At 44.9% G+C, this 144,179-nt stretch overlaps 4 protein-coding genes across 10 annotated transcripts in view; 1 reads left to right on the top strand and 3 right to left on the bottom strand.

Moving 5' to 3' along the window:
• The window catches only part of LOC133922123 (DNA glycosylase/AP lyase ROS1-like), an 11,354-nt gene extending 1,971 nt beyond the window's left edge, over positions 1-9,383 (bottom strand). Inside the window, exons 1-14 of one of the 2 annotated variants that reach the window (XM_062367310.1) lie at positions 9,149-9,379; positions 7,851-8,972; positions 6,586-6,676; positions 5,902-6,466; positions 4,639-4,718; positions 4,187-4,271; positions 4,020-4,108; positions 3,873-3,941; positions 3,750-3,786; positions 3,570-3,652; positions 1,084-1,542; positions 959-995; positions 779-868; positions 1-11 (exon numbers count right to left, since the gene is read on the bottom strand). The exon at positions 1-11 is cut by the window's left edge and continues 55 nt beyond it. In XM_062367310.1, the coding sequence (XP_062223294.1) occupies positions 1-11; positions 779-868; positions 959-995; positions 1,084-1,542; positions 3,570-3,652; positions 3,750-3,786; positions 3,873-3,941; positions 4,020-4,108; positions 4,187-4,271; positions 4,639-4,718; positions 5,902-6,466; positions 6,586-6,676; positions 7,851-8,972; positions 9,149-9,188 (2,858 nt within the window). In that variant the 5' untranslated portion in view covers positions 9,189-9,379. Of the gene's footprint in view, positions 12-778; positions 869-958; positions 996-1,079; positions 1,543-3,569; positions 3,653-3,749; positions 3,787-3,872; positions 3,942-4,019; positions 4,109-4,186; positions 4,272-4,638; positions 4,719-5,901; positions 6,467-6,585; positions 6,677-7,850; positions 8,973-9,148 lie in introns of both variants that reach the window. The other variant, XM_062367311.1, reaches the window with a different exon arrangement.
• A 7,857-nt stretch (positions 9,384-17,240) lies between these two features.
• On the bottom strand, positions 17,241-21,348 carry LOC133922125 (heat stress transcription factor A-5). 2 transcript variants are annotated; one of them, XM_062367312.1, is made up of 2 exons: positions 20,980-21,348; positions 17,241-18,701 (listed from the first exon to the last, which is right to left on the bottom strand). In XM_062367312.1, the coding sequence occupies exons 1-2, from the start codon at positions 21,235-21,237 to the stop codon at positions 17,487-17,489; spliced, it is 1,473 nt and encodes a 490-aa protein (XP_062223296.1). In that variant the 5' UTR covers positions 21,238-21,348; the 3' UTR covers positions 17,241-17,486. The 2 variants fall into 2 exon arrangements, with proteins under 2 accessions (XP_062223296.1, XP_062223297.1); XM_062367313.1 differs by lacking the exon at positions 20,980-21,348 and adding an exon at positions 18,814-19,824.
• A 30,837-nt stretch (positions 21,349-52,185) lies between these two features.
• Positions 52,186-57,497, bottom strand: LOC133922126 (uncharacterized). Its single transcript, XM_062367314.1, has 2 exons — positions 57,242-57,497; positions 52,186-52,665 (listed from the first exon to the last, which is right to left on the bottom strand). The coding sequence occupies exons 1-2, from the start codon at positions 57,440-57,442 to the stop codon at positions 52,462-52,464; spliced, it is 405 nt and encodes a 134-aa protein (XP_062223298.1). The 5' UTR covers positions 57,443-57,497; the 3' UTR covers positions 52,186-52,461.
• Positions 57,498-65,630: 8,133 nt separating this feature from the next.
• LOC133922127 (protein ROS1A-like) lies at positions 65,631-96,660 on the top strand. Of its 5 annotated transcripts, none has more exons than XM_062367318.1 (19): positions 65,631-65,925; positions 68,119-68,362; positions 72,102-75,024; positions 76,028-76,118; positions 76,210-77,773; positions 77,921-78,000; positions 78,397-78,481; positions 78,559-78,650; positions 78,743-78,811; positions 78,931-78,967; positions 79,057-79,139; positions 79,952-80,398; positions 80,561-80,597; positions 80,681-80,738; positions 80,801-80,940; positions 81,031-81,096; positions 81,198-81,312; positions 81,677-81,715; positions 96,090-96,660. In XM_062367318.1, exons 3-19 carry the CDS (start codon positions 72,231-72,233, stop codon positions 96,215-96,217), a joined length of 5,925 nt encoding a protein of 1,974 aa, XP_062223302.1. In that variant the 5' UTR covers positions 65,631-65,925; positions 68,119-68,362; positions 72,102-72,230; the 3' UTR covers positions 96,218-96,660. The 5 variants fall into 5 exon arrangements, with proteins under 5 accessions (XP_062223302.1, XP_062223299.1, XP_062223301.1 ...); XM_062367315.1 differs by having other exon boundaries at positions 68,232-68,362; XM_062367317.1 differs by having other exon boundaries at positions 65,631-65,920; positions 68,232-68,362.
• Positions 96,661-144,179: the final 47,519 nt, after the last annotated feature.

Raw genomic sequence — 144,179 nt, forward strand, 5'->3', positions numbered from 1 at the left:
CGACAGGGTATCTGCTTATTCACGTATGCAAACAGTTTAAAAAGAAGGGGGGGGGGGGGATAGAAAATAACGTCAATCATATATTAATGTCAGCAGTACCAATGAAAAATACTTCCATGCTGTGTTTAGAGAGAGAACATCATTGTCATTAGAACTATGAGGATTGTGCGTCAATTTAGATTAATTTCATCCACAAGGTTTCAAATAATTTTGAATTAGCATAAGATTTTTATGTGGGTATTTGCACTTGAAGAACTTATCTTTCTAGTTTGTCTGCAATGGCTACAATCTTTTTTCAAAATGTACAGAAATGGCTCCATCAGAAGTTTATGTTAATCAATTATGTGAGACGATCAGATAAATGAAATGAAGAAATGATTATCAACAGATTTTAATGGCTTGTTTGGATGGAAGGGTACTAGATCCAATCCCCCTGGATTTAGATGGAAAATGAACTAATTTCCCTGCCAACCCCAAGTTATTAGGTCAAATGCATGCATATCCAAACAAGGGCCAAGGGTTCCACGTCATAAACTAAGACTTGACCCTCAAAGATCAGTAAAGCAGCTGAATGTTGGAGGTTAACGGTAAATTAGGTAACTTTTGTCTACGGCTATTAATTTCATTTTGATACCCTGAGTTACATGGCCGAAACATTCCCAAGTGTTGAATTTTGAGTCTGTATAATCAAACCCTGTTCCTTGAGAATATATTTTATTATCTATTACATCACATCCACATTTTCAAAACTAGAGTTTCCACGTAAGTAGTTGCTCACCAGAATAGTGCCTTTCACCGTGTAATCATTAGGACAAGAAATAACAACCAGGAGGTAAGGACATGGATCTTCTGGAACTCTCTCTTCAAACTGGTACAGGCCCAGTCACTAAATCAGTCAATGACACTGTAAAAGTACAATATACTTCATTTAAAAGTTAAGAATCACAATATAACACACCTCTTCTAAGATTACATGATCATCTGGGAGGACATACCTGCAATAACAATTGAACAAACTTAGTGAGGTACTGCTGATTTCTGAGGAAAAAATCTCAAATATACCAAGGAAGTATTATTACATACGCATTGTGTTCAGTCCTAAGACGGCCAATATTCTTCAACTTTTTATTTCGGCCAAAACTGCATTGTGGATTGATCAAGACCAAGTCTTTTCCATAGTTTGGCGTCCAAGAACCATTGTTCACCATATGCTTGCTTGAGCTAAGATCTATTTCTACATCATACTGTACTCCCTCTGGTACAATATCTTCAAGATCACATAGATCATCTTCATAGGGTTCTTGCTCGTTAGGTGCTTCTTCATATTCATGTTCTGGACTTGGTGGCACCTCAATAATAGGCTCACAGTTACGGATGGGTTGTCTTTCAGCAGTTTTCCTTATTTCAGCTTGGTGTAGACACATTTGCTGAAAACTTGGCGAGCAACTACCATTTGATAAAAGGAGGCTTCCAGAAGTAAGCATGTTTGTTTGCTCTTTGCTGCGTTCATGTTCATGCTCCTCCGCAGGAGGAAGCGACAGTCTGGTAACAACAAATGTCATCACTCAATATTTCATTTTAGGAAGAAGTCCAGTTTACATCTTAACAAACGCTGGAACTCAAGGATAGAGAAAAAGGATGAGGAAGAAGAAAATGTTCTTTGTTTCTAAACTATCTTTCTGAATCAGATATTCAAGTGGTAGTACCAGCTTACGTCAGGTCCCACCCAGTGGCCACATAAGATAGTACTAGTTTGGATTGGGTGAAGGAGGTCCTTTGCACTGATTTTGATATTTGTGGGACGGAAATTGAATGGTATTGAAGCTAAGGGTGAAAACTGAAGACTATTTAAGAGTTGAAGGACAAAAGTGAACGTTTTGCTAAAAATGTTTTAGTCTAAACTCTAAAGCAATAACAAAGTCTATCAAGCAAATATTTTCTTCCTACAAAAGCCACAAATTCTTGTAATAATTCAGAGTGACCATCTTTTACGCTGTAGCTAACTTACAGGACCACCATATTTTGTTTTATTACCATCTTATTAATTTTTCTGATAGGTTTAATTATCTTATTAATTACAACTTTTTTGAAAAAAATGTTAAAATTAATGGTAATTAAACAACCCTTGTGTTATAGTACAGATTAATTAAATGGCTGCTACTTAAGTTAAAATCTACTTCAAATTCCAGTTGGTGGTGATGGTATGCCTGCCCTCTCCCTTCATTCTGACATGTGGGGTCATCTGGTCAGTGTTGGTTGGCTTTTTTCCTGTCTCGCACTCTACCTCACAAAATCCCCTCTGCAGGCCCGATGCCCCGATCCCCAGCGCCGAAGCTAGTGACGCCTCCCCATCTCCATCCATCTCCCTACTCGGGTGCATGCCAGTGAGACAGAGGATAACGGCGGTAGAGGGTTTGACGAGGAGGATCACTAAGAGAAGGACCACACCGGCTTCTTCGAACCCAATTGGCCGACGAGGAGGACAACGGGGAGAAATGCTGCCGACGGGGAGGAGGAAGTAGGTGGTAGAGGGATCGAAGGACCGCCAGATCTTGTGGGACGAAGACAAGTATGGTTGCATCTGACGTGATTTCTTCGAATCGAACCAAAACCGTTGGAATTTATGCTACTGAATCATGGGGAGACGAGAGAAGATTTGAACCCAACTGGACAGTTCTTGAATTGAATCAAAGCAGAGAGAAACAAATCAGGTTCATCTGCCAGCTCATGCTCGCTGGCCACCGCAGCTCGTTGCATGCCATTGTGCGCGCGCGAGAGGGTGAGAGAGAGAGAGAGAGAGAGATACACGCCTGCTTGCGTAATGGGTGAGTGCTACGCTGCCATGGATGGGCTACTACATTGCCATGGATGGACAAGGAAGCAGGCGTGAGGAGAGAATCAGAAAGGAGATGACCGTTGTGAGGTCTGGACATCTGGACACGGCGGTTATTTTGGATCTGGAGAGAAGGGGTAAAGAGCTGGAGGAGCCTTGAGAGAGAACTCAAAGACGACCTGTCCAATTACCATGTTCAGGCAGGCAGCAAGCTTTGATTTTCTTTCTCTCCCTATTTTCTAGAGTACACAGAACAATAGAGCAAAAAATGATGCTGAAGATAATAGACCAATATCTTGGGGACGTAGTATCTTTGCTGGAAACGAGCTCAATGGTAGTGAAGTTGCAGCACAGGTTGATTTTGAAAGGGATTACAAAAGTGTCGGCCAATAAGTTCTTAGAAGGAACATATTCCTATGTGCCCTTTGGCTCATGCTGCTTCTCTATCTTGACTTTGATCTATAATTTCATTCTTTAACTGGTTCTTCAGCTATTCATAACAAATTGTGTAAGCTTATTGGTAGTGATTTGTGAAGAGATTAAATTTAAAACGAAGATTAACAGTTTGTATCTCTAAGCAAAGCAAGTTTCACAATATGCAGGCAACATAATTGTAATCCGTAGCAAAGCACGGGCATTCAACTAGTGGCATACAATTGGTACAGGGTCTAGAACCATAACAGTAAAGTAGGAGTGCACTGTGAGAATTAATTCAAGTAGAAATCATGAAACTTACCTGGCAAGTGAGCTACTATAATATTTGCATTTTGCACTGAAAGGGCAAGCACTGCAATTTGGATTTATTTTTGTGCACATTACCTGTATAGTGGAAGCAATCAACCACTAACAGCAATGAATAATATTCATAACTAAAATGTAAACTTATCTTATTAATCACTTTGGAATATACACGTACCTTTCCGAACGTTATCATAAGACAGTGTAGTTCATACCTATTATTTTTTACAGGTATGTCAGATGGATGTGGTAACAGTAAAAGTGAAATATCAGTAATCTTCAAAAGATGAAAAGGACTCACAATTTTTCCTTATCAATGGTACACAGCCGAGGCCATAAATACCTTTGTACATCACGCATGATTGGATATCTTCAACAAAAGGGAAGAAGAAATAAGCAGAAAATTGTTGTTGTGGTGTTTACAAATTCAGCTTGAGACCAATCTTACGAGTTAACTAAATGAAATTCCAAACCATCTAAGGGTTGAAGTTGAACCCATCCTAGCCTTGTGACTATGCGAGCTACGTTGACATCAACCTGAAAAGGCATGGAGAGCGCATTCGCATTTGACAGGATTTGATTATTTTTTCTATAAAAAGACAAAGTATAACTTACTGGGAACGCTTTATGCCTCAATGACAAAAGACGAATGCAATCAACACTCTTATCTCCAAGCCCCAGTATACTGAGCAGATAGTTTCTGATGCCCAGCAACAAAAAAGTACGTGAGAATTCCATTATGCAAGTAGATTATACATAACTGTGGACAAATTTGATTTTCTTAGTTCATCTAGCTCGCTAGCAGTTCCCTACTACAAGTGCCATGATATTCCTCCAGTAGCACTTCTACAGTTTTAGACAACAAATTGTTAAAATGGTACTGGGTCCTCCCCAACTGTTCTCCTAAAATAAGGTTGTTCAATATTTCAACATGCACAAAAGCAATAAAATCAAACATAACTAAATATTAGTTAACAAATATGTCCTGGCATTTCAACAACAACAAATAATAGAGTAAAATGGTGAAGCAATAGGCAGTAGTGTATGTTTTATGAACATAACCATACCTGGCGCTTTCACGTGGTACATATCTAAGCCAATCCAGATCAAAGCTTCCATGATCGTCATTTAAACGCTTCAGAAAAGCCTGTAAAAAGGTAAAATGATACTTTTAGTTCTTGCATCTAGTGAATAAAAAGGAGAAGAGAAAAAATATGTTGCCAGTGCCAAGAATAAGAAGCCCTAGCTTATGTGATGAAACTGATATTTCAATCACACTATTATTAACATTGATTTTGTAGAAAAATAAGGAGCAAAGTGTGGATGATACATGACATTTCAATCGTTTCATGTAAAATCACAAAGTATTGAATATATACTTCTACCTCCATTACAAAATAGAGTCATGTCAGACATCAAAAAGTCTCTAGTTACGCCTTCCAACAGTTATTTTTGTAATTATATGCCAATAGTAAAGTAAATAACAATAATAAACACATTAAAAAAGTAAATATGTATGCATGTACATAAACTATGCTAGACTGCCTAGAGTAACATCAAATTTTGCAGTGTAGGCATAACAATGCTCTAGCAACAGTTTATGAGAGAGATTGGAGTTCTCGCATTCTTTTTAACTGAAGATTTCATATTTCATATACATAGCTTCAGTTGGCATAGAAGCCCTGAAAAATGGATGAAGCATGTTTGTTGAAATAAGAAAAATATTTAACAAATAAATGTGTGTACAATCTAAGTAGCTTACAGTGAACGATAACAAAATGTTTTCTCGAAAATACATGCACGCACACATAGATGTGTTTAGCTTGGATTGTAAAGAGGAAATGTCTGTTGCTTTTGTTGATAAGAATAATCATATCTTTTGTAGCATAGAGGATGGTGGTTTTCCTAAGAAAGAACAGAAGAAACGACTAAATTTTATCTATTTGAGGTTTAGGCTATAACAATAATCTCTAGTAACACAACGGACACACTATAAGCAAAGCTCATTCCATTAAGTACATGTGTAAATGAAATAAATATTTCGTCCGTAGAACGCTACATCACATGAAAGCAAACAATATATGTAGTGACTGAAATGCATTCTTAAAATGAAAAACGATATATATTCTGGTTACGCAAATTTTGAATAGAATTTTAGAAATATATTCTGTCCACACAAGCTTGAAAAGGATAAGAAATGCTGATTATGTAAAAAAAAAATTAAGATGAGCATGTTCCTCTCTTTGGGTGCAAAATATAGTCCAGCTACTCAAATGTTGGACAGGATTTTAGAAATAAGTAACTGACAATTTTGTCTTGCAATCACGTACCTGTATCCGACATGCCATAAGGTAATGCTGACCCCTGACTGCAATGCATTTTGCAACATCAAGTGTTGGCGCATGTAGTACCGACTCCCAATCTACTGCATCACTTGTTCCAGTTGAATTTCTGTTATTGTATCCTTTTCGATATGCTTCCTTCCGTAATTCGTCCCAATGAGATGTGATTTTCGGTTGCAGTGTAGCTATGAACTTTCTCAAGGTCATTTCAGCGCACATTGGATTTCCAGACTTATCCTTCACCAAGTTCATAAGATGTTCCGTGTCCAAAGTAGAAATATCTGTCTGTTTCATACCAACAATAAAACTCTCTATAACTGATCTGTATTCTTTACCATAATGACCATTTATCTCTTTATCATAACCAACTTCTTTCTCAGAATCAACATGTTTACTAAAATCTGAATTGACGGAATCAACAATACCAGACACTTCATTTGAATTCAAGTTTTCTTCAACACCATCTACCAATGGAGGTACATTTGAACAATCTTCAGCTTTACAACATCTCTTACTTGGAGGAAACTTTGCCGCCAGGTTCATAAAAGCATTGCTTTTTATTTTAAAGAGGGTATAAAAAATGCAGCGGAAGGGACAAAAATGGAAATTAGTTACAGCATGAAACATATAAAATGGCTAAAAATCATATTTATGGATCATCTCTTATTTTACCTAGATAAATGATCAGCAACATTTTGTGTAAGGAAAGTACCAACCACAGAATCAATTACCGATCCACCCCACTGAGAGAATTTTCTGGGTCCTGACACAAAAGCAGTTCAGAATTTAGAATCCAATCTAAACTTGCATGTTCCATAGAAGCATAAGATTCTATGACTTATTGATCCAGTATTGCATGATTACTGTGGAAGAAAGGCGCTATTTGTTATAAATTATGACAACCAGGCATCACTGTTAGACTGACAGTCTGACACTATAAAGTATAACTACAGAACTTTAAAGACACAACAACAACAACAACAACAACAGCTTTTGTCCCAAGCAAGTTTGGGTAAGCTAGAGACGAAACACACAAGATCCAACTAAAAAGATCATGAGAAAACAATAATGATTATAAATTTACTAGTAATATTAAAAAAATAAAAGTAATAACGGTGCAAAGAGACTGATGCATAACTTATGGTTCTAGCACGTGGATTGCTAACTTTCACACGCTTCTATCCGTGGATGGTTCTTTGGAGACCAACATAGCCGGTCCCAAGACCAGGTTAAGGAGGAGGGTTGTGATAGGCTTGGCGAGCCAACATAAAAAAAAACCCAGCCACTCTTATGGAGATGAAACCCAAAAGAACTTTAAAGACACTAAAAAAAGGAATTAAAATAGTGCTATGGTCAAATTATATGCATAATGCCTTTTCTGTACTTATCAAATCTCCATTGGACCTCCCAAATGCGCATCTTTGAATAAATGCTTGCAAATTTTCTCAGAAACAATGATGCACTCAGTCTCAATATGTTGATCATAGTTTAGAAGCTAAAAGGCATCTAAAAGGAGTGCCAAATCTAAAATAAGGAATGGAAAACAGAACAGTGGCATCTCAGTAAAGTATATCAACATATTTGTTAAAACCAATAAATTTTTTTCTAAACATGAGACTAAATAACTCTCAAAATCCCTTTCGGAGTTCACAAAGTATCAAGGAATCATATTCAGTTCCTTTTATTTTTCGTTGACTCCAAAGGAAACACTAAGGAGGGGAAACAGGAATAGTAACATTTAAGAATAGCTTTTTGACCAAAAAGAAAAAGGTGAGCTTATGGATTAATCTGTAGCAGTGCAAGGTTTCGTGACCTTTCTAGACAAATCAGATTAGAAGTGCATTTCTCTTGTCATGTCCCTTTTTTATTAATGTAATGTGATCCTTTTTTCTTGCATTTGCACACATAAAAGGCATAAAAAGGGCCAGGATCATTACCCAATAGATCGTACATCGTTGCAATAAATACATCCACACATTGTTCACAGTTGCGTCGTTTTTCATCCCATTCAGGTCCGCTGCCAATATCGAACCCTTCGAAACTCTCACTGTCACTCTCATCCCACTTCCTCAGAACATCATATACTTGTAATGCCTTCTCATCAAGGCCCAACACCTTAGTCTCCAATTTCTTCCCGTGATTTCCATGGCGCGAGGTAGCAAGTTGCATAAAATCCCCAAGTGGAACAAGTGCAGAGGATGATGCATCAGTTCGGGTTCTCTGGTAAGGCACCATCGCCAATCCACCACTTTCCTGGAGCTTAAATATCATCAGCTTCCTCTTCTTCCCTCTCTTGCTCCTCATGCGCACACTTGGATCATCCCGCAAACCACGGCTCTTAGCAAGGCTCCTCAAATTACCCATCAACGTGGCTCTGCTGAAACAAGCTTTACTTTCAGAAGAATCCAAATCCAACTTCCGTCTCGCGATATTAGAACTGCCAATTCCAACATGTTCAGTACCATCCTCCTGTATTTTCTTCTTCTTAACCCTACCCGGTGTGGACTCGTTCGGGGTCAACTTTGCCTTCAAGATTTTGTCTTTCATAACCTTGAATCGGGGCACCCCCTTGGTCGACTTCTTCCACCGCTTACGAGGTGTGGGCTCCACTTTATCCGGAGTAGGAACAGGACCAGCAGCACTAGCATCACTGCCATTGGCGACACCTTCCTGCTGCTGCTGCTGCTGAATCTTGCCATAAGACTCGCCCGCCTGCGCCGGCAAGGTGCTGGACTCCTGCGTGCTCACCGCACAGTCCACTTCTCCCAAATCCTCCGGCACAGACTGAGACTGTTCCTCCACGGACGACGGCACGGGGCACAATCCGTCGCTCTCCACCTTGTCGGGGCAAACCGACGCAGACTGGGACTGTTCCCCGGCGGGCGACAGCACAGAGCTGAATCCGTCGCTCTCCACCTTGCCGCAGCCAGCCGGCTCCGGCTCTGGCGCGGCGGTGGACAGAGCAGTGCAGCAAGAGGCATCCGCGCCGGTGGTCCCGGACGGCCGAGCCGGCTTCCGGACAATGTCGGGGGTCGCCGGTGATATCCCCAACCGTGGCCCTGGTCCAGAAAGGGGAGCAAAGAACCCGTCAGTCACCGCTTAACCAATGCGCGCGCAGAAAAGAATCGATAAGAGGTTGCAGCACAGGAACGGCACAACTAACAATCGAACAGAACCAAGAACTAGCGATAACATCACAGAGGGGAAGAAAAAGAACGGAGCTTTCCACACTCACCAAGATCTGTTGCCGCCGCCTTCTCTGCCTCTGCCGCCATGGAGCGCCTTTGCGGGGGAGGGAACCAGGAGGAGTACTGGAATGAGTGGACCCGGTAGAGGGAATCGACGAGAACGAGGAGGTCAGCTTGGGGACTAGTCCATCCACCTCGCGTTGATCCCGTGCAGATGGCCGAAGTAAAGACACCCCCCACCCCCTCCCCTGCCCTGCCTCTGATTTTTTCTAACAGCTCCCTCTGCGAAGAAGAGAAAAGATAATAAATAAAAGCAGAGGGTCTCATCTCGTCTTACCGTTCGGTTCGGGACTCCGGAGGAAGGGACAAGTGGCGGGGCCGTGCCGCTGACGGGTGGGCCCTGCGTGCCGCTGGGTGGGCGTAGTAGGGGGGGGCGCTAACGAGTTGGGGATGAGGGGGGCCGGATTAAAAGCACAGCAGCCGTGATTATCTAACAGACCGCCCGGGATTATCTGCTAACCGCTCTGCCGGCGTTAGACGTTGTTGGTCGGCCTCCGATCTCAAGGTGTCTTCGGACTCTTCTCAGCCCTTGGATGCTGGATGGATGATCAGATTACCTCCGGTTCTGTACTGGACTGGAGGAGCTTGGGATCGCAATCATATGTGACGCATTGGCCTAGCAGGGTTAGTGACTTTAGTGTTTGGTTAGACTTGGAGCCCGTTTGCAGTTGCTGTGCTAGGCTGCTTTTTGCGGAATCTAGCTGATAAACAAATTTTAATTTAATTGATATTAATTGCATAGCCTAATGGCATGAACACTTAATCGGTTCGGTGCGCGAAGACCATGAATTTGGAGGTGGGTTTAACCTGAATTTGGTGAAGCCATCAGTTCAGTGCACAAAAACCCTCACCTGTGTGATGCAAATGGCGTATGTGTCAGTGTAGAGTGTCAACAAAGACCGCGTAGGTGTACCACGTCGCCAGGAGGATCCTGAAGGCGGCTTTGGTCTTCAAGTCGCGCTCGAGCTCCCCTTGATCGGTTTGGGTTTTGTTAATCTTAGCACAAAGACATGTGCGAGGCGCTAGAAACCCCTTTTCTTATAGCGCAGGGTGACCTTAGGACTAAGCCATGGGATCGGGCCCCTCATCAGAGGCACAATGTGGGGTTAACCAACCCCTTAGAGTTGGCCATGGCAGTTAGTGACATTAGCTAATATCATAATTAAAATTCTTCTATTTGATCGAATGACTAATCATCATCAGTTCACACTCAACAAAATAACGCACTAAGATAATACAATCACAACAACTATAAAAAACGTTGCTGGACCTCATGATCTATAGTACACAATTTCATCTTGATATAGATAGTTACTTATGCCTTGGGAGTTAGTTTCTTTCTTATGGTCTTTTATATCTAGGATCATGAAACTGAAATCTTAAACTAATTATTTTAGAATCATAGGTTATCAGTTAAATACATATTGACAATATTCTTTAAATACATTGTGTGGCAAGCATGAACTTTGTACTTATATGCTAGACCTTAATAGTTTGATACTAGATTCTATCTTTTGCAAGATGATACTTAATGTCAATGTGCTTAACAGCACCACTTGATTTGTTGTTACTCAAAAAAAAATTGTAACTTTGTTATCACAATATATCGTGAGTGGCTTATTTATGCTGTCAACCACTCTTAGTTCTGGGATAAATTTTTAAGCCATATAACCTGCCTGTTAGCCTCATAATTTGCCACAAACTCAAATGGTATAGTAGAAGATACAATAAGAGATTGTTTCACAACATGATACTTAATGTCAATGTGTTTGGGAGCACCTCTTGGCTTGTTACTCGAAAAAAAAATTGCAGCTTTGTTATCGCAGTATATCGTGACTAGCTTATTTATGCTGCCAACCACTCTCAGTTCTAGGATAAAATTCTTAAGCCATACGGCCTGCCTGTTAGCCTCGTAACATGCTACAAAATCAAATTGTATCGTAGAAGATGCAGTAAGGGATTGTTTTGAGATTTTTCCAAGAAATGGCTGCTCCCACGAGGGTGAATATATCTTGAAGTCAACATTTTGTGTCCATGCAACCCGCAAAGTCAGCGTCTGTATAAACCTTAACCTCAAGATTATTAGACTTCTTATATGTGAGCAGAAAATTCTTAGTGTCTTGCAAATAACACAAGATCTTCTTGATAGATTTTCAGTGCTCTAATTCTGGATTTGACTGATATCTAGCAGGCATCCCCGTTATATAAGTTAAGTCAGGGGGCATGCAGACATGAGTGTACATAATGCTCCCGACTGTTGAAGCATAAGGAATCGTCCTCATTTGATCCGCTTCTAGTTTATTCCTTGGGGATTGAAATGAACCAAACTTATCTCCTTCAATAACAGGAGCAAGTGATGCAAAACAATTATGCATATTATACCTTTTGAGTACTATGTCAATATAAGCCCTCTTGGATAGAGCTAATACCCCTTTAGACATGTCTTGGTGAATCTCAATATCTAGAACATAAGAGGCCTCACCAAGATCCTTCATATCAAAGTTGGATAATAGAAATCTTTTGATCTCAAATAACATATCGTTATTACTATCGGCCAATAAAATATCATCTATATAAAGTGCTAGGATAAAAAAAATTGCTCTCCTTAACCTTAATATAAATGCAATTATTCACTTCATTTTCTTTGAAGTTGAATTTCCTTGTGACTTTATTGAATTTAAGGTACCATTACCTAGATACCTGTTTTAGTCCATAAATTTATTTTCTAAGCCTACACTCTATGTGCTCCTTGTCTTCCATGACAAAATTTTTCAGTTGAGCTATGTACATAATATCATACAAGTCACTATTAAAAAAAAAAGCAATTTTAACATCCGTCTGATGTAGCTTTAAATTGTAATGAGCAACAAACGTCGTAACAATTCTTAATGAATCCTTTTTTGAGATAGGAGAGAAAATATTATTATAATTGATCCACTTTCTTTGCAAAAAGCCCTTAGCAACGAGTCTTGCCTTGAATCTATCAACATTTCCCTTGGAGTCACACTTGATTTTGTAGACCCATTTACTTTCTACTATTTTGACTCTATCAGGAATTTCTACTAGACCTGACTTTATTAAAACACATTGAATCTATCTCATCCTTTATGACATCAACCTATTTGGATGAATGCTTACTCATCATGACCTCCTTATATGAGATAGGTCCATCCATCTTCCCTATGTCATTTACGTCTTCATTTATTTACACGACATAGTCATTCGGAAGAACAGGCATTCTTTCTCAATGTAATCTTCTTAAGGTTCATTAAGGATCACATGAGTCTCATCTATGTGAGGCTAATCGTTAGGTGTGGTGCTACTAATCCCAGAATCTTCTTCTTGAGGCTGAACATCTGAAGGTGAAGCAACAGAAGCTGCAGGAACATTAGCCTCTCGACTAATCACGATAGAAACATAAACCTGGTTCTCCTCAAGTGAGATTTTACTTTCCTCAAAGCTCTCACTGATTTTAGCATTTTCTAAGAACTTAGCATATTTCGTTTCTATAAATTTAGTGGTGTGGTTTGGACAATAGAAGTGATACCCCTTAGATCTTTCAGGGTACGCAATAAAATGGCAGCTAACTGCCTTAGGGTCCAATTTTCTAATGTGTGAGTTAAATACTTTGGCTTCAGCTAGACAACCCCGCACACGTAAGTATATTAAGCTCGGTTTTCTCCCAATCCTTAATTCATAAGTTGTCTTAGACATTGATTTGCTGGAGACCCGATTATATATGTGAGAAATTGTATTTAATGCTTCCATCTAGAAATTACCGGATAAACTAGAGCTGTTAATCATACTTCGTACCATATCTATAGGAGTACAATTGCGCCTTTCGCCCACTCCATTTTGCTAAGGTTTGCCAGGAATTGAGTAATATGCAACTATACCATTTTTTTGAAAGTACAATACAAAAGCACCAGGGATCTGTCCACAGGGAGCATGTTATTCTCCTCCTCAGTTTAATTTCATTACCTTAATTTTAAAATTGTACCAATTTTCTACTTCAGCCTTAAATATTTTAAACTTAGCAAGTGATTCAGATTGATCATGAATAGAAAAGATGTATCCATAACGGGAGTAGTAATCAGTAAATACGATGAATGAGTCGTATCCAACCACACTCAGAATAGGAAAAGGCCCATACATATCAGTGTGGACCAATTTTAATAATCTCGTGCTACTGATGGTTCTTTTCTTAATTTGTTAACATAATTTCCCTTAATGCAATTAATGCATGGGCCTAAGCCATAGAAATCAATGGGATAGAGTATTTCTTATTTAATGAGACATTCCATTCTCCCATTCGAAATATGGTCTAAGTGACAATGCCACAATTTTAACGATGTCTCGTTACATTCATTAACTTGATTGCACACATTTAAGGATTGAGGGGAACGAAATAACTCAAGTCTATAGAGCTTATCTTGACGAAAACTATAACCAACATTATTATTGTCAAGCTTTATTGCACATCTTTTGTTCAAAAAATACATTCAAAATCATAATCGTCCAAAATAGAAATAGAAATTATGTTCCTATTTAAGGTGGGAACATAGAGTACATTATTCAAATAAAGGGTAAAGCCGTTATGCAGTACTAATGGAAGATCTTCTACTGCTTTGACTCAAGTCTCCTTTCCATTAGCAACTCTAAGACTTTGCTCCCCCTTTCTTAGCATCCTCATGGAAAGAAATCCCTATAATGAATTACAGACTTGCACAGTTGCACCAAAGTCAATCCATCGGGAGTCGGGAAAAAAATTAGCAAAAATATTTTCATAAACAAAGGAAATCACATCATTACGTTTCTTGGCAGGCCACTCCTTAAAGCTTGCACAATCTTTTTGTACATGCCCATTTTTCTATAGAAGCAGCATATGATAACATTAGGTTCAACATGTGCAACAGATGGTTTGGGCCCTTAGGCCTTGACTTGCTTAATTCTCACTTAGAAGTAAAATATAGCTTCTTCTTGGATTTAAAATCCCATCGGAACTTCCTCTTTTGGTGTCGACAAGGTATGCATAATCCTTCTTTTCTGCTTTGAGTCTTTCCTCCTTCTGAACACACATAGAAATGAGCTCACTCATGTTCCACTTCTTATTCTGTGTGTTGTAGTTAATCTTAAAAGGTCTAAACTTAGAAGTAAGCAAAGTCATAATAAAGTGGACCAGAAAACCCTTAGAGATCTCCATCCCCATGCCCCTGAGCTTAGTGGCGTGACATGTTCTCTCACACTGTTAGTCCCATCATACTTGGTTGTCAGCATTTTTATGATAAGTATGCTGGCATAAACTTTTAAGGAGCCTTTGAATTGCTCATTTACTGAGTCCAAGTATGTCTTAGCGCACTTTAAATTAGTGATTGCTCCTCTGATCCTAACAGTAATGGTGTTCTTCATAATCATAAGGGACATGTGATTAGATCACTCCTACTTTTCTTTAATTACCTCATAGATCCTCTTTTTCTCAATGAGGTACAGGGCATCAAAAGAGGGCTCAACATGAGCTGTCTCTCGTAAAGCATAATCGAGATCCATTACTCCAAGGAAAATTAGAATTTGTTCTTTCCAGAAGGGGAAGTTAGTCCCGATCAGTTGTTCAATGCCACTCAGATAACCAGCGACAGCTAAAGGGTTCATTGTTGTGATTTAAATGATAAAATATTATTAGCAATTATATACGCACAACAAAATAAATAAAATATGCTATGAAATTAACACTATGATGGTCTGATTAATATGATACAACTGACCGTTCAAATTTGCATCACCTTTGGGCAAAAACTAAAAAGAACAAAATTATTTAACTAAGTAGGAAATTAATTAATGACACATAAATATAATCAACGTTGGTCTGAATATAATTATGACCATGAAAATAAATTGCATAATTCCAAAATTAAATCTGTAACTAAAATTTCTCATTGGCTCCACTTTAATTAGAGATATATAATACTAAAAAAATAGTTGTCACATAATAAATTTTTGCAATTAAAACACTACATAATCATAATTAGCAATATTAAATAAATGCAAAAAAGTTGATCAATTAAAATAGAAGGAAAATAAATAGGAAATTTAAAACTCAAATGAAACCAGCCTGCATAGCAAAAACAGGCCCAAAAACTCCGTTCGCGACCCAAAAGTGCGTGCGGCCCAACTTGCGCAGCACGACCCGGATCAATCTAGGCCACAAGCACCTGCCGATGGCTATCGTTGATCTCCGTCCGTTGGATCTAAATCGAACGGCCCACATCATTCCCGTTCAGATTAAAACGGTGAAAACTCTAAACCTAGCCACTTCGTTGCCCGCTCTCCCGAGAAAATCGTGAGTGAGAGAGAGGTGACGCAAGCACACGACGGAGCGGCGGCGAAGTGGTTGTGCGTGCAAAGATCTAATGCGTGCGACACGGGAAGCACAATGTGGTCTCACGCACATGCGTGGCAAGCTTATTCCAAGAACAGAAGGATCAAAACGGAGCTAATCGAGAGTAATTTAGCCATAAACATGAAGCTTTCATTGATTAAGGGCTAAATCTAGAACACCGACGATCGTAAAGACAGATCAGGGGCTTAATTGCACTTAGGGTTTAATAGCCGAGGCTAAACTAGATCTTAGCAGATCAAGAGTTAGGCTAAGGATGATCTAATACGAAATGATAAACAAAATTAAACTTAATTGATGTTATTTACATAGCCTAATCGCATAAACATTTAATCATAATACAAAATTAGGTGGGTTAAACCTGAATTTGGTGAAGCCATCGGTTCAGTGTAGGAAGACCTCGCCTACGTGATGCAGACGTCGTATATGTTGATTTAGAGTGTCAGTGAAGGCCACGTAGGTGTACCACATCACCGGGAGGATCCTGGCAGTGGCTTTGGTCTTCAAGTCTCGCCTGAGCCCCCCTTGATCGGTTTGGGTTATGTTGTGGTTTTGTTAACCTTAGCTCAAAGACGTGTGTGAGGCGTTGGGAACCCCTTTTCTTTGTAGCATGGGGTGACCTGGGACTAAACTATGGGATCTATTTTGCCCGCCATCATAAGCACAGTGTGGGGTTAACCAACCCTTAAGATTCGGTCATGGCAGTTAGGGCCATTAGATGAGATCACAACACTTGCTAGTTTCAGGAATTTTTACTAGACTAGCAACCAAGCACATGTTCCACAAATCTATAACATAGTGACGGTGGCCAAAATTTCCACAGGAAAAGAATAATTAAAAAATGAAAAGTTGATGATTCATCATAGATAAAAGAAAATAATGGTGTATTAATACTTTTTTATGCTGATAGTGCTTATTAATTGTAGATTTCTAAATTGATTGAAAATTTCCAAACAATTGAGGGGGAGGATTAAGGGACAAACTTCGATTGTAGATCATTCGATCGTGTAAGACGCATGATGGAGATTGTTCAAATCTGCTATAGCACGTATATTTTATAGGAGTATAGATATATTCCGATTTTCTATTATTATGGCTTAATAAAGGAGATGTCTTTCGCTAAATACTACTTCTAAAACTAGCAAAAATAGATGTTTTTGGACTGCAAGTACTCCATCTGGTCATAAATACTCGTCGCTTTGATCAAGATCCGGTCAAAGTTTTAAAACTTTGACCATTAATCGCTTTCAAAATATTTAATTTGAAAATATAAAAATCACACGTGTAGATTTATCTTGAAAAATAATTTCATAATATTTTATTTTTATTAGATATTGTAACTATATTTTAATAAAAATTAATAGTCAAAGTTACATATTAAAAACCGTGAAAAATAGAAAAAGACAAATATTTATGACCTAAAGAAGTATAAGCCAAACGGAGCCTTACCATCTCTACAAAATATAGTTATGTAGACATGAGGACTCAGGACGTCCTGTTAAAAAGAGTTCCAATGCATGATCGCTACAAAATCATCTCTACATATCTGGTAGATTTTTGGTTTAAGAATTTATCTAGCAGAATAATGCACAAATCTCAATATATCCCATCATTAGAACAATTTATCTGTTAGGGTCCAATTTTATCGACGCACTTTGTTTAGACTATTCAATGTTGGTCCAACGTCAAGAAACCATATCAAGCATAATATAATAACAAATCTGAACATAATGCACAAACCATGTTCGTGATCTAACCAGTACTGATCTTAGCAAATATGTACACCCCTGTGATGTTTGTTGTTCACAATCATACACCATTCATTCACGTCATGCTTATGCTTAAGCGTAACCGCAGGTTGCTGATTCTAGCATCTTACACTTGGCGTCTTTCTGTAGCGCTTTGAGAAACGGCAATGCTATTTGCTAACGTCAGAGTTTCAACTGTTGCATATCTGTTCTATCATTCCTTGTGTCCTGGTATGCCTGCCTGTTGTTGTCTTCCATCTGCTCCCTGGAAGGATCCCTCCTCATGGTGGAGCTTGCTTCTTCGGTTTCGGAACAGCCCGGCCTCTCAGTCAGGAACTGCTCCCAGAACTTGTCGTTCACTACAGCAGGCGGAGCTGCAGGAACCTCAGTGGTGGCTTGGGCATCCCCTTGTGGCGTCGTTGCACCCGCTGCAGTGCCACCACCATCTGATGCCCATTTATGGCTATCATCGTGGTGTCTGCCGAATCTGTCATCCTTTTCCATTGTTGCTGCGGATGCCTTCGGTGGGTTCTCTCTCCCCCGATCGTGGTCTATAGAGCTCCCATTTGCATTAGAGATTGGGCTTCTCTCAACATCCATTGAGCACGACGCAAGAGTGAGACTAAGATGGCATGGTAAGAGCCCTCCATCAATCACGGCTGGTGTGAAGCAAGCACTCTTCGAGGGGCAGATGGATGTCCCGGTATCAGAGAGTTCCATAATTTGTGGCACCAGAGGAAGGCATTCCATGCCGATTCTATCACAATCTGGTTGCTTGCCATGAGGGCTCCCATTATCTTCATGCGAGCTTTGAGTACTGAGAGTGACGAGATTGCTCTCAGTCATTGCAGGACAAAGCCCCAACTTAAGCTTATCAGAGAAGTGCTGATTCAAAAGGTTGCCCATCTCTTGCTTGGAAGTGCTGCTGTGGTCATCATAAAAGCTAGTTGTTTCGGTGGCCTCAGTGCCATAATCCAACCCAGGTAGCCTTCTCTTCTTGTGAAATCCATCTGCGAAGATTGGGGACACCTCTGCCATCTTAACAAGCTTATTGACAAAATGAGGGTTCTTGCTAGCCTGCTGCAAGAAGCTAAGCATCTTGACCTGTCGTTGCTCCATGTCGAGGACTCGCCGCTCAAGATCATCAATCTGGATCATGGCCCCCGACTGCTGCTGATTGAACTTCCAGAGGTCAGCCTGGAGGGTGGCTTTCTCTCGTGAAAGCCGGTCAATCTCATCCTCAAATAATGCACGCTCATTGTCAGGCAGAGCACCTGGCTGCTGGCTGTGGCTGTGGATAGGCTTTCGCCTGTAGATATTCTTCAGCAGGTGCTTCTGTCCCTTGACAAAGTACTCATTAGCGAATTCCCAGCGCTCTGGGTCTATTTTGCGAAAACCCTGCAACATCGATATTTTTAACGGATCCTCATTAGTTTAAGGAATTAATTAGATATTTCACTTCACGGGATCTAATAAAACACTCAAAGCAACGTTTTGAGACAAATCCTACCATTAAAAGTCAACAAAACTCCCACTGCAACCACTACGTCCAAGCATCCCACAATGGCATGACACTAAAGTAATTGAAGTTTTACAGGATGGCAGAAAACACACACAAAAAGAGTTAAAGATCAAGAATACTGTATCCTAAGATAAATGTTTAAATACTCCTATTACCTCACTCAAAAGAGAAAAGGGTCTATTTTTTTATTATTTGGTAAAGACCATCCTTCTGTTTCAAACTTAGAGAGGCAATTCCAATAGACCAGGAAATGCAACTACACATGAGGTACCAAATCCTGTTGGTAACCACAGGGAACTGGAATCCTGGAGGGTACTGGGAGCAGAAAATACTGATGGGAGTATGCCCTGTTTTTTGATTTTGAACTCTATTTGCTATTAGATGTTGTTGGAAAGTGAAAATTGTTTAAGTTTCGAAAGAACAATGAGGGGAAAACTGAACATGACTGGAACTGGACCGGTAACCAGCTGCTCCCAGTTCCTTGCCAATGTCAGATAAATTGTTGAAAAGCTACTTTTAAAAATCCTAAGTAGAGGTGGATAAAATTTTCCTATATCCTCAAAGGGCCCCACAAGAACCAAGCGAAACTACTTACACTTGGAGATCACATAGAAGTGCGCACCACTAAAACAATAAAAAATTAATAAAAATTTGGAACCCCCTGCACTGAAATGATATCCAGATCCCACAATGACTGTACTTACTTGATGTAACATCAATTAGAAAGGGAAAAATGTTAAACTTGGTTGAGACTACTGAACAGATCTATGGATCTTGTTGCATCAAGGTAAGACCTCCATACTATACATAAAGACCGTAAAAGAAAAAAAAATAGATCTCAAACACTAGCAAATACAACTCAGATAGTAGTCCATCTATTTTCAAGAGAACTTCATGACTTCAATATCTAAGATCACTCATACCACAAATTTGTGGGTATCTCCTTGAGAAACTAGTTTCAACAAGTTTCCTAGCTAGCCAGGGTTCGGTACTCCCCTATCTTAAATTTAAAAAATGCCCAGGAGGAGTCTCTCCTCGTGGTCCAAGAAAAAAACATGCTACAAATGCTCCCTCATTTGTACCAAACAATGAGAATGCTCCCTCATTCGGTACTCTCCTATCAGGACAACCTCCATTTTTCTAATACTACAAAAAAGATGATCTGTAAATGCAATGGACTGTCAAATCAAGAAACATCCACAACAGCACATCAAGACAAGATTGCACAACTACTTCATGGTGATCCTATCAGCAATATCTCCACCTGAACAGAAACTGTCAATATTGCTGTACATACAAGTGATTTGATAGTTCAGAAAAGCACGAAAATGCAAACATTTTTATGCAAGAACCTAAAAAATGAATTAAGCCTAAGTTTCAACCTCAATCTTCCCAAACACTTACACAATGAAAATTTACTAGTCAGACAAGATGTGCCAATATTTTTTTCACTATCATAACGAATTTGAACTAAGGTTTAAAGAAAAAATTAGATAAAATAAAGAAATGTGAATATTGAAGCTACAAATCAAGCTAAAACTCTGGTAACAAACACCAGTTACTCCATTGTGTCAACCCCGCTACTCGGAACTGTTCATATTGTAAGCCAAAACAAATCTCGGCACCAGCAAATTCAAGGTCATCCCAAACATCAGGATCGATCATGACACTAATTCCTCACCAATACAACCAAGAGAATCAAAAACCATTCCCAATGCTGCTTCCTGAACGCAACAGGATGTAATTCTACATTTGAATACCATCTTGAATTAATTTTCAGTTCCACGGCATCGAATCAAGTTCAATTTCCGGCACAAAATTCCAACCAATCAAACCATAAGAAACAGAAACCAACATCCAAAATCATCAAAGCTACTAACACTTCGCTAAAACAGCACAAACATTTTCGCACCTAGCCTCACCGACACTGAATGAAATGAACCCCTGAGTCCAAATCTTGACGCGGAATTCCCCAAATGGAACCGCAAGAACCCAGCTCAACTCCACCTAAGCAATCCCCTGCATCGGCGCAACCTCAACGCCCAAATTCCCACCACTCTAACCGCAAGAACGTGCCAAATCCCCCGACCAGAGCAGCGCATCAAGATTCTAAGGACAGGACAGGGGCAAAAAAGGGGAAGCGTTGTTACGCACGTAGGTGTTGAGCTGCCGGATGAAGCTGGAGAAGTTGCTGTGCTTGAAGTAGGTGGGCAGCAGCCGCCCCGCGAACTCGGGCGAGTTCCAGACCACGAAGCTCGCGTCGGAGGCGTCGCTCCACGACACCACCGCGTCCGTCGACGGGTCGTCCACCATCTCGTACGTCTTCAACAGGAACGGTGCCGGCCCGCCGCCGCCGCCGCCGCCTCCTCCTGCTGCGCCGGCCCCGCGGGTCCCCGCAGCGGCGATCTCCATGCGAGCGATGCGACGGTGGTGGGTGGTTTGGCCCGACGCGCGAGCTCGCCGAGGGGAGGAGTTTGGTGGGAGCGTTCTTGGTCGTTGTGGGTGGGGTGGGGTTTGGTAACTTTGGTTTGATTTCTCGTTGTCCCTTTTCTTTTCTTTTTTTAGCGTATTTTTTTGTGAGTTTAGGATATCCTAGGATGAGAATGAACACATTTTACCCACGTGCACGTGGGAAAAAATCTAATAGGCTTGAAATGCATTTTTTATTTATGAGTATAGATGTGGATTTAAAGTTAAACCTAACATGTATAGAGAGATAACGTTGCAATTTATGTATCATCATGTCGATCTTCGCTCTTTTACATTTTTTTTGGTTGTTAGATGAAACTCTGGTACACAACTAGGTGTATCATATATGCTATTGTACGTTAGTTCGATGTATTTATTATGATTATTATGGAATGCTCATGATATGACTCTATGGTTCGAATATAATTACAAAATAGAAACATGTTACATGAAATATATTATGACACTAAAAATAACATAGTAGCAAGAAGAAAGTAGAATTACCCTAACATTAACATAGTACTATAATACCGACAATAATATAACAAAAAAAACTAACAATAACATAGTAGCCTATAAGTTACGTCCCCTCTTGAGGACTACCACTAGTCGTATCCGCCCTTGGGACCCTACGTCTCTGTGCTCTCACCTGGTGACCTGAGTATGTAAGCAGTTCCGATGGAACAATCTCCCGCTCAAGCCATCCAGTGGCGGGTGGAGTGGTATAGTCGTCCTAAGAAAGTTGTGTCCCCATAAGTGGCGTGCCAGGTAGCTGCAACGTACCGAGCTCGTCTGTCACGTCCCAAATCCGTAATCGCATAATTAAGTATAATCCTGCTTCTTAAGTATTGTGCTTAATTTTGTGTAATTTCATTTTGAACGCTGGAGCACTTCGTTTTGAGTCAAATGAATGAGAGAAAGAAAAATCAAAAGAGAAAAGAATAGAGTTCACAGTTAAAACATACTTATTTATCTAGTATGTGGGCCCCACCGGAGTGGGCCAACCACTCTTTTCTTCTCTCCACTTGGGCAGCAGCCCACTCCCTCTCTCTCCCTTCCTCACCCGTGCTCCTCTCTTTCCAACCAGCCAAGGCAGCAACAGTCCCTCTCTCTCTCTCCTAAGCACTCTCTCATTCTACCCTAAAATCCCACCTCAAGAGAAGGAATCAAGGTATGCATATGGTATTCACACGTTCCCTAGCTCATGAGCTTTCCATCCATCCAATTCATTTTCATTTTTTCAAAGAATTCGAGCCAATTTTGATGTCTTTTGGTGTTCTTTGTTGAAGAACGAGGAGCACCAGCATTCTATCTTTTCCCCAAGAGTTTTCCTCTGTTTCCTTTGTCATCTGGTGAACATCAACCTCGGAAAGGATCCTTGGATAAGTTCCCTAGGTATCTATGGCAAGAATTCACAGTTTGGATGGTTGGATTTTGAATTTTGAGCTAGGGTTGTGAAGTATGAACTCTATAACACCCACCAGCGGCAACTCCCTCATACCTTTCATCACCCAGTTGTAAACCTCTGTTAAATTTGTAGTCATAATATCATACATAGCCTTATTTGCATTGTAGAGAAAAGCATACTTCTCCTTTGGCTCATTCTCAATCCACTCGTTAAATGACCTAGTAGATGACCAAGTCCTACACATTATGCCAGCTTCATTGTCTGTTAGCAGGGGCTCAAGACATACTGGTTCATCCTCCGGTTCCCTCACGGGCCTCCGTGCATGCTCCTGTGTTTGCTTCTTCGTTAACTCATCTAGTGTCTTACAAAAAGTATCAAACTTTTACTGCTAGTTCTGACTGTACAGCCTCTTGAATATGTTTATGAGCTTCTTGTTCTTGAATTGGCGAAACAAGTTTGTACCCAAATGCCTCATGCACCACTTACTATGCAGATCTAGCCATACAGGTCCCATCATGCCATCATCCGTTCCATTATGTAGATCCTGAATAGCCTTAAGCATCCCTGCATGTCAGTCATGTATAAGGCACAAGTTCGGTTGAGCACCCACAATTATCATCCTGACACGGTACATGAACCAATACCAACTACATGTGTTCTCACTCTCCACAAATAGAAAGGCCAACGGTAGCACTTGGTTGTTCCCATCAACTCCAATAGTAGTCTAGATTTGTCCCTTTACATGCCGGTAAGGAAAGTGCCATTGATGCAGAGGATACACCGATAGTGCTTGGAAGCTTTGATACATAGTCCTAATGCAAAGAAGCATCGCTTCAGGACATACTTGTCAGGTTTGGACAACAATGCATACTTATCAATGTCGTAATACGTCTCCGACTTCCTTTGAGCAATAGTCTGCAGCAAGGGTACAAGATTGTCATATGACGCTTTGTAGGTCTCAAACCTCATCTCAATTTCCTTCCTCTTCGCCCTCCATGTCTAGTTGTAGCTAATATTGTATTTGTACTCCTTCTCAATTGCCCTGATTATGAACTCTAGTTCATAGTTTAGGTTGTTCACAACCTAGGCATACATCACATTAGTGACAAAGACTGAGGTGATGTTCCTGTGGCTGAGCTCAAATTTGTCGATCATGAAAGTGTAGTCCACCACAATTGACACCTCCCAATACTCAACCCACTTCTCCTTGAAGTTGTGCACCCACCAAAAAGTTGTTAAAGTTGGGATTGCTCCAGTCTGCGGGAATAGGAACATCATCCTCATTATCTAACATGTTATACTCAGAAGATTCATTAGCCTCAAGATCATCCCACTCCATCTGTTCAATTAGAGAATGAATTTGTTCCCCCTCATATGCCTCACCGTCGGTTCAGTCAAATAATCCAATGAATGTGCAGCATCTAGATCGACATCTTCATTACCCTCATCCTCATCATACTCTTCCTCATCACGCACCTCCTCCGCGTACCCCCCACCATGCATCTCCTCAAGTGCCTCCTTATTCTTCCATTGCACAAGTAACACAGGTGGCCAACCTCTTTGCACAACATCTTGTAGGTACATTCTCTAGACTTGATCTTCCCTGAGTGGGTACACCTCCTAGTACACATCATCTCTCTTAGTACACTCCTCTGCATAAGTCTAGATATACCCTTTACCATTGACTCAAATACAGATAATACTACCCCTTTCAAAACATATAATATTTAACTATCTCCAAAAAAATCCTAAACTGCCACTTATCCAACATACCCACCAACCGTCGATAAAAACATCCTAACATTATTGCAATAAAACATAAAAAATATGTAAAACTACATCTACAATAATGCAACATTCATAAAAAACAGAGCCCAACAATTAATCTTCATTGCAACAAATTATCCCTAGGTCGTTACATCAAACACCTCTAAATCCTATATTTACTACCTCAACTATGCCTACATTATATCTAAATCCTACATCTCATACCTAATATATATCTAAATACTACACCAAATTGCTAAAATATTTATACAAATATGTTTTATTTGCTAAACTATGTCTAACCCTAATTCTAAACCAAGATCTACATTCTAACGTATGTCTAGCGGCTATCCTACCGGGTTTGTAAAAAAAATCCTAGATCTAATATCTAACCTATGTCAAAACGTAGCACTAGGGGTGTCGACTATTGGTAAACTGTCGATCAAACAAACATGTTAAAAAATTAAGGGATACTTTGAGTAGACAAATCACAAGGAGAACAAACATGGATTTTATATAAGTTCGTGGCTCCCTGATGATAATAACCCTACGTCATGTTTGTATTGTATGGATCTGATCCTATTACAAAGGGAGTGTAGCTAGCCTAGATGAATCTAAACCTAGTCGGTGACTTTGTCTGTAGCTTCTATTGGCTTGTCTTGCTTGTATTGCTATTGTCCAACTTGTCCTCCACTGGGCCCCTTGGCTCTATATCTATATCGAGTGTTGTACATCCTCTGGAATCCTCCTTCCTGTTCTTGGAAATAAACCTTTCTAGTTACGGATCACCTTGGGCATCTACGAATAGTTTTCTTTCTTCCAAGGATACCCATCTCAAAAATAAAGATATGCCTGAGAATTATGGGAAACCTTGGGATACCTGGATATGGTAACTATCTATCATCCATCTCCTAGCCCCCCATCAGTACATGAAATGAGGATTCGACAATTCAAATACATAGCTAGCAAAGATAAGTGTTTTGTCTAACCGTGCCATCGAGTATACTCGGATTTCGGATTAGGATGAAGCATCTAACCAGATTTATTGGGATCTCAGATCACATACTTAGGATTGCAAACGCCTTCGATTTCTCTAGAGAGTACCAGATTTTTTGTCCCACCCAGATAGGTTTTCTAGTTGGCCCAAAAAATTATCTCGTCCTTGCTAAGTACAAGGGAAATAGGATTCATCACTGGCTAGGCTCGAAAGTTTGAACTGTGGCAATAGAAAGTTTGTGTGATGGTGAAAAAGAATCTCTATCACGAATGCGAAGGGATCATCGTTATATCCTTTTGACTGCCCTCATGCACTGGAAAAACCCAACAGGTAATTGACTACACCAAAGTCTGCCTCTTTGTCTATGTTGGTCAGCTAAAAAGATGTAGTCTTGATGATCAAGCATCGCTTGGATGCTTGTGACTCATAATGCAGCTTCGCCCAGAGTTAATGTTTTAGAGATGGAGAGTTAAGTTTCTCGACCTGTTTGGCCTATATAAACCCACAGGTGCTAGAGTCCAGGCTACACAAAATCGGATCTCGATCATGGATCCTCCTCCTTCGCCTGAATACTCTCCTTCTTTTCCTGACTATTCCCATCCTCTCCCAAGTATTCTTCACTTAACCCACTATCATCTCCAACCGAATTTGATTCAGTGGTGGAGGTTGTTGATGTCTCCTCTGATGAGGAGGCTGAAGGGAGGATGGTGACTCGCGGTGTCCCTGTTAAATATGACAAGACCCCGGTTAATATGAACAAGGGTTCCCGATCTTCCGAAAGGTTCTGGTAACTCTCGATTTGGTGGAAACGAGACACAAGTCGATCCGGCTTCCGAACAACACGATCCGAAACCCCGCAATTGCAGCACCACGTCTCCTCTGGTTATCAACCGGTGTTGCACGGTTGACCTCGCCAAGAAGGCTAAAATCCTTGCCTGCGAATCGAAGAACACAAGCAAGAACAAGGAAGAATGCAACCAAATTGCAGATGAATGATTAATCTCACGAGTTGGGGTCTCACAAACTGACGAAACGGCGAAACTGTTCTTGACAGAATAATCTAAGCAAAACTCAACCCTAATTAGGGCGGAGGCTACTGTATATAAAGGATTAGGGTCGGCCAAGGACCCCTGGACGCGTCCCTAATGAACTCCAATACGATACATGGCCCAACGGACCAAAAACGGTGACGCAGCACCGGGACAGATTCTGGACGCTGACTTGTTTCGACGTTTCCCGTTGACTCAGAAGGAATTTGGACCTCAAACCAACGTCATTGGTTTCCTTATGAAATTATCTTTCCAACCATATGTGAATCGTCGAAAACGGAGTCCGGATGCGTCCTGGGCGTCCGTTTTACTGCTCGCTGGTCCTGGAGGTCGAGGCTGATTCGGACTCGAGTTGGACTGGACCTCCTGCTGTTGTTGGACGTCCTAGCTGCTCCTCCACGCCTTCAAGCCTTCCTCTATGTGTCTCCTTGTCCTCTCCATGATTTCTAAGCAACACATAATCATTAGGTACTAATCTATTCTCAAAATTATATAAAGAGTTACTTAGGAACGAGCTCACCTCTAAATTTAATTGTCGTGCGCGAGCCCTTGTGATTGGACCTTGAAAGTTCAATGGAGGATCATTGTATGTATCCGAGGGAGTGATGTCCTCATCATCCTCCCCCTCTTGAATTGGAGTCGTCCTCGACTCAAGCTCATCATCGGCTCCCAAGTAAGGTTTCAAATCTGCAATGTTAAAAGAAGGACTAACCTCGAACTCTGGTGGCAACTCAAGTTTATATGCATTATCATTTATTTTATCAATTATCTTATAAGGACCAGCAGCTCTTGGCATTAATTTAGACTTACGCAGCTCTGGGAACCTATCTTTTCTTAAATGTAACCACACTAAATCACCCGATTCAAGTTTGACTTCTTTCCTACCTTCACTACCAGCAATTCTATACTTTTCATTCATCTTTTCGATATTTATTTTAGTTGTTTCATGCAACTTATGAATAAAATCAGCACGTGCACTAGCATCACTATGTGTTCTTTCAGTGGTAGGTAAAGGCAAAAGATCAATAAGAGCGCGAGGGGTAAAACCATACACTACCTGAAAAGGACTTACCTTGGTGGTAGAATGTGTTGCCCGATTATAAGCAAACTCCACGTGGGGCAAACATTCTTCCCACATCTTCAAATTTTTCTTCAAAATAGCTCTCAACATGGTACCCAAAGTGCGGTTCACTACCTCCGTTTGGCCATCAGTTTGTGGGTGGCAAGTAGTAGAAAACAATAGTTTTGTACCCAACTTATTCCATAGAGTGCGCCAAAAGTGACTCAAAAATTTAGCGTCGCGATCTGAAACAATAGTAGAAGGCATACCATGCAAGCGAACAATCTCTTTGAAAAAGAGGTCAGCAATATAAACGGCATCATCACTTTTATGACAAGGTATAAAATGTGCCATCTTAGAAAAACGATCCACAACAACAAAAATGCTATCCCTCCCCCTCTTAGTCCTAGGCAATCCCAAAACAAAGTCCATCGAAATATCTGCCCAAGGAATAGAAGGAACAGGAAGAGGCATATACAAACCATGTGGATTCAAGCGAGACTTAGCCTTTTGACATGTGGTACAGCGTGCCATGAACCGCTCAACATCTCTCCTCATCTTTGGCCAAAAGAAATGTGTGGCCAACATATCCTCCGTCTTCTTAGCACCAAAATGTCCCATCAATCCTCCTCCATGTGCTTCCTGCAACAACAAAAGACGAACGGAACCAACTGGAATGCATAGACGGTTAGCTCTAAACACAAATCCATCATTGATAACAAACTTGTTCCACGTACGTCCCTCTTTACAGTTCAGCAATACATCTTTAAAATCAGGATCAAGCACATATTGTTCTTTTATTGAGTCAAGTCCAAAAATTCTATAATCAAGTTGGGACAACAAAGCATATCGTCTAGACAAAGCATCAGCAATTATATTATCCTTCCCTTTCTTGTGTTTGATAACATAAGGAAAAGATTCAATAAATTCAACCCACTTAGCATGTCTACGATTCAGATTATGTTGAGAACGAAGATACTTAAGCGATTCATGATCTGAATGTATAACAAATTCTTTAGGCCACAAATAATGACGCCACGTCTCTAAAGAACGTACAAGTGCATACAATTCCTTATCATACGTAGAGTAATTAAGAACAGGGCCATGCAATTTTTCGCTAAAGTATGCAACGGGCTTACCTTCTTGCATCAAAACACCTCCAATGCCAACTCCACTAGCATCACATTCTAGCTCAAAGGTCTTACCAAAATTTGGAAGTTGCAGCAATGGCGCGTGCGTAAGCTTGTCCTTCAAAGTGTCAAAGGACTCCTCTTGTGCCTTACCCCAATGGAACACCACACCTTTCTTTGTCAACTCGTGTAAGGGGGCAGCAATGGCGCTGAAATCCTTCACGAAACGACGATAAAAACCTGCAAGTCCAAGAAAACTTCTCACCTGTTTGATGGTTTGGGGCACCGGCCAACTCTTTATGGCTTCAATTTTCATCTCATCCACCTCAATTCCCTGTGGAGTAATAACATAGCCAAGAAAAGAGACTCGATCCGTGCAAAAGATGCACTTCTCAAGGTTACCAAATAAACGTGCATCACGTAAAGCATTAAAAACAGCACGTAAGTGATCCATATGTTCATCCAAAGACTTGCTATAAATCAATATATCATCAAACTAAACCACCACAAATCGTCCAATAAAAGCTCTTAAAACCTCATTCATCAAACGCATGAAAGTGCTAGGTGCATTAGTTAAACCAAAAGGCATTACTAACCACTCATATAATCCGAATTTAGTTTTGAAAGCTGTTTTCCATTCATCTCCAAGTTTCATTCGAATTTAGTTTTGAAAGTTGTGTGGCTCTGATACCACTTAATATGAACAAGGGTTCCCGATCTTCCGAAAGGTTCTGGTAACTCTCGATTTGGTGAAAACGAGACACAAGTCGATCCTTGTAAAAATTACAGAGCCACACAATTCATCAAGCATATCATCAAGTCTAGGAATAGGATGGCGATATCGAATAGTAATGTTATTGATGGCTCTACAATCAACACACATACGTCAAGTACCATCTTTCTTAGGAACCAAAATCACAGGAACAGCACAAGGACTAAGGCTCTCACGTACATACCCGCGGTCCAAAAGCTCTTGGACTTGCCGTTGAATTTCCTTAGTCTCCTCGGGATTGGCTCGATACGCAGCACGATTTGGCAATGTTGCTCCCGGGATCAAATCGATTTGATGCTCTATCCCTCTCATAGGTGGCAGTCCCGGGGGTATCTCAGCTGGAAAAACATCCTCATACTCCTGCAAAAGGTTAGTGGCAGCAGGAGGTATCGAACTAATAACATCATCAAGCGAATACAAAACTCGTTTGCAAACCAAGGTGTAGCAAATATCATTATTAGAAATTTCAGCAAGGTCACTTTTTAGTGCAAGCATAACACCACCCTTCAATTTTATGCCCTCTACCTTAGAACTAGGTGCAGACTTATCCTTTTTAGGTGGGTAAAGAGAATTAGCAACTTGCTGATTTTCAGATTTAGTATCACGCAAATTAGCAGCTCGTTCTTTATCAGCTTGTACAATTTCAGCAGGGGTCATAGGAACCAAAGTAATTTTCTTTCCTTTATGCATAAAAGTATATGTATTACTTCTACCATGGTGTATAGCATCATTATCAAATTCCCAAGGTCGACCCAATAAAAGTGAGCAAGCTTCCATAGGTACCACATCACAGTCAACATAATCAGCATAGGAACCAATGGAAAAAGAAACTCTGCAAGTTTGTGTTACCTTAGCTTTTCTAGCATCACTAAACCACTGAAGGTTATATGGATGGGGGTGTTGGCGTGTGGTCAAGCCAAGCTTCTTGACCAAATCTGAACTCACCAAATTATTACAACTACCTCCATCGATGATGACACGTGCTCGCCGATTTTGGATGACGAAGAAAATCTGGAACAAGTTATGGCGTTGCAGCTTCTCTGGTTGTTGTACCTTTGTGCTGAGCGCCCGCTGCACAATGATGCTCCTATAGGTCGCTGTGTCATCACTGCCCAAGATTTTGTTGCTCTCCTCAACAACTGGTTCTTCTTCTTCTTCTTCCTCAATGTCAGAGGCGCTGATGTACCCATCTTCCGTTGCAATGTATGCCCGCTGACTTGGGCAATCCTTCTGCACATGACCGAATCCATGGCAGCGACGGCACTGAATGCCAGAGGTGCGTCCCGTTGATGCAACAGAGGAAGCACTCTTGGAAGGTCCCTGCAAAACAAAATTTTTACCTGAGCCTGAAGGTCGTGTAGTGACCGGATTTGGTGCCGTAGCTGCTTGTTGCTTGCTCGCTGGTGAGGGAGCCCTATAAGTGGATGGTTTGGACAGCCCAAAGGATGGTCCTGTGCACGGCATGTATGTGGTGCTGGCCTTGTACTTGCCCTGCTGCTCACGCCCCTGCAACTCCTTCTCTGCAAGCATAGCAAACTGAAACAACTGGTTGACATTGTTAAATTCTTTATAATCAATAATATCCTGGATTTCACGTCTCAAACCCGAATAAAATCGACAAATAGAATCTTCGTTTCCCTCTACTATGCCACAACGCATCAAGCCCTTTTGAAGCTCACCATAATAATCCTGCACAGATTTATCTCCCTGTTCTAAGCGCATCAATTTCTTACGCAGGTCTCTATGATAAGATGGGGGAACAAATCTATCACGCATAGCAACCTTAAGCTCTTCCCATGTACGAGGTGTGGCACCATCTGCAGCTAAACCAGTCCACCAAATAATAGCAAAATCTTTAAACTCACTAGTGGCTTGTCTAACTCTATGTTGTTCAGGTACTTGGTGGGCACTAAATTTTTGCTCTACTGTCATCTCCCAATCAAGATATCCCTCAGCATCATAATGTCCCGAAAAAGAAGGTATAGTAAATTTAACCTTAGCATAAGGATCTTCAGGAGCTCGATTATACATACCTCGATGGTGGTGGTGATGTGGAACGCCACCCATACCTGTGGTGTTAGTGCGAAGACGACGCCGTAATCTGTTTTGCAATGTCGCCGCTGGATCAACATTAACATCGTCATCATACAACTCATCACCGGTGTTGCTTCCATTCACATCTTCGTTGTGCACAGGACGGTTTTCCAAAGCATTTACCCTGTCGGTGAGCTCGGATAACCGTTTGTCCACCCGCTCAACCGCGTTTGCGAGTTTCATCTCAATTATCGCTTCAGTGACAGCCTTGATGACTGTCTCCTTCATCTCCTTCTGAGCATTATCTACAACAGCTTGTAGCTGCTCTTGGCTGACACACTCCTTGAAGTCCTTTGGCGTTTTATCTCCTTCAACTGACATTGTGGAAAAAAAACACAACAACAAACAGTGAAGGTTATCCCTAATAATCGTACTACAAAGGTGGAGTGGTGCCTCTCAATCAAGATCAGCAAAGGTAGACACCTTACCAAGCTCTTACCAGGGTTCTTACCAGCAAAGCAAAGGATACCTGGAAGGCGTGCGAGCGATTGCAGGGATGCAAACCAGTGCTGTCCAGAAGAATCTGTGGAGCTTGAAAGGCACACAAAGAGAACAAATATGTATATGTGGAACACAAATCAGAAACAGATAGTAATGCTGAATTATAGTCCCAAGTACTTGTTCTAGTTGCTGGCCTAAAGTGTTGCAAGTACCAAGTATGTGTGATAAACAAGGTGGAGAAACAAGTATGATGGATAGCAAGAGCAACAGAAACAAAGAACTAAACAGCACACGCTAACACAGCTCACTTTGCCCTTCTCTATGTGCTCCTCTAGATATTGTTCCTCTTTTGCCCCTCTCTTTTTTCTATTTTTTTTGGGCTGTCGTTGTTTTTTTGAGAAAATTCGACTTTTTCTTTTTATTTTTTTGATATTTTTTTTTCACTTAGGAGCACACAAGAGGGAACCACAGAAAATTTGAGCTTAAACAAGTGAAAGACGTGGCCTATAGAATTTTCTGAAGTTCAGCCGGAAAATGAGAAAAATATTTGGAAATTGAAAACTCAAACTTCGGAGTCGAATTCGGGAATTCTGATTTCGCCGAACCCAACAAGGCGGGGACGAACGGATCCGAAACGCCGTTTCGATGCGAAAAACTCTGTGACTTTTCTGAAAACGGAGTTCGTACGCGAAAGTTATGCCCAATTTAAGAAACGACTCCGAATTAGAGGACAAAACGGGAAGAAAGTGGGGAAAATATGCGACGGAGGCTAGGGTTTGATGGAAACGGTGGGGAAAAACACACGAACTGGACTCTAACACGACCTAACCAGCAACAAGACCTCGACCAGGACACAAACTCAACACGACGAACTCTGAAACTGAAATATGCAAAAGCTTAAGGCGCGGAAGGTTTGTAGGACAGGAAAAAAAAACGATATGGCAGTGGACTATGGGACGAAGGCGAAAACACTCGAAACTAAGGGTAGATATGAACCTGACGGTATACCTGAAGCTCTGAATACCACTTAATATGAACAAGGGTTCCCGATCTTCCGAAAGGTTCTGGTAACTCTCGATTTGGTGGAAACGAGACACAAGTCGATCCGGCTTCCGAACAACACGATCCGAAACCCCGCAATCGCAGCACCACGTCTCCTCTGGTTATCAACCGGCGTTGCACGGTTGACCTCGCCAAGAAGGCTAAAATCCTTGCCTGCGAATCGAAGAACACAAGCAAGAACAAGGAAGAATGCAACCAAATTGCAGATGAATGATTAATCTCACGAGTTGGGGTCTCACAAACCGACGAAACGGCGAAACTGTTCTTGACAGAATAATCTAAGCAAAACCCAACCCTAATTAGGGCGGAGGCTACTGTATATAAAGGATTAGGGTCGGCCAAGGACCCCTGGACGCGTCCCTAATGAACTCCAATACGATACATGGCCCAACGGACCAAAAACGGTGACGCAGCACCGGGACAGATTCTGGACGCTGACTTGTTTCGACGTTTTCCGTTGACTCAGAAGGAATTTGGACCTCAAACCAACGCCATTGGTTTCCTTATGAAATTATCTTTCCAACCATATGTGAATCGTCGAAAACGGAGTCCGGATGCGTCCTGGGTGTCCGTTTTACTGCTCGCTGGTCCTGGAGGTCGAGGCTGATTCGGACTCGAGTTGGACTGGACCTCCTGCTGTTGTTGGACGTCCTAGCTGCTCCTCCACGCCTCCAAGCCTTCCTCTATGTGTCTCCTTGTCCTCTCCATGATTCCTAAGCAACACATAATCATTAGGTAGTAATCTATTCTCAAAATTATATAAAGAGTTGCTTAGGAACGAGCTCACCTCTAAATTTAATTGTCGTGCGCGAGCCCTTGTGATTGAACCTTGAAAGTTCAATGGAGGATCATTGTACGTATCCGAGGGAGTGATGTCCTCATCACCGGTGTCTCCAATCCAAGATGAGGTGGGCTAGGACATTCTGGAGGCAAAAATAGAGGAGGAAGAAGCGGCGACTGAGGCGGAGAAGAAGGAGGTGTCCAACAACGTCTTCGTTAAGGATGATGCATCGGGTACATGTCGGGCATGTTTCACGTGCTGCAGAAGCTCGGTCGGTGTGTACATGACCCAGATCCATGTCCGAGCTACAAACCAGGAGAAGTACTCTGCGTACACCTCCTCAGAGTGTGCTCGATCCTCATCCATGACGTCCTCGATAGCTTGGTCCCATTTCTCAACCCACGTGTGCACACAAGATGCAAACGTGCTCGTGCTATGATCCCCCTTATGTGTCCACCTGCAAAAAATATAAGCACATGAAAAAAAAGGTGCAGCAACAACTCCAATGAAAAGGTAATTACAATGTTACGCATATGTATATTTTGCAATCATCTCTCCATTGTCGATGTGTAAAAGAGCTCAAAAAAATTGTTAAATGGAATTTCAAATCTCTACTAGAATACTTATGTATGACTATGAACCTTCTTTTGAATACAAGAAGTTTTAACAAGTGTCCGACATTTCTTTTGAATAGTTTTGAGATTGTGGAATTTCTTTTCAGGATATTGGTCGCGATGACCTTAGGTTTGAGTTCAAGTAGAAAATATATGAGTTTTCAAGCACTCGGGGATCCGATAAGGTTCCTAACAATCCCTAAAAGGAAATTTCTTTCCTTCTCATTAGGACAAAGATACACGCGACAAGTTTTTGTACTCCTAATATACACCAACTGGCTATTAGGGAAGGATTCCCAGATGGGGCAATCCAAAAAATGAAGTGAGCGCGTGGGTATAAGCTCCCGAATTGCAGCTTATCTTAGTTTTTTTAAGGTTTTTGATAAAATACGTTGTCCACCAAGGTATACATCTTGGATCGATAGGGAATTTTCTCAGTTATTGCATCATCCTTAAGTACAACTCGATCTTGAAGGTACTTGCAGAATGCAGTCATCCATGAAACTTTGCTTTTGAGCTGAGCCACGAGTTCCCCCGCGACTCCTTTTGGGGCATCAATCCCTAGTGAGCCCTCGAGCTGGTTATAGGTCCTGTAGACCACCACTCCTTCGGTTGTGTCCTCTGATAATTTCACATATGCCTTTGAGAGTTTTTCTATGAAAATCTTGGGTTGTCCTGGAGATCATGATGATGCTATGCGAGCAAGACAATCGATGAGATAGTTATCCTTCCTTCGGATATACTTGACCTCGAGTTTGATGAATTTATTCTATAGCTTCCTCACCTCTGCAAGGTAGTCTGTCGTGGTCTTATCCGAGGTTTGATACTCCTTGCCAACTTGCTTCACCACCAACTATGAATCCCCTTTCACAAGTAAGCAGCGGATGCCAAGAGCAGAAGCTACACAGAGTCCAGTGAGCAGACTCTCATACTCGGCTATGTTATTTGTCACCAAAAAATCAATCTGCCAACCGTATTTTAGGCTTTCTCCTGTTGGAGAGATTAGTATGATCTCATCCCCCACGCGTGGAAGCGTGAGTGATTCATCAAACAATAAAGTCCGTACATCCTATATGTTGTCGATGTCATCATAGGGTTGATCTGATTCTGTTCATTCGGCCACGAAGTCAGCGAGTGCTTGCGACTTGATTGTTGTTCGAGGCACGAAATGGACATCGAATTCTCTGAGTTCAACTGACCACTTGGTGATTCGGCCAATTGCATATCTGTTGTGTAGGATCTCGTTCAGTGGGAATATTGATGGTATGGTGATCTTGTGGCCCTGGAAGTAGTGTCGTAACTTACGAGAGGCCATCAGTATCGCATATAATAGCTTTTGTACATGCTGATAGCATTTTTTACGACCATGGAGCACTTCACTGATGTAGTACACCAGTCGTTGGTCTTTCTCTCGTTTGTCTTGCACCTCTGTTTCCACTACCAATACCCCACTTATAGCACATGGTCCGGCCGTGATGTATAATAGCAAATCTTCATTAGGGTTGGGTGCGACTAGCACACGGGGGAGAAAGATACCTCTTCAAATTATTGAATGTCTCATCTGCTTCTTTTGACCATTCAAACTTGTCAAGTTGTCTCAACAATTTAAATAAGGGAAGTCCTCGATCTCCGAGCCAAGAAATAAACTGACTAAGGGCTGCCATGCATCCGATTAGCCTCTAAACTTCTCGTGCTGACTTAGGAGGTTGCATCTCTTCAATAGATTTGATCTTGTCATGATTTACTTATACTCCTGGTAGGACACTAGATATCCGAGTAATTTTCCCATGTTAACTCCAAATGTGCACTACTTCGGGTTCAACATGATTCAATTCTTGCTTAAGTTGTTGAACATTTCTTGTAGATCATAGATGATATCTTCCTTCTTCTTGGTTTTTACGATGAGATCATCAACGTAGTCCTCTATGTTTTGGCTGATCTAATCATGAAGTATTATTTGCATTCCTCGTTGGTATGTGGCACTGGCATTCCTCATTCTAAAGGGCATTTTAACATAGCAATAGACCTCAAACGGAGTAATAAAAGAGGTCTTCTTCTCACTCTGGATGCATGCTAATCTGGTGATAACTAGAATAGCCATCAAGAAGGCTTAGATAATCACACCCATAGGTGGAGTTAGCTATCTGATCTATTCGTGGTAGAGGAAAAGCATCCTTAGGGAAGGTTTTGATGATATATGTGAAGTAGACACACATTCGCCACTTCGGGTTTAACTTTTTGACCATAGTAGGGTTTACAAGCCACTCGGGATGATCCACTTCTTGAATAAAACCTATCTTGTTGAGCCTTTCGATTTCATCTTTAATGGTTTCTTTTCGATCGGGTGTGAACCGTTAGAGCTTCTGTTTGACCGGATTTGCATTGGACCAAGCTAGTTTATGCTCAATCACCTCCCTAGGGATTCCGAACATGTCTGACAGTTTCCAGGCAAACACGTTGGCCTTTGATCATAGGAATGTGATGAGCGTGAGTTCCTATTTGGGATCCAAGTTGAAGCCAATCTGAACGTCTTGGATGGCTCCATTGGGTCCAAAGGAACTCCTTTGACTTCGTTGTGAGACTTTGCGGCAGCCTTAGTCCTCGAGTTTTTTGTCTCCCTATCAGGTTGATGCAATGTGGTCATGCCTAGACACTGCTTGTCACAATGTAAGCCTGCTTTTGTGCAGCCCCGGACGGTGATGACTCCCTCGGGTCCTGAGATCTTCACACACTGATAAGCATAATGTGTGGCTACCATGAATTTGTCAAGAGTAGGTCTTCCTAAGATGGAATTGTATGCTGTCTTGAAATCGATCACATCAAACAAAATTATCTTTGTTCTGAAGTTGTCATGCTTCCCGAAGGTAACTGTTAGCGATATCTGGCTGGTGGGAATGGCCAAAGACCTGAGTACTGTATCATGGAAGGCTTGAGTATCTGGTTTGATACCGAGAGATCTGCATACCTTCGACTGTGTTAGCGAAGAGGATATTCAGGGAACTACCCCCGTCGATAAGGACTTGGGTAACCCTACAGTTATTTATTGTAGGCTTGACCACTATCAGGAAGTAGCCTGTCCATACGAAATTATCAGTGCAATCTTCTTGGCCAAAGGATATATCGGTATCTAACCACTTCATATCCTGACGACCCTTAGGGATGGCGGCTAGGACTTCCCGAGCTACCGTCTTGTACCACTGCTTGGACTCGTAGGATGCGGAACCGTCGAACATATGGTCGATTGTTCGCTCGCCCGGCTAGAAAGACACCATGTCATTGTGAGACCATGTGACAAAAAATTAGGATATTGTTCATAATTTGCTAAGATGCAGCTTAGATATGCTTATACATTGGTGTTAGCTTAGAGATGATGCAATATACTCATGTGAGTAGTGTTGCGTGAAGTGATCTTGAGCCAAATCGGAAAGGACTTATCCTTGTACTCATTTGTTATGTGATTCATGTGTAGGTGTTGCTCGAAGGTGAACATGATCGATGACGGATCGGCTAACTAAGTTTAGGGAGGAACTGAGGTTCGATGACTAGGTTCAAGAGGAACTGAGGTCATGGTGTCATGCGAGATGTTCGAGCTAAGAGGACATTGCATATGGAGATAAGGTTTCGCGATGGACGCAGGAGGCGATCTGATCATGAGAGGACGTGAAGACTAATTCATGTTCAAGTCAAAGCAAACACAAGGGAGTCATGTGGTGCTAGGCTTCATAAAAGAGTTAGTGTCACAGACGGACTTCGTGTGGGTTATGTACATGCATGTATGCATGTGTGATGTTGCATGCATGATTACGTGAGAGTTGTTGGCTAATTAGCTTAATTAGTGGAAATTGTTTGTCCTCTTGTGAACAGTGGAGGATAGAGACTAGGTTGAATATGACTTGGAGCTGTAGTTCGATTCGGTCATGTATTGTAAGTTGATGAGTTGTTGATTCAGAATTTTCTTTGTGTTCTATATTCTACGTGAACAGTCTTAGTTTTTGATTAATTTCATGTTTTTATTGAGTTTCATCATGGTTTAATCCATCCAAAATCTTGTTGGAATATCTAGTGTTTCATCTGACAAAATTTTGAGTGATTTTGGTTTGATCTCGAGTAGCCTTTTGGTCAAGTCGACTAGGTTTTGACCTACTCAATTCTAGTTGATATAGTCTGCTTCAACTAGCCATATAATCTACATATCTAATTGGCTTGATTCTTGTTAGATTAGTTTCATATTTGAATCTAGTTTCTATTGTCCAAACTTTAGGGAAATCATACTTACGGATCTTACTCTACATAATTTTTATTAGAGCATGTATAATCTATTTTGAGTGGAATACCAAGTTTAAATCGTTATTCGATTTTGGTGCGTTATTCTTTGAATTTGGTTTCCATAATCATTCACGACCCTTTGATTGCCTTAGTAAAGTGTAATCGATCATCGTCTTCACTGCCATCCGAATCAGAATCCCTGCTTTGGGTCACCATCAGGATCTTCTTTCCTTTAGCCGTCTTTTTGACCTCTGCCTTGACCAACTTTTTCCACAGACGACAATCACAGATGTTGTGGTTGTCGATTTGGTAGAAGTCACACCAAGGCTTTCTGTCTCGTTTGTCGGAGCCTGGTATAAAGCTTCTGCTCCAGGAAGGACCAAAGCGCGGGACAGACAGATGTCGAGCAGGTCTGTAGAAATTTTGTTAGATTTAGGGTTGCCCTTGCCTCTCTTTGTGTTCTTCTTGCGCTTTCTCTAGAACTTGTTGCTGCCAAGCCCGGGTTGAAAAAGCTTAATGCCCTGAGTCTTTTCCTTGACATAGAGGAGTGCATATTCGGCTCTCGCAGACTTATCGACGATCTGCATGAGCTCTTTAACCATTTCAGGCTCTTTTCTGGCGATCTCTTCAACGCAACATCGGCTCTTAACCCCTTGTGTAAACGCCTAGATGACATCATAGTCGCTAATCTTGGGGATGGTATTTCGGTTATTGCTGAAGTGGCGTACGAACTCGCGTAAAGTTTCATTCGCCATCTGCTCACAATGGTGGAGATCATTTTTCATAGCGAGGCGAAGGTATGTACCCTGAAAGTTAGCTCAGAACACATCGCAAAGTTGCTCGCACAATTAGATTGTCCCTGTTGATAGATTGGTCAACCATGTCCTGGTGTAGCATCTAGACCTCTATGTAACCGGTAAGTATTTCAATGATTAATGACAATCGTATTATTATGACTAACAAGTTTGTTTTGAAGGGTATTACAAATTTAGTTCACAATGATGTTGGGCAATCTTGGCCCCTAAATTGATTCAATGGACGATCAAAGGATATGAACGTCAAGATTAAGAATCTTCTAGTTCTAAGTGTCACAAGGAGATTGAGGACACTTAGAGTAGCATAGGTTCTTTTTTTAGTTCTTTGACAGTACTATAAAGAGAGGCTAAGAGTAGTAGCTTGATCTAGTTAAGTCTAAATTTTATTAGATGCACACTTGTAAAATTCTAGCACTAGGTAGCTTAGAGAAACACATAGATAAGTTGACAAGAAGTTAAAGCTTAAAGAATTTTGAACAAGCTCTAGCCTATAAATACCCCGTCATTTCATCTCACTGTCATCTCTTCCCATTCAGAAGAGCAGAAACACTAAGTGTGTGATCAAGAAGCAAGAGATGCACTAGAGTGATTTGCAAAGTTCTTAATTAAAGATTAAGGACATCATTAGTGTATAGAGTAGCAATTGTGCATCTAGTTGTAGTCTAGGCTTGATTGGGATAAAGTGAAGCTATTGGCTTGTTACTCTTGGTGGTTAGCAACACCTAGCTCTTGGAGTTCTTATGGGAGCCTCAAGAGAAGTTTTGTGTTTGGTTTGATGTCCAACAATTTGAAGATGGAGAAGTGACTATCATAAGGGAGCACTTGAGTTTTGGTAGTTCAAGAGGTTACGATATCCTTTGTGGATGCTCCAACAAGGACTAGGGGGAGTGCCAATTCCTCGATACCTCAGAGAAAAAAATTTGGTGTCTTCTTGTCCATCTCTTTACTTTTCTGCATTTACTTTGAGCATTTACATTCTTGCAAGCTTTCATTTCGCGATTCACTTCTTGTTATAGCTTGTTTGTTTACTTGTTTTCCTTCTAGCTTGGTTGTGTAGTTGTCTACTATTCATCTAGGTTAAGGTTGCTTACTTGTTCTAAAGTTTGGTAGAAATAGTTTTAATTAGAGCCCAATTCACCACTCCCCCCTCTTGGGTCATTCGATCTTTTCACCTGGCTGCCACTTCAAGGGATGTGGGCAGGTCGCCATTACCTTCTTGTCCCCACTAGCCACCTGGATGGTCATGGTATAGATCTAGAGAAACTCAACGGGATTTGTGCTTTGATTGTATTTCTCGATCGTCCTAGGGCCGAACCTTGCAAGCCAGTTTATGTTCCATAGATCTGAAGAGAAGGCCAGACATCTGTTGATGGCACCTTGCTTGGTTCTAGCACCCTTGAGGTCCAACGGTGGTTGTTTGCCCAGTTGTCATCTCAGGAAGCCTTGTACCTAAGGTTATGCCTCTCCGGGTCCGATGCATCTCGCGACGGGGAGTTGTCTAGTCTGCCCTGATTAGCACTTTTTCTGGCTAGGGCTTAGTGAGAGTTCTCAGCCTGGATTATAATCTCCTTTGTTAAGTCAAACACCGATTTCACTCAATCCTTATTGGTTGGGGTAGCCAGATCTGTGGTCGGAGGGTGCATGAGGGCCTCTTGTAGAAAGAGGATCCTCTTAGCAGTCGTGGATTTAAAGTGGTCATCGCACTATTGATAATCAGGAGACTTTATGACTGGGTCCCCGATAAGGACAGGAGGTGGTGTGCCCACCCGAGGCTGACTATTGCCTTCCGCTGGGGCCAAAGGACCCTGACTGTTTGCAGGGTCGTTGTCATGATGACCCAGATCATCACCCTCGTCTCCGATAGCAAAAACTTATTGGGGGTAATCTCCGTTAGAGGAGAAGTCTAGGTCCATCATGGATGCTTCATTAGATTGCTCCGAATTGGTATCTTGATAATCCATGTTGTTAGAAACTGCGGGATTAATCCTGACTTGCTGTGAATTGGGCATTCACAGTTGTCTTGGCAACCGAGTGGCTCGAACTCATTGCCATAATCTTTGGCACATTGATCCATAAATCAACTTACCTCATCGCTTGAATCGTCGCTAGAAAGTTCATTGCTGAAATCTACCCTATCAATCATCGGTTCATCGGGAAGAGAGGTAAAGATGTCGTAGAACTCCTGATCCCAAAAACCAGTTTTCAGTGAAGCTTTGGGCGAGTCGATAGCTTGTTGTGTGTGGACTCTTGAACTCCCTTTTTTATGATCCCCCATGGCTAGCGCCAGCCATCAATGATTGGTGAACTGTGGATCTAACAAACTTATTGAATAATTAGGGGATGTTTTGAGTAGACGAATCACAAGAGGAACACATAGGGGTTTTTAAATAGGTTCAGGCCTCCCTGAGGATAATAACCCTACATCATGTTTGTCTTGTATTGATCTGAGCTAGTCAGCGATTTCCTCCTTAGCTTATGTTGCCTTGTCTTGCTTGTGTTGCTATGGTTTGACTTGTCCTCCGCAGGGCCCCTTGGCTCTGTATATTTATGAGGGTGTTGTACATCATCTGAACTCCTCCGTACTATTCTTGGAGATAAACTGATGAGCCCATGGCTCCTTCGGATACGATCAATACCACCAATAATCCTCAAATCATACAAGGTCCAATTACAAGAGCACATCCACGGTAAGTAGACCACCAGGTGAACTTGTTCCTTGCTGTTCATGTTTTCTTGATTGGATTACTACTAAATTCTTGAGATATTTTATTACATAGGAACGTGGGAGAAGCACCACCACCTTACTCGAACATCACTCCTCGAAGGCCAAGTCTACTCAGACTCAAGGCTGAACTCTAGTCGTGGTCGTGGTCGAAGTCGTGGTCGTGGTTGAAGTCGAGTTCCAGGATAACACGTCAGAAAAAGGGCATAACTCTCTCATACGAAGTTTGTTTTAGGCAATCTTGGACATTCTATAAAGCTTACGACGAGCCCTTTCCAATGGATATGAGCTCGACCAAATATTCCTTATAGTTTAGTCACAGTCAAAGGAATAAGGTGATGTGTCACCGTTTTGAACCCTGCTGGGTTTTGTAATCGTGTCGGAGTCAGAGTCCATCTTGTGCACCCCTCTCTCCATAGTTGCACAACCCTAGGTCGACCTCCTCACACCCCCTATATATACACAGTAGTCATCGTAGTTTAGGTTTGGGATTAGCTTAGATTATTCTGTTTAACACAGTTGCACCGTTTATCGGTTTGTTGAACCCCAAACTCGAGTGCTTTATTGGTAATTAGCAATATTCAGATTGCATCGACCTATTTTTGCTTGTGTTCTTGATTCACTTGCAGGAAAAGTTTTCTTGGCGAGGTCAATCACGTCTTGGCACGGTTGATAATAACAGAGTAGTGGTGTAGTGGTTGCGAGGGTTCTTGATCTGTTCTGATCAGAGCCTTTGGATCATCAACGTCGAAACTCCACTAATCGACTTATCATATCACCTTCGGAAGATCAGGAAAACGCACATCAAGTGGTATCAGAGCCTCGGTTGCTCGTTAGGTAATCTCAGTTATCCCTTTTGTTTCCTTGAGTTCCTTTACCCAAAGTCTAGAAAATTATCCCCCCAAAAAAAGATTTAGATCTTAGTTTTCCGCTGTCCAAACCACTTTGTGCCTTTCGCAATTTTATTTTCAGATTTAGTGTTGTTGAGTTTGAGTCCATCATCGGTGTCTTGTTGCTGGTCGAGTCATCGTGTTCTAGTTTCTAGCATTGAGACTTTGCTAATTTAGTCGTCAAGTTACTCTGCTTGCCTAGTCTGCTATAGCCGAGTTTGTGTCCTACTCGGGGTCCTGACTACTCACTCCGACCACTCACTCGGGGTCCCAATCAGTCACTCCGACCACCCCTCGAGTCCCGATCCCTCACTCGGGGTCCCGACCAATCACTCCGACCACCCAACCACCCCTCGGGTCCCGACCAGTCACTCCGACCACCCACTCGGGATCCGACCAGTCACTTCAATCATCCACTCATTGTCTAATCAGTCACTCCGCCCACCTTCTCGAATCCGACCACCAAAGCCAAAATAGAGGTAGCCAGAGTTCAGAGAGAGAGAGAGTATCTTTTATTATCTCTATGCCCCTGCTCACCAGAAAAGTTTGTGACCCACATACCTCACTGGTCTTAGAAAAGGCAGTAGAAGAGTTTTGAGTTTGTGTCACAGTCGTGAAAAAAAAGCAAAGAAAAAAAGAGAAGAAGCAAAGAGTGCCAAAAAAATAGAGAGAGAATTTAAAAAAAAGAATCAATTTGCATTACGAATTTTGTTCTATTGCGCTGGTGTCTGTTATAGTTTTCGGCTTACTTGAGCTAGTTCTAGGAATGTGTTCGAGCCAGCAACTGTGACGAGTAATGTGGACTTTTATTCAGCTTTGCTAATCTAATTTCAAGTATTGCTATTTCTTGCTACTAAATATTGCCTGTCCAAGCTACATCTTCTCTCGATCAGAACGGTTTATCCCCTTACAACTACCTCACTCACACCTGATAAGGTATCACAAACCAACCACCGGTTGTGCCAACTACTGTTTATGGTAAGAACACTTGCAAGAGCATGGTAAGACGCTTGAGAGTGTGTGACTCCACCTCCACCACCTAGCAGTCGATAGGAATAATATATTTGTTATTTCTGTCTACTACTAACCATGGTAGGTGAAACATCTGATGCGAAAGAGTGTGTTTTGAGAGAAGAACTCACAATATTGTTGGATGATCATCGGCAAACTATTAGTAACGACATTGACAAGAAGCTTACGGGAACCAATACCACATTGCAATGACTCAATGAAAGCATTGTAATACTCAATACACGCTTTGATCGATTAGTTAATCTGCCACCAAACAACGGTCGACTGGATCCTCATGTCACAACTCATGAACAAGAGGAGTACGTCACGGATGAAGAAAAATTGAGGCAAGAACGTGACGCCTTTGATGTATGACAACGGAATCGATTGAACTTCAACCGTCAAGGTATGAGAGGTAATGATTTTCAGCAACATAAAACACGTGTTAATGATGATCCATTTGCTAAGGTTAAGTTTACTATACCATCTTTTGTGGGTGCTTTTGATGCTGAAAAGTATTTAGATTGAGAGATGGCCGAACAGAAGTTTAATGCTCATTTGGTTCCTGAAGTGCATAGAGTTAGGCAAGCCACTAGTGAATTTAAAGATTTTGCAATCATCTGGTGGAATAAAGTTTGCATCGATGGATTAGCACCTACGACATGCAATGCTTTAAAGGTTGCTATGCGTAACAGATTTATTCCACCCTCTTTTAAATGAGATTTGTGTAAGAAATTGCAGCGCTTAAACCAAGGTGATAGATCTGTAAAAGAATATTATCAGGAGCTACAAATTAGTATGTTACGTTGTGATATTATTGAGGATGAAGAGGCTGCAATGGCACGCTTTTATGGAGGGTTAAGGCGTGAAATTCAGGACATAGTTGATTACAAAGAATATGATAGTGTTCTTAGGTTGTTCGAACTTGCGTGTTTGGCAGAAAAAGAATTACAGGGACAACAACAGAGGCCAAGAAATAATTTTGGAAAATCGACTTCTTCAAAATCAACACCAGGTCAAGACAAAACATCACCATGTTCAGCTTCACGGTCTACTGCCCCCTTCTCAAGTAGGGCGCCTTCAGCAGTAACCTCAACACCATCACACGCTCCTGAGATAAGCAAATCCATAAGTGTGCAGGGTACAGCCAAGAGCTCTTCTTCGGTTGCTTCTACAAGCCGATCGACCAGGATTGTATACCACCGATGTAAGGGAATGAGCCACGTCATGAATGATTACCCAAGTCAACGAGCATACATTGCAACAGAGGACGGTGAATATGTAAGTGCTAGTGATGTTGAGGACGAACTTGAGACGGATATCGATCATGAGGAAGAATTGAGTGCAGATGCTACGGAGAATTATAGGACACTCATTATGCAGCGAGTATTAAGTACTCAAATGGAGCAAGGGGAATAGTTACAACGCCATAATCTATTTTAGATGTTCCTCATAGTCAAGGACTTTCGTGTTCGAGTCATTATTGATGGAGAAAATTGCAATAATTTGGTAAGTTCAGATTTGATCAAGAAACTTTTCTTGCCGACAAGAACATATCCTCATCCATACCACATTCAGTGGTTTAACAATAGCGGTAAGGTGAAGGTAATGCAAATAGCTATGGTGCATTTTTCTATTGGTTCATACCATGATTGTACTGATTTCAATGTAGTTCTCATGCAAGCATGCTCTCTTTTGCTAGGACGGCCATGGGAGTTTGAATATGATGCAACACATCATGGTAGAAGTAATAAGTACACTCTTATACATAAAGGAAAGAAAATAACTTTTCTATTTTTAACCCTAGCTGAAATTGTGAAATGTGAACAAGAGATAGCTGAAAATAAGAGAAAAGAGCTTGAGAATGAATCTAAATATCAGCAAGTAGCGTAAAAAGTTTTTCCACCCAAAAAGGAGAAAGCAATAATAACTTCTAAGTTCGATGGACTTAAACTGAAAGAGTGTGTTATGCTTGCCACTAAATCTGATCTTGCTAAAATTTGTGATAATGAGCTACCATGCTATGCTTTGATATGCGAAGATGCTTTAGTTTCACTTGAGGATATATCTACCTCTTTACCTCCTACTTTTGCTAAACTTTTGTAGGAGTTTATGGATGTATTTTCAGTTGAGGCACCCCGGGATTACCACCTATTCGAGGGATTGAGCATCAAATTGATTTAATTCCGGGAGCAACTTTGCCAAACGGTGCTGCATATAGGACCAATCTGGAAGAAACTAAGGAAATTCAATGACAGGTCAAAGACCTTTTGGACCGCGGGTATGTACGATAAAGTCTTAGCCCTTGTGCTGTTCTCGTTCTTTTGGTTCCTAAGAAAGATGGTAGTTGGCGTATATGTGTTGATTGTAGAGCCATCAATAATATTACTATCAGATATCGTCACCCTATCCCTAGGTTAGATGACATGCTTGATGAATTGAGTGGTTCTATAATTTTCGCTAAAATTGACTTGCGAAGCGGATACCACCAGATTAGAATGAAACTTGGAGATGAATAGAAGATTGCATTTAAAACTAAGTTTGGTTTGTATGAATGATTAGTAATGCCTTTTGGGTTAACTAATACACCTAGTACTTCATGCGATTGATGAACGAAGTTTTACATGCTTTAATTGGAAGATTTGTGGTGGTTTATTTTAATGATATCTTGATTTACAACAAGTCACAAGAACAGCACTTTGATCATTTACGTGCTGTTTTTAATGCTTTGAGAGATGCACGTTTGTTCAGTAACCTCGAAAAGTGCACCTTTTACGCGAATCGTGTTTCTTTTCTTGGCTATTTTGTTACTCCACAGGGAATAGAGGTGGATAAAGCAAAAATCGAAGCTATAAAGAGCTGGCCGACTCCTAAGACTGTTACTTAAGTAAGAAGTTTTCATGGTCTTGCGGGTTTCTATCGACGATTTGTGCAGGATTTCAGGACCATTATTGCTCCATTAAACGAGTTGACAAAGAAAGCAGTGATTTTCAAATGGGGACCTGCACAAGAAAAAGTATTCAAGCTGTTAAAAGATAAACTTATCCATGCTCCATTGCTCCAACTCCCTAATTTTGGTAGACCTTTGAACTAGAATGTGATGCTAGTGGGATTAGAATTGGAGGTGTGCTAATTCAAGAAGGTAAACCTGTTGCTTATTTCAGCGAGAAATTAAGTAGGTCAAGTCTGAATTATTACACTTATGATAAACAATTGTATACTTTAGTTCGTGTTCTTGAAACTTGGCAACATTATCTATGGCCCAAAGAATTTGTTATACATTCTGATCATAAATTGCCGAAACATATTAGAAGTCAAGCTAAACAGAATAAACAACGTGCTAAATGGATAGAATTTATTGAGTCATTTTCATATGTTATAAAACATAAGAAAGGAAAAGACAATGTGATTGCTGATACGCTTTTTAGGCGTTATACCATGTTATCTCAACTTGATCATAAGATTTTTGGTTTAGAGACCATTAAGAAATTATATTCTATTGATTTAGACTTTAAAAAAGTGCTTGAACATTGTATAGAAGGGAAAGCATGGAATAAATATGTGCTGAATAACGGATTGCTCTATCGTGCTAACAAGCTATGTATTCCAGCTAGCTCCGTTTGTCTTTTGTTGTTGTAGGAGGCGTATGAAGGAGGATTGATAGTACATTTTGGAGAAAAAAGACTGAAGATTTATTGGCTGCTCATTTCTTTTGTCCAAAGAAGAGATGTGACGTCGAGCGCTATGTGCCACGTTATACCACTTGCAATAAAGCTAAGTCTCGCTTAAATCCACGTGGCCTTTATAGGCCTCTTCTTGTTCCTAGTGTACCTTGGGAGGATATTTCTATGGATTTTAATTTAGGATTGTCTAAGACAATGAGGGGGAGGGATAGCATATTTGTAGTTATAGATCGATTCTCTAAAATAGCACATTTTATACCTTGACACAACAGCGATGATGCTACAAACATAGCTGATTTGTTTTTCAGGAAAATCGTTCGACTACATAAAGTGCCTAATACTATCCTCTCTGATCGTGACACAAAGTTTTTGAGTCACTTTTGGATATTACTTTAGAATAAATTGAGGATAAAGCTGTTATTTTCTACTACGTGTCATCCCCAAACTGATGGTCAAACAGAGGTCGTCAACATAACATTATCGACCATGTTGCGGGCAGTTCTAAAGAAGAATTTGAGGATGTGGGAAGAGTTTTTACCACATATTGAATTTTCTTACGATAGGTCGATACATTCCACCACCAAGGTAAGTCCATTCCAGGTAGTGTATGGATTTAATCCCTGTGCTCCTATTGATTTACTATATTTGCCTACTTTTGAAAAACTTAATTTAGATGCTAAGAAATGTGCTGAGTTTATTCTTAAGTTGCATGACATAACTAAAAAGAATATAGAGAACATAACTGAAAAGTATAAGATTGCTCGAAGTAAAGGTAGGAAGGAAATAAAATTTGAACCAGGTGATTTAGTTTGGTTGCATTTGAGGAAGGATAGGTTTGCAGAACTAAGAAAATCAAAATTGATGTCTAGAGCTAATGGATCATTTAAGATAATTGAGAAAATCAATGACAATTCATACAATTTGAACCTACCTACAGATTTTAGGGTTAGTCCCATGTTTAACATTTCATATTTAAAGCTATATTCGGGAGAACAAGATGAGCTTGAGTCGAGGACGACTCCAATTTAAGAGGGGGGATGATGAGCCCATGGCTCCTTCGGATACGATTAATACCACCAATAATCCTCAAATCATACAATGTCCAATTACAATAGCATGTGCACGATAATTAGGCCACCAGGTGAACTCGTTTTTTGTTGTTCATATTTTCTTGATTGGATTACTACTAAATTCTTGTGATGTTTTATTGCATAGAAACATGGGAGAAGCACCATAACCTTACTCGGACGTCACTCCTCGAAGGCCAAGTCTACTCGGACTCAAGGCTGAGCTCTAGTCATGGTCGTAGTTGTGGTCGTGGTCGAAGTCGAGTTTCAGGATAGCACATCAGTAAAACGGGCATAACTCTCTCATACGAAGTCCGTTTATGCAATCTTGGATATTCTAGAAAGCTTACGACGAGCCCTTTCCAATGGATATGAGCTTGACCAAATATTCCTTATAGTTTAGTCACAGTCAAAGGAATTAGGTGATGCGTCACCATTTTGAACCATGCCGAGTTTTGTAATCGTGTCGGAGTCCAGGTTGTGCACGCCTCTCTCCACGGTTGCACAACCCTAGGTTGACCTCCTCACACTCCCCCCTATACATATACAGTAGTCATCGTATTTTAGGCTTGGGTTTAGCTTAGATTATTCTATTTAATACAGTTTCGCCGTTTATCGGTTTGTTGAACCCCAAACTCGAGTGCTTTATTGGTAATTAGCAATATTCAGATTGCATCGACCTGTTCTTGATTGTGTTCTCAATTCGCTTGCAGGAAAATCCTTCTTGGCGAGGTTAATCGCGTCTTAGCACGGTTGATAACTATGGAGTAGTGGTGTAGTGGTTGCGAGGATTCTTGATTTGTTCTAATCGAAGCCTTTGGATCATCAACGTCGAAACTCCACTAATCGACTTATCATATTACCTTCGGAAGATTGGGCAAATGCGCAACATAAACCTTTCCGGTTACAAGCCGCCTTGGGCATGTACGGATAGTTTTCTTTCTTTCAGGGATCCCCTTCACAAAGATAAAGATATGCTATGAGAATTACGAAAAAAATTAGGGATACTCAGATATGGTAAATATCAATTATTCATCGTCAAGTGACTATCCCACCGAATTTATAAAAAAAAAAGATAAAAAAGCATACCTCCTTCCTCCGACAAGCATCGCCTCCAATTTCACCTCCCTCCCCTCCCCTCCCCTCCCCTCTCCTCCCCTCCTCCCTCTCCTCTCCTCCCTCTATCTCAGCTGGGTTAAAGAAATGACTGTTGACTTCAGCAGGGCTGGCGCTGCCGGTTTTTATACCCAAAATGTCTCACCCGAACAATGGAAGACGCCTTTTAGGTGGGCCCAACAGGCGTCGTTGTGAGAAATGTCTCGTCCGTTTAGAGGATGAGATCAAGAAGACCCCACGTCACCATATTTTTTATTTTCTAACCAATGGACCTCATAAGGTGTCGTATGTTCATGGGGCAAGATCTGTTCTTATCCGATGAATAAACGACGGTAGCACATTATATAGGGCACGTTCAAAGGCAGATTCAGAGCCCGTGCTGAGATGCTGCGGCACAGGTCCAGTCTATAAATCCCTTCATATCTCCGTGCAATATCCAGCCCAAACCAACTTAAGTATCTCCATATCAGCTCAATGTACACTGGCCTAGCCCCGGGCCAGCTTCATTCCTAGATCCCCTGGGCACAATTGTCTTGACCTTCCAAAGACAATGATTGGCCCCATATTCGTCACTCAGCCATCCATATCCATGTCCACTCCCTGCTCCTCTCATGGAGCAATCATGCAGCCTCTACCTACCTACAAGCGTTAAACAAACTGGACTAGCAGCAATCACTGCGCTGCCCTTGGCATGCATCAAGCTCTCAGCAGGAGCAAATCAAGACCGCCCATGGTGCTGCGATCAACTCCGGATCGTCTCTTAAAAATTGCAACGCCCTGAGGAATTAAAGAAAAGCCTCTGCTCTTATGTTGTAGTACCACAATAGAAGGAAAGCGGAGCACAAAACTTTAGTCAACTTTGATCCCGTAATGCACGTCCCTAGTGGCCTCATGAGGCTCGCCTTGCCTTGCCTCGCCTGAGGTATTTCCCGCGAGGCACGCCTGAACGCAGGGCTGACCCATTCAACAAGGCTCCAATCTTCGCAGAACGCAAGGTCTCGACCAAAACGCCGTAACCCAAGCTCCTGATACAACTATCCATGACACCTTTTCTTGTGCGTGCTGCGTGCTTCAGTTGAGGCATTTATCATGTGCAGGCAGGCCAAAGGGCTGACCATGCCCAGACCAGAAAATCCTCACTGAATGCTCGTGCTCAGTAGGCACTAGTACGTGTTTCCCCCACCACTGGAAAATTTCAACAGTTATAGTGAAACAGGAAGGGAAAGGTAAGCGCAGATGGCTTTCTTTGAAGAGAAAATCTACGATTTGTCATCGAATAACTACTGATTCTACAATTCGTCATCGATTAAATTCAGTTTACTTCTATACCATCTAATAAATGTTTTAGTTCCTTATATGCCATCGGCTTCCGATACTACCCTCCGCTGCACTGTTCATGAACAGTGTGAACAGTATTCGTGAATAAAAAAAGTCAAAAAAAATATGTCGATTTTTGTGCACGCTCTATAATTCATAATCAACCCGTTTTAACTGTATTCACCTAAAAATACTGTATAAAATTCAAACTAAAATTCTTCAAAATGTACTACTTTTGTAACTTCTTGCAATTTTTAAGCCTCATAAAAATTTACAAAAAATCTGAGAAAATTTACTAATATTCCTCTAATGTGATGTAATAATTTCTAAAATTATCTCCCGCGGTGAAAAAATTAGTTCTTTGTAATGCACAGTATTACAAAAGTAGCTCATTTTGAGAAATTTTAGTTTGAATTTTACACAGTATTTTTAGGTGAATACAGTTAAAATGGGTTGATTATGAATTATAGAGCGTGCACAAAAATCGATATATTTTTTGTGACTTTTTTATTCTCGGGGGTACTGTTTATGAACAGTATAGCGGAGGGCAGTATCGGAAGCCGATGGTATAGAAATAAACAGAATTTATTCGATGGTAGATTGTAGAATCAGTAGTTATTTAATGGCGAATTGTAGATTTTCTCTTCTTTGAAACCCTACGGAACCCACACATATGACAAAAGTACGCGTAGCTGATATTCTACTCTCTTCAGTCAAAAATAAGCGATGGTACCCGTGGACAAGATGAGGTTACTTCATCCCCATGAATAATTCAGTATTCAACGATCCAGCGACCGAAGTTTTATTTTCTGTTTCACAGGCGACATCAGGAAAGAACAATATGCAGTACTTTTCTAACTGCGGCGACAATGATATGACCACATAAACAGAATTTCGACCCAACAGAGACTGCAGTTTCATTCAGACAAAAGTTTCGATAGCAGGGCACGCAGATAAAGAAAATTACACAAGTTAACGACTAAAGTTCCGTAATGAAACACAGACTGGATGGTGATGATGCTTACAAGCTTTGACTTTCATGAAGCTAAAGTTTATGTTCAGTGATTTGAGCAGAGCGTATCTTGCTAGGAACATTGGTTGTGTATCACTTGACCTTCTCCTCGGTACTGGCCTTGGCACTCTCCTGGGTAGCTTGCCCGCTGACAGGCACAGGCTGAATACGTTCATAACGTTTCCTAGTCAGTGTCTCCCCTTTCAGAGCAGCAACATATCTATCATTTGTGTCTTCTTTCCTTTGCAGTTCACCAAGAAACTCCGCCAATCTCTCCCTGTTCACTTGCCCCATCATCTGTTTGTCATGAGTTCAGTGTCAGTGACAATGGAATCACAAACGTAATATTTGCAAGGTCGAAAAAACAACAAAAAACTTGCATAAACAATGGCACCTGGAAAGAAAAGAATAGGGAAGGAAGAGTAAACAATTAAGCATAGTAAAATTGAATTGTTTTTGGAAATAGTAACACCACAAACACCTCCCAAGCAGACAACTGTTAAGCCCTTCTCTGCTAGTGACTTCTATGGCCATTACCAAATAAGCGTGTAATAGAATAAATTGATGATTAGTGTTGAGTGCAGATGCAGAAGGCAACAGAATACTTGTCAGTCTACTAATTATGCATGCCATCTGCCTTGTAGTCATTTGACAATGAGTAATGAGTGTAAGCTGGAGCTTTTCAATAACAATTTTTCCAATGGTAAAAAGTAATCGATTCATAAACAGGCAAACTACTAGCAGGCAACAAGAATAGTAACTATCAGTACTACATGGTGAATTAACGGATTATGCAATGAGATCTAATGCTCTTTTTAAGTTCTCCAGTTCTAAAATGCAAAACTAAGGAAATCTTCAAAGCGGCCAGCACATGATACTCTACCTTCTTTCCCACACTCCAACTGGCAGCTGCACATCCTGTGTCTGGCCAGCCAACCATCAACCCCGCTGGCAATAGTTGTGACTTCTAGCTTGTCCATTATTTCATTATTTGTCTGCTGCCATTTGTTCGTGTTGGTCAGGATCCCTAAAATGGATTGATTTGTGTGTCTATATTGCTAATGCGTCAATTGGATTTGAACTTTGAGAGAAAGATGTAGCATTTTTTTCACATATTAATGAAATTTCTGAGTTTTTCCCCTAAATTCTCTGGTAACTTGTTTGTTCTTTTGACTAAGATTTGATTGTTGGACTGATCAAAATTGGAGGCTGTGGAAGTGAGAGCTCACACTTTTGGGTTGGCAGTGATCAGTGGCACTATTGTAGTAAACCATGGCAATGGAAAAACAGCAACCATCTGCCTGATTTTAGTTTTTGGTGGACCGTGGGGATAGAACACCACAACAGCCAGCCGCTTGATGTTGTTTTTACATTTTTTTTAATTAAATTGTGTGCATCAAGAGATGAATTTCAAGTGCCATCTTAGGCTAGATCATTTGTAAGTCAAAAGTACAGTAAAACAACTCTTTGCTTACTATACAAGCCAGCCTTATGCTTTATGAGCTGCAAGCCCAAAAGGACAGCTTATTTCACAAGCATAAACTTAGCCAAAGAGAACCCTAATTCAGTTTCTCTTACAATAGTACACAATGTGAATGTTGGCCAAATGTACATGATATGGATTGGCTAGGGATAGATGGGATTGCAGGAGAAACCGGCTAGTTGCCCTCTCTCTGGAGGCTCTGTCTTCATTTAGGGTTTCTTCTTGCTTGCTTACAATGGGTGATACGCCCTCCTTTATATAGAAGCGACCCTAACAATCTAAACTAACAAATCTTATCTCCCTAACAATCTTATCTCTAAGACTTATCTGTAACCAATCTAATTTTATCTGTAATTCAGCGCTGCTACAGTAACGGCAGTAATTCCAGCCCCTAACAAACCAACTAACTTAAACTAACAAATTATAACTCTAATTTGATTCTCCTCCTACCGAAGATATTCTCCATAACACTCCATCACCCTCAACTTGCAGCTCATCCTCGAGCTGCTAGGTGGAGGCTAGGGCAGAAGACCATGTTGACTCCGAATGGACGCGAGGTTGGAAAGCAAGCATTGGAGTGTCACGGCCAAGATGATGGTGGTGATGGCTTCATTTGTCATCAGGAAAGAAGCACTTGCTGCGTCTTGAAGTGCAGTACGGACCACTTTCACAAGATCGATGATGCCAGCCTTAATCATGTCCACAAACTCTCCTCTTGTTGCGTCATAGCCCAAACTAAGATCATGTTGTTCAATTAGCTTCCCACTGATGATGGCCCCATCAACACCAGCATTTGCAGCTATGGACATCAAGGGAGCCTTCAAGGCATTCTGGATCATTTGAACTCTGATCTTTTCATCCCCATTTTCCGAGCTAATCTGGTCAAGCTACTTAGTGGCATATAGAAGGGCAACTCCACCAACTGGTTCAATACCCTCCTCCACAGCAGCCCTTATAGCATTGAGAACATCTGCGGAGGAGCCTCGCGTCGGGCAAACGCCACGGTCGTGCAGATGCAGCTGTCGAGCGGCGGCCAGGCTCGACGACACAACGCAACGGACGCAATCGGCGCGACGCTAAGCGACGAGCTCAAGCAGTGGATGAGGGAGTCAGCCAACAGCACGACCGCGCGTCGATTGGAGCGGGAGAGCACCAGCGCAGGTTGGGATTTGACAGCGATGGCGTCGCAGAGGAGCGAGGATGAGCGCCTCTTGGACATGGTCCAGTAGGCGCGCGAACCCGTTGGTTCCCGCGGCCTGTGCGGGGGCCTGCACGTGGTCAACAGGCTCGAGGAGCGCCTGGTGTGCGGCCTCCTTCTCCCGCAGTGCTTGAAAGAGTCGAAGAAATCGAAGAGTGTGACAACAAGGCGAAGCTTTCGGAGGAGACCTGGGTGATCGGCGGCGGCGAGCAGAAGGCCAGATCTAGGCGGCGACACGGGCGGACCGAGTGGATCCGCTAGAGTTCGGGGTGGGCGGCGCCGGTTGAAGGAGTGGCGGCGCAGGGCAGACAACGTCGGGCGGCAAAGAGCTGAGGAGCTACCGGGGCGGACGAGTGGCCGGGGCATAGGTGGCATGCGTCGGAGGAGCTGCGGCCCGTCGGTTGACAGGCCGGAGGTCAGATCCAGTGGGCACGGAGCGGACCAGCGCGGGACACGACCGGGGCGACACGGCCCTAGGAAGGTCAAGGCCGGGGTATCCGACGGGGACATCGGTAGTGCTAGAGGCGGATCTAGCAGGGGCGACGGGGCAGACGGATCTAGCAAGGATGTAGGAACGAGATGTCGTGGGCGCCGTCTTCCACCTCATCGAGGTTAAGGTCCATCGTGTCCTCCACCGTTTGTTCCTCGCTTAAGGACCAATTGACGTAGTGTTGCGTCCGAAATTCGGTATAGTGCAGCTCGTGGAGGCAAGGCACCATGGCTATGGAGAAGTTGCAAATGGGAAATTTGTGGCTGGCGACTAAATCTTGTTGTTGGCAGCGATAGAAGTTGTGGTGGGTGAGTAGGCGTAGGATCAAAAGTCCCTGATACCAAATGGTATGGATTGGCTAGGGATAGATGGGATAGTAGGAGAAACCGGCTAGTCGCTCTCTCTGGAGGCTCTGACTGCGTTTAGGGTTTCTTCTTGCTTGTTTACAATGGGTGATGCGCCCTCCTTTATATAAAAGCGACCCTAACAATCTAAACTAACAAATCTTATCTCCGTAACAATCTTATCTCCAAGACTTACCTCTAACTAATCTAATCTTATCTATAATTCGGCGCTACAGTAACGCGCTGCTACAGTACCGACAGTAATTTCAGCCCCTCACAAATCAATTAACTTAAAACTAACAAATTATATCTCTAATTTGATTCTCCTCATGCCAAAGATATTCTCCATAACAGTATACCTACAAGTATTCAATAATACTTGATGCATACATTAGCTGGTCATCAGGATTAAACACTTCAACTAGAGAGCACCCCTTGACTTCCACCTGAGAATAAAACCGCCTCTAGCCAAAAATGCTAAAGTGCATAGCAGTGCAGGTACCCATCCACTCTAGAAAAGATAATAATATAATTGGACCTATAACAATACAAGCTTTCTGTTCACATTTGGCTCTTGTCACTATACTGGCGATAATAGGTGTAAATTTGTGATACCACAACAGAATCTCACATTTATAGCGGATCTGGAGAAGTTTAAGGCAGGTTTATGCTGCTTTTAACACGTATTCACTGAACATCACTAATATGCTTCATCAATTATGAAAACAAAAGGAGGCACCTAAGCCAGCTAGTTTTCCGCGAATCATCATCACTCATGTTTCAGCTGGCAAGTACAGCTGTTATTGGTCTGAACTGTAAATGGATTAGTTTCAACCATTACAACAATTTCTAGTGACAATTGGCTATTTATGCACCTCTCACAGCCAACGATCCTGGTCTGGAATACCAAACTAGCCAGCCCGATATAATCAATATGGTCTAGGTACCCCAATGTACCCTATAGATCTAGTCCATTCTGCAATAGGGGCATTAAACTTAATTTACACGGAAAAAAAGGGTAAAATGATGACCAACCAGAACATAGTTCTCTAATAAGCTACTCTTTGTATTCCTCAAAAAGTTTTCAGAGACACAAGGCCAAAACCCTAGTTCAGTTTTACCTATCCCTCAAACATTTTATCGTCTCTTTCATAATTTTAAATGTGAAGTGCGAAACTAATTGAACATGCAAACGACATCTACCAATACTCAAATAGGTCACCGGGCTCTCCAATCCCAACTCACATGAGAAAAAACTTCGCACAGGATAATAAACAAGTTAACAATAATAACATCGATCCATCCATCCATCCATCCATTAAAGGCGCCATCTCTGAGAGAGAAGCGCAGGCACGCACCGTGGTCTCTGGTCGGGCGGTAGAGCGGAGGTGGGCCTCGAGCTGATCGTTGCGGGAGCTGGTGAGCTGCATCACGCCGTAGCCGATCACGCCGGGGACGACGCCGCACAGCGCCGCGAAGGTGAAGAAGAAGGGCTTCGAGTCCCGCGTCCGCCGCACCAGCCACCGCCACCCCGCGCTCTTCTCCCACAGGATCGACATCTCCCACCCCCCGCCGCCGCCTTTCCCCTCCTCTCTCCTTTCTTCCCCTCCTCGCCGACTGCTTAGGTTTTCCTTTTTCTATTTTCATTTTTTGGCTTGGCTGTCAAGTAGACGCTTGTACATTTCGACACCGTTCGTTCGACCGTCTACGATGAGCGTCCACACTATTGTTTCAATCATTGTCCATGAAATGATCAACATAACGTGTGTTTTTAGTTGTAAGGGTTATTTCTTTAGACTCTCAGATGAGTAAAGTTGTAGTATTTAAATATATGTACACACATCCTTCCCTCACAGGCACTCACACACTCACACTCATGCGCATACACAGATGTACAAGCTACACACAGTTTAGATAATCGTGTTTCTAGTGAGAATAATCATGCCTCTAGTAAGATCAACAGAAACATTTAAAGCTTCGTAGGCGACGGACACTCATATTTTTATTGTGGCTCCACAAGTGAGAGGTAACGATTTTTTTTTTTTTTTTGAGATGAGTCCTGGTGAGACAGTCGGACCGATCCAGGGATTGAGCCTCAGTGGATAGGCTGCCCACCGACAACACTACCGCTGAGTTGAGCACTTGTTCTCTGTTATAAGGGTTATTTTGATTTGGTGTACTTAGGCTTGAAAGGATAGTTCTATATTGTATTAGAAATTATTCATAAAATTGGTTATTACACTCGACTTCCAAAAGATAATTGTCATTGTGATCCTTATCTAAGTAATATATGCTATTTGCTAGTGATTTATTAAAAAACCAGTCGCATAACTAAACGTCAGATGAAGATCTAATGCTCAAGATCTCTCCTACTTCTCCTATATGAATCATCCCACTTCGACCAGAAATTCTGATCAACACGCGCGCGTGCTACTTTGCTCGTGTCATCCGAACAGCCCCACCCACTTTTCATTTTTGGAAAAAAAATTAAAAACTTTCCCTAAAAAAATTTCTAAGCAAACTTTTCCTCAAAACTTTTCTCATTAACTTTTTCAGAAAACTTATTTGAAAAACCCTCTTGCACGCCGATATTCTCCATCCTCGAGCATCCTCCTTTGCACGCTCCGTCTCTTTTTCGTCATCCTCCCATGTATGTCCTTCTTATGCTTTGCAAGTATTGTCGCCCTCCCTTACCTTCTAATTGTTGTGGCCGCCATTGATGCAGTCATAACAAAGAAAATATATTTGATTCTTGATGAAGGGCAAAGCATTTGGCACAAGAACAATTGGAAGCGCCGAGGGCCAACTTCATCTTCGCGGCTTTCCAGAGGTTGGGTGTAGGGGGTGAAGGGATCGGCGACGTCATAAAAGGAGAAGTGAATTAGGACATTTAGAACTATTTTGACTCCAAAAATAACACAAGATAAACTTATATCAAATTCTATCTAGATGTGCTATAGGTTTATTTATTGTGTTTACTCTATTGATCAAAGTACTTGCTTGCAACCTATCTAAGAAGGTAAATTGCAAAAATGTAAATACGAAAACATAAATAAGACAGAGAGAGTAAACTCAACATAAGGATTTTTTTCCGTAGTATCGATAGCATGAATGCAACCCCTAGTTCACGTTAAAGCTTCACCAAGGATATGCTCTCGGTCAGTACCTGGTCACGGCTATTGAGCCACCAAATCATAACGACAAGGTCTCAACTCGGATGAACCACCAAGCCACCAAGACAAGATCTCACCACAAGTCTCTCTTCTGGTCCCTTGCCATCGTGATCATTTCAAAGTTTGAGCCACTAAGGCAAAGGTCTTCGCGTCTCCGTACACCCTTCTCGTCGCCGCTTCACACCAAGTCGGGGGGTCAACAAGCTTGTCAGTGAGTCACCAAGACTCCAAGATACCGACATACTAAAAGATACAAGTTTGGATCACTCCTTGATCCAATCTCTAGACATCAATCACCTAGCAACACACTCTCTAGGCCTATAAGCACTAATCACTCTCTAATGGTGTGCTTAATCACCTTGAATAATCACTTTAAGAATTTTGGTGGCTTGATGTCTTCTCGGATGTACATGAACTTTTCTGGACTCCAGCTACCTCAAATGACTGATTGGGGAGTATTTACAGCCTCAAACCCGCGCATTAGCCATTAGCCCAACACCTCAGAAAAGTTGTTTACACCGAATGATCCGATGAGAACAATAGTACTAACACCGGATCATCCGGTGAATACACTCTCACAAATTAGCCGTTGAAACCCCACTCAAGCCTCTGTGAACACCAGACACTCTTGTGTATACTTCATCTCCATCGCTGGACTATCCAGTGAGTTATCCTGAGCCATCCAAACATTTCCTTATTCTTTTTGTAAATTGCTCCGGTGAAAGCATCCAATGCACATCACTTCATCACCGGACTATCTGGTGAGTTGACTTCAGCCAACTGAACCAATGCAACCCTCTCTGAAAATAATACTCTGGTGTACACAGCATCCATCACCAGACCATACAGTGCCTTAAACTTCGTTCTTCAACACTTGGCACCTTATGTAAATTAGTCCGGTGTTAAGCCTCCGGTGTGTAAAACAGATACTCCGGATCTTCCGGTGTGTTGAACTCCTTATGTCCATTTGAATTGTTCATTGTCTGGTGTGTGCAACACATTGATCACCAGACCATCCGGTGTTTTGATCTTCAACTTCAATGGTTGCAACCTTCTCTGGACAAAATGCTCCATTGTGTATCTTCTCTGATTACCGAGCTTTCCGATGAGGTCTTCATGCCTCTATCCCATTTATCAAATATGCTCCGGTGAGTTCAACACCAAGTGCACCGGACCATCCGGTGAGGCAAATCTTCCTGAGACTTCTTCAATTTGACCAAACTTTGTCCCGGCTGCGATGACTTCTTCATATATTGCATCCATAAGACCTACTAACATATATTCTTGACAAACATGTTAGTCTCATTAGCTATATTTTCATTAATCACCAAAATCACAATCATGATCTAATAGGACCATTTTTGCTACAGTGGTTGCTCATGTGCATCATGGCCGGTTTCAAATGTCCCATCACATTAGAGGTTAGTATAATATGAAAACCATATATTTGCTATAACTATAGCATTTATGTTTTAATCTTTGTTCCCCTACCTTCATGTTTGTGTTATGTACCAAAATACCATGCAAAGGTTACAGATTGTAAATGTGTTATCACAACAAAGAAAACACATTAGCCAAACAATATTTTATATTAAATGGTCATATTGCTGCCTTTTCAACTACCAGTTTTTGCTTTCTCTTTACCCACTTTTTGTCTACACTACTCGATACCAATTGAATCACTGTAGAATCAATCATACAATGCTCATTCAACTATGCATGTTTTACACATATCATAGGTGTTGGTGTTGTTTCCATTTGACAGGGCTTAACTCAATGCATGATGTTATCAATAACATTGGTCATCACGTGTGACTTCCGTTCAAAACAAACAATGTAATTTTTAACCTTCCATCCTATTACATCCTTCAATAATCTCATGAAATATAAATCAATATTTTCAAGCTTCAGATGAAGATCCAAGATTCAAGATCACTTCTACCTTTTTCTATATGGATGATCTCACCTCTAGCAACCCCCGGGTGGAATTTAAGCGCGTCACCACCTCCCACAAAAAATACTCTCGCAAGCTGCTTGTTTCACCTGTGTGTGTCCTTCTCATACCACCCCTTTCGCATGTGAAACACTTTGTGCGTGGCTTCTTCACCACCCATGTGCATCCTTGTTGTTGTGTAGTGCAGCCATTGTTGTCCTCCTTGAGTGCAAGCGTTGTTACAACTCCCCTATGCACCATCACCACCTCTTCACTGTAAACCTCTCATGGTACCAAACACAAAGAAAAAAGGTTGGATCCATAATGGGGATGTGTAAAAATTTTGGCATAAGGGCAATGACTACGGTGACAAGCCAGCTAAGCCAAATCATTGCATGAGACATTAATCAACTTTTGTAAGAGGGGTAAGCGTTTGGGTGCATCGTTGTTGGCTTAACCTAAGATGGAAAGAGGAGCGATGCACAAATCTCCAAGCACATCAAAGGTCAGTGCAATCAGCATATATAGATTCTTAGAAAATCTGTTTGAATCATTATGCTTGAACCACTAAACTTCTTTTTTATTCTATGATATGACTCAAAAGACTATGTGTTGCCAAAATATTATTAAAATTGGAAAACACATTACCAAATAATAGTTTTTTGATAATATTGCCAATTTCCCCTCTTTCGCCATCGTGTTTCTCCTCCTGGTGGCCGGCTATGCAAGATGTGAACAAGGGAATAGAAGGTTCGATGGATATTATCTTGCCTTTTTCTGGTTTTGTTGCTTTATATTTGGGGCATTGTCTTGCTTTGCGTTGATGACGTAGTTGAACCACGGTGATAAGAGGAACAATGGGCATCGAGTTAATTGTGTGGGTGAGGGAATGGACTCATCTCAGCTGTGTTGAAAGCTAACAATAATTTTCATGGACGACTTGGGTGATGTTGGCAAGTATGGGCACATAGGTGGATTTTCTTTTGACTAAACTTATAAAAATCATGATGGCAAATATCTTCATATCGTAGCAACTAGCAAAGGTGTATGTAGAGCAATTTTTGGATGTAAATGACATGTGTTCTATCATCACACAAAACTTGAAATAAGATAATAGCAAATATAAGAGAAATGTCATTAATAAGCAACTTATATGAGTGGGGGAAAATAACTCGTCATAGAGTCTTCCACTTAACATTTTCACACGATAGTATATACGTATTAGATAATATACTATCATTTGAATACTTCTAGGTTGAACTACCAAGTGTGCATTGGTTATCACCTCTTAACACTCCCCCTTAACGAATACTTTCTTCTAGTGTTTTTGCAACAACCCATGTTATATATGTCGATACTAACCTTGGATCTTATATGCTTGTTGCTCCGCCTTTATTCTTTCTTAATGATGTGTCATATTGTTATCCTTTAGCTAGCTCATTCTTTTACAAAAGCTTCCTAGCAAATTTGTTGATATCTGGCGGTCCTTCTCACTTCTCTTTTCTGTTGTGTGATTTCTCCATTTCTTGTACAACTTTTTTCCATGGTATGTAAAGTCAAGTTTTCATGGTTTACAAGTGCTCCATATATAATATTTTCATTCTCGAACTATAACTTAACTTCTAGAGGTGAGTACTCTAGCACCTAACATTGGTTTCCTTAGTCTCATCGACTATAACTTCTTAGTATTCACCACTTTATATCTATGTACATGCACATTAGAATTTCACAACTCTCAATTTTGTGTTGAAGTCATCTTTCACATCCTATTATTATTCATGACATTCTTCTAAGATCCATATGTAGTTGGTAGATACTCGGTATATATAAATTTATGTACCATGTACTCTCCGTTGTTTTCCATGGTTACCTCTTGACCATTCCACTCTTTTTTTATATGTATCCTCCCAAGACGTCCTCACTCACGGTAGCCATATTTCCTCACAAGTGTTTTCCTGGACTCTCTAGATCGAGATGATCTCTCTTGCCACAAGTAAAGCATTGACCTCTCTCTCTCTTCTATGTTCTCTATCAGCTTGTGTTGATGTTCTCTTCCTTGTTGACATCCTCTTGAATAACTTCTATCACTAATGAAAGGCTTGTCCTCTCTTTACACCCTTCTCTTTTCCTTTGCTTGTAACTGTATGTAAGCATACCATTTTTTCTTAATGAAGAGTAGTTCTCTTCATCCTTCTTGTTCAAAGGTGATGTTGTCCATCTTTTTAGCTGACGCCTCTTGAATCTTGATTAGCTGACAAATACTCCAATTGAATCAAAGATAGTTATGTTTGGTTGTCTTTTCATTGTCAATAAAAACCCATTATGCTAAGGTATTAGACCATAGATGATTATCCTTTTCATCAAGCCTAATTGATTTTCTCTTAGGTGTCAAGTAGAAATATCCCACAACAAATCTTTTTCTTTTGAGTATTTGTGAGCGCAACAACCCTCTTGGATCATGAGTGCATCTATTCCTCCATTAGAAATAGCATCTTCACATTTCTCAAGCTGCTTTCAGTGTCTCCACAGCTTAGATTGCTCGACCTGGTCATCCTTGATTGCATAAAGACTACCTTGCTTGACTTGAGGTAAGACTTTCGTAAGGCTTCCATATTCTTCCTTTGTTTAATTATCTCAGTGCTTGCGACAGACCTCCATAAGTACTCATCTTGTAGAAAGGACTTTAGACAAGGATGCTAGTAATCACAATTGTTTCTATTTCCATTATTTAAGTTAATTAGTTTTTCTATCTTGGTTGGCATCCATACCGTTACTCAACAGAATCTCTCATTAGCGCCTCTTATTGCCATAGAGAGCATTTTAAGTGACTACGCTTATCGTAGACTTTGGTTGAGTAATGTAAAGACTAGCATTAACCTTGGACTCCTCTTGCTCTTGACGGTCTTGGACCACCTGCACCAATACTAACCGATGGAAGTCAAAGCCGACAACCTTTCTATGTTACTGTCTATGAGTAAGCTGCTATTGGTGGCTTCGATACCGATTACTTGGAAACTGGAACAAACTACTATGATACCACTATAACCATAGAGTTTCACATGTATTAAGAAGACCTACATACATCGGACAAGTCTAACTCTTAAAAAAGAGCTTAATATTCATTACAACTTTTGTCATTTTTATGTTTAAAGGAAAGATCCAATTTACACATGTCAACCATTAGCCTGATGTAATTTATCCTAATCTTAAACTAGTTTACTCTATATTCGAATTATCAAAAGCGGTGATGCTAATCCCTCTTGGAGTTTTGATACTTGGAGTGCTGACACCATCATGCTTGTTTCAGGTTGGCAGCTATCCTAGCAAAGAACAATCTTCATGCTACCGGTGGGGGGAGGGGGAGAGAGATTTCTTTACTAAGCTAGTTTCGCCACTTGTTTTTAACTTTTTTTCGAGCACAAGTAGCTTGGATATTTCGTATTTCGTCACTAGTTTGGCTACCAACATGTTAAATTATTCCTTTGATAGGCTGACTACAAATGTAGTGAAACTTTGTTGATGTCAGCGTCCGTGGATAATGGGGAGGTTCTAGTAACCTATCTTAATACATCAGATCCTAAATATAAGTAATTTTGACCATCATCATCCTGTACCAAATATAAATTGTTCTACATTTTTTAAAAGATTTTTCATCTTATTCTTTTATTTCACCCTTACTTAATTACATTAATAATTGAGTTCTTACTGGCATCTACTTTTTCACGATTCACATCTGCTCTGACTACGTAAAAATTAATGGTTGACGAGTAAGTATGATCATGTCACCCACTCAATCACTCCCTTAATTTTCTATGCCGTAAATCGAAAACTTATATTTTATATTGGAGAGAATATCTAAAAACTGTAAAGTAACGTAACAGTAGAGTTGAGTGTTCAAACTGAACCGAGAAGTAAAATATACTTTTTACTGATTTAAACGTTAACCGTCGACCTCTCACTCGCTCCGAGAGAGGCGGGAAGGCTACCTTGCATTTGAAAAGACATTGTTGGGTCCCGTCGCTTTATGGTTGTTAACTGTCGATGGTGGGCCCCGATGCCCTTAAATCGATGCCGAGGTATTCTTGCACCCCTCCTGTCTGTCTTATCTTATATATTATTTACTATAGGCGGGAGATTCGTCTCCGCACTGCCCAGTCGCAGTCACCCTGTCACACAGCATAGTACCGGGCTGGGGTCCCACCCCACCCAACCCCGGACTTAAAAGGCCCCGAGATTCGCACACCCCACCGAATCGGCCTCGTCGCGCCGTCCGATCGGCCAGGCTCGCCATCACGACCTGTGCCCCGGCGAGGCGGGCGCAGAAGCGGATGGCCTTGAAACCGCCCAGGTTCGGTGGCGGATGAAAGCCGCGCGAGGCGACAGGTGGCGCCCCTCACGTCAGCCAGCCCCGCCAGCACGCGGTTTCCGCTCCTGCCTGCCGGTTGGCCCCGCCTCGGGGGTGCGAGAAAAACACGTGCCTCGGGGATGAGTAGCACACGCCCGGAGGGGAATAAGAGGCGGGCCCACCTGGCAGTGGGGTGGGGGCGCACTCGTACAAGCGGACTGGCTGCTACTAGTACCCTGTACCCCACTCTTCTGTCCCTCTGGCTCTGTCTTTTTCTCTCTCTAGACTAGTCTGTGGGTGGTGTCTCCCTCACACAGAGTCGCGGCGACCCAACCTCCGCCCCACCGCTTTGGTGTTGTTTTCGTTTCCCTCTCGCTTTCCTTCTCCGCGCGGTTCCGGCGGGCGGAGGGAGGGGACCGGAGGACCGCGAGCGGCGACTGGGAGGAGCGCGGCCGCCGCCTGCTCCGGCCGGGGAGCTCGGGAGGCGCGCCGGCCCGAGCCTGTTTCGCTCCATCGGTTTCTTCGAAGATCTCGGCGCGCGGGGGGACCGCGTCGCGGTGGAGGGCGCGCCCGATCTGCCTCGCAGGTGAGGTAAGCTTCTGGAGGATATTGGCTTCGTCTTCTCTCGTGTTCCGCTCTCTGGCATGCTGAAATGTGGGTCGTGGTGTGGGGAGCCGCGCGGGTAATTTCGCCTGTGGAGGGTGGAGGAGGCAGCTCCCGTTTTCCCCATTTTTTTGGTCGTTGGGTGGGTTTTGTGGTTCGTTTGGGTGGGCGAATCGCGGTTTGGTTGGGTTTCAGCTGGTTGAGGGTGTAATTTGGGCTCGGATTGCTGAGTTCCTGAGTAGGATTGGTTCAGAGGTATGTGAACAGGGGATGCTTCCCTTTCAAAGACGGGAGAAGGCTCCGGTTTTGATTTCCGATCGAATGCAGCTCTGCAGTATTGTTGTTTAGGATTTATTCCAAGGAGTTACTCTTTTTAATCGCGTGAGCGAATATTGCGAGGTTTATGTTATTTGGATTGGAGTATTGAGGTGTTCTTAGTCATCCGTGAAGCAAAATCTGCGGCTCATGGTTCGGCTGTCCTGAAAAAACAGCATGCTTCGGCGGTAGGTAGATTGAATTTCTTGGTTTTCACAAATGATCAAATGCTCGTTCGTGGTGCTGTTGCTTATGTATCATTCATTCTGGCTCAGTGTTATACTTCTTGTGTGAGATACCATTTTTGCTCTTCCGTCTCATCAAAATCGCAGTATTTTTGAGGTGGAAACTATTTACTCCCACGAAAAAAAAACAAAAGTAAAGTTTAATCTCGAAGTTAAGTCAACGGCTGCAAATAGCTGGCGTTGCTGAGCAAAGAGTTGGACCACGGCATGCAGGCCATGCCACAATCCATTGGCATTGCGAGCAAAGTTTGGGGCTGCAGATAAAGCCATTTGCACACGTTTTTGGCTTTGCTGGGCAAAGGGTGGAACATAGCATCCAGGTTGTAAGTGGGATCAAGTGGTGCCACGAATTGCCAAGTGTTTGCTTAAGGCTATCCGCCGCTCATGCGACTGAGCAAAGAGTTGGTTCAGGTATCCAGAACACGCATGTGAAGTCCTATGCACATGCTGTTGGTGTCGCTGATTGAATAGTGGGACTAAGGTTGTCAAATGTTTCAATGAAAGGTCAGTTACAAGCGAAGTCCTTTACACAAGCGGTTCCGTAGGCTGCAAAGCCTTTGGTGCTTTTGAAAGGAGACTGGGCTGGTGCATGCCATGTATAATTTAGGTTACCACAAATTCTCATAAAAGCATAGTTTTGAAGCAAATAAATAATGCACAAAACTGGCATTATGAGATGGGAGTGGGGCTTGGATGAGATGTGGATGACGCATAAAACGTTAATTTTGAAGTCGAAGCGTTCATGCACGAGATTGGCACTACTTAGTGCGGAGTGGGCTTGATGCATCATGACTCTTTACGTGGTTTGTGCTCATGGGATACCGTGGATTTCTATAGATGCTTAGATTGGAAGCAAATGAACACGTTTGGTGCTTTGAAGTTCAAAGAGTTTAGTGGTCTCATAGCATGCCATGGGCATTTTGAATTTGCAGTGGTTTTAGCAAAAGCTTAGTTTCAAAGCAAAGACCTAGTGCTTATGGTTGATGTTATTGTTAGAACAGAAGTCTTGGGTGTGCTATGAATGCCACAAACTACTTTAAAGCTTAATTTTGAAGAAAGGCATTTATGCAAGCTACATTACTAAGATGATAGTCTGTTTGTGAAATTTCATGGGGCTGTGGGCATGGCTAGTTACCACGTCTCTTCGTAAAATGCTTAATCTTGACATCAGTGGTTACAACAAGTTTTTACTTGTTTCACAACAATGATTTTCCTGATATGCTTCAATAAATCTGTTAAGGAAGACCACTTATTATAAGTATTTGGTTTCCTATATTATCATTCCCACATTAACTGTTTGAATTAATGCAGATTGCACTAGCCCTTTGGTTTTGAAAAAGATATTCACATCTTTAACCATATTTAAGTCTATATTTACTACAGCATTGCTGTATGCTTTAAATTCTGAGATGTACATTTAGTTTGATGTGATAACACTGTTCATTTTACCAAACAGAAATTGGAAAAATAAAACTGGCTCCTTTGTCAACCACATGTGATGCATTATGAGTATTTAATAAAAAAATAGTTACTTAATTGACACAATATTTGATGTAGAAATCACATAATTAATCCCTTATTCCCTTATTATTAAAGAAATGACAGATTTGTGCTTTGACAGCTCATAAATGTCCTGCATAGTTGTAAAATCAATTAAAGCTAGCCTATGTGGGTGAATGTGATAAATGGCTTACATTCAAAACCTAAGTTGCATTCACACCAATTTTTTTGAAGAACATCACAACTTCACAAGCCATCCTTTGCTTCATTTCCCTTCAACTCTGGTGAGCGAGGGAGCAAGGGACCTTTGACCACGTGCCTTTGGTTGAGGCACACTGCATCAGGTTGAAGCAACGACCTTTGAGGTACACTGCATCACTTTCGCTTGGCTATTTAGGTTCTTCACTTTTGAATTTTTGAGAAGAAATTCAATGCCCCTTGATTTTTGGTTGGGTTTGATTTGCTTATTGGGTTTCAAGTCGAGGTTAGTTTTCTGTTGATTTGTGGAGTTAAAATTTGGTGGAGGAATTCTGTTTTACTTTGATGTTAACTATTGGGGTCAATAGTTCACAATTTTTATGTACAATTGTTTTACTTGGTAACCTACATGACATAAAAGCTATGCTCACCAATGAAGTTGCCTCCATGTTTTATACATATCTCAAAAACGTTTCAAAGAAAATCTGGTACCTACTGATACCTCCTCAAGCACTGAATGTTGTCAAACTGATCATGTCAACATTGGTCAGTAGAGTTTTATAGAAAGTTTAACAAAACTCGAGGACCATTGGTATTATTTAGAGTCTCTTGCTTTAATGTTTCAAGTTTGTAACGAATGCAACCAACTCAACTATCATGGGTCAAGATCTAGCCTATGGCCCAATAAGACCGCCGGCCCAAAAGGCCACTCATGGGTATTGTTCACGCCCATGAACAGTACCGCGGGTGCTGTAGCAGTGGTCGGGTCCACGCCGTTTCTTTGCCGTCAAGTAGATTAGGGTTTTCCAGAACTTTCCAAATTGTAATATATACTTAGGGTCAAGTTAGCCTCTCTATCTAAAGTTAGGCAAATCATCAATAAAAAGATAAGCAAGAATTAGAAGGAAAACCCTTCTTCTTGCCGACCCTCACATTCTCTCTCTCACGCCGCCGCCTCCCTATGCACAAACCCTAGCCATCGCCCCCCTAGCCACCGGTGAACTCCATGGTCGCCATCCCCCTCCTCTCCTCCCTCCAATAAACAACCACCATTATATCTGGTATCAGAGATCACTCTGATGTCATGGATTTCGTCGGAGGGATCGATCCTGCAGTCAACTCAAGATCTACATACGCAGATGCGACCGCGAAGGACTGCATCGACCTCGACAACAACAAACACGGGCGGCACTGATCATCATGTAAACAGTACACGCATAACTGGTCATCGCATGAACAATACTCACGTAAACAGTATATATGGCGCTCCGATTTCCTCCGTTCTTTATGCCCCACTCGTTGCTGATCCTACGCCTTCATTACGGGATTTTTGCAGGCAATTTGAGGAATTTCGTCGCGAATGCCGACAATGTGTTGATGAGTTGTTCACCGTCCTCAACATTCCTCGAAATCCAAAGGACGTGCCTAAGCTTGCTTCCCCTTTTATCGCGCCGATCGTCAGCCTTAGATGCATGTACCAACAACAATGATCTGCAGCAGGCTGCTTCATCACTGACAATCGTCATCCTGCCAGATGCTATCGTCCCATCATCAGCAGCTTCATCGGAGGTCATGACCAACACTTCTCGATGACCACTGGCAAATGAACACTTCTGCAACATCGCCTACACGTCGAACATTAGCGTGTCCTCTACGCCGGTCTTCCACCCTATCTCGACACCAGGCGCTGCTATCCATGTCTCCCTAGATGGTTAGATCGCGCATAACGATGAACCTATTATTATGGCAACCCCTAGTGTTCAGGAGGAACACATAGCCGCTACACATGATTTTGTGGTGTCCGCGGTCATGACATCCCTCACCGAGGCTTATGGCACTTTAGCAGCCGCGAACTCTCATTTGCCACATGTGGCCGACTTGGAGATCATGCCTGCGGCAGGAGGCCCTAGGGCATCTCCAAATGCTGACCCCACATGACTGCTGCTGATCAAGCGCTTCACTAGAAAGGAGATGATGGAGAGGTGATGTCTCAACCTTTGCCCTCAGTGCGATGAGAAGTTTAGCAACAATTATGATTGCAAACACCTATTCTTCATCGTGGTTGGTCGTGATTTCATCAATGATGATTCACATTGCATGGCACCACCAGTAGCAGCAGGCCATGACGTTGCTACATGCAAGACCAACGACGCCTTGCTCCATGGCATGGTGCTTCAAGGTGCAACCGTAACTGTCTACAATGTTATGACAATGGGAGCTGTTAGTTCCTCCAGTACCCACGACTTCATCAACACCAAGCTGGGCATCGCTACTCCAACACCCGCTCCAAATTGCAATGGTGCCTCCGTTGTCACTTGTCGCGTTCCTGCGTACACCGGCGGCCACACCAATACACGGCCGATTGATCCTGGTGGAACAAATGACGTGGCTGTCACCAACACCTCCATCTCTGCCACAACCTATCTAGAGACCGTAGTTGCTAGCCCTCTATTGCATCAAGCAGCCATCAATGTTCAGGAGGAATGCTTAGTTGCTTTTCACGGGAAGGACAACGTGGTCATCACCACTGATGTCATTGCTTAGGAGGAGCGCATAGCGTATCTTTAAGGGGCAAATCTGAGTGGTGTCGCCAATGCCTCGATATTCATGACAAGTCTGTTTGCCACATCTACAATCGACAAGTTGGTTGACGTCCCTATTGGCAACCATGATGCAGTCCTAAACTGGAATTGCACAGGCTTTACCTTCGTCAGCGGCAACTCCAACTCCAACGACCCCGCATTGTGTGACCTGCCAGGTGACCACGAGGATCGCCTTCATAGGGGGGTGCAGCATACAATTCCAGGTCTCCATTGTCCAGATAGCCAACACCGCTTCATCCTTCATCTTTAGGACCTTCACTGCTCTTGAGATGGTCCTCATCACCTACCCGCTTACCTCGTTTCCATGGTAACCAGGAGGATCATATGTTGCGTGCATGATCTCCAATTTCCCTGCCCAACATTTGATGGACTTCCAGTGCATGATAGGTATCAACATCTAGAAGGTACACCTTAACTCTGTCCTATAGGAATTCAACAACAGGCACAACAACGATGTACATGGTTTTCAACATCTCCAACACAACACACAACGTCGTCATGACCCACGTCTTCATCACACTCATCGCTGAGTCGACCTCCTTCACCAATATCAATGGCGATGCAATCATCTACGTGCTCCTTCGACTCCAGGCCACCGACGTCATCATCAACACAAGGCGAATGCAGTTCTTCATCAACCATCTCCGACCCTGCCTCGTCACGCCAGGCAGCCGCATGGGAGTAGAACTCGTTCTTCAACAATAGAGCTTCCTCGGGCTTTAACCATAGCCCCCACCTTGCAGTATGCGGAGCTTTCCCCAATTAGCAGCTCGATGACGAGTTGCAAGTGAATGGGGGGAGAGATGTCATGGGTCAAGATCCAGCTTTTGGCCCAATAAGACCGGCCGACCCAAAAGGCCACTCGTGGGTACTGTTCACGCCCACGTTACCATGGGTACTGTAGCTATGGCTGGGTCCGCGCCGTTTCTTGGCCGTTAAGTAGATTAGGGTTTTCTAGAACTTTTCAAATTGTATAGATTACCGAGTGATCAAATTAGTCTCTCTATATAAAGAAAGTCAAATCAACAATAAAGAGATAAGCAAGAATTAGAAGGGAAACCCTTCTTCTTGCTGTCCAGACGTCTGGCGCCTGGCCGACCCTCGCCTTCTCTCTCTCATGCTGCCACCTCCCTGTGCCTAAACCCTAGCTGCCGCCCACCATAGCCACCGTCGAACTCCATGGTCGCCATCCCCCTCCTCTCCTCCCTCCAATAAACAACCACCATTATGAACATACTGTTTTTATGATTTTGTGGTTAACTGTAATCTTTTGGATATCATGTGACTGTATTGACCTTTGCAGGTGAAGACAACTGGGAGACTAGACAGGGCTGTGCTTAATCTAATCCTGCACCTCTAGAGAAGACAGTAGCATGATTATGACCTACCTCATTCGGTGAACAATTTAACTGGTAGCATAAGCGACGGAGATATGCAGGAGGGGCTGAGGCAAATGATGCTTGAATCTTATGGCATCAATCTGTGTTTCTCTACTTCTTCCGCGCCCTCTTTGATGGATTCTTCAATTGAGCTGAGGACAGGAGATGTTATCCCCCATCTACCATCTGAAAATTTATCTGCTAATTCACAAGCCATTAGAGATGCTGCTGGAGTGGCTGAAGGTATTGGCATCAATGGAAAGTTGGTTCAAAAACCTAAGAGGAAAAAACACAGGCCAAAGGTCATTAAAGAAGGACAATCAGCGAAGTTGCAGAAGTCCAAACCGAATCCTCCCAAGGAAAAAGGGAATCAGCCTACTGGCAAGAGAAAGTATATCCGGAGGAAGGGACGGAATGCACCAACGAAACAACCTCCATCCGAAGGCGCTGATACACAGACTAGAGCTGAACGAGGAGCAACCCAAAGATGTTTGAACTATGATGGGGAAGACCAACATGGAAATGCAGATCTGGTATCACAAACCCAGGTGACAGAGATACCTATTGGTCCTGGGGATACTCAGTCATCAATATCTGGAGTTGAAAGAAGTAATGTCCAGGTACCATGCCATTGGGGTGGTACCAGCAGCTCTATCTCTTCAGTTGATCCGATGGCTGATTTGCAAGAATTACGGGTAGACAGCATGCCAAAAAGAGTTACTTTTGATCTGAACAATTCTATAGTAAATATGACGCCAAACAATTGCTCTAATCTAATGGAAAGCTCTGGCCAATTTTTTCAGTTTGGTTCAAGAGAAGAAGTGCAAGCAAATCAGTTACTGGATTTTCATGCTGGCATGCCAGTTTCAAGTGTCTCTCATCTCAACAGCTTGGTAAATCATATGCAGCACCGCTCAATCAATTTTGATCAATACATATGCTCATCTCAATCTTGTACAGAAAAATTACCCAGACATGATCAGATGCTTCATGGTTATAGGATGCCAGAAAATCTAACTGCACCTTCTCAGCATACCGAAAGGGTCTCAATGGGGGGCAATTTCAATCCTGAAGCTTTTATAAGAGAAGGTGCGATAATCAACCAAATGGCCCAATGTTACAGACTCCCAGAAAGTCCACTTGTACCTCTCAAGCATAGTGAAAGGGATGCAATGAATGGAGATCTGAATGAGTTTTCTGTGAAGAATGATTACTTGAAGTTTGCTACCAATGATAACTACCAAACTGGAGCTGCTTTTGGTTTTCATGATTCTCCAGGCTTCTCTGATGTTCTTGCGATAGGTAAAAAAAGAGAACATAATGCTATCAATGGCCATCAGATTTCTTTTAACATTGACTTTGATAATTCAAATAGAGCAATGCAGTTCTGTAGTGATGTTCCCCTTTCCACCAGCTCTCCAACATCTTATTTTTCTGAAACATGCAAAAGGATGAGATCAGAGAATCATAGCAATTGGCTGAATGGAGCCACGGTAAAGTTTTCTTCCTCATCGACATTTTCTGATAGTTGGAATACAAATAAAGTTTCAGCTATAAACCCTGGAATTTGTAGCTTGGCTGACATACAAAGGTCGATGGTCCTTGAGAAATCACGAGCTTCGCAACAAATGATTGACATTGGGATGTCAGGAAACAACATGGTCCAGGAACATATTAAACCTTCTCTGCAGAACATTGTCGATAAAGATTTTATTGCTTTACCTGACAAACAGTTCAGAAGCTTCACTGCACAGAACATACAATTTCCTGGCAATACAGTGAACCCACTGGGAGAAAGCAATATCCCGAGGAATGGAATCCATCAAACTCAGTCTTGGGAAATAAGACCTAGTCAGCATCACTCTAGCGACAATTTTGCTTTACCTGACAAATTGTCTAGTGGCACAGTGAACCCGTCGATAGAAAACTATATTCAGAGTAATGCTATTCATCAACTTCAATCCTTGGAAAACGTTGTGACTAAGGTGCCAGTCTTGTTGTCTGAAACACACAACACTTCCACTCAAGATGATGCTGTGAATAACTACTGCATTGCTGCTATTACTGATGCGCAGATCAGAACTACAAGTGATGAAGTTGTTGGGTCCCTTTTCCAACCAACAAGCCAATCGACAAGAAATGGGAACTCTCATCTGAACGCTTCTAGATTAACTGCAGAAGAAAAATGCACCGAGAAACCAAAGAAAAGGGGCCGTCCAAGAAAAGAAACAATACCCAATGGGAAACCAAAAGACAGAGATACTAAAGGTAAAGAAAATGTTGGTCGTGCAAAACATAAATTGCCAAAAGGTGCAAGTACTGACTTTTTAAAAACTGAGGGTATTACTTATGCCTCTGAACCTTCCACTGAAATTACTCCTAGGCTCGCAACTGTGGAGTCGAAAAGATGTGTGGATATATCATTAGACATTTTGAAAACCTCTGACCATGATAAGTATAGATCCAAGGAGACTCATGGAGGAAGCATTTCTCAAGCTACAGCACCATCAGTTGATCTTTTAGATGGTATAATTCAAAAGATTAAGCTCTTAAGCATAAACAGACCGGAGGAGATTGCAGCAGAGGTACCAAAAAACGCTCTTGTTCCTTATGAAGGCAAATTTGGTGCACTGGTTGCATTTGAGGGCAAGGTAAAGAAAAGCCGTTTGCGGGCCAAAGTGAACATCGATCCAGTCACCACTTTGATGTGGAACTTATTAATGGGACCAGATATGGGTGATGGTGCTGAAGGGTTAGACAAGGATAAAGAGAAGTGGCTTGATGAAGAAAGAAGAGTATTCAGAGGACGGGTTGATTCATTCATTGCCCGTATGCATCTAGTTCAGGGTACGGAAACCATTTTAATTTTAAGTTTCTACTCCCTCTGTCCAAAAATACGAGGCCCATTTTATTTTGGGAAAGTCAAACTTTGTATATTTTGACCAACAATTAGTCAAATTATAAGTATGTTTAGTGTATAAAAATTGTACTACTAGATTCATATTTCAAGATGCTTTCATACTATTTTTATGTGTGGAATTACATACCGAAGAAAGAAGGGAAAAGGAGCGCCAGCAGGACAGGATCAGGCAGCAACCGATTGATCCATAGTTGGTTTAGATAGAGTCTTAAACATAGGTTTCGGTTTAGGAAAGATTGAGGAGTCCTAGTTAGGATCTGAGTTTGAATCATATTAGAGATAGGTTAGATTGGCTCCTATAAATATGGAGCGGTTGGACACTTTTGCACTCAATCAATACAATAGCTATTTCCTCATCTCCTGCTTCCTGCACCTCATCTCCCTGCTGCTACTGGCTCCAGCAGGCGTCAACTCTTCGCCACGGGCAAGAAATTGGCCAAGGACCGGCCGGCAACTTCCCATACATACCCGATTCTGTCACTTTCCCACGGACGTGACGACTATATTGGTTTTGTAGGTACAAATGATATATTTTGTGAGTAAACAATGGTCAAAAGTCTAATTTTGAAGACCGCTCCACAATAAAATATGCCTTGTATTCTTGGATGGAGGGAGTAGCATTTTTTTTTTCGTATTTAGTACTCCCCACTATGACAAGTTCTTGTTACCATGGGGTGCATGCAGTCAGCCCTTCTTTTAGTCTTTGACCGATAGTATTTTACAAATATTTAGATTGGTCACATGAAAAAAAGTCATATATTAGGTTTGTCATATAAAAATATTATAGCTTCTATCTGTTGTAGAAAATTGATAGGTAATAATTCTTAAGATGTGAATCTTCTATATGTAGTGTATATGAGGTTGCAGAAGACGTTTGTTTTTGCTTTGCGCAATAGGAATGTAATATTTGTATATTCTAATTCTTTACAGGGGACAGACGTTTCTCTCCTTGGAAAGGATCAGTCGTGGACTCAGTTGTGGGTGTATTTCTTACTCAGAATGTTTCGGATCATCTTTCGAGGTAAAAATTTAAACTTCAGCCTAATTGAAGTAAGAATACTGTGTGCAATTAGTGTATTCATATATTAACTTCAGCCTTTTCCTATTTTCAGTTCTGCTTTCATGGCAGTTGCTGCCAAATTTCCCGCGAAGTCAGAAGTCCCTGAGATACCTGTGGCTGAGATGTCTTACACACCTCCTAAACAGAAGGATAGTTGTTCTGGACTGTTTGGTGATTCTATCAAGTTGCAGGGGAAGTTATTCATTGAAGAGATAAGTGACATAAGATCATTAGTTACTACAGAAGATAATGAAGAAAGTAATAGTAACGAATTGATTGGAAGCTCTTCTGGATATGGAGCAAACCATGCAGCAGGAGGATGCCCTGTTTCTTATAGGAAGTCACTGACTGGATCCCATGAAAATGGGCCACCAGGATCTGTTTTCGCAACAGTCGGCTTTTCAAGTGTAGAAGCTGAAGATGGATCATTGGAGGATGTTATTTCTTCACAAAATTCTGCTGTTTCTTCCCAAAATTCCCCAGATTACCTCTTTCACAGAACCGACCCAATAGTTTCTAGTTCATTGCAAACTTTCACAGAAGAGGACTATATCATGAGAAATATGTCCAATGGGATTGGCAGCTCAACTGAGTATACAGAGCTACCAATTCAAGATCCAAAAGGCATGCCCGATGGAAATGCCAGATCGTCAGAATATCATGGGTTAAATCTTCTTCCAGTCTCAGGTGTGAACAAGGGTGTGTTGCTCGATCTGAACAGATCATATCAGCCATTACATACTTCTATCTCCTATGTTCAGAATGGCGAGTCTGATTTCACAGGTGCGTCATGTTTCAGCCATATGGACAAATCATTCTGCACAGGCCCTGATAGAGTGAATCTTTCCAGTGTTACACAATCCGAGTCTAGTCTTTATCAGCTTCTACCTGCTTCTGCCATGGGCAATAAAAATAAAACAAGAATAACTGATTCGTCAAGCCAATTTTTGTACAGTATAAATGGGTCACTAAGTCAGGAGAGGAGCACTTTCCCTTCTGAGCCTTCACAACAAGGTGACTTTTCACCTGTAGTTAAACAAAACTTCCAACCATTAATTAGTTCAGAGAAAGTGCCATTTTCCAAGGATCACTCTTTTTGTGAAAACCATTTTCCAAGGAACAAAACTGAAGCTCCTTTTGTGGTACAGCGTGGCTATTCAAATCTTCAAGAGGTATACACTACCACAACAGAGCAAATGGGAGGTGAACAATTTCAATCAGGATGCAGCCAACAGGACAATGATGTCAGAGTCCAGACAACAGCATACGAAAAAAATTGTACTTCAAACTTGTGTGAAAACCAGAACTCTCATTCAGAGGTCTTGCAAGGAGTTGCTTCAAACTCCATACAGAAGTTCAGTGATACTCAAGAGGGCCCATTGGAAGTTCCTAAAGATGGATCAAAAGCTAAGAAGGTACGGGGTCGGCCTAAAAAGAAAGCTTATGACTGGGATAGTTTACGAAAAGAAATGCATTCCAATGGTGGGGATAAACAAAGATGTCATAATGCAAGGGATACTGTTGATTGGGAGGCAGTAAGGCAAGCAGAAGTGCGGGAATTATCCGAAACTATCAGAGAGAGAGGAATGAATAACATGCTAGCAGAACGGATAAAAGTAAGTCTGGTAGACGAAGATATTCACACAAAAATGATGTCCGAAAAATTCTAGTCGTTCAAGCATACTCATATTTCAACTTCCATACTTATTTGTGCTATGATATCAACTTGAAGCATTATAATATTTTGACCATCTTCTGTGCAGGAATTCCTGAACCGATTGGTGACAGACCATGGAAGCATTGATCTTGAATGGCTAAGAGATGTTCAACCGGACAAAGCAAAGTAAGTCTAATGGAATACATTGTGAGCAAATTATCAGAACTACCGAATTGCTAATCTTACAAGCCACTTTATAGCAGTGATTATGAATTTATGAGGCAACTGCTTTTTTCATTTTGAACAAACCTGAAGAGTTGAAGTGTCTAACAAGTAATATTTCTTAAAACAATAAAAAAGAACATTTATTCAGTACCTTTTGTGTAAACTTCCCTGCATTTTTCATCCATGCAATTTCTATCTGGTCATGTCACTGATGGTAAAGTATGAACTTGAACATGGACAGTGAAAAGTTCATGCCCATCATCCTTTATACTCATAGCAATAGTTAAATACTTCTTTTTAACAAGGTAGTAGTGCCATTTTTTAACCTGTCAAACATATTTCTTTTAATTCTTCCAGGGACTACCTTCTGAGCATTAGAGGGCTTGGACTCAAAAGTGTTGAGTGTGTTCGGCTCTTAACGCTGCATCATATGGCCTTTCCAGTATGTTCTTTGTTCCTTAACCTCCTAGAGATTTTTCAAGTATAACCTTATTCTGAAGCTGTATGTTGATTCCCTAGGTGGACACAAATGTTGGTCGGATATGCGTGAGGCTTGGATGGGTGCCACTTCAACCCCTGCCAGAGTCTCTTCAGTTGCACCTATTGGAAATGTATGTATCTTTATTCCCTGCAATTGGCTTTTATGAATATATGATCAGCCAGAGTACATATAACATATAAGTCTGATCTTCTACCGCCGAAGGTATCCCATGCTGGAACACATACAGAAATATCTTTGGCCTCGACTATGCAAGCTTGATCAACGGACATTGTAAGATTAATTCAATCAATACTTCATAATGCAATGATACGCGGCTCTCATGCGTATTCAAGAAAAAAAATATAAACATAATTAACTGGTCACATTTAATGACACCTTTTAATATGCAGGTATGAGCTCCACTACCAAATGATTACTTTTGGAAAGGTGACAAACACGAAACAACAAATCTAATGATCCAACATGAACATGATTTACTGTGAACTGACTTAATGTTTTGCTTTATTCCACTTTAGGTTTTCTGCACAAAAAGTAAGCCTAATTGCAATTCATGTCCAATGAGAGCTGAATGTAAGCACTTTGCTAGTGCATTTGCAAGGTAATTTCTGGAACCGCAAAATCCTTGTCACTTCAGCTGTAGAACATGCTGAGTTATGTTGTTTTAGACCTTACATGATATATGTATGGGACACTGTTCATTATTTGTTGCAATACATTGGTATGCGTAGTTATCACATGATACCAGATAATATAAAACAACATTTTTGCTATGAATTTATGCATAATACCATATAATCTAAAACAACATTTTAGCTATGAATCTATGCATAGTTATCACATGAATAGCAGATGAGCAATCTTGAAGAGTGTGCATACCAGATAATCTTTTAGCTATCAAGAAAGTTTATTGCATTGTTGCAGACAAAAAAAAAAAAAAAAAAAAAATTCTCGAACCGGCAGGAGAACTGTTTGTAGATGAAATTTAATTCACTTTGATTTGAGCTTTGATAAAAGAGAATGGACTTTATTTCAGTGAAAAGTTATTTGCTCTGTTTTATTCATTCTCTTTTTGCAGTGTGCTAATATTCATAGTCATCTTATCATTGATCTAGAATATGAATATGGTTTGAGCAATCTTGATATATAACCAGAATGTCTTGTAGCCATCAAACAGTAACTGTGATGTTGCAACTGAGCCTCAGGTCGCCCCAATTTGAGCCTTGATCAATATTAATGGACTTCAATGAAAGCCTTCATAGTTGTTGGCTTGTTGCATTTTCTGTGCTTTGAAATTACCATTTCCACTACTTGGAGCAGTCAAGGAAGTGTTTTTTATGTAATTTCAAAATTTTGTGGGTCACAAATTTAATTTCACTGAGAGACAATTGACAACATTCTATATTAATGCAGTGCTAGGCTTGCTCTTCCTGCACCTGAAGAAAAGAGTTTGGCTACATCAGAAGATCCAAAAGTTGGAGAGCTTTGTCACCAAACATACATAGACTCGAAGATTGTGGGCCAACTTGAGTGGAATACAAACTATCCTAAGCATGTTGTTTCTGGTAACCATCAGCCAATTGTTGAGGAACCGCCAAGCCCAGAACCTGAACCAGAAAGTGCAGAGACAAAAGAGGGTGCAATAGAGGATTTCTTTTGTGAGGATCCTGATGAAATTCCTACTATCAATCTTAATATCGAGGAGTTCACACAAAACTTGAAGAGCTATATGCAAGCAAACAATATTGAGATTGAAGATGCTGACATGTCGAAGGCATTGGTTGCCATTACTCCTGAAGCTGCTTCCATTCCAACTCCGAAGCTCAAGAATGTTAGTCGCCTGAGGACAGAACACCAAGTGTATGACATTGACCTTGATAAAATCTATGCTATTTATTATAACTGAAGTCCCTTCATTACTTGTACTATCTGTATCACTGATCAGGTTCACACTTGTATCTACTTTTATATACAGTACCTGTTGGTCGTCTTTTTTACTTGTTTAGTTTCATCTGTTTGCAGTTATGAACTGCCGGACTCGCACCCACTTCTGGAAGGAGTAAGTTCCCAGCAGATATCAACTAAACACTGCTTCTCTATTGAATATTTATCACACATTTAGGTTTGTTTGTATCTGTGCAGTTCGACCAGAGAGAACCAGATGATCCCTGCCCATATCTTCTTTCTATATGGACCCCAGGCAAGATCATTTGCTTGAACCTTTGTTCTTGTACATGCTTCTAATGTTTAAAAACCGAACAGGAGAAACTGCACAATCAACTGATGTACCCAAGACATTCTGCAACTCGGAGGAAACTGGCAAACTATGTGGAAGTTCAACATGCTTTAGTTGCAACAGTATACGAGAAATGCAGGCTCAGAAAGTCAGAGGAACACTTCTGGCAAGTTTCCTTGGAGTCCCACTAATATTTAGGTATTTAATTATATATTTATAAACCAAAAGTGTTCATTGTTTGGTCAAATCCAAGCAGATACCATGCCGGACAGCTATGAGAGGAAGCTTCCCACTTAATGGGACATATTTTCAAGTTAATGAGGTGAACATAAATTTCCATAAGTAACAATTTCTTACTATTGCAGTAGAAGCACTGATTCTTGGTCCATCGGATTTATCAGTGGTACAAATGTTGTGATGCAGGTATTTGCTGACCACTACTCAAGCCAAAATCCAATTGATGTTCCACGAAGTTGGATATGGAACCTCCCAAGACGAACTGTTTACTTTGGAACCTCAATTCCTACAATATTTAGAGGTATTGCTCCTACAGATGATAAACTTTGCATACTTGTTTTCATTTTTCCCCAAAGTTTGTTCCTTAATGCCGGTTATCAAATTCTGTAAAATTGCACCATAGAGTATGAGCAAGAACTTCAAAATGGAGAACAAAATACAGCAAGAACCTAGGTTCATGTTCATGGTTAAACCATCCATTGACCACAATCTCTGACAGAATACAGAAGTCAGCAAGCCTAATATCCTAGTTACGGAATCAGGCGAGAAATTATTCGCAGCAGGATGGCAATGTTTTATGGTTTATGTGGTGATCTTTGTTGGGCAAGTTTTGTTTTTTTGTTTTCACCAAGCAGTAACTATGTATTACATGTTTTTGCCAACAGGTCTGACAACTGAAGAGATACAACAATGCTTTTGGAGAGGTACCCATTTTATCTCCTTACTTTTATGATGTATGGCTGCAACGAAGAAATCTAGTATTTATTCCTACACATATACCAATTACTTACAAGAATCCTGGTATCAGAACTACTTTATACGAGAATGGCATTAGCACTGTTGAAAGTTGGGCATCATAGCACCACTAGGGTTAAGTCATCAAGTCAAGTCAAGTCACTGCTGATCCAACTGTTTTACTTCGTCGACTAGTCTCGGCAAGTTGTTAATAGGCAGAAGGCATATTTGGCTGTCTTAATGCAGTGATGCACATAAGATTACACTCTTGCATCCAGTTGACCATCCCCAAGGCCCCACCTAAAGACTTGGAACAACAATCATCATTGTTTTATCAGTTTATGGATAAACAAAACAAAAGCTTCTGGCTGCAGCCTCTCTCTCGTTGGGAACCTCCCCTTCACGTCTTCCACCTAGGTGCATCTCACTTCTGATCTGCTTGGCTGCAGCACCTGTCCCAATCTACTTTGCCGGAGATTTGGATTTGGCCAGAGCAGTGCCTGCACCTCCTTGATCTTGGGAAGTCTTTCACTATTTCTATCCCCCAGATCCTTTTTGTGACAGTGGGTCTTTACACGGCAAGTCACTCTGCCAGTTGTGGCTAGTCAATGATTAGTCACCACCAGTCGATTTATAGTCAATAAGGCGCCCGATTTGGCAATAGTTGCTAGCCTGGGCTGACTAGACAACTAATTTATGTTCAGTTGACAACTAGGGGATGACTTAACAACAAAATATACTACCAGTATACCCTGTTTTAATGAGGTTTGCTTATTCGAGAGGTCAACAGTAGTGCTTGTAATGTGCTGTTTGGGTAACAAGATCATGCTATGTTTTTTGGATGGAGCTATCCCATCTACTAAGAAAGTGGCCTCAATATGATTGGAAGTGTAGATCCTCAAGGATCCCTGTCGTGGGTCATGGCCCAATCCATAGCTCATTAGGACCGGCCGGCCCAAAAGCCTGCTCGTGTGAGTAAGCACAACTAAGCATTTTCTATCCAGAACATGACAACCAGACTACGGCTACAAGGAAGGTTATGAAAAACTAGTAAACCCTAACAATGGGATATCATGTTTGACGAGCATGCAATTTGTAAAACAAAATTTTATAAAAATAGGCGCAAAATATTCAAGGACACTTGCATTCTCCGTGAGTTGCTCAAAATCTCAGAAGCCTTAATCCTGGATGTTCTCGATTTGACGGGTCGCGACACGTCGGGGAAGACTGGAGCGGCTCGACGATGGTGGGCTTCAACGATGGATGCTCGGTGCGGTGGCCGGAAGTCGACGACGAAGGGTCATGGACGACGAGATGCGATCTATGAACACGGGTGCGCACTTGGACGACGTCGGGGAAGCTTGGAGTGGCTCGGCGACGGTGAGGTGACTGGGCGAAGCTTCGACGGCGGCACGAGAGCTCACGGGTGAGGGGAAAATCGAGGGAACTTGGGGATTTGGGTGCGGTGTGATGCAGGAGGCTTGGCCAAGGATGGGATATGGATTTTATAGAGGAAGGAGGCGTGATTGAGCTGGTCGGCGGGGAAAAATGACAGCGGTGAGGAATTTGGCTCTGTTTCCTTTTCTCTTGCGCTATTTCATCGCGATTTGATCCCGGTGTGATGGCCTTCTTCATTGCAGTGACCGATACTAGATGAATCATGGCCTCCATCCTTTACTCGCGAGCGTATTCAATGGGATTGAATTGGCAGCTGGCGTGGGAGAAAAGGAAGGGAAGGATTCAGTGGAGAGAGGAAGGAGATGACCATCGGGACCCATAAGACAAAGAGAGAACAAAAAGGGATCAGAGGGAGGGAGAAACGGGTGTGACAAACCTACCCCCTTAGGATGAAACAACTCCTCGGGATTCAAAATGATCTTCAAACAGTTGGGGAAATTCTGTCTTCAGGTCTTCTTCTCTTTCCCAGTAGCTTCATCTTCAGAATGGTGACTCTATTACACTTTGCACATACAACTCACTTTCCTTCTGGTAACCCTCTCGGCTATTTCGAGAATCTTGATTGCATGTTCTGAGTATGTGAGATCTTCTGGGACATCCAATTCCTCCATAGGCAACTGTTCTTTAGGGACTTGCAAGCATCTCTTCAATTGAGATATATGAATGACATCATGGACATCGAAAAGTTGAGGTGGTAATTCTAGTTGATATGTCACTTCTCTTCTGTTCAACACCTTGAACGGTCCAATATATCTGGGTGCTAGCTTTCCCTTGACTTTGAACCTTCGAAGTTCTCTGATAGGTGAGACTTTGAGATACACGAGGTCTCCAATTTCAAAAGTTAGTTCTCTACGTTTGTTGTCGGCATAGCTCTTCTGCCTTGACTGTGCAATTCTTAGATTATCTCGGATCATTTGGACTTGCTTTTTTGCATTCTGCAATACTTCTGGTTCAAACATTTGATAATCTCCGGTTTCATTCCAATATAACGGAGTTCTGCACTTTCTGCCGTACATGGCTTCAAATGGAGATATCTTGAGATTGGTTTGATAACTGTTGTTATAAGAGAATTTTGCATATCGAAGACTCTTATCCTAACCGCGTCCGTATTTCAGAGCACATGCCCTCAGCATATCTTCTAAGATCTGATTTGTTCTTTCTGTCTGGCCATCGGTTTGAGGATGGTATTCTTTCTGTCTGTCCATCGGTTTGAGGATGGTATTCTTTCTGTCTGGCCATCGGTTTGAGGATGGTATGCTGAGTTGAAGTTTAACTTTGTATCCATGGACTTATGAAGTTTCTGCCAGAATCGCGAAGTGAACTAAGTGCCTCGATCTGACGTAATCTTCTTGGGTACGCCATGAAGACAAACGATCTGTGACATATACAATTCTACTAGTCGTGCACTTATATACGTGGTTTTGACTGGGATGAAGTGAGCAACCTTTGTCAAACGATCTATTACCACCCATATTAAATCATAGCTAGACTGGGTGCGAGGTAATCCAACGATGAAGTCCATACTAATCTCTTCCCATTTCCATTCGGGAACCTTCACGGTTGAAGTAATCCAGCAGGTTTCTGATGTTCTGCCTTTACTATCTGACAGGTGTAACACAAAGTTACATATTTTGCTACATCACTCTTCATGCCATACCACCAATAGCGTGCTTTTAAATCTTGGTACATCTTGGTATTGCCTGGATGGATGGAGTAGACTGACTCGTGGGTCTCCTTCAGAAGTACATCCTTAAGTTCTTTTTTATCCGGCATGCAAATGCGCTTTCCAAACCATATGATACCTTGATCATCTTTGGAAAATCTAGGGGCTTTCCCTTCCTTTATATTCTGCTTGATCTCTTTGATTTTCCCATCTTCCAGTTGTCCTTTACGGATATCTTCGTTTAAGGTAGGCTCGATTTCCATGACTACATGTCCTTTATCTATGGCAAATCCCAAATTGAGTCGCTGGAATTCCTCGTAGAGAGCTGGTTGAGATTCTTGTACAGAGCTGGTTGAGATTCTTGTACCATGATAGTGTTGCAATATACGTTCCAACTCAAAGTATTTGTGACTACGTTGGCTTTACCAGGATGGTAGTGGATGCCTACATCTTAGTCTTTGATCAATTCTAGCCATCCGTGTTGCCTTAGATTTAGGTTTGACTGAGTGAAGATGTAATTTCAAGCTCTTGTGATCTGTATAGATTTCACACCAATTGCCGACAAGATAATGCCTCCAAATCTTCAAAACATGAACGACTGTGGCTAGCTCTAAATCATGAGTCGGATAGTTCTTCTCATGATTCCTCAATTGCGTTGATGTGTAAGCCACGATTTTTCCTTCTTGCATAAAAACGCATCCAAGACCTTATCGAGAAGCATCACAATAGATATCAAAGTTCTTACGAATATCGGGTAAAATGAGCATAGGGGCTGTAGTCAATCTGTTCTTCAACTCTTCAAAATTGGCTTGACAAGCTTCAGACCATTGAAACTTCTTGTCCTTCTGTAACAACCTCGTGAGTGGCTTGGCTATCTTGGAAAAATCTTTATGAATTGATGATAATACCCAGCTAATCCAAGAAAACTTTGGATCTCTGAGACAGACTGAGGTGGCTTTCAATTCAAAACATCTCTAACTTTTCTTGGATCTACAACTACTCCACCAGCTGAGATAACATGGCCAAGGAAAGAGACTTGTTTCAACCTAAACTCACATTTGTTAAACTTGTCATATAACTGGTTATCTTAAGCTTCTAAAAGAGGTTATCTTAAGCTTCTAAAAGAACGAGCCTTAAGTGTCATTCATGTTCCTGTTGAGAAGATAAGGATATCATTGACGAAAACTACCACAAGCTTATCCAAATACTCTATAAACACTTGTTCATGAGGTACATGAAGTATGTCGGGGCATTAGTTAACCCAAAGGACATAACCGTAAACTCATAAAGACCATATTAGGTACTGAAAGCTGTCTTGGGTTATATTCGACTCTCGTATCTTCATTTGGTGATAACTTGAACGAAGATCAATTTTGGAGAAGATACATGCTCCTTTTAACTGATCAAACAGATCTTTAATCCTAGGTAGCAGGTACTTGTTCTTTATGATCACCTCATTGAGAGCTCTATAATCCATGCACATTCTTTAGCTACTATCTTTCTTCTCGACGAAAAGAACCAGAGCTCCCCAGGCGACGAACTCGAGCGCACAAAACCCTTATCCTTTAACTCTTGGATTTGTTTCTTAAGTTCCGTTAGTTTATTTGCAGGCATTCTATAGGCCGTTTAGATATCAGGGTTGTTTCCAGTACAAGCTCAATGATAAACTCAACATCTCGGTCTGGTTGTATACCTAGCAAATCATCAGGAAAGACATCCGGATACTCACACACCACATTGATTGCTTTCATAGGAACACCATTCAAATTATTGAGTGCACATTCTCCAACTGATGAGATGGTTGCTACGAATTCGATACTGGTACCTTCTCCATTGGTCAAATAAACTACTCTTCAAGCACAGTCTATCATCCCATTAAACTTCGCTAATCAATCCATTCCGAAAATAACATCTATGCCATTGGATTCCATAACTATAAGGTTGGTTGGAAAGTCTACCCCTCTTATTTTCAGACATACCTTGGGGCATATATACTTTTCCCTCATTTCTCTTCTGGAGAGCTAATAAGCATTGGTTGCTTCATAGATGTAATGGGCAGATTATACTTCGCAACATTTTGCGTAGTAATGAAAGAATGCGATGCTCCGGAATCAAATAATACTGAGGCTGGGCTTGAGTTGACAAGAAACATACCAAGCAAAATATCCTGAGCGTTCTGGGCTTCTTCAACGGTGACGTGGTTGACTTTTCCGCGCACGTAGTTCTGTTGTGCATGGTTGCCTTGGACTGAAGCTTGATATCCATTACATCCTTGGTTCTGAACTTGACATTGCTTGAAAACATTATTGTTGTATTGCCCTTGAGTGGCAACTCGACGTTTCTTTAGACACTTGTTGATAAAGTGCCTTTCTTCACTACAGTTGAAACATGCCTTTCTGGTGATGGGAGCTTGGTTGCCAATCTTTTGTTGAGGTGCTGGTGGTGGTGCCTGACGAGGGGCTTAGTAATTCGAACGCGGGGCTTGCATTTGAGGCCTAATCTGATTCTGTTGGCGGAAGATGGGTCCTTGCTGAGGCGGGTTGTAACGGGGATGAGAGTGACTACTTGAACCCTGGTTTGGAGAAGACATCTTCCTCTTGTGCTCTATCTGGCGGTGTTTGTGTTCCATCACCAATGCTTTGTTCACTATAGCCTGGAAGCTAGCGAAGTCCTGAGAAAGCAATGCATACTGAATCCCATCATTCAGTCACTCTAGGAAGTGCTCCTGTTTCTTGTCATCTTTATTCACATCTTCTGGGGCATACTTTGACAGCTGAGTGAATTTGGCCACATATTCACTCATAAACATTGACCTCTGCTTTAGCTCATGAAATTCCTTCTTCTTGATTTTCATAGCTCCAGCAAGTATATGATGAGTACGGAAGCTATTTCTAAACTCTGCCTAAGTAATGGCTTGCGGATCTTCATGTGCATTGGTATAAACATCCCACCAATCTGCTGCTGGTCCAGAGAGTTGATGTGAGAAGAACAAGACATTTTCTCTGTCATTGCATTAAGCTATCCGAAGCTTCTTTTATGTAGCTTTTAACCAATCATCTGTATCCATTGGTTCCACGGTCTAAGAGAACACAGGTGGCTTATTCCTCATAAATTCCCCCAACCTGTTCTACGGTGGAGGAGCTTGCATCTTTGCGGGGGCCTGCTGCATATTTGCCATAGTTTGAGCCATGCCCTGCAGAATCTGTGTGCATCATCAACAATTGCTCCACGTTGACCTGTGGAGGTGGGTTCAGCAACTGCTGGTTGGTGTTGTTGTTTTTATTGCTGTTGTTGGCATTGGCATTACCAGCGTTCCTCCTGGCTAGGTGTTCACCATATGATAGAGATCAAAAAGAGAGGTTGAAAGCAAGAGTGACAAAGCTAAAGAACGATTTAAGATAGAATTGGAAGGGAAAGATTCAACTGAATTAAACTCAAAGTATGATAAAGGGGATACAACTGTGGATAAGGTGCCAAAGACGACCCATAGCTCGCATCGAGCACACACAACTAAGCAAACTTAACACTCAAATAGTTCATCACTTATTACAACAAGCCAAACGATTCTAAACGATTTATTAAAACTATCTCATGGTGGTATCCTAAGCACAAGACCCAGTGACTGGTCCATCAACTGATTGGTCGGCATCCCCTGAAGACTTCGAGCTACAGGGGTCACTGCGACGCAGTCTCTTGCGAGAGGGCGAGTGAACAGACTGGTCCTCAGAGTCTGAAGAGCTAGACATCCCATTAAGGCTCTTCTGCAACTCCCTGATCAGTGCTTCTACGTCGAGAAGGCACTCGCGTGTGACCTAAAGCTCATCCAAAGCCTTATCCATGTCCTCACGCAGTGTTGCAGCCAGAAGTACTTGCTCACGAACTACACCACTCTCCTCGTGCGTGGTTGACTTCACCTTGATGTCTCTACTCTCACGTTCCCGACGGGGAAAGTAGTCGTAGGAAGTTCCTCTCAAGGTGCTCCTGTGGCACTCACAGACGCGAGCCAGGGTCTGCCTCGCTGTGCCTCAGATTCCTGCTTCGAAGCTTGCCCGGATTGCCATTGCTTTGTGGATTCCTACGATCTCATAGTTGTCGTTGCCTTCTAGAGAACCATAGATGCACACCTCAACAGTCTACTCCTCACGTCTTGGACGAGGCTGACAAACACCGTGGTACACGGGCACCTTGGTGTGCCCCAGACGTTGCAGCATCTCCACCAGCATCATCAGTGCCTTCCCTGCATCAAATCCCTTGGAATGGTACTTCTTGTCGTCATGCTAGGGAACAGTGACAACACGACTGGGTCTAGCAGAAGCGTTAAGTGCAAAGGTGGCATGGGCACGGCATGAAACGTAACCCCCGGTGACCTTGCGAGCAGTCTGTTTGGTGCGGGCCATCTATATGTTGAAAACAGGAGAGTATCAGTAAAACAATTTTTATCGAATTAAAAATGACAAAATAAAGCACTAGGGTAAACAAAATTTTCACAAACGTAGTTTTAATAAATTAAATCCTTAATACGCGACCATTTCTATCTAGCCTTACGTCCTATGGTTGACATGGCTCTGATACCACTTCTGTCACATCTGTTTTTAAGATCAAACCGAATGTAGACTACATGTATGACAGGATCAAGTTACATACACGTAGTGACGTCATAAGTGAGTAGCAGATACAATATCAATTATTATAACGTTACTTTATTACATCAATGACCCAAGGGTCTAAAAGAAGATTACAAAGCAGCGAAAATAAACTTAGCACGGCGCCCAACTCCATAGCAATCGACCGAAAAGTCGCCTGCCTAGAACTCATTTTCATCTTCTGGGAAGTCCTCGCAGTTTTCGCCTTGTGAGCATCAACAAAATTATGGGAGAGAGAGAGTAAGCGTGAGTACATGTAATACTTAGCAAGTGTGAGAAAATATGACATGAGGGTCAAAAGTCAAGATAGACTTAACTCAGGGGTTTATTTGCATAAATACTATTTTAGTTGGAAAACAGAGATAAAAGCAATCTATTTTCTATGTGAATGATTCTTTAAGACCTGAGCCAAGGTTCCGACCACCTTGCTCCCCAACCGAGGTTCCAACCACCTTTAAATAAAGCTAACTTGAATCACAGTTCCTACTACTGTGATCTACCAGATCCAACCCAAAATCAACCCGGGAATCACCCGACTAATCATGTGAGGAGTCCATGCCACTCATGACCATGAACATGGCTGATATATCATTTTTCACTCTGCAGAGATTGTACACTTTATCTACAAGACGTGTCTTCTTATTTTGCCGAGTACCCGTTGACCGACGGATGACTCTTACACATTTCCGAGGTGTGCGCTAGGAATCTACTGCAAAGTCTTTCCAACGCCTCTCTCAGCACGTGTCGATCCGCTGAGGTTTCACCGTTGTACGTAAGTGGAGTACACCCTCCACCCAGAAGCCCCCTCTTGCGCCTTACAGTTCCAAGAAATACACCCTTCCATTCCCGTATCCCCAAATGACATTCACAATGCTGAGAGGATAGCGAATTACTCGGCTAGGCCTGTCTCATACCAGGCTTGTGGTTGTACTATTTTCATGGGTGGTCGCTTCACGAACCAGTCCTTAATATGGTCTGGGCAAAACCACTAGCATCCAACATGGGGAGATAACCGATATTCGATAAAGCCAACATTCTTACCTAGAACACATCCACATGTCAACTAACATGCCAACTTGCCCAGCTCCTACTTTCCAAGTCTAAGCATTTTACCCAAAACCCATTTTTCCTATACTACCCATGAGTAAGCACAACTAAGCATTTTCTATCCAGAACATGACAACCAGACTATGACTACAAGGAAGGTTATGGAAAACTAGTAAACCCTAACAATGGGATATCATGTTTGATGAGCTTGCAATTTGTAAACAAAATTTTATAAAAATAGGTGCAAAATGTTCTAGGACACTTGCCTTCTCCGTTGAATTGCTCGAAATCCCCGAAGCCTTGATCCTTGATGTTCTCGAATGTCTCTGGGACAAACTCCTCTACAAGCGAGCAAACAAGCAACACTAAGAACAAACACTAAACAAAGCAAAAACATAAAACAAACACTAGAACAAGCTAGAGCACGATTTAAAACGATTTGAGCGCAAGAACCGCACAAATCAGAGCAATGATACGAAAACTACGACTAAACAAATTTTTAAACAACGAAAAATGACAAAAACTATTTTCTAGAATTAAATCTAATTTTTAAAAAGCTTAAAACATTTATTCAAAATTTCTAGAATTATTTATAGCGTAAAACTAATTAAAAGAATTTTATGAAATTTATTTGCATTTTTCTGGTAATAAATTAATTTTTATATGCATAAGAAAGTTAAAACATTTTTTAATCAAAGAATACATTTTTAAACATTATTGGAATTAATATATATTTTCTAAACTATTTTGCAAAATAAAACCTTTTATTCTAACCTTAAACTATTTTTTAGAAATAAACATAATTAAAAACCTATTAAAACATTTATATAAACCATTTTCTATTTTCTAGAATTTTTCTAATAATGAAAACCAATTTTCAGAATATTCGGATTATCGTGAATTATTTTTCTAAAGGAAAATCCAGAGTATTGCGCAATGCTGACGTCAGCAGCTGACTAGGCATGCTGACTCGGCTCTAATTTGCTGACTGAACCGCCATGTAGGACAAAGATGCCTACGTGACCGCACACATGGCATGCTGACTAGGCCGAAGGCTATTTAAATCACGTGCGTTGATATGAGAACGAACGGCTGAGATCCAACTACTGCGAAGGGGTAAGTTACTTCTAATCTACACCGAACACATGAGATCTAACGGCAAAGGGGTGAGCTACCTCGGCTCCGGCTCGAGAGGACGGTGGCGGCGGCTCGGGACAGTGGAGGATGGTCAGAGAAGGGCGGCGATTTTATAGAGGAAGGAGGCGAGACTGAGTTGGCAGGTGGGGAGAAATGACAGCGGTGAGGAATTGGGCTCTGTTTCCTTTTCTCTTGCACTTTTTCATCGCGATTTGATCCTGATGTGATGGCCTTCTTCATTGCAGTGACCGATACTAGAGGAATCGTGGCCTCCATCCTTTACTCGCGCGCGTATTCAACAGGATTGAATCAGCAGCTGGCACGGGAGAAAAGGAAGGGAAGGATTCGGTGGAGAGAGGAAGGAGATGACCAGCGGGACCCATAAGGCAGAGAGAGAACAGAAAGAGAGATCAGAGGGAGAGAGAAACGGGTGTGACACCTGGTGCCTGAGTCAACCCTCGCCTTCTCTCTCTCACGTCGTCGTCTCCTTGCGCCCAAACCCTAGCCGCCTCCCACTATAGCCACCGGCGACCTCTATGATCGCCATCCCCCTCCTCTCCTCCCTCCAATAAACAACCACCATTACAATCCCATTGATGTTTTTCAATCAAGATTTCCACGCTATCGCGGAAAGGTCTGGAAAAATCTATAGCAGCTATTTTGAAAGCTATCCTACTACATTGTGAATTCTATGTTGCTATAGATCACAAAATATATTCTAAAAGGATCCGATAAAGAAAGCTAATAATACCATCTCTGTGAAGTCATAAAGAAAGCTAATAATACCATCTCTGTGAAGTCATCTAGATACACTTTTATATATGTTGATACACATAACTAAAGGTTAGAGTGGTATATCTTGTATTCATCTCTTGTATTTGGAATAAGGGGAGCATGTGCTGATGGTATAATAAGTATTATTAATCTAGTTTAGTCATGTATTGCCTTTTGTCTGGACTCTTTTGTCCAGTCTCCAATGCACTCTTTATGTATACCAGATTTTTGACTTTATGCCATTCACAAAAAGAGCGGTGTCTCAAAATATTCCATTATAGAAGTTCGAATCCATTATATGTCACTTCATACATGTAAATAGTCTGATTTGCCACCTGCAGTGTATTGAGTTTACCCCTATCAACATCTTTGTCCAGCGTTTCTGACCACCCCCTAGTAAAATTTCTTCAATCACCATTGCCAGATATACAAATTTTGTGCCCTTTTCTTTCCATTTCTACACATATCGAGGCGTTGCATTCAACCTGTACTTGTTATAACATGCTATCGAGCGACAAGTGATGGCTTGGGGCGGGTGCCTGTAAACGCAAACCATGCTGTGGTGACTAGCGTTTGAGGCTAGGCGAGGTGGCAACAGCAACAGAGACTGGTGGTTCTAGTGGCACAAGTGATGGCCTAGATGGAGTATATTTTTCCATGTTCCTAATATTGTACCTGAGTTGAGATCCTAAATTGTTACCTAGCAATCACAGATCCAATGCCCTTGGTACGTGCACATGCGTAGGCTTAAGCTTGCACATGTGACAGTGGCCTAATCACGGCTGCACTCGCTGAACAAGGATGACTTGAGGCGCGACCAGTAATGTGTTACCAAATCAACACGTGGATGCACTGTCATCTGTAATACTAAGCAATCACCCAACTATAGTTCGAAAGAACCAATACACATGTCGGTCTTGAGGATGGCAAATAGTTGATCTTTTGTCACCTTCTCATAGCAATTGATCTTCCTTTCACATCAACAGATCTTGAAATAACTTTTGGTCTTTTGAAAGCTGCACTGTATGAAAACCATATCAACATGAACTGCTGAAGTATAGTTGTTCGTATCTTTTTGAGAAATTCCTTAGATACCACAGAGTGCAACATCGAATTATGCCCACTGTTGTTAGTGTCATCCCTTTTTCAGAAACATGCCTCTTTGTGCTATTGTCGTTAGCACCATTAGCTCAAGCAACCATTTACCACCTTTTTAAAAAAAAATTACCATCTCACCTATCGCAAATTATGGTAGTTTCAGAACCATATATCAGGGCTTTCCTCCTATCATCTTTATTTCCACCTCTCTCTACTCCTTTAGGTGCATGGATGGTAGCATCGTCACATGTGCTGCTAGGCTAGAATGTCAAGCCATGTTGGCAAGTCTTGACAGGGATGGTGATATTCAAGCAGCAGATGGTGCCAATCTAGCAATAGGACTACGGCATCATTGTTCTGGAGTCCATCTCCGCTGACTTACACGCTCCCTCTTACCATCTTCACTCGGCGCACTTCTTACCATTTCTTAGCCAAGTGTAAGGTACTGGTGCATCTAGTTAGAAGCGAAAAACCATCTTAAAATGAACTTTTGAACCATCACAACCAACCTAGGCTCATATTTTTTAGTAAAATCATTGGGAAAACTACCTTCGGCCTAATGTGTCTATACCTTGGTTCATCAATTTTGACCGACATGTTAAACCAATCCAATCCCTTTAAGCACCTTAGTCGTACTAGCCTTGGACACCAACCATTAGATTTACCACTTAATCTTTGATCGCACAGAGCCGCTGCAACAACCCTTGCTTCTCTTTAGCTTGTGCTTCTTTCGTTGGGAACCTCTTCCTCTTGGTTTCTTCCCTTTTTTTGTTGGCCTCCAACACCTTGACTTCATAGTTCCTAGGAAAATTAAAGTTCATGGTTGATGAAATTCAAGAGCAAAGTAGGTTTCCTATTCTTACCCTAGCAAAAATTCCACTTTGAAATTCCCTCTTTGTTTTTCACTATGAGCAAAGTATCTCTTCCTCATTGATCACTCATGGAAGATTTGATTGTTTTATTTGTTGATTCACTTTTTTGTTTGTATGAGCATTATCAAGCATCAACCATGACAATTCTGAACATCAAGTATGAACTATTTCCTTCTTGACACATTTCTTGCTATCAATCACTTTATTCTTGACCAAAGGTAGTGATTTTCATATTCGATCTATTTGATTCGCTATCTCAATATATATTTTTCTTTTCGATTTGCTGCATAATTTTGGGAAGACTAAATTGTCAGAAAAGTAGTAAGAATTGGCCAATATCATTGAATAATCACCTCTTTGACCTGTGCCATTGCCATCTTAGTTCATAGGGACACTAATGGACACAACTAGCATGGATTGTATGGTGTCTCAATAGCTAGTGGGAGAAAGGTGAAGGGTAGGGTAAGAAGAGGAGTGGATGGCTGACCTCCACTGATGGAGGGGTCAAAGTTGGAGGCTAAGTGAAATGTAGGTGAATTTGGCATCAGGATGGATAGGATGGCAGCTCCTGTTGTGGGTGGTGGGGAGTGACCCTATTATGTGACCCAATAACGGTGCGTGCCCGTCACAGGAGAGGGTAAAATTAGATAAGGTATGGGGCGATAGATGGTCCACAATGTTGTATCATGTAGGTCGTAGGAAGAGGAAGAAGAGTTGGAGGGGAAAAAGGGGGGCAGTGATCCTTTTTTTGCAACCCGCTCACGGCAAATGGAAAGAGCTAGCAAATAAGGACAAAGTTTTGGAAAGGGGTGACGCTAATGAAAATGAGCAGTATTGAATGGAAGATCAAGGTACCAGGCAACAATCAGCAGCATACGGGAAACTTCCTGTATAGTGTGTGGTTTCTATTGTTATAACTTTATCCTTTCCAAACTTGAGAATGCAACTGTCTTGACTTTCTTTTTCTATTGTCAAGGGAATAAATGAATTAATGAATGTTAACTGATTAACCAAACTCTTACCACTTAAATAAGCGGCAGTTAACATTAATTTTGGTGCACTCCTAAATAAATCTGGGATATAAATTATTTTTCCATTTTTTGGTGCAGTTTTCACTTTCTTGATATAAAGTACTATAAATGTTCTCGTACATTTGTGTTTTCTCTTGAACCCTTCATTTGTTTTAATTTGAATTTATGTAACAAAGAATATGCAAAAAAAAGGATATGATATTTTATTTGTTCTCTTTTACTTTCATCCACGAGATCTATGGTTGTTATTCTAGTGAACTCTTTGTCTGCAAGTCGCAGTTTCAATTGAATTAATCTTGACCTGCATGCTTAGTTTTGTTAGGAATAACAGCTTGTATTCTATGAAGCTAATACAGATGAGCAATAGGCAAATAACCCCTTATAACATGGGGATATTACACAGACACAATATATCACAATATATATCGCTAACAAGTTTGAGAAACAATACATCGTACAATTGCATTCTTGCATATAGTATATTGTTGCCATATCTTCTCTGCAAAATTAACAGGCCCTACGGCAATCCTGCAAGCTTAATGTTTAGTAACTACACAATTTTGTTTTGCGAGCTAGAACTTGCTTACGCATAGTTGCCTTTTGTCTTGAAATGTCTGCAGGATTTGTGTGTGTGAGGGGCTTTGATAGGGCATTGAGGGCACCAAGACCACTTTATGCAAGGCTGCATTTTCCTGCCAGCAAGGTTGCAAGAGGCAAAAAGCCTGGAGCAGCAAGAGTGAAAGAATAGTACATTGAAAAGAAATAGAGGAGCTAACAAGAAGATGGATAGCCCGAAATGAGGTGCTGACCCAATAAGTCGCCGAATCATTTCTAACCAAATGACTTACACCTGTAATGAAATGCCAGTACCTTGCAAACTTGCGATGCTGATGCTATGAGGCGACATGACCCGTTAAATTAGATTCCATCTTTGGTAACAGTCTAGCTGTTCTTTTCATCCAGTCACATATTCTTTACTCCTGAAGTCCAATATAGAAAATGAAAAAACATAGTGCATAGTCCAGCCGTTCTAGTTGTACCTCTATAAGTGGAATCAATTGTTGTACAACAGAAGGATAACTTTCCTGTTCAATGGTCATACATGTTCTTTGATCATAGTATAAACATTGTAAGCGTATTCAGCAGTTATTTGATTTTTTATTTGAAATAAAAGGAAAACCCTTTTCAACTAATGCTGTTTAGAAGTATACCTACATGAAACCATTTTTTTTTATTTGCGATGGAAAACTATCTTTTTAACCTGGTGGTGATCTGAGACTAAGGTGGCAAAACCAAGTGGAATCTTTCTCTTTTTTTGGTGTTCCAGATGTGCGCTCCATTCATTTATATAGTTGTGTTCTTATCAGCAATGGGGAAAAAAGTTTGTGGAGCTTTTGGAACAGAAGCTATGATGACGGAAGGACGCCGATGAATTCCTCTGAACTCCCCCACAATATCATTTGGTTTGCCGTGAGTAGTAGTGTCCAAGGTTAACCGAGCTCCGGCGGTAACCGAAATCTCGCGGTAACTGCGGTTACCGGTCAAAAATTCAAAAAATTTTGGAGAAAATTCATTCGGTAAAATTTGATTTTTTGCGAAAAAATCGAGTTTTTGCCCTCTCGGTAACCGGTCGGTTTGGACCGGTTACCGAGCGGTTTGCTCGATAAATCGAGCGGTTTGGGCGGTAACCGACAGATCGAAAACCGACCAAATTGATGCGATAACCGAACGATTTTTAGCGATTACCGAGATGTGTGGATGCATTATCAATAATTAAAGTTGAAAAATCATAATAAACAAATAATTGACCACTAAATCATGGGGAAAAATAGTATAGAACCATGATATGTTTTTTAATATCATATAAAATTTTGGCATGACCTTTGCTATTTTTTAAGTTTCGAAGGCAACAAACAAATAGTAATAGCAATTCAAGCTTGAACATATAATTATTGTTTCGAATATATACGTATATTACATATACAGCGTCTGAAATTAATAAATATATATGGAATTGTCAAGACCTTCGAAAGTAAATTTGCATCACCTTTAGAACCACCAGCTTGGGGGCTGATTACATTCGGCCATATTGTTCTCATCGGTGGACATTAGCATTAGCTGTCGTGTCAATAGCAACTCTGCCTTAAATTCAGCCCATGTTTGTCCTGTCCATGCAGAAGTGGTTGACCATTGTCCTTGCAAAGTGGCATAAATCTCAGGGTCCCGGAGTGGATTGTTATCCTCATTCAATGTGAGCTCCATAAGCCGCTGAAATGTGTCATCATCAACAGTTGACCTGATACCTGCATCCAAGTTATTCTGTATTCTCAGGTTGTAGTTGACATGCACCAACTTATGGAGCTTCTTGTAGCTTAATCGGTTGCGAACTTTGGTGTGTATGAAAGCAAATGTACTCCAGTTCCTCTCACACCCACTAGATGCGCACTGTGACACTAGGCGTTTAGCAAGCATTGATAGTGTAGATGTAGACGAACCAAACATAGACCACCATTGCGCTGCAAGTAGGTATAGTGATATGAGGCTCAGAAAAGTAGGTAAAATGACGGATCAGATAGATATGTAAAAATTTTCATACCCAGATGAGTCCTGCCGTCACAAGCCATCCGTGCAGCTAGAGGACCTGAGAATGAGAGAGACTTTGTCCGATACGTTTCAGCCTCAATAAGTGCTTCCGCGGCAGTAGTAACATCAGTCATCCTCTCAAATGCCTCACGGAGATCTTTGAACAAGGTTGGACCTGTGCCATACGCGTAATGCGTGCGGGGGTTCAAAGTGGCCGCTGCAAGTTGATGATCGAAACATTAGTACTAAAAGCATTAGAAACACAAGCATCTGAAAAGTGATAGGAGTGTATTACTGGCATTCATGTATGTCCCATTGACTAGATCATTCATTCTGCGATCGATAATTGCCATGTACTTATCCAAAGAATCCCTATCATTCCGATACAACGATTCATACTCATGCTTCACAATGGTGTATCTCAGGAGCACCTCACTCAATGTTGGCACTTTGTCCTGATTCGCAAAATGGAGGAATGCATACAATGGTTGGACGGAATCAACAACCATTTTTAGATTGTCCCACCATGGTAAGCTGGATAGGCAACTATATGCATATCTCCCAATATCAGAACTAATGTATCGAGACTACTGGAACTCACTAGATGTCATCCATTGCATGAACTTATCCTTTCGTCGTAGAAAGCTATCAAGAAATAGGTAGTTAGTTCCAAATCTTGTGGCATTCCACCTCACCAACTCTCCACCAATTGCTGCCTTCATCATTTCATGTAGTTTCGAATGATTGTACAACCATCGTGATATGACCCTTGCACTTTGGATGACAATGTCGTGTTCTCTAAAATCACCAACCGATTTTAACCCAACTAATAAACTTATTTGACCGAATATTAGCACCATATACACCTAAATAGCCGATTATCTAGCACGAATATTACCATCATTCACATGTACACGAACAATTCAATGTACTAAGGTCTATAACTCAACGAATCAACTGAACTCATCACCGAACAATGCATTTTACACAAAAAAAACTACTACACAGTTCACAACCGAACTAATAACGCAATGCATCGTCGAGATAACACGAAATCTATCACTACCATCCGTGTTACAACGATTATCGACCGTTAAAATCACAAAATCGAGCTAATTGCAGCGGTTACCGAGGAGACCGAAACGGTTACCGAGCGTGAGCCGTTGTTTGTCGATGAGCTGGGGCCGCCGGTCGGTTACCGAAGAAATGCGGTCGGTAACCGAGCTGATGACGGCGATAACTGACGAATAACCAACGGATTTGCGCCGGACTTCAGCGGATTGGCTCGGGAAGTCGCCGGCGCCGCTCGTGGACTTGCTGGAGTTGCGGTGGGGAAAGTGTAGCGCTGCCAGCACGCTCCAATCCGACGCCACCTTATCCACTGGCCGTGGGCTGCAAACGGGCCGTAGTCGACTGTTCATTCGGCCCAGAACAGAAACGAGCCCATTACAAATATATCCAAAGTTTGCCCATCAATTTGGATGTCCAAACGATATTTTTTTCAAGTTTGGTTTTCACAGATACTCTTGAAATTATCTCTAGTTTTTTATCAGATTTTTTTGGATTTTTTTTATTTTTTTCAAAATCGGTTTGAATTTTTTGAATTCAAATTCGGTAACCGCTCGACTTTTGAAACCGAGCCGCATCGAGAAGGTCGGTAACCGCAATTTTTAGACCGTTACTGTCACATTTGTGAACCGTGGTAGTGTCTCCGTGCTCAAGTCTGCAAGAAAGTCGCGACTCCCTTGGGAGTTGGTCCAGCCGGAGAGCACAGCCGAGACAAGGGGATGGTCAATCCGTGGTGAGGTATGGTGACTTTACTGATCATTGAAGATGAAGCCTCAAGAGGTGTGGCACGGAGGCTATACATCATGATATAGAGTGGGAGGTGATTTTTGAATCCCCTCCGCAAATCACGCATCCGAGTCTACCGGCGAGCGGCGGGTGCGCTCTCCAGTGCCGCGGCCTACTGGTGGGCTGCGTCCTGCGGCTTCCCCTTCTAGTGTGCTGTGCTCGACCTGGCAACCGGTGACCGCGGTTCCATGGATTCGCCCCAGTGCTGATGAGCGGGCGAGCTGGCGCACGACGACGGCTTAGCCTTGCCTCGATTCCTAATGTGTCCGAGGCAGTCGACTCCCCAGCAGACCGGATCTCGCATGGAACAAGCGGCAGCGGTGGGCAACAGGATGACAGAAGATGAGAGATGATCGCTGAATTATGGGACAAAATATGGCTCCCAGCACGAGAATTCCTACAATGGTAGGAACAATCTTCCGATCGTGTTGTCGAGGCCGGGCATGGCAGGCATCAAAACCTTGCTAATGCTACGGCGCCAGACACCATGCTCGCGAAAGGAGTATAGGGGCGTGAAACCACCAGGGCTGGAAAGGAGGTTCGTATAAACTGAATGTAAACTATATATATAGCAGGATTAAATTACATACACGTAGTGATATTATAAGTGAGTAGCAGATATAATATTCATTATTATAATGTACTTTATAACATCAATAACCCAAGGGTCAAAAAAAGATTATAAAGTAACGGAAAATAAACTTAGCATGACGCCCAACTCCATAGATAGTTGATCGAAAAACCGTCTGTCTAGAACTCAGCTCTATCTTTTGAGAAGTCCTTATAGTCTTCACCTTCTAAGCAACTTGACACATCACTAATGATAGGTCACAATTTAACTCATCACTAATGACTCGTCTAAGATGATTCATCACTGATGAGTTAATCATTAGTGACGAATAATAACTTAACTTATCACTAATGACTGGCTAGGATGACCCATCACTGATGAGTCGTCATAAGTGACGGGTCATAACTGTGACTCATCACCTATGACTGACCTCCCGTCACTGATGAGTCGTTATTATGATAGATCACAACACAGCTACGATCTATTATTATTATTATAAGTAACGGATCATATTATAACCCGTCACTAATTTTATGTCTATTTTATCTATTTTTTACGTATGTACCAGGATAGCCAGCTAGGTCTTAACTCTCTACTCATCCTCACGTCCTGGATGATTTTGAAGCAGCGCAATGATGTCATTTTTTTGAGCACGAAGTCGGATGTGTGTTCGCTGGTGGGAGCCATTATTAAGAGGCGGCTATCTGGATCATGGCAGACGCTAAGGGCTTGTACGTGTGTTTGAGTTCTGGACATGCTAGGTCCTTATTCTCCTTCCCCTCTGCCGTCTTTACGGCCTTGTACTTGGTTTTTGCTCTTTTACTTCTACTTAATATAACGATGGTAAGTTGTTGTACCGGTTCGAGAAAAAAAGAATAGTGTGTGCATGAACTAAACCAGAAAACATATTGCTATAGAACTCCTAAAATTATTTCATCATGTTCAAATATTAAGCGCAAAAGGAATGGAGCTTCTATATTAAAATGGATTGGTTTATATTTTTCTAGTCAAGTCAAATAGAAAAATGGTATAATAATAATAACAACTTTTATAAGTCTAATCCTGGTTTTGGCTATTAGATATGTAAATCATAGGCTGAGCTGAATATGTGCAGTCAAGTTGGAAAGACTACAATCCACTAGCGTTCACCACAACAAAAATGTCCATTCGCGTCGGGTCATCAATATCGGCTAGATCAGAACCGGCATTGATGAAATATCAGTGCCGGTTTGTAACTTCTTGTGCTTGATCAATGATTGAGTCGGGTTGAACCGATACTGATACTGAGTATCAGTGCAGACTCTTGGCACAAACCATCACTAAAGTATCCGTGCCGATTCGTGTTACGGGCCAGCACTAATAAATGTACAATATATAAGAGGCGTCTTCTTCTCTCCCAAGCTCGAATAGAACAAAGAGAAGCTTTGTTCTGCTCAACTCCCGCCATTTGTGTCCAACCTTGCGCTTGAAGACTTCAAAATTTGGAGGAATATAAGTGCCCAAGATGCTCTAAGGTTAGTAAGATGATCTACATTTTATTTTTACTTAGATTTGCTTGCTAGATTACTTTAGATTTAAAAGTATGTTATTGCTCCATGGTGATGAATTTTGGGATGAGTTAGAGCTCCAATTGAGCTCTAACTGAATAAAAATTACAATTTTCTTATTGTAGGGCACAAAGATGATCTATATTTCATTTGTGATTAGATTTATTTGCTCGATTGCTATAGATTTGAAAGTATTTGATTATGCCATGGTGATCTAGAGTTCCAATTTTCTAGTAGTGATTTAAGAAAAAAGGTTAAAATCACCTCTAAATAGATTAAAATCGAGCTCCAATTTGCTAGTAGTAAATTAGGAAAAAGATTAAAATCACCTCTAAATAGATCAACATATTGAATTTAAATATGATGTTGTAGGGATGGCATGTCCACCCGCTAGTCGCAAGCGGACATGGCAGCATTTAGAAGGTGGGTCCTTCGAGCCGAGCCAAGTGCTGGAAGGTGATGGACCATCTAACATGGAGCAATCAAGATGTGATATAATTCAATAACTTAGATGTGCATTTTGAAATATTGCATTGCTATCAGTTTAATAGTTTTTTAATGATTGCTAAAACATAATGATAAACAAAAATTTGCATATGGATCGGACATGGATGTACAAGACTGACTGTTGCCCATAGTTCTTTCATGATGTGGAGGCTTTTTTTAGACTGTTGTGACATACAAGAAGCAAAAAACAAGCGTGATGATCACTATATATGATGTTCGTGCACTGATTACAAGAATGAGAAGTAATTCTCAGACATAGAGCATATCCATATACACTTATTTCGCAGGGATTTCAAATCTGGCTATACCCGCTGAACCGAGCATGGTAAACATGAGGTTATGCATGAAGAGTAGCCCACTGTTGAAGAAGATGGAGGTAACGATATGATGGCTAACAAAGACAATATGTCGATGTTCGAAGATACTTTCATCGGCAACGATGATGATGACCTAGACAAAATATTTGTTCCACTCTTTTTGAGTAACACGATGTTAGGATTTATGACTAATTACCTACAGTGATATATGTGCAATTTTTACTGTGCCCTCTTTGTCAAGAAGAAATCCAGTAGACGACTACCAATCCATCATAGACTTGCTACAAAGGTAAGCTAATCATTTTATTAATGCTTTAGTACATTTCGAATTGATTGAATCTAAGTCTAGTTATGGTCAATAATCACACGCGTATAAGGTGTATGTGCGCTACGTCAAGAGGAGGACATCACTTTCCATACCGGAAGGAATGGAAAGTCGTAAACAACTTTCCTTGTAGGATTCAGACACAGGGCAATAATTTAGGTGGCTACTATGTATGTGACTTCATGCATAGATTCACCAAAAACAATTATAGTAGAATTACCGATGCTGAGGTATGTGGTATACATATTTATGACTAATTTTCTATTCCTACTCTGTGTTCAAATAGATTGATTTATTCAATTCTTGTAGTTGCAGAAACGCGAGCTGGAAACAGATATCCTCATACCGCATAGCATCATCGCACTTCAGGAACAACTCTATGGGTTCATCGATGACGAAGTTATTCCAGAGTCCGGCTAGCACCATATTTTCAAATGATGTTGTTCGGAGCCGTCCCTTTACCTACCTTGTTGAGTTCGTTACCTGATTTTTCTCAAGGTAAAAAGCGTAGTTCAGGGTCTTCAGTTAACAAGAAAACTTGAGTGGCATCGCTTCTTACCCTTTTGTTGCATACTTGTATTAATTATGAGAGGAAATAATCCAAACATGATGGCCATCTCAAAGAAATTAGAAAGATTATGAGCTTCCCTATTAAATTCCCTATATTTGTGCACAAACCGCATGCAAAGAAATCACTTGGATCTTTCATTGATATCTTGCAAAATCATATGCTCATCTGGGCATCTCTTTGGTATTTTTGACAACCCTCAGACAATTTGATGACACTCTCGTTCGGTCGACGGTTATGCTGCTAAGCTTCGGCTTTGTATCTCATTTTTTCAAGTGGTTGTATCTCATGCCTGCTGTCTACATTCGTTACTTGTCTTTGGCACCAAAGTCCTCACGTTCCATTTAGATATGAATAGATCGGCCCTGGCAGTGCTTGTGTTCTACATGATGATGTTGTTTATTGCTATCAATAGAATTCATTATCTAGGTTTGGTACTTTAGCACATGTATATGAGATAGTTGCATTTGCGCTATTGATCATATTATTTCTAGATTTGCTATTTTAGCACATGTATATGAGATAGTTGCATTTGCGCTATTGATCATATTGTTTAATATGTGCAGTATACATGTTGCACTTAATTTTATGAGAAAATTGGATGTTTGCCATCGAAAAGAACTAGCTCCTCACATTTGCCACCCAAAAGGTGTTTCCGGATCAAGTACCACCCAAGACGTGGCCTCTCTTCCAACTTTGCCATTTTAACCCTTTTTATGATTTTCGCATTTCTTTTCACCCCTTAGCCCATGTGAACGGATAGTTTTGCCCTTAACTAATGCAAAAGCAACTCGACCCTTCCGTTCATCTCTCTTCAGTTCTAGTACAAGACCGAACGTCTCTGCTCGTTTCTCTCCTTACCACGGACGGGCAACAACGCCCCCTGCTCCACTACGCCAGCGCTGCCCCTCCCCCCTTCTACGGCACTCTCCTCCGCCTGATGCCGCTCCACACACCGTCCCCCTCTCTCGATTGGGATCCAAGGAAAGCACCCCCTCCTCCACGGTGTTGCCCTATCCACCCCTCCCCATGGTGTCGCCCCGCTGCTGATGTCGGAGAGCGGCATGAGCAACAACAACCTTGTTATTAGGTATGTAATTGCTGTCTTTTTTCCAATTTGTTGTATGATTCACACTAGATGGGGAGTAGAACCAAACCCTAAATCATCACTGGAGGAGGGAAGGACTAGTGATGTAGTAGCAGCAGCAGCCGATCTAGTTCCTCTTGTTGATTGGGATTCTGTGGAGATTGAAACCACAACTGATGAAGAAGGAAGAGTAGAAGACATAAATGAAGATCAATTATATGTTTTACTTGGACTAAGGGATGAGGATAAGAAGGATAAGAAAAGAAGAGAGGTAGCTACTAGAGTTGCACCTACTGCAACTGATGTTAATGATACATAAGGGGTTGGAATTCCTGTTGATGATTTTATACCAGAGGAGCCATGCATTTATGATAGGAATCACCTCATGATGGAGCTTGGTATAGAGTTATGAGATCATGTGATGAAAAATTTGTTTGATTGATGAAATTGGTAGAGCAAAGTGATTTAGCATAATGACATTTGGTTAATGTTCACAAGTTGCTAAGATATGCTTGGATAGTAAAGTTTGTTTGATGCATTATCATTAGTTGGGTATGCTTATGCTAGCATGTTTGTTTTGCTTGGAGTTTGCATGATGTTGCATGAACTGATCTTGAGTCAAGTCCGGAAGGACTTGTGCTCGTACTTGATTGTTGTTTGATTCATGTGGAGGTGTTGCTCGAAGGCGAACGTGGTCGATGAAGGATCAATGAACTAAGTTCAGGGAGGAACTGAGGTTCGACGACTAGGTTCAGGAGGAATTGAGGTCGTGGTGATCGAGGATGTCATGCGGGATGTTCGAGCTGAGAAAACAGTGCATATGGAGACAAGGCTTCATGATGGATGCAGGAGGTGATGATCGTGAGAGGACGTGAAGACTAATTCATGTTCAAGTCGAAGCAGGCACGAGGGAGTCGTGTGGTGGCTGGACTTGAGATAAGAGTTAGTGTCGGAGACAGACTTTGAGTTGGTTACGTATATGCATCTATGCATGGGAGATGTGCATGCATGATTAAGTTAGAGTTGTTGACTAATTAGCTTAATTAGCGGAAGTTGTTTGTCCTCTTATGATTAGAGGAGGATAGAGACTAGATTGAATACGACAGGGAGTTGTAGTTCAATTCGATCATGTTTGTGCGTGTGGCTACCCTATAAATAGAGATGTCTGTTGTATTGGGTAGTATAAGCGCAGAAGAACACAAGAGAGATAGAGAAAGTCGAGAGAGAGAGAGAGAGAGAGAGAGAGAGTTGTTTTGTGATTTTGTGAAAATCCTTGTTGGATGCTTTGGAGAGACATCTTGTAAAATCATCTATGCAATGAAAGTTAAGTTTCATAAGTTGATGAGTTGCTAATTCAGAATTTTCTCTATGTTCTATATTCTGCATGTTTAGTTTTAGTTTTCGATTAATCTCATGCTTTTATCAAGTTTCATCTTAGTTTAATCCATCCAAAACCTTGCTAGAATATTTATTGTTTGACCTAAGAAAATTTTGAGTGGATTTGGTTTGTTCTCGAGTATCTTTTTGTCAACTTGACTAAGTTTTGATCTACTTGATACTAGTTGACACAGTCTGCTTCGACCAGGAATAACATTTGATCGACATATACGATTTACTCGATACTTGTTGTGTTAGTTTTGTATTTGAATCTAGTTTATGCTAAATTTGAGAGTAATCCGACCAGCACATCTTTCTCTACATCATTTTTACTAGAGTGTGTATAATATGTTTTGAGTGGAATACTGAGTTTAAATCGAGTTTCGATTTGGGTGAGTTAATCTTTGAATTTAGTTTCCGCAATCATTCACCCCACTATGATTGGGTATTTTGCACATATTCGATCCTACAAGAGTACTCCTCGATGGATGAATTTAGGTTAACTGTGAGGCAATACGCAATTAATGAGGAGTTTGATATGGCCACCAATAAATCTGATAAGAAAAGGTTTAGAGGACACTGTAAAGAGGAAGGATGTCATTGGAGAGTTGTCGGAAGAAGGCAGGCTGATTACAAAACCGTCATGGTACTAACCTGTTTGTTAACATTAGTGGTCATGTTGTATCTTTATTTATCCAATATGTAATTGTTTTTGTTTCTTTTTGTAGGTCACCATTCTAAAAGAAAAATATGATTGTACATCAAGCAGCATGATCAGAATTAGTATGGCTTCTGAAGGGTGGGTGGCTGATAAGGCCATGGCTATTCTACGAAAGACTCCCCCAAAAGTCCTAAATGCCCGCTTAATGGAACCAAAAAGAGGCAAGCAAATCTTCATTTTTATGTATTATTTACTTTTGTTATGTTTATTTTAATTGCAATGTGGTTCTTGCTTCTATGTGACAAGAAGAGGAAGCTAAGGGAAAACAATACAAAGGCATGGCCTCTAGGTGCTTCTACCACTACTACAGAACTGGTCTTATATGTCGGCCCATCACTGCCAGTTTCTAATGGGCCGATAGTGATGGGGTATCACTGCTGGTTCATAAGCCACGCGGGAAGAATCAGCCATCATGGCTCATAAACCGGCAGTGATAAGGGTCATCACTGCCGATTGATGAATTGAGTCGGCAGTGATATCCTGCTCCCTCATCACTACCGGCTTAATCCATCGACCGAAAGTGATAGCATAACATCACTACCGGCTGGTTAAATGAGCCGGCAGTAATATCCCGGTTATATAAAAGTCGCCCTCTCCTTCCGCAAGCTCGAGCACAACAGAGATGAGCTATGTTCTTGCTCGGCGGCGGCCATTTTTGCTCACCAGGATCTTGGTGGCTTCAAAATTTTGAGGAATCCTCATGCCCTAGGTGTTCCAAGGTGTGTAACTTCCTCTCCAATCCATTTCTATTTGAATTTTATTTGTTAAACTGCTCTAGATTTTGAAATGATGGAGATGAACCTATGGCCATGATGTTTTGAGACAATGTAGATGCAATTATACCTCATTTATGATATGGAAGCTTCAATTCTGGTGGAAAGTGTCTTTATTATTGATGTACATTAGCTATATGTATGAGCATATTTATTTTAGTTTTTAATGAATTAGAAAATTTAGCCATGATATTAAGGTATATAGCAAACTCCAATTATATTTTTTATATTTTAATTAATTAGCAAGCTCCAATATAGAAACTTTAGGTATGAGCATATTTATGGTTGATTTTTAGTGAATTAGAAAAATTAGACATGATATTTAGGTATGTAGAAAGCTCAAATTATATTTTTTCTATTTTAATTAATTAGCATGTTCCCAATATGGAAACTTTAGATATGAGCATATTTATTTTGATTTTTAATGAATTAGAAAATTTTTCCATGATATTTAGGTATGTAGCAAGATACAATTATATCTATGTATGAGCGTATTTATTTTTCATGTTTCCTTAACGAGTCATAGATAAGATGTTGAATAATAAAGAAAATTTCTGGGGATGGCACCAACAAATACTCATCGGAAGCGGACGCGAAAGCATGCAAAAGGCGGCTCCTCCAACCCGGGCCAATTGCCGGTAGGAGATGACGAGGTAATTTATTTGTTGGTGATCGCAAAATGTTCTAGATGTTATGAATTTGGATTTACAATAATGATACAATTATAGATAGACAGAAGATGGATGTATGATGCGAGCTGTGTGAGCGCAGAGTACAAGAACGGCGTGGATTGTTTCCTCATACAAGCCACGACGCACAAGTCAAATACACAGTCTCAATACATGTGCTGTCTATACGTCAATTGCGAGAACAAGAAGCGGTTCTCCACCACCTAGCAGATACATTCCCACTTGATGCCAAGGGGCTTTATGCCTGGCTATACCTGTTGGACCGAGCACGGTGATGCTGAGATCGTACAAGAAGGGCAATACATTGAAAGAGAAGATGAAGACATGTGCACCGATATGCCGGTCGATGAATACATTGATATACCACCTGCCGGAGATACGTTGGACGATGATGATCTAGAGGAGATGTTAGCCGACGCCGATGTCGATGATTTGAACCAGATGTTGCACGATGGGGAGGGGAACTTCACCAATGAAAGAGAGTTTCAAAAGTTCCAGTGTATATTAGAGGACTGCAAAACACCATTGTTCCCAGGCTGCAAGAAGGAGCACACAAAGTTGCGTACCGTGCTTTCACTGCTGCAATTGAAGGCAAGTAACGGGTGGTTTGATACAAGCTTCACAGAGTTGTTATTATTCTTGAAGAAATTGCTTCCAAAGGAAAATGTGTTGGCAGGAAACACGCACCAGGCCAAGAAGGTTGTGTGCCCATTGGGGCTGGAAGTATAGAAAATACATGCATGTCCAAACGATTGCATGTTGTATCGCGGAGAGCATGAAGACATGCAAGCGTGTCTTGTCTATGGTGCAGCACGGTACAAGTGTGACGGTGATGATATCGATGGTGAAGGAAAGAAGAAAAAGCGTCCCGTGAAGGTGATGTTGTATTTTCCTATAGTCCCCCGTTTAGAGCGTTTATTCACGAACAAAAGGCATGCCAAACTGATGCGATGGCACACCAATGAGCGCAAGGATGATGGAATGCCAAGACACCTTGCTAATTCTATGCAGTAGAGAAACATTGATAGAAAATACAAGAAGCCTTTTGCAGAAGATGTGAGGAATATAAGATTTGGGCTGAGTACGGATGGGATGAATCCATTCGGCAACATGGGCAGTAGTCATAATACTTGGCATGTGACTTTATGTATCTACAACCTTCCTCCTTGGTTGTGTATAAAGCGGAAGTACATTATGATGCCAGTGTTGATACCAGGGCCGAGGCAACCTGACAACGATATCGATGTCTACCTGAAACCATTAATGGAAGATCTTGTAATACTATGGAATGATGGTGTGCAGGTATGGGATGCATACAAACGAGAGAACTTCACCCTATACGCAATGCTGTTCGTAACAATCCAAGATTGGCTAGCCCTTAGAAACCTATCAGGCCAGACTGTCAAACGCTACTGTGCATGCGTGCATTGCTTGGATGAAACAGAGAGCTTGTGGCTGAAGAACAACTGAAAAATGATGTACCTAGGTCATCATAAATTTCTTCACAAGGATCACCCATACCGCAGCAACATGAGAGCTTTTGATGGGAAAGTTGAGACTCGATCACCTCCTAAGCATCGCACTGGGAGACAGGTATATGAGATGGTAAAGGGACTAGGGTTATCCTTAGAAAGGGATGTGGGAGTACACCGGTTCCGAAATTTAATCTTAGAGCTCCTATATTCAAAAAGAAATCTGTCTTTTATGACTTAGCATATTGGCCAGATTTGGTGGTTCGACATGCAATCGATGTCATGCACATTGAGAAGGACGCGTGTGATAGCTTGATTGGTACGTTACTAGACATACCTGGCAAAATAAAGGATACACTACAAGCACGGAAGAACCTAAAATGTTTGAAACTCAGACATGATCTACATCCTAAAGAAATGGAAGAAGGCAACAAATATCTTGGCCCTGCGAGTTACAATCTGAGCAAGGTGGAGAAAATTGCAATGTGCAAGTGCTTGCATGGAATCAAAGTTCCATCCGGTTACTCCGCCAACATAAAGAGACTAGTAAACATGAACGACTTGAAATTAACTGGCATGAAGTCTCATGATTGTCATGTGATGATGACACAGATGCTTCCAATTACAATTAAAGGTATTCTGCCGCCGAAGGTCTGAAACCCAATCATAAAGCTGTGTTCATTCTTCAACACGATATCACAGAAGGCCATCGATCCGATCGAGCTAGATAAGCTACAGGAAGACATGGTCGAGACTCTATCCCAGCTTGAGGCGTTGTTCCCTCCATCGTTTTTTGATATCATGGTGAAAGAGATACGGATTCTTGGCCCTATATTTCTTCATCAGATGTACCATTTCGAGAGGTTCATGGGAGTTCTTAAGAAATATTTTCGTAACCAAAATCGGTCGGAAGGCTGCATGGCCGAGAGCTAGGTAACCGAGGAGGTCATTGATTTCTGTGTCGACTACATGAATCTCAAATCGATTGGTGTGTCTATATCTCGCCATGAGGGGAGGCTACAGGGAAAGGGACGATAGGTGCAAATGCATTCCGCACTAATGACTCCGTTTCATTCATGCAAGCACATTTTGCAGTTCTGCAACAATCAGTTGTAGTGGACCCGTATGTCGAAGAACACTAGAAGATGCTACACACCAGAAACCTAGGGAAGTCCCATGCTTGGATCGCGCGAGAGCATAGAGATCATTTTGGCTCTTGGTTACACAGACAGGTGATGCATAAGTAGATAGAGTGTGCTCAGTTGAATGTGTTGGCTTACGAATCGTCTACTATAATCCTCACATTCCAAGGATATGACATGAATGGCTATACATTTTATATGAGAGCTCAAGATAATAAGAGCTCCAACTAAAATAGCAGTGTCCGTATAGATGCCTATGACTGCAATGGAAATAGGGAGACCTATTATGGATTCATAGAGGAGATTTGAGAGCTAGACTATGGAGTGTTAAAGGTTCCTCTTTTCCGGTGCCAATGGGTCAGACTCACAGGGAGTGTGAAGATCGACAAGTACGGTATGACTACAGTGGACTAAAAACTTGTTGGATACATAGAAGAACCATTTGTACTTGCGAATAAAGTTATGCAGATCTTCTATGTTAAGGACCTGGACTCGACTAACAAGGAGGAGTGCCACGTGGTTCTTCAAGGAAAAAGAAGGATTGTCAGAGTGGAGAATGTTGTTGATGAGAAAGATCGACGCGCTACCTCCTTTCGGAGAGGACGTCGACCTAGGTCCTATGGAAGACACTGACAAACCTCCCTATGTACGTTGTGATCATAATGAAGGGCGAATCGTTAAGATAAATTTGCTAAATTGTATTAATTACTATGTATGAATTTGTTTTAGATACAATTATACCCCACTTTTGTTATGGAAGCTTAATTTGTAGTGTATGGTGGAAGATATATTTATTATTGACCATATTGATTTTAGGTATATAGAAAAATTAATTTTGGTATATAGCAAATTCAAATTTAAATAAATATATATTAGTTCTGCTAGGTCAACTTAATGTTAATAAATATAGATAGTACAAACTCAATCGAAATCACCTGAGTAGCGCAGCGGTTTGTTCAGTCTTACTTAGTGTAGGGCTTGGGTTCGAGTCTCTGCGCAAGCTAAAACAATTTTTTTGCACCTCGCAGTACCAACAATGAAAGAGGTTTCACTGCCGGTGGACATATTGGGCCGGTAGTGAAACTACTTTCACTGCAGGTGTACTTATTGAGCCAGCAGTGAAAGTAGTCTCACTGCCGGTTGTCCTAGAGAGTTGGCAATGAAGGTACCATTTCACTGTTGGTGGTCATATTGAGCCAGCAGTAAATGTCCTCACCTATAAAATAGCTCGACACCCTGCGCCCTTTGACACTTAGAAATTTTTTTCCCTGTGCCGTCCGCCGAAACGCCTCCCGACACCTAGAAACCCATGCCGCTGGAGGTCCACGAGCCCATGCCCATTGTTCATGTCCTCCTTTACGCCATCATCCTCCTCCCCGCTGCCGTCGCCGTCCTCCTGCTCAGTGCTGTTCCCGTCCTCCTCGACGCTGTCATCTTCCTCCCTGCCGCCGTCGCCATCCTCCTCCTCAGCACCATTCTCGTCCTCCTCGACGCCATTCCTTGTCCTCCTTGACGCTGTCGTCCTCCTCCTCCCCAACACCGACCCCGTCCTTAGTCCCCAACACTGCCTTCCTCGGAGTCGCTTGTCTCTACGCTGCCGCCCCATCCCCGAGGCCTCGTTCCTCCACGCGGTCGTCCCCATCACTGTCATCCCCGAGCTCCAATACATCATCGCGGTGAGTACTCCATCGCCTGCCGTCTCCCTCCACCTCCTAGACGGTGTTTGTGGTTGATGCGAAGTGATAGGTACTGTGCGGTTAATGGTTGGTTTGGTAATTGAGTTCTGGTTTCACCACTGGGTAGTTTAGTCAATTGAAATTGAGCTGAGTGAGCTTGGTTCTGGTGTTTAGAACTTTGGTGCTCAGGCAATCGATTGGTGGTGGTGCTGTGTTGGTGGAGGTGCTGTGTTGGAGGTGCTTATTGACTGTATTGATTTTGCCTTTAGTCGAATTACACTGTGAGTATTTCGGTTTTCTCCTCCCTTCCATTTATGCTCTCTGGACGGCTTGGTGATATGCTTTGTGATGATCAAATAGAACACTGAGGTTGGGCTAGATGTCTAAGTGCAATAGGTGTTAAATATGTTTGTTCTCTGTTGTTGGATCGGCACAGATTGCCCTGATAGTAGTGGTGCATTCCATTGTTCAGTCCCTGTGCTTATTGTTGGTAGCCTGTACATTGTCAGTTAGGCTTGATTTCTAGACTAGGAGCTGTTGTATTTGTTGATTCAATTAATCTTGTTTTGATTGAATTCTGGAAGAGCAGAAAAACCTTTGGTACTGCTATGATATTTTGCTACTCGGTTAGTGTTTGTTTCTCAAAGAGTAATCCTCTCCTTGTCAGCTTTTATGTCCAGCAGCATTGTCTAGGAAGAAAGCTCAATTTCAGAGAACATTTTTTTTTCCAGTTTTACATCTAGTTGTGATCTTAGCTTCTAGCCTAGCTTGTGATGTGTCAAATAGACAAATAGGGAGCAAGATATCGTAGTCCTAGGGCCAATTGTTATATTTATCTGAGAGCAATTTTATTCAATCATCCATATGCTGTTCAGTTCATTATCTTGCTTGATGATAGGTGGTTTTGCTTCTGTACTTATGGCACTTACGTGTATGTTCATGTTCAGTGTATATGAACTACTTTGTTTCTTGATTTTTATATTTGGGTGGTCTTCAAGCATATTTTGCAGTCGTAAATGATGAAAGGAGATAACTATTTACCATACATATAACTGCAAAGCTCGACTGAGATGGTTATTACACATGCACCTTGCACGTCTTTTCACTATCCGAATCAAGCTTGCAGCCGTATATAATTATCTCCATAATCTGATGCGGATCAATCAAATAATAGACTCATTGTTGGATGGTCGTTGCATATGATGGTGGTGACTGATCTTTGTTTTTGTTTGTTGCTTTTCTTCTTACACCCTAATGTATAGATACTGATGCTATGCTTATTTTCGTACCGATCAATACACCCTAATGTATAGATATTGACGCTATGCTTATTTTTTATATCATGCTCTCTACGGAGAAACAAACATTTCTTTTGAAATACAATAAAATAATGGCGATGATGATATGGCTCGAGGCCGTATTTCTTTATTATTTCTAGGACTTCAGTATTGATTTTGTGGGTTCGGAGATGAAGCATTCTTCTCAAGTCTGTATTTATGTGTCAGTCCTACTAGTTCAGAGAGCAAAAGAAATTTATTTAGGCCAACCTCAGATAGGATGTCCAGCTCGTCTTGAGAGAAGCTGCTCGAGCCACTGAGCCTAATAGTTTTTTGCAAGAATGCAGACTTGCGAAGAATGCTTTCTCTCTGAACATGTAATCAATATTGAAGTCCTAATAAGGCCATGTGCTAGAGCCACTGAGCCTAATAGTTTTTTTGCAAGAATATTCTTTGGTGTTATGGTGGTTTGTAGTATATCATTTTTGAATATTCTCTGAAATTTTGGACTGCTATGACATGGTATGTTGTTCATCATGCTATGACCTGGTTCTACGATATGCCACCGATGTGTCAATGACATGTGGGACTAGGTCCCACTTGTCAGGATGGCAAATCATAGAACCAGCACTTATTTAGTTGTAAATCATACTCACGCGGTCGATCAGGCATTGTTGGGTCCTCTGCTCCCCATTGGCCACCTGACGTCACCGGATGTACTCACGCCATCAATCGTCAGTGTAGGGACGCGGTCCTCGTCGCGGGAGAGGTAGAGGGATACTGGACTGGCTGAACTCAACCGACTTTTCAAGGGGTGACTTGTAATATCGTGTGTTTGTTGATGCCTGACTTGTAATATGTGTTCATTACTATGTATTAATGAAGGTGTTTTTATTCATTTTTTAAGTAAATATATGTATCATTGTATACATGTATTGAGAGAGAGACGGAGAGATTGAGGAGAGAGAGAAAGTACAGAGGACAGAGAGGAGGACCGTGGAGGGGGGAGAGGAAAAATATTGCCGGCTCAAACCTTCTCCTGCAGAGATTCCAACAAATCACTGCCGGCCGAAGGATACAACCGGCAGTGATGCCTTGGGTATTACTGTCGGCTGAATCCTTCAGCCGACAGTGATAACCCCCTTCACTGCCGGTCCACCGAGCCAGTAGTAATAGTCCTCGACTATCACTGCCCGTTGCCCATTGCCGGCTCTAAAACCGGCAGTGAAGGGGGTTTTAGAGCCAGCAGTGAAGGAGTTTTCTATAGTAGTGTACACAAAAAGATCCAAAACTACCATTACTGCCCAAGTGCTAGTGAGCCCGGGAGTGAGAACTAAAAGGTGAATCAATATCTTTTGTTTCATTACTTTCTTTACAAACAAATACAGAACTAATTCCTTGTTATTGCAACCACCCTGAAATGATGTTAGGAGATAGACCTTCACATGCTACCATGGCAACTTCATCTCCATTAAGTGCTAGAGGGACTCCATCTCCAGTCAAAAAGAGGGCAGCCAAGAAGATAACTCCAAAGAAAGAAAAAACTCAGATGTCAGGCTTTTATTTTGTGTCCTAAGATGCTAAACTCATTTCTGTATGATGTGTGAACTCATAGTGTCTGAGATGTGCACTCATTTGGATGTTTATGTATGTACTCAGTAGTAATGGGTGATAATTGAACTCATTTTGTGTGTCTTATCTTGTGCGCAGATTAATATTTGAACTAATTGATGTGTTTATGGATTGATTTGCACAGACCTGCGCCCTCATCCTCCAGTTGGCGTGCTTAGTTTACTGCTGTTCTGAGAAGTTTACTGCTGTTTTGAGAAGTTTACTGCTGCGCAGGGCAAAAAGGGGTGCGGTGGAGCCAGATATGTCTCAAATTCGACCTGGGAGTAAAAAGGTTTTCATCTAGGCTAAATGGCAAATATGCAGGAGTGGCATATTTTGGATGGTACTTAATGAAGAAATTTTGGTGGCAAATGTGATAATCCTAACCTTTTGGATGGCAAAGATCCAATCTTCTCTTTTATCATATTGCTATACATGCTTATACGTGTTACCACATGCATATAAAAGTACTACATGAAAAAGGTCAAATTTCATGGCTGTATTGTAAAATCAAGATTTGGTCAGGATCATTTATCAAAATCGTGCAAATGTGTCTGTAGCACGATCTACTAGTTAATTAAAATGAGAGGCTAGCGCCCGAACGTCTACTCTAATGGTTCGTCGTAACATCTAAAAATAATATTTATAATATATAAAGTTAACATTTGTAATATCAAAAAATATATCAAAATAGCTCGTTATATACATCCAATTCCGACAAAAAAATTCTCACTATAATATCTCGTCATGTTGCACACAACATTTTAGGCAAAACCCATGCCGTTACTCGACCTTGAGCTCATACAGCAGATATTAAATGAGATCGACTCCTTTCACAATCACATTGAAAAATGACATGAAAAATGTCTCATATACTATAAATCCTTACCCTATAAATATATCAACCACTCCAAACAATTACAATATTAAAAAATTGCTACATCAACATCTCAAAATAAAAATATCGCAACATCCCAAATCACCTGATACAATATCGAAAGAAGCTAATCCAACGGAATCACATGTAGTAACATATCAAATTATGTGCAATAACATCTTTAATCACCTGTCTCAACATCCAACAGTCACCAATTATAACATCCTAACACTTCAGGTTTCAAAAGTTATTTCTAATTGCTGACACATTGAATTAAAATATTGCAACATAAATTTTATACTGCAAACATTCTAAACGGCCTAGACCTAAATCATGCGAATAACATCGGTCTTAATCTTATCAAATCCGATATGCTTCTGCCCCCGATGGAATCCAGGGACCATCACCCCCGCGAACTCTGGCTTGCTCCGATCATGGCAGCATCAAATTGAGGGTGTTTCGGCCGCGTAATAACTATTTTCTCTTGAGTGAATACTAAACCTTTTTCCTGGGCTGCGATTCTGCGAAATCCTCGAATTACAAGGAGACCCTGCATTGCTAAACCGAGTCGAAGTTTTCATCCGTGAGACCGTGACCGACTCGACCGCCGGCCCGGCTCGATCGGACTGGCCCTTCCTCTATTTATATGGCCACGAGGCAACGCGTCTGCAGTATCGATTTGCGATACGATTGTGCGCTGAACTCGCTGAGCCAAGAAACCAAGGATGGAAGCCGTGCCCGAGGGAGACGTCGCCGCGGGAGCCGATGCCCAGCCGAAGGCCAGTGCTCCCCCGTCAGCCGAGTCGGTTGGTGAAGGCGGCGGCGAGCACCTCCAACGCCAAACCGGCGTTTCGTTGTTGTTCGCTGACGCAGAACGGAGGATGCGGTTCTACTTGGCGTGCGCCATTGTGGACCTCAAGTTCGACATCTGGGAGGAGATCAAGACGCGCTACGTCCTCGACCCGAGCGACGATCTGGAGGTTCTAGACGCCGGCGAGTCTGACGGCAAAGCTAACAGTGATGCCGGCGCCAGGACTACTGGTAGCTGCCACCAACCGGACGTCAAGTTCGACGGCGGAGAGCATAACAGCATTGCTGACGCCGACAGCCAGCAGGACGGCATGGACAGCAAGGAGGAGGAGGAGGAGGAGGATGAGGATGAGGATGAGGATGAAGAGAACCGCGGCGAACTCTGGCGTGAGTTTACGGAGAAGTTCGTCAAAGCGAGCGGGTATGATGACCGCATGAAAGAACTGGATGCGATCAACGAGGTCTACTTCGACACCGACATGGACGAGGAGACGCGCACGTTCATCATCGACAGGCTGTGGCGCCACATAGAGAAAGAGCTCAGTGACAGGGCCAGGGCGGTGTCCACGGGGAAATTCAAGTTCTAATTTATTGTATTGCCATGAATTCTAATTTAATTTTTATACATTTTGTTCGATGAGGTTGCTCATACTGTAATGAAACTATTGTTTAATAGAAAACTTTATTAATTATCATCGTTACATAAAACTGATACAATCATATAAAAATTTACTCCCGACCTCGCACTACAAAAATATACGTACAACCACAATCCAAAATGTTATAGGCACAATTTAACAATATGGAAATATTTGTTTTGACTCTATTCGTTAGCAGATGAATATGAAACCGTATGAACCATAAGGAAATTGAGTTACTGTAGTTGAATGGTTGATTCATAGTAGATTGATATATAGCTGTCGAAAATATGTTAAGAGTTGTCTAAATGTAAAGTAAAGCCGGCATGTGTCGGTGACATGGGAACTAGGGGTCCCCGAGTCCCAAGGCCAGGACAACAGAATGCCACATGGCGCCTTCCCTCAAGGACCATCTCCCCGAGGCCCGAGAAGAGCCAGTTCCGGGAGAGGTGCTCAGGGCCAAGAACAGTGGTCCCCAAGTACCCGTAGTTCTCCGAGGACCCGAGAAGAGCCAGTTCCCGGAGGGGTGCTCGGGGCTATGAACAGTGGTCCCCAAGTACCCGTAGTTCCCCGAGGACCCGAGAAGAGCCAGTTCCGGGAGGGGTGCTCGGGGCCATAAAAAGTGGTCCCTGAGTACCCGTAGTTCCCCGTGGACTGAGAAGCGCCAGTTCTGGGAGAGGTCACTCGGGGCCTTGAACAGTGGTCCCGGAGTACCCGTAGTTCCCTAAGGACCCGAGAAGCCCCTTGCCGGTGGACCCCACAAGGGCTCAGCGGTGAGGTGTCAATTGGTGAGAGGCCCGATGCTGCATTTAAGAGGGAGCGTGACCTGTCACTTCCAACCACTCCGCCCCACGTCTGTCGTACTGAGTACGCCAGTCCTTGCCACCGCCTGGTAGGGGGCTTGGGGACATTTAATGCGATGGGTCCCATCGCACGTCACCCTGCAGGGCTTGGAGATATCGTCGCTGGGCTCGAGGAATATCGCCTGCCCCCCTGTTGTGTCAGACCTGCTCTGACCGAGCGGGCATGAGGGGTTGCTCGGCGGCTGCCCGGTGGGCCCCCTGCACCTGCTCAAGTTGGAGAAATGGGCGACGGGACCGGCTGGAGGCGGATTTTTCATCCCCCTGTAACATCAAGCTGCAGCCCCATGATGGCTGCTTTCCATTTATAGCTCATGGGAGCTCGTGCCCTCCTTTCCGGGCACGCCAGGCCTCCCCCAACAAGATAAAGGGGGGGGGGGTGCACTTCGGAGAAGGACAAGGTGGAAGAAGTCTTAACAAGCCCGAACAAGTTTCGGACGAGCACAACACACAAGTCTGAGAAGCGGAGCAGAGGTTCACCAAGCTCGAAGTAAGACCGAAGCTCTAGACTTATACAAAAAACCTTGTAACAGAAGAGATCTAGAAAAAGGCATTCCCAGGGTATTAATAGCATATACATAGGAGTAGGGTATTACACTCCGTGCGACCCGAACCTGTCTAAAATCCCTCGAGCATTTACTCCCACTAGCAGACGATCATCCCTCCCGCATACATCTCATGTACTCACATTAAATCCACGTACGAGGTAGATTCTGAATCATCCCCCCGGCCGAATCTCAAAGGGGGTCCCTCAGGATCCCGGCTTGCGGAGTTCATCCTCCGACAGCTGGCGCGCCAGGTAGGGGGGTCATCCCTAAATCCGCCTTGTATTCTGCAGGAAAAATGGCGGGCGGACATCATCTTCAACGCATTGGCTCAAACTCGAGCGAAGAAGTGGAGCACATGGCCCAGTTGGCCCCGGTTCCTGCTGTTCCTCAGCAGCAGCAGCAGTCGGCCCGTACAGCGCCTCCCTCCTTTGGGGACAACGGCGCTGGGCCCAGCAGGACCACCGACACCGTTGCAGGTGGGCCGCCTAACCCTCAGCAAGCTGTAGATGTCCCTGCTGCAAGATCTACGTCCGGATAGCGCTGGGCACCGTTACGGCGTAGGCTCGCCTTCGGTGACGCCAGCCCTGGGAGTGCTTTGCTTGCGGCGCAAGCACTCCTCAGGCACCCGCCTGTCCAGGCAGCGGGGGAAACCCTGGAAGGCCATTGGCTGCAGGAGGTGGCCCCCTTGGTGGGCACGGCTCACCGGTAGGTGCTGGCTGAAAGTTCCCGCACCACCTCCCACCGTGGTGCAACAAGAGCCGAACCATCTTCGGGTGGCGGCAGAATCGCCCGGGGGGGCTCTAGGCGGAGCGCCCCCTGGTCACCACAGGAGCTTAGGACCTCCGCTTACACCTCAATGAGCGGAGGGCTGTCGAGGATGCACGCGTCACCCTCGAGCGCCACCGGGAGTCCCAGCGTGAGGTTGAGGCAGAGGACCAGGCTTCCTCTATGCCAGCGTTCGCCCCCTAAGGGCACTGCTGGCGCCGTGGGATACGACACGGGCTGCCGCGCATTCACCAGTGAGCTCCGCTGGGTCAACTAGGCCACAAAGTTCCGGCCAGAACTACCGGAGAAGTACGACGGGTCCATGGACCCCGTTGAGTTCCTCCAAATCTACACCACCGCAGTCCAAGCGGTGGGCGGGAATGAAAAGGTTATGGCCAACTACTTTCACGTGACCTTGAGGGGCTCTGCCTGCTCTTGGATTATGAACTTACCCCCAGGGTCTATTAGCTCCTAGGATGATCTGTGCCACCAATTCGTGGCTAATTTTCAGGGCACCTTCACACGCCCCGACTTGGAGTGCGACCTCCATGCCATCAAGCAGCAAGAGGGAGAGACACTGAGGCGCTTCATACAGTGTTTCAGCCAGGTCCGCAATACCATCTCATGGATTAACCCCCATGCCATCATTGTCGCATTCCGGTAGGGCATCCGCGACGAGCGGATGCTTGAAAAGCTAGGTACGCATGAAGTCAAAACCACCACGGAGCTCTTCGCGTTGGCCGACACGTGCGCCAAGGCAGCGGAGGCTCGGGCATGGCATGTCCCGCGCCCTAAGCAAACCGCTGCTGACAAGGCAGGTCCTTCCCGCTCTGACAAGTGGGAAAAGAAAAAGAGAAAGAAGCGCGACGCTGCCCCTGTCGTGCCGGCAGAGGGCCCTGCCCACAGGCCGGCACGCCGAGCTGCTATCGACAAGAAGCCAGCTCCCGCGAGGCCCGAACCGGGAAAATGGTGTGAAATCCACCAAACTGGCTGGCACGACCTCACTGAGTGCCGGTCGATCAAGGGCCTCGTCGAGCGGCGCCAGAAGGAGCGCGAGGAGCGCCGCAGGGGTGGCGACGACAAGGCCGCCCCCGAAAATCAAGAGCTCGAGTTCCAAGAGCCCGAGCACACTGTTGCTTTTATCGATGGAGGCACATACACACCCTCCTCTCGTCGCTGTGTCAAGACAATGCGGCGTGAGGTGTGCTCGGCGACCCCGGGCGCTGCGGTCTCAAGGCCTCTGAAGTGGTCGGAGACCCCGATCACCTTCAGTCTGGCGGACCACCCCACGAGTACTGCAGGGTGGGGCGACTACCCCTCGTAGTGTCCCCCACCATCTGCAATGTGAAGGTTAGCCAGGTGCTGATCGACAGAGGTGCAGGCCTAAACCTCCTGTCCCAGGTGGCATTCAAGAAGCTGCAACTGCCTTCGAGGCGCCTAAAGCCATCCCTCCCCTTCTACGGGGTGACACCGGGACACACACTACCCCTTGGGTAGGTCGAGCTGCCCGTCACCTTTGGGAGCTGGGACATTTTTCGGACAGAGAATGTTGTCTTCGATATCGCGGAAGTCCCTTTCCCCTACAATGCAATCCTCGGGCGCCCGACGCTCGCCCGGTTCATGGTGGTGAAGCACTACGCCTACCTCATGGTCAAGATGCTAGGCCCAGCCGGCTCCATCTCTGTGCCCGCCGAGACCGGCATCGCCGTCTCCTGCGTTGAGCAGCTATACTCGGCCTTGGTCTCTACTCGTGCCGAGGTCGAAGGACACCCAAGGGGCCCGGGACCCCCTTCATCCAAACCCCGACTCGCCACCGAAGACTCCATCCCCACGAAGGAGGTCGTGGTGGACGAAGACTCGTCCCAAGTCATCCGAATCGGTGGTGACCTGGGCGACAAATAGGAAAGCGCGCTCGTCGCCTTCCTCCGGGCTAACGCTGATGTATTTGCATGGCAGCCGTCAGATATGCCCGGGATCCCTAGGGAGGTGATCGAGCACCACCTTGCTGTGCACCCCGACGCATGGCCGATGAGGCAGAAGATCCGGCGGTAGGCACCCGAGCGCCAGGAGTTCATCCAAGAACAAGTCAGCAAGCTTCTCGACGCCGACTTCATCCGAGAGGTCCTCCACACGGAGTGGTTGGCCAACCCAGTCATCGTCCCAAAGGCCAACGGCAAGCTGAGGATGTGTGTCAACTACACCGACCTTAACAAGGCTTGTCCAAAAGATCCTTTTCCTTTACCCCGCATAGATCAGATAGTCGATTCCACCACGGGATGGGATCTTTTGGGTTTTTTAGATGCAAATTCGGGTTATCACCAAATCCGCATGGCCAAACAGGATGAAGAAAAAACATCTTTCATTTCCCCGGTGGGAACCTATTGCTCTGTGTCAATGCCTTTTGGTTTGCGCAACGCTGGATCTTCATTCCAGCGGGCTGTGCGCAATACCCTTAATACGCAGGTTGGTCGCAACATCGAAGCTTATGTCGACGACTCGTGGTCAAGTCCTGAGACTGGGCCACCCTGCTGGAAGACTTAGCCGAGACTTTCAATAGTCTCCGCACCACCCGCCTAAAGCTCAACCCTGAGAAGTGCATCTTCGGGGTACCCGCGAGCAAACTCATCGGTTTCTTGGTTTCCAGCCGAGGAATTGAGGCCAATCCGGTGAAGATCCGAGCCATCGAGCAGATGCGTCCCCCTGCTCGTCTCAAGGAGGTCCAGCGTCTCGCTGGCTGCATGGCGGCCCTGAGGCGCTTCATTTCCAAGCTCGGGGAGCGAGGTCTCCCGCTCTTCAAATTGCTGAAGAAGACGGGTCATTTTGACTGGACACCAGAGGCTGAGCAGGCCTTCTGAGACTTGAAGAAGTATCTCACCTCACCGCCCGTACTGGTGGGCCCCTCCGAGGGCGAGCCTTTTTTGCTCTACGTCTCGGTCACTCCTCAGGTCGTGAGAATGGTACTGGTAGTGGAGTGTGACGAATGCTTAGGGCAAGGTGCTGGGTCCGAGCTCCCTGCCGCCCCCGAGTAGCATATAGGTCTCGGGGCTCCTCCCGACCAGGGAGTTGAGCCTGAGACCATAGCTCCTCCCGACTAGGGAGTCGAGCCTGAGACCTCGGCTGACCTCAACCACTGCTGTCGGAGGATGAACTCCTGTCGCAGGGATCCCGAGAGACCCCTTTTTAAAGATTCGGCCGGGGGGATGATCCTGAACGAGCTCGTCGGGGAAATAAATGGAAACGGAAAGAAATGCAACGGCCGGTGGTGGGGGATGATCGACCTAGTGCAAAAAAGAGATAAATGCACCGGGGTTTAGATAGGTTCGGGCCGCACGGGGGCGTAATACCCTACTCCTGTGTGAGTGCAATATCTTTCCTTGAAGGGAATTCTTCAAGGATGTGTCTGGTTACAAGGGTGTATTGTCTACAGAAAGCTTGAGGCTCCCGTGCTCTAGCTCTGCTCGAGCTTGCTTGTGATGTTCTTCGTCTCTTGTGGTCTCTTCTCTTGATCTCGTATTGTCTGGCTTAATTGTTTCTTGGCTTCGCTGCCTTCATGTGTTCTCCATCCTTTCCTTTTATACACACGCCGACCTCGGCTTACCCCAAATGGGAAAGAGGGGGCGCGAGTGCCAAGGCGCCACGGAGAAAGGCGTCATCATTCCGTCTCGGCGAAGTGACAGGGGCGGTGGAAAAATGCGGCGTGCATCCGACCACCCGCCACTGCAGACGTCCTCCGGCGCCGTTGAGAGGGCCCACCGGGCAGCCACAGAGGCGCCCGATGCGCCCACCCTGTCTTGTTCTTCTGTCAGGGTAGGGTGGCAGGCGGAACGCTTTGATCCTGACAACGTTATCCCGAGGTACCCTGGATGATACGAGACGGCACCCGTGCAATTAATGGACCCACGCCCCCTGCCAAAGCATGGCAGGGACTGACACCATGGCATGGGCAGCTGAGAATGTCAGGATGTCAGGATGTCAGGCTGCGCGTGCCCATTAAATGCGTCATTAGACCTTTGACTGGCTGACACCTTGCCGACGGGTTCCTTCGGGTCGTCGGGGCGTCAGGCGATCTTGCGCGAACCTTCGGGGAACCGAGTGCTCGGGTGCTGCCACATGCAGCCCCGAGCACTCTCTCCCGAGCACTTCTGTAGGACCTCTCGGGGAACCGAGTCCTCGGGGGCTGCCACGTGCAGCCCCGAGCACTCTCTCCCGAGCACTTCTGTAGGACCCTTCGGGGAACCGAGTGCTCGGGGGCTGCCACGTCTGGGTCCACACCGTCTGGGTTAAAAGACAAAGACACGAACTTCCTTGCTCGGGAGATAGATCGATTCAGCACGGAACACGCCGTTACCGATGAACCCTTTTTCACCTCGCGACCACTCAGTTAGTAGATGGGAGACGCGTGCGGGCGGAAATGTGACCAAGAGTCCCCGTGGTCCGGTGGTGCCCGGGCTTAAGACGGATTGGACCGAGCACTGACAGCCCGCCCTTGAGGCCTGAGCTCCGGACTACTCGAGCAGCTCGAGCGATAGGATTACCCAGGGCACCCAAGGACTCGGTAGTGCTCGGGGTCCTTAAAAGCGGACCGAACACCACGACCACCACGAAGGGCTTCGGTCAGACATTACCGTACGCGCGGTACTCCTTTTTACGAACCGCTCTGTCGTTCCAGGAAAAAGTAGACATACGGTAGGGTTTTGTGCGCGAGGGGATCATTCTCGCCGAGCAGATTAAAATACGAGAGCCCCCGAGGATGACTCGGGAACATAAAATTATTGAACGCAGACTTGTCTGAATGTAACCACTCACCGGACAGCTGTCGGCCTTCCGGCCAACTGATCCAGGAGGGGTGTGTGCTTCCGAGCTTGGGGTGCCCGGGGACTTGGTTCCTTCAGCGGAATACCAGAGCGCCCAGAGGCATGCGAGGATCCCGGGATCGGGTGATCTCGACCACTCATGCCTAAGTGGTAGGACCACCCTAGAACCCTTGGGGCCGACCAGGGACCGGGGCGTTGAAGCCCTCGCGGTCGAGCTGCTCTTGATTGTCGGCTTGTGACTTAAGAGAGAATAGGGAATTTCTTTGCCTGGTGCGCTCTGTTAGTGCGGTACTTGTTATAAACTGCTCTCGTTTTCGACCCGAGACCTCTTGAATACCCAAACCGGTGGACGAGAGCGGACAGAGGCATAACCCAGAGGTCCTATGGTTCAGTGGCGCCCGGGTATGACAGACCAGATCGAGCATCGACAGCCCGTTCCGGGGGCCTGAGCTCCGGACTACTCGAGCAGCTCGAGCGATAGGATTACCCAGAGCGCCCTGGAGCTCGGTAGTGCTCAGGAGCCTGCCACGACACCGAACACCACAGCCTACCATGCCGGACGTAAGTCAGCGGCGACTGCCCGCATGCAAACCGATTGAGATTCTTTTATCAGCGGGAAAAATGAGAGAGCGAACTTTTTCTCGCACAACCGAGCACCTCACCAGACAGGTTAAACATACGGAATCCAGAAAAATGAATTTGATATAGCGACTGCCTATTGAGATGTTGAATTTACAATTTTTACAAGGTTGGGCGACGGTGACTTACCCAATGGTTGGAGCCCCTGGTCAGCTTGGGTGGGGGGAAGCCCCCGGCCTGGCTGACTTGAGCCGCGAGCATGGCCATCTATGGATAGAACCTGCGCAGGTGCTCGATGTTCCATGGGTTCGGGAGTGGCTGCCCATCCTCTGTCGCCAACCTGAAAGAACCCTCTCGTGGGACCCCGATCACGGTGAAGGGACCTTCCCACATAGGGGACAGCTTATTCATTCCTTCGCGCGACTGGACGCGTCGGAGAACTAGGTCCCCCACCTCGAGAGATCGGGCCCGGACATGGAGCAGATGATATCGCCGCAGACTCTGCTGGTACCGAGCCACCCGGACGGCGGCACGCCGCCGGCGCTCTTCCAGGTAGTCAACGTCGTCGCGCCTTTGCTGCTCCTGCCCACCCTCAGAATATGCATGCACCCGAGGGGAGCCTAGAGTGAGCTCGGAGAGGAGGACTGCCTTGGCACCGTAGACGAGGAAGAACGGGGTCTCCCCGGTGGCGCGGCTTGGCGTAGTCCGATTAGCCCATAGCACGGCGGGCAGCTCGTCCACCCATCCCTTCCCGTGCTTGGCGAGCACGTTATAGGTCCGGGTTTTGAGGCCCTTCAGTATCTCCGCATTGGCGCGCTCGACTTGCCCGTTACTCCGAGGATGAGCGACAGAGGCGAAGCAGAGCTTGATGTCGAGGTCTTCGCAATAGTCCCCGAACAGGGCACTCGTGAACTGGGTGCCGTTGTCGGTGATGATTCGGTTTGGGACGCCAAAGCGACTGGTGATGCCGCGGATAAACTGGAGCGCCGTGTTTTTGGTCACCTTGATGACTGGGACCGCCTCCGGCCACTTGGTGAATTTGTCGACGGCGACATATAGGTATGCATAGCCCCCGATTGCTCAGGGGAATGGACCCAGAATGTCCAACCCCCAGACCGCGAAAGGCCATGACAGGGGGATGGTATGAAGAGCCTGAGCTGGCTGGTGAATCTGCTTTGCGTGGAACTGGCACGCCCTGCAGCGCCGAACCAGCTCGGAAGCATCCTGGAGAGCTGTAGGCCAGTAGAAACCTTGCAGGAAGGCCTTCCCGACCAGTGTGCGGAACGATGAATGGCCACCGCACTCGCCCTCGTGGATCTCAGCGAGAAGATCGCCGCCTTCTGCCCGGGGGATGCATTTCAGGAGGACACCTCCTGTGCTACGCCGGTAGAGATCCCCATCTACTATGGCATAGCGTCTGGACTGCCGAGCAACTCTTTCGGCAGACGCCTCATCCCCGGGGAGAAACTTTTCCTTCAAGTACCCTCCGATGTCAGACATCTACGAGGCATCTTGAGAACATTCGGCGAGTGCAGCGCACTCGCCGGGCGGCGGCGCCCTGACGGGGCTTCCCACTGAGGGCACCGCTGGGATCCCCTGAATTGAGTTCGAGGTTTCCCCTTCGTCCTGTTCGGCAGGCAGGACTGAAGGCCGTGCGAGTCTTTCTTCAAAGACTCCGGCAGGGACGCGCGCACGGGAGGAGTTCAGGCGGGAGAGCTTGTTAGCCAGAGTGTTGTCGCGGCGAGGGATGTGCCGCAACTCCAGGCCATCGAAACGCCTCTCCAGCTTCCTGGCCGCAGCCACGTACGCCGCCATTTGAGGATCCGTGCACTGGTACTCCTTGGATACCTGGTTGACGACCAGTTGGGAGCCCCCTTTGACCAGGAGGCGACTAATCCCGAGTCCCACTGCAGCCCGGAGGCCGGTGATGAGACCTTCATATTCCGCCATGTTGTTGGATGCGCGGAACTGCAACTGCACGACGTACCGGAGCTCTTCACCCGTTGGGGAGGTGAGAACCACTCCGGCCCCTACGCCTTTCAGCGAGAGGGAGCCGTCGAAGTGCATGACCCAGTACCCGGGCGCGTCGTGCCCGGGATAAGCAGAGACCTCTTCTGGGACGATGTTGGGGACGGGTGTCCATTCTGCCACGAAGTCGGAGAGCGCCTGGCTTTTGATCGCTTGGCGACTGACGAAGTGCAGGTCGAATTCCGCCAGCTCCACTGCCCACTTGACAACACGCCCGGTGCCTTCCCGGTTTCGGAGAATGGGTCCCAGTGGATACGTGGTAACCACCGAAACCTTGTGCGCCTGGAAGTAGTGGCACAGCTTCCGGGAAGCGATGAGCACGGCATAGAGCAGCTTCTGAGCCTGAAGATATCTTGCCTTGGCTTCCCGGAGGACTTCACTGACGAAGTACACCGGTCGCTGTACCCGGCGGACCCGGACGGTGGCTCTACCCGGGGGGCTGCTGCAGCCCCCAGGCTCAGCGGCATGGTCGGGGCTGGCCGGGCACTCGGGCTCGACTCCCTGATTGGGAGGAGCAGTGTGCTCGGGCTCGATCCCTTGCTCAGGTGGAGCCGCGAGGACAGTTGAGTGTTTGGGGGCCTCTGGGAGCTGGGACCCAGCACCTGGCCCCAGACACTCGTCGCACTCTACCACCAGCACCATGCTCACGACCTGAGGAGTGGCCAAAACGTAAAGCAGCAGGGGCTCACCTTCGGAGGGAGCCACCAGCACGGGTGGCGAGGTGAGGTACTTCTTTAGGTCGCGGAAGGCCTGCTCGGCCTCCGGCGTCCAGTCGAAATGACCGGTCTTCTTTAGAAGCTTGAAGAGGGGGAGCCCTCGCTCCCCGAGCTTGGAGATGAAGCGCCCGAGGGCTGCCATGCAGCCGGCGAGACGCTGGACCTCTTTGAGTCGAGCCGGGGGTCGCATATGCTCGATGGCCCGGATCATCTCTGGATTGACCTCAATTCCTCGGCCAGAAACCAAGAAACCAAGGAGCTTGCCCGCAGGCACCCCGAAGACACACTTCTCCGGGTTGAGCTTGAGGCGGGTAGTGCGGAGACAATTGAAAGTCTCGGCAAGGTCCTCGAGCAAGGTGGCACGGTCTCGGGTTTTGACCACGAGATCGTCGATGTAAGCTTCGACGTTGCGGCCAACCTGTGAATCAAGGGTAATACGAATAGCGCGTTGGAAGGAGGATCCAGCATTGTGCAGGCCAAAAGGCATTGACATATAGCAATAAGTCCCCACCGGAGTGATAAAAGCAGTTTTTTCCTCGTCCCCTATGGCCATGCGGATCTGGTGATACCCAGAGTTTGCATCTAAAAAGCATAAAAGATCGCATCCCGCAGTTGCATCTACAATTTGATCAATGCGAGGTAAGGGGAAGGGATCTTTAGGGCAAGCCTTATTCAGGTCGGTGTAGTCTACGCACATGCGGAGCTTGCCGTTGGCCTTCGGGACGATGACTGGGTTTGCCAGCCAGTCGGGGTGGAGGACTTCTCGGATAAATCCGGCGTCGAGGAGCTTGCTGACCTGCTCGCGGATAAACTCCTGGCGCTCAGGCGCCTGCCGCCGGACCTTTTGCTTCACCGGGCGGGCGTCTGGACGCACCGCCAAGTGATGCTCGATCACCTCCCTAGGGATCCCGGGCATGTCGGACGGTTGCCAGGCAAACACGTCTACGTTAGCCCGAAGGAAGGCGACAAGCGTGCTTTCCTATTTGCTGCCCAGGTCACCACCGATCCGGACGACCTGGGTAGCGCCTTCGCCCACCACGACCTCCTTCGTCGGAACAGAGGCGTCGGCGGCGAGTCGGGGTTTGGATGAAGAGGGTCCCGGGCCCCCTGTAGAGCCATCGACCTCGGTCTGCGCTGAAACCAGAGCCATGTATGACTGCTCAGCGTAGGAGACGGCGCCGCCGGAGTCAGCGATCACGGAGATGGGGCCCGCGGGGCCCGGCATCTTAATCGTGAGGTATGCGTAGTGCACGGCCATCATGAACTTGGCGAGCGCCGGACGCCCGAGGATGGCGTTGTAGGGGAGAGGGAGCTCCGCGACGTCGAAGAGGACGCACTCCGTGCGGAAGTTGTCCCGGCTTCCGAAGGTCACGGGCAACTCGACCTGCCCGAGGGGCAGGGAGTGCCCGGGGGTCACTCCGCAGAAGGGGAGCGACAGCCTTAGGCACCTGGAGGACACCTGCAGCTTCTCAAAAGCCTCCTTGGAGAGGAGGTGGAGGCCTGCACCACCGTCGATCAGCACTCTGCCGACCTTAACATTGCAGACAGTGGGGGACACCACCAGGGGTAGTCGCCCCACGGCTGCAGTACTTGCGGGGTGATCGGCCATGCTGAATGTGATCGGAGCGTCCGACCACCTCAGGGGCCTAGCGGCCTCCTTGCTCGGGGTTGCCGAGCACACCTCGCGTCGCATGACCTTGATGCCACGGCGCGAGGAAGGCATGTAGGCACCTCCGTCGATAAAGGCGACGGCATGCTCGAGCTCCTAGAAACCAAGCTCGGCGTTGTCGGGGGCGACCTCAGCATCGCCGCCCTCGCGGGACTCATCGCGCTCCCTCTGGCGCTGCTCGACGAGTCCTTTGACCGTACGACACTCCGTGAGGTCGTGCCATCTGGTCTCGTGTATGGGGCACCATTTACCTGGCTCAGGCCCCGCGGGAGCGGGTACCCTCGCTGGAGCAGGAGCCCGGCCGGGGGCCGGGGCTCTTGGGGGAGCCGGTGCCCTAGCTGGTGCCGGGGCCCTTGTGGGCACGGGGGCCCGAGGAGGGGCCCTCGCAGGGGTCCTTGCAGGTGCGGGCCGTCTGTCAGCGCCCGCCCGGCTCTCTTGCTGGCGGTCAGGCTCTTGAGACGGCCTATGGGCAGGGCCCTGGGCCGACTCGATAGGAGCGGCCTCGCACTTCCTTCTCTTCTTCTTTTCCTGCTTGTCGGAACAGGAAGAACTTGGCTGGTCGGCGGCGAGGCGGGGAGCATGCCACGCCCTGGCCTCCGTAGCCTTGGCGCACTTATCGGCCAGTGCGAAGAGCTCCGCAGTGGTCCCGATCTCATGCGTACCTAGCTTTTCGAGCATCCGCTCGTCGCGGACGCCTTGCCGGAAAGCAACGATAATAGCATGGGGGGCCACTCGCGGGATGGTGTTGCGGACCTGGCTGAAACGCTGTATAAAGCGCCGCAGCGTCTCCCCTTCCCGCTGTTTGACGGCGTGGAGGTCGCACTCCAAGCCGGGGCGCGTGAATGTGCCCTGAAAGTTGGCCACAAACTGGTGGCAGAGGTCATCCCAGGAGCTAATAGATCCTGGGGGTACGTTCATAAGCCAAGAGCGGGCAGAGCCCCTCAAGGCAACATGAAAATAATTTGCCGTCACCTTTTCGCTGCCTCCGGCCGCTTGAACGGCCGTTGTGTAGATCTGGAGGAACTCGACGGGGTCGATGGACCCGTCGTACTTCTCTAGCAGCTCGGGGCAGAACTTGGAAGGCCACCTGACCCGACGGAGCTCAGCGGTGAAGGCACCGCAACCGGTGCCGTACCCCGCAGCGCGAGCGGGGGTCCTCGGTGGCGAATGCCGGCGAGCCGGGGATTCCTGGTGATCATGGGCCGTGAAGGAGGAAGCCTGGTCCTCTGCTCCGGCCTCCTGCCGGGTTTCCCGTTGGCGCTCGAGAGTGACCCGGGCATCCTCGTGGCCCCTCCGCTTGTTAAGACGCAAGCGGAGGTCCCGGGCTTCGGACACGGCCAGGGGGACGGCGCTCCGCCTGGAGGCCCCTCGGCCCGTGCGGACGTTGCCCGTTGAGGAGCCAGTTCTGGCGGCGCCACGCTGAGTGGTGGTGCGAGGACTCCCGGCCTGCACCTGGCGGCGAGCAGTGCCAACCAAGGCGACGACATCTTGGATCCACCGGCCTTCCGGAGTGTTCGGTGTGGCCTGAACGGGCGGGTGCCTGAGGAGAGCATGCGCTGCAAGCAGCGTGCTCCCCGGGCTGGCCTCGCTGAACGCGAGTCTGCGCCGCAGTGGCACCCGACACCGTCCAGAGGCGGACCTAGCAGCCAGGGTCTCGACCTCCTGCTGGGGGTCAGAAAGTGTATCAGCGGCGGCGGTGGCGGCCCTGCTGGGCCCAGCGCCTTGATCCCCTTGGGAGGGAAAAACCGCACACGTGGATAGCAGCTGCTGCTGGAACGCAGCAGCGACTGGGCTTTCCTGGGCGTCGGGCAGCACTCCGTCACTGGAAGTGGAGCCGGAACGCTGGAGACGGTGCCTACCAGCCATCTTTTCCTGTGGAAAAAAAGCAAACGAACAAATCCGAGGATATTCCCCCCTACCTGGCGCGCCAGCTGTCGGAGGATGAACTCCTGTCGTAGGGATCCCGAGAGACCCCTTTTTAAAGATTCGGCCGGGGGGATGATCCTGAACGAGCTCGTCGGGGAAATAAATGGAAACGGAAAGAAATGCAACGGCCGGTGGTAGGGGATGATCGACCTAGTGCAAAAAATGGACCCATGCCCTCCTGCAGCCACTCCCGAGGTACCCTGGATGATACGAGACGGGACCCGTGCAATTAATGGACCCATGCCCTCCTGCCAAAGCATGGTAGGGATTGACACCATGGCATGGGTAGCTGAGAATGTCAGGATGTCAGGATGTCAGGATGTCAGGCCGCGCGTGCCCATTAAATGCGTCATTGGACCTTTGACTGGCTGACACCCCGCCGACGGGTTCCTTCGGGTCGTCGGGGCGTCAGGCGATCTTGCACGAACCTTCGGGGAACCGAGTGCTCGGGGGCTGCCACGTGCAGCCCCGAGCACTTCTGTAGGACCTCTCGGGGAACCGAGTCCTCGGGGGCTGCCACGTGCAGCCCCGAGCACTCTCTCCCGAGCACTTCTGTAGGACCCTTCGGGGAACCGAGTGCTCGGGGGCTGCCACGTGCAGCCCCGAGCACTCTCTCCCGAGCACTCCTTTAGACCCTTCGGGGAACCGAGTCCTCAGGGACTGCCACGTGCAGCCCCGAGCACTCTCTCCCGAGCACTTGGTTGTTCGGCCCATCGGGGGACTATGGTACTTGGGGGCGAGGGGGAACCCTTCCAAGCACTTTCTTCCCGGTACTTGGACTCTGTGGGTCATCGGGGAACTGGGGTGCTCGGGAACCAGAGGCTGTGGCCCCGAGCACCTTCTTCCGGAACTTAGATTTTCCTCATCCTGCAGGGGGGGTGACCTCGCGGGATGGTGACACGTGGTGGACGACCGGCCTGGTCTCGGGACTCAGGGACCCCTGGTTCCCGATACACCGACAACTGCGCCGAGCTCAGGGGCTGTAACAAACCCTCGGGCGAGGCCACAGTCCAGGCCCGCTGTACGCAGCGACTAGTGTACTTCATCAGTGAAGTCCTCCGAGACGCCAAGATAAGATACCCCCAAGCCCAGAAGATGCTTTATGCAGTGCTCATCACTTGCAGGAAGCTGCGCCACTACTTTCAGGCGCACAAGGTCTCGGTGGTAACCACATACCCACTGGGGCCGATCCTGCGGAACCAAGAAGGCACTGGGAGCATTGTCAAGTGGGCGGTCAAGCTCGCAGAATTTGATCTGTACTTCATCAGCCGCCAAGCGATCAAAAGCCAGGCTCTGTTCGACTTCGTGGCAGAGTGGACGCCCGTCCCCGAGATCGACAATGAAGAGTTGTCCGCATACCCCGGGCAAGATGGGCCCGGGTACTGGGTCATGCATTTTGACGGCTCCCTCACGCTGAAAGGCGCGGGGGCTGGAGTGGTGCTAACCTCCCCAACGGGTGAAGTACTCCAGTACGTCGTGCAGCTGCATTTCCGAGCAACCAACAATATGGCGGAATACGAGGTCCTCATCGCTGGCCTCCGAGCAGCGGTGGGCCTCGGGATCCGGTGGCTACTTGTCAAGGGAGACTCCCAGCTGGTGGTCAACCAAGAATCCAAGGAATATCAGTGCGCAGACCCACAGATGGCGGCGTACGTGGCGGAAGTTAGGAGGCTGGAGCAGCACTTTGACGGCCTGGAGCTGCGGCACATACCTCGCCGCGACAACGCTCTGGCCGATGACCTCTCCCACCTAGCCTCTGCCCGGGTGCTCATCCCGGTTGAAACCTTTGAAGAAAGGCTCACATGGCCATCTGTCCTGCCTGCCGACCAGGATGAAGGGGAACCCTCGAGCCTAGTTGGGGGAACCCAGGCAGCACCCTCAGTGGGAGGTCCCGTCAGGGTGCCGTCGCCCGGTGAGTGCGTTGCGCTTGCCGGTGGTTCTCAAGATGCCTCGTGGATCGACGAGATCCGAGGGTACTTGAAAGAAAACATCCTTCCCGGGGATGATGCCTTTGCAGAGAGGATTGCACGGCAGTTCAAACGCTATGCCATAGTAGATGGGGATCTCTACCGGCGCGACACGAACAGTATCCTCCTGAAATGCATCACCCGAGCAGAAGATAGTGAGCTCCTCACTGAGATCCACGAGGGCAAGTGCGGTGACCATGCATCGTTCCGCACGCTGGTCGGGAGGGCCTTTCAATAAGGCTTCTACTGGCCTACAGCCCTCTAGGACGCTTCCGAGTTGGTTCGGCACTACAGGGCGTGCCAGTTCGACACAAAGCAGATTCACCAGCTTGCTCAAGCTCTTCATACCATCCACGTGTCTTGGCCCTTCGCAGTCTGGAGGCTGGACATCTTGGGTCCATTCCCCCGAGCAATCGGGGGCTATGAGTACCTCTACGTCGCCATCGATAAATTCACCAAGTGGCCGAAGGCAGTCCTAGTTGTCAAGGTTACCAAGAACACGGCAATCCAATTAATCCACGGTATCACAAGTCGCTTCAGCGTCCCGAACAGAGTCATCACCAATAATGGCACCCAGTACACAAGTGCCCTGTTCAGGGAATACTGCGAGGACCTCGGAATCAAGCTTTGCTTCGCCTCTGTTGCTCATCCTCGGAGCAATGGGCAAGTCGAGCGTGCAAATGCCGAGATACTAAGGGGCTCAAAACCCGGACCTACGACGTGCTAGCAAAGCATGCGAAAGGGTGGACCACGCCAAGTCGGGCCACCGGGAAGATGCCTTTCTTCCTCGTCTACGGCGCTGTCGGTGAATCAGGAACCAGGGGTCCCCGAATCCTGTGGCTGGGCCATCAATCCGCCACGTGGTGCCATCCCGCGGGGTCACCCCCACAAGGTAAAAAAGACTAAGTCCCGGGAGTAGGCGCTCGGGGCCACAATCAGTGGTCCCCGAGTACCCGGGTTCCCTGATGATCTGCGAAGACTAAGTGACAGGAAGAAAGTGCTCGGGGAGGTAAACAGTGACCCCCGAGCACCCAAGTCCCCCGACGACCAGGAGAACCAAATATCGGGAGGGGTGTGCCCAGGGTCACGAGCAGTGGCCCCCTGGGCACCCGAGTACCCCGAGGACCCACTGAAGGAAGTTCCGGGAGAGAGTGCTCGGGGAGGTGAACAGTGACCCCCGAGCACTCGGTTCCCCGAGAACCAAGTAAGGGCGTTCTCGGGAGAGAGTGCTCGGGGAGGTGAACAGTGACCCCCGAGCACTCGGTTCCCCGACGACCCAGGAAGCCCCTCCGTCAGTGGCCCCCACAGGGGTCCAGCGATGAGGTGTCAGCAGGTGAAAGACCCGAGGCCGCATTTAAGAGCGCGCGTGGCCTGTCACCTCCAACTGCTCCCGCCACGCACGGTTCAGTTCCTGCCATATTCTGGCAGAAGGGCGTAGGGACATTAAATGCATGGGTCCCATCCTGTGCCATCCGGCACGCCTCAGAATAACATCGCAAGGCCCAAGGCATTTCGTCTGCTGCGCTGCTGTGGCAGGCGAACAAGACAGGGCCGGCACGCCGGGCCGCTCTGTGACTGCCCGGTGGGCCCTCTCCACAGTGACCGTTGCCAGTGCCATCATGACTTCTGATGACCGGGTGCGGGGCACATTTTCAACCCCCGTCACTTCGCACAGAGGCTATGATGATGCCCTTTCCATTTATGGTGGCTTGGAACTCGTGCCCTCCCATTTGGGGCACGCTACCGCCGACGGGTATTTAAAGCAGCCGGCAGCACGGACAAAGACAAGCGGAACAAGTCTGGGAAGTCTTGAAAGCTCGGCAAGCTCTGCATGGTTGAAGGAGTTAAGGAAGTAGAGAAGATCGAGAAGTCCAAGAGCACCCAAAGCCAACAGATACACACAGACCGAAGAACAAGGAGCCCCAGGCTCTAGGATAGACAAACATTCTTGTAACTAGCACATTCTTGAGAGACATTCTCAGGACATTTATAGCATCCGTACAGGAGTAGGGTGTTACGCCTCCGTGCGGCCCGAACCTATCTAAACCCCCAGTGCATTTACTTCATTCCGCACTAGATCATTCCACCCCACCAGCCATCGCATTCATATCCATTTATTTCTCTGGCAAACTTATTCAGGATCATCCCCCCGGCCGAATCTCTAAAAAGGGGTCCCTCAGGATGCCTGCGACAGGAGTTAACCCTCCGACAGGCGCCGATGCGGTCCTCCCCTCCGAGCTCACACTCAGCTCCCCTCGGGTGAATGCTTATTCAGAAGGCGAACAGGAACAGTGAAGACACGATGACGTCGATCACTTGGAGGACCGTCGACGATGAGCCGCCAGATACCAGCAAAGCCTGCGACGCTACCATCAGCGCCACATCCGAGCTTCCTCCATGGAGTCCCATGCCTGCTGAAGGATGTCCCGCATCATCAGCTTCACGTTCGTCTGCTCTGAGAGGACGATCTCGAGCTCGTCCTCGGCGTTCTTCAGCCGGGCCTCGAGGTTGGTGCCGTCGGCGGTGCTGATAGGGATGCCCCTCGCAGTCGGGACCTCCTGGTGTTGGGCGGCCATAGGGTACGGCACCGGTTGCCAAGCCTTCACCAGCGAACTCCGCCGGGTCAAGTGTGTCACCAAGTTCCGCCTAGAACTGCCGGAGAAGTACGACGGGTCCATCGACCCCGTTGAGTTCCTCCAGATATACACCACTGCTGTGCAAGCGGCTGGCGGCAGCGAAAAGGTGATGGCCAACTACTTTCATGTCGCCTTGAGGGGCTCTGCCCGCTCTTAGCTTATGAACTTACCCCCAAGATCTATCAGCTCCTGGGATGATATTTGCCACCAGTTTGTGGCTATCTCTCAGGGCATATTTACGCACCCCGGCCTGAAGTGCGACCTCCACGCCGTCAAGAAGCAGGAGGGGGAGACGCTGCGACGCTTCATACAACGCTTCAGCCAGGTCCGCAACAACATCCCGCGAATAACCCCCCACGCTATCATTGTCGCATTCCAGCAGGGTGTCCGTGACGAGCGGATGCTCGAGAAGCTAGGCACGCACGAGGTCAAAACCACCGTGGAGCTTTTCGCGCTGGCCCACAAGTGCGCCAGGGCGGCGGAAGCTCGGGCATGGCATGTTCCGCGCCCTGAGCACCCCGCCGCCGATCAGCCAGGTCCTCCCCGCTCCGACAGGCGGGAAAAGAAGAAGAGAAGGAGGCGCGAGGCCGTCCCTGTCGAGCCAGCCCAGGGCCCCGCCCGTGGGCCGGCCCAGGAACCAGACCACCGGCAAGCATGCCGGGCGGCCGCCGAAAGACGGCCTGCGCCTGCGAGGGCTCCCGCCCGAGCCCCTCTTAGGGCTCCTGCTCCCGCAAGGGCTCCCGCTCCGGCAAGGGCCCCCGCTCCGGGGAAGTGGTGCTCGATTCACCAGACCAGGTGGCATGACCTCACAGAGTGCCGCACGGTCAAGGGCCTCATCGAGCAGCGCCAGAGGGACCGCGAGGAGCCCCGCAGGGGCGGCGATGACGGAGCCGCCCCCAACAACCCAGAGCTCGGCTTCCAGGAGCCCGAGCACACCGCCGACTTCATCGATGGGGGCGCGTACACGCCCTCCTCCCGCCACAGTGTCAAGACCATGGGGCGCGAGGTGTGCTCGGCGACCTCGAACGAAGAGGCCGCAAGGCCCCTGAAGTGGTCGGATGCCCCGATCACGTTCAGTTTGGTCGACCACCCCGCCAGTATTGCAGGCGTGGGGCGACTACCCCTGGTAGTGTCCCCCACCATCTACAATGTGAAGGTCAGCAGAGTGCTGATCGACGGGGGCGTAGGCCTTAACCTCCTCTCCAAGGAGGCTTTCGAGAAGCTGCAGGTGCCCTCCAGGCACCTAAAGCCGCCGCTCCCCTTTTACGGGGTGACACCCGGGCACTCCCTGCCCCTCGGGCAGGTCGAGCTGCCCGTGACATTCGGGAGCCAGGACAACTTCCGGACGGAGAACATCATCTTCGACGTCGTGGAGCTCCCCCTCCCCTACAACGCCATCCTCGGGCGCCCGACGCTCGCTCGGTTCATGGTGGCCACGCACTACGCGTATCTCACGGTTAAGATGCTGGGCCCGGTTGGCCCCATCTCCGTGTCCACCGAGACCAGTAGCGCTGTCTCCTGCGCCGAGCAGTTATACTCGGCCTTGGTCTCAGCTCGGGCCGAGGTCGAAGGTTGTCCAGGGGGCCCGGGACCCTCTTCTTCCAAACCCTGACTCGCTGCCGACACCTCCGTTTCCACGAAGGAGGTTGTGGTGGGCGAAGATGCCTCCCAGGTCGTCCGAATCGGCAGTGACCTGGGCGGCAAATAGGAAAGCACGCTCGTCACCTTCCTCTGGGCTAACGTCGACGTGTTTGCATGGCAGCCGTCCAATATGCCCGGGATCCCTAGGGAGGTGATCGAGCACCACCTGGCTGTGCGCCTGGACGCACGTCCGGTGAAGCAGAAAGTCCGGCGGCAGGTGCCCGAGTGCGAGGAGTTCATCCGGGAGCAAGTCCTTGACGCCGGATTCATCCGAGAAGTCCTCCACCCCGAGTGGCTGGCGAACCCAGTCATCGTCCTGAAGGCCAACAGCAAGCTCCGCATGTGCGTGGACTACACCGATCTAAACAAGGCTTACCCAAAAGATCCTTTTCCTTTACGCCGCATAGATTAGATTGTAGATGCAACCGCGGGATGTGATCTTTTGTGTTTTTTAGATGCAAACTCTGGTTATCACCAGATTCGCATGGCCATAGAGGATGAAGAAAAAACTTCTTTTACCACTCCGATGGGGACTTATTGCTATGTATCGATGCCTTTTGGTTTGCACAACGCTGGGTCTTCTTTCCAGCGCGCTATCCACATCACCCTTGACTTGCAGGTTGGCCACAACATCGAGGCCTACATCGACGATCTCGTGGTCAAGTCCCGAGACCGCGCCACCCTGCTCGAAGATCTTGCCAAGACTTTCAACAGTCTCCGCACTACCCACCTAAAGCTCAACCCCGAGAAGTGCGTCTTCGGGGTACCTGCGAGCAAGCTCCTCGGTTTCTTGGTCTCCAGCCGAGGGATCGAGGCCAACCCAGAGAAGATCAGGGCCATCGAGCAGATGCGACCCCCGGCTCGACTCAAGGAGGTTCAGCGTCTCGCCGGCTGCATGGCGGCCCTCGGGCGCTTCATCTCCAAACTTGGGGAGTGAGGACTCCCCCTCTTCAAGCTTCTGAAGAAGACCGGTCGTTTCGACTGGACGCCAGAGGCCGAGCAGGCCTTCCACGATCTGAAGAAGTACCTCACCTCGCCGCCCATACTGGTGGCCCCCTCCGAGGGTGAGCCACTACTGCTCTACGTATTGGCCACTCTTCAGGTCGTGAGCATGGTACTGGTGGTGGAACGCGATGAGTGTTCGGGGCAAGATGCTGGGTCCCAGCTCCCGGCCGCCCCCGAGCACTCGCTAGTCCTCTCGGCTCCCCCCGAGCAGGGAGTTCGAGCCCGAGCACTTGGCTCCTCCCGAGTAGGGAGTCGAGCATGAGCACTTGGCTCCTCCCGAGCAGGGAGTCGAGCCCGAGCACTTGGCTCCTCCCGACCAGGGAATCGAGCCCGAGCACCCGGCCAGCACCGACCACGTCACCGAGCTCGTGGGCTGTGACAGGCCCTCGGGTGAAGCCGTAGTCTGGGCCCGTCGTGTACAGCGACCGGTGTACTTCGTCAGTGAAGTCCTCCGGGATGCTAAGATAAGATACCCCTAAGCCCAGAAGCTGCTCTACGCCGTGCTGGTTGCTTCCCGGAAGCTGCGCCACTACTTCCAGGCGCACAAGGTCTTGGTGGTTACCACGTACCCACTGGGGCCCATCCTCCGGAACCGAGAAGGCACCGGGCATGTCTTCAAGCGGGCGGTGGAGCTGGTGGAGTTCGACTTGCACTTTGTCAGCCGCTAGGCGATCAAAAGCCAGGCGCTCTCAGATTTTGTGGCAGAGTGGACGCCCGTCCCTAAGGTCGACCAAGAAGAGATTTCTGCACATCCCGGGCACGATGCGCCCAGGTACTGGATTATGCACTTCGACGGTTCCCTCATGCTGAAAGGCGCGGGGTCGGAGTGGTTCTCACCTCTCCAACGGGTGAAGAACTCTGGTATGTCGTGCAGCTGCAGTTTCGAGCAACCAACAACATGGCGGATTATGAGGGCCTCATCGCCGGCCTCCGGGCGGCGGTGGGCCTCGGGATTCATCGCCTCCTGGTGAAGGGAGACTCCCAGCTGGTGGTCAACCAGGTGTCGAAAGAGTACCAGTGCACGGATCCTCAAATGGCGGCGTACGTGGCGGCAATCAGGAAGCTGGAGAGGCACTTCGACGGCCTGGAACTGCGGTGCATCTCTCGCTGCGACAACGCTCTAGCAGATGACCTTTCTCGCCTGGCCTCCTCCCGTGCGCGCGTCCCTACCGGAGTCTTTGAAGAAAAATTCACACGGCCTTCCGTCCTGCCTGCCAAACAGGACGAAGGGGAAACCTCAAGCCCAATTCAGGGGACCCCGGCGGCGCCCTCAGTGGGAAGCCCCGATAGGGTGCCGCCGCCCGGCGAGTGCGCTGCGCTTGCTGGCTCTTTTTAAGATGCCTCGTGGATGGATGTGATCCGAGAGTACTTGAAAGAAAAGTTCCTCCCCGGGGATGATGCCTCTGCTGAAAGAATCGCTCGGCAGTCCAAACGCTATGCCATAGTAGATGGGGATCTCTACCGGCGTGGCGTAGGCGGCGTCCTCCTAAAATGCATCACCCGGGCAGAAGGCGGCGAGCTTCTCGCTGAGGTCCACGAGGGCGAGTGCGGTGGCCATGCATCGTTCTGCACATTGGTCGGGAAGGCCTTCCGGTAAGGTTTCTACTGGCCTACAGCCCTCCAGGATGCTTCCGAGCTGGTTCGGCGCTGCAGGGCGTGCCAGTTTCACGCAAAGCAAATTCACCAGCCAGCTCAGGCTCTCCAAACCATCCCCCTGTCATGGCCTTTCGCGGTCTGGGGGCTGGATATTCTGGGTCCATTCCCCCGAGCAATCAGGGGCTATGAGTACCTCTATGTCGCCATCGACAAGTTCACCAAGTGGCCGGAGGCGGTTCCAGTCGTCAAGGTGACCAAGAACACGACGCTCCAGTTTATCCGTGGTATCACCAGTTGCTTCGGTGTCCCGAACCGGATCATCACCGACAATGGAATTCAGTTCACAAGTGCCCTGTTCGGGGACTACTACGAGGACCTCGGCATCAAGCTCTGCTTCGCCTCTGTCGCTCATCCTTGGAGCAATGGGCAGGTTGAGCGCGCCAACACGGAGATACTGAAGGGGCTCAAAACCCGGACCTACAACGTGCTCGCAAAGCACGAGAAAGGGTGGATCGACGAGCTGCCTGCCGTGCTTTGGGCCAATCGGACCACGCCAAGTCGCGCTACCAGGGAGACTCCTTTCTTCCTTGTGTACGGCGCTGAGGCGGTCCTCCCCTCCGAGCTCACTCTAGGCTCCCCTCGGGTGCATGCCTACTCTGAAGGCGAACAGGAACAGCGAAGGCACGACGACATCGACTACTTGGAAGAGCGCTGGCGGCATGCCGCCGTCCGAGCAGCCCGCTACCAGCAAAGCCTGCGGCGCTATCATCAGCGCCACATCCGGGCCTGATCTCTCGAGGTGGGGGATCTAGTTCTCTGACACATCCAATCACGCGAAGGAAGGAATAAACTGTCCCCTATGTGGGAAGGCCCCTTTACCGTGATCGGTGTCCCGCGAGAAGGCTACTTTCGGCTGGCTGCAGAGGATGGGCAGCAGCTCCCCAACGCGTGGAACATCGAGCATCTGCGCAAATTCTTCCTGTAGATGGCATGTATGCGTCCTCAGGTCAACCAAGCCAGGGACTCCCCCCCCCCCCCCCCGCCCAAGTTGACCGGGGGCTACCACTAACCGGGTAAGTCACCCAGTCTTGTAAAAATTGTCAATACAATAAATATGTTATCAATGTTACAATATATATGTTATCAATGTGCAGTTCTTATGTCAAATTTTATTTTCTCTGGAAACCATATATTTAATCTGTCTGGTGAGATGCTCGATTGTGCGAGAAAAAATTTGCTCTCTCATTTTCCCCATTGATAAAAGAATCCCGATCGGTATGCGCACGGGCAGTTGCCACTGACTTATGTCTGTCGTGGTAGGCTGTGGTGTTCGGTGTCGTGGCAGTCTCCCGGGCATCACCGAGTCCCTGGGGTTCTCGGGTAATCCTATCGCTCGAGCAAAGAGTAGTCCGGAGCCTAGGCCCCAGGGGCGGGCTGTCGGTGCTCGGTCTGGTCTGTCATACCCGGGCGTGACCGAACCATAGGACCTCTGGGTTATGCCTCTGCCTGTATAGTCCGCCGGTCTGGGTATTCGAGAGGTCTCGGGTCGAAAATAAGAGCAGCCTATAATAAGTACCGCACTAACAGAGCGCACCAAGCAAAGAATCTTTCTATTTTTCTTGAATCACAGATCAACAATCAAAAGCAAAAGCAGCTCGACCGCGAGGGCCTCAGTGCCCAAGAGCAGGCTCGGGCCTAGGGGTCCTCGGGTGGTCCTACTGCTCAGGCATGAGTGGTCGGGATCTCCTGGTCCTGGGCTCCCCATCACGCTCCCCAATGCTCGGGCACTCCAGCTGAAGGAACCAAGTTCCCGGGCACCCCGAGCTCGGAGCGCCTACCTCTCCTGGATCGGTCGGCTGAAAAGCTGACAGCTGTCCGGTGAGTGGTTAAATTCATACGAATTTACATTCAGTAATATATAGTTCCCGAGTTATCCTCGGGCCCCTCGTATTATAATCTGTTCGGCGAGATGGTCTCCTCGCACACAAAACCCTGCCACGTGTCTGCTTTTCCCGGAACGACAGAACAGACAGTAGAAAGGTGTACCGTACGAACGGCGATGTCTGACCGAAGTCCTTCATGGTGGTCGTGTTGTTCCGTCCGCTTAAAAGGCCCCGGGCACTACCGAGCCTCTAGAGTTCTCGGGTAATCTCACTGCTCGAGCAAAGAGCGGTCGGGAGCCTAGACCCTGGGAGCTGCTGTCGGTGCTCGGTCCGATCCGTCCTAGCCCGGGCACCACCAAACCGTGGAGACTCTTGGTCGCATTTCCGCCCGCACGCGTCTCCAGTCTACATGTTTGAGTGGTCGCAAAATAGAAAAGTGTTCACTGGTCGTGGCGTGCTCCGTGCTGGATCGACCTATCTCCCGAGCAAGGAACTTCGTGCCTTTGTCTCTTGACTTAGCTGTTGCGGACTCACGAGGGCTCGGGGGCTGAATGTGCAAAGAAGGCCTCACTACTCAGGCGATGAGTGGTCGGGGCAACTTCGTTCCCGGGGAGGGAAAGGTCGGGCTCGATCTAACTGAGTACTCCTAGGGACATCAAGTGAAAAGAACATAAACTTCATCAAGCATTTGGAAGAACACTGGAGTTGCGACCCCAAAGAAAGGCTTCCATTATATTCACAAGAAAGGACAGCTATTCTGAGGGATCACTCCCATATTTACATGAAGTCAAAGAAAAAGAAAATTACAAAAGCCTAATCTAAGTCGGAGCCGGCGGGCTCAGAAGGTAGCGGGGCCTCCTCGCTGCTGCTCCCCGGGTCCGGAGTCGGCGGCGCCTCCCGCATGAAGCAAGCCGCCACCTCAGTGGCAACGCCCCGGACTGCTTCCCGGGTGGCCTCCTCCTCAGCCTCGACCATCCCTTCTCGAGCTGGTTCTAGCGAGAAGTTTGGATCCCGACTCCGGTAGCAGGCCAGGACGTGCTTGGCCACCGCTTGGGCCAAGCCACGCCCTTCTCGGGCAGCTAGCTCCTGCACGGCCTGGGGAAGCGCCTCGAGTCGCTAGCTGATTTTCTTGAAGCCAAGGGCGATGTGGCCGATGCCCGTCCCCCTCGCTCCCACGTGGACTCGCCCGAGCCCGGCCACCCTCACGGACCTCCGTGCTTGCTGAAGGATGTCTTCCATCATCAGCCTCACATTGGTCCATTCGGCCCTGGCGGTCTCGAGCTCATCTTTCATGCTCTGCAGCTGCTCCTCGAGGCTCAGTCCCTCGGCCGTGCTGGTCGGGGCGGCGCCGGGCGCTGGGGCTTCGGCCTGCTTCTGGTTCACCTGCTCGGCAAGGGCAGAGAGGGCCTACTCCCTGGCAGTCAGCTCTGACTCCCACATGGCGGCCTGCTCCTCCCGAGTAGCTGAGGCCACCAACGCCTCGGCAACCTCTGCCTCCCGGCGGGTCAGCAGCTCCTCCCGGGCGTCTAGAGCCGTCACCGTGATGCCGACGTCGGTCTCGCGGATCGCGACGTCCTCCTCCTGACGCCGGAGCTCCTCCTCCCGATGCTAGAGCTCAGCGTGGCTCCACTCAACCTCGCCTTTCTGGTGGGCCA

Source organism: Phragmites australis, chromosome 6 (assembly GCF_958298935.1).
Source record: "Phragmites australis chromosome 6, lpPhrAust1.1, whole genome shotgun sequence".
NCBI classification, from domain to species: domain Eukaryota; kingdom Viridiplantae; phylum Streptophyta; class Magnoliopsida; order Poales; family Poaceae; genus Phragmites; species Phragmites australis.

Bases quoted from the DNA above. Each gene is read 5' to 3' on its own strand.
- LOC133922125 (XM_062367312.1), bottom strand. From the start codon at position 21,237: ATGGAGATCGCCGCTGCGGGGACCCGCGGGGCCGGCGCAGCAGGAGGA. The intron at 18,702-20,979 runs GTGCGTAACAAC...TCGATGTTGCAG, and splicing joins TCCGGCAGCTCAACACCTAC to GGTTTTCGCAAAATAGACCC.
- LOC133922126 (XM_062367314.1), bottom strand. From the start codon at position 57,442: ATGTCGATCCTGTGGGAGAAGAGCGCGGGGTGGCGGTGGCTGGTGCGG. The intron at 52,666-57,241 runs GTGCGTGCCTGC...CATGACAAACAG, and splicing joins CCGCCCGACCAGAGACCACG to ATGATGGGGCAAGTGAACAG.
- LOC133922127 (XM_062367318.1), top strand. From the start codon at position 72,231: ATGCAGGAGGGGCTGAGGCAAATGATGCTTGAATCTTATGGCATCAAT. The intron at 79,140-79,951 runs GTAATTTCTGGA...ATATTAATGCAG, and splicing joins TTTGCTAGTGCATTTGCAAG to TGCTAGGCTTGCTCTTCCTG. The intron at 80,598-80,680 runs GTAAGTTCCCAG...GTATCTGTGCAG, and splicing joins CGCACCCACTTCTGGAAGGA to TTCGACCAGAGAGAACCAGA.